General features: G+C 42.7%; 2 protein-coding genes across 5 annotated transcripts; one reads left to right on the top strand and one right to left on the bottom strand.

The window, feature by feature from the left end:
* Positions 1 to 28,168: 28,168 nt before the first annotated feature.
* On the top strand, positions 28,169 to 103,454 carry LOC121865470 (solute carrier organic anion transporter family member 3A1-like). 3 transcript variants are annotated; one of them, XM_042364934.1, is made up of 14 exons: positions 28,169 to 28,244; positions 69,007 to 69,082; positions 74,386 to 74,674; positions 74,978 to 75,447; positions 88,715 to 88,850; positions 89,871 to 90,087; positions 90,263 to 90,445; positions 93,500 to 93,712; positions 94,175 to 94,288; positions 94,730 to 94,839; positions 95,891 to 96,029; positions 96,676 to 96,840; positions 100,349 to 100,547; positions 102,957 to 103,454. In XM_042364934.1, the coding sequence occupies exons 3-14, from the start codon at positions 74,648 to 74,650 to the stop codon at positions 103,201 to 103,203; spliced, it is 2,220 nt and encodes a 739-aa protein (XP_042220868.1). In that variant the 5' UTR covers positions 28,169 to 28,244; positions 69,007 to 69,082; positions 74,386 to 74,647; the 3' UTR covers positions 103,204 to 103,454. The 3 variants fall into 3 exon arrangements, with proteins under 3 accessions (XP_042220868.1, XP_042220869.1, XP_042220870.1); XM_042364935.1 differs by having other exon boundaries at positions 28,170 to 28,244; positions 74,954 to 75,447; positions 102,957 to 103,452; XM_042364936.1 differs by lacking the exons at positions 28,169 to 28,244; positions 69,007 to 69,082; positions 74,386 to 74,674; positions 74,978 to 75,447 and adding exons at positions 82,670 to 82,924; positions 83,263 to 83,457.
* Positions 103,455 to 106,992: 3,538 nt separating this feature from the next.
* LOC121865471 (zinc finger protein 665-like) lies at positions 106,993 to 119,640 on the bottom strand. Of its 2 annotated transcripts, none has more exons than XM_042364937.1 (3): positions 119,568 to 119,640; positions 113,870 to 114,424; positions 106,993 to 109,927 (listed from the first exon to the last, which is right to left on the bottom strand). In XM_042364937.1, exons 2-3 carry the CDS (start codon positions 114,315 to 114,317, stop codon positions 107,817 to 107,819), a joined length of 2,559 nt encoding a protein of 852 aa, XP_042220871.1. In that variant the 5' UTR covers positions 114,318 to 114,424; positions 119,568 to 119,640; the 3' UTR covers positions 106,993 to 107,816. The 2 variants fall into 2 exon arrangements, with proteins under 2 accessions (XP_042220871.1, XP_042220873.1); XM_042364939.1 differs by having other exon boundaries at positions 119,440 to 119,569.
* Positions 119,641 to 133,861: the final 14,221 nt, after the last annotated feature.

The raw sequence follows: 133,861 nt of genomic DNA on the forward strand, positions 1-133,861 counted from the left end.
GCGGGTATTCGGCTGACTGAACATATAGCGTAATATAAGGAAGTGGAGGAGGAAAAACTTGGTGGTCAAGGTACAACTCGAGGAGAATCCCAAGGGCGAGGTGCTGATCTAGAGCTTGTGTATCAACATCATTAACGATAACAATATTAATTATAACAATCATAATAATAATAATGAAATGCAAATAAATAAACACATGAATAATATAAATAACGAGTAAGAAGAGGAAATGATAAGAGGAAGAGGAGGAAGGGAGAGGACAGAGAGGTGAAGACAAACAGGGAAGAGGGAGGAGGAAGGGAGAGGAAGAGAGAGAAGAGGAGGAAGGGGAAGAGAGGAGGCATGATATAAGTATGATGACCTTCGCTTTTGATCGCTTATAATCCGGTGCGTGATTGATAGCTGATCGGTGCATGATAACCTTTAGCTCGTGATTGATATGATAATTGCAAAATAGTTTATAATTTTTTATCGATATTGGTAGTGATTGAATGCAATATAGTTCAGCCTACTGTTATTGAGTATTGCTAGTGATTGATACTGATATTTGTAAGATTACTTTAACCCGGGAGTGACATTGGTAATTGCAATAGAATCTTGTCGTGGTTATTGACACTTATAGTTTGAACACCAAATTTATCCCTTGATTGATGACGTTAATTGTTGCAAGGTAATTTTTGGTGATTGATACATGCAATACACCGTGTAGCCCATGATGTCAGCCTTGTACTAGTGAAGGTGCAATAGCCAGTGGCCTTGGACGTCAGTGGGCGTTATCAGGGTAATTGAGATGTGTGTGTGTGTGTTAGAGGTTGTTAGCGTGGGGTAGGGGGTGTTTGGAGATGTGTCTGGGGGTGTGAGGATGTGTTGGGATGGGTGGTATGTGTCGGGGATGTGTCTGGGGGTGTGAGGGTGTGTCAGGGTGTGATCCGCCATTTAGGATGAGGTCGGTCTCAACAAGCGTATTAAGTCCGCACTGCAGGTGGCGAGAGAGAGAGAGAGAGAGGGAGAGAGAAGGAAGGAAGGAAGGAAGGAAGGGGCCATTTGGTGACCTTGGCCAAGACAAGGTTTTCTTCCCAAGTGTCTCGTTGTGTGATTGTTATTGTAGGTAATTTAAATCACGGTCATTCATGCTGAGGGTTCCTGCTACTGACAGTCTTCTCTTCTCTCTCGGGATGATAAACTAATTAAATCTTCTGTGGGTAGTGCGTCTTTGGACAGGTGTAGGTGTGGTTGGAGGAATGCTTCGTATGACGCCAGCCCAGCCTTTGAAACACTTCCCCCTTCCCCCACTCCTCCTCTTCCTTCACTCCGTTATCTTCATTCCTCTTTTCCTCTTCCACTCCTCTGTAATTCCTTCTCTTTTTCCGTAAATCTGTCTCCTTCCTCTCTCCCTCTTCGTAATTTATCTTCCGTCTCATTTTCTTCCTTATTCGGAACTCCTCCTCCTCCCCATCTTTGTTATTCTTCCACCTCTTCTATTCCATTATTTTCTTTACATTATCTCATTCCTTCTCGCCTTCGTTGTTCTCTCTCTCTCTCTCTCTCTACACACAAGCAACGTCTTAAGCGTTATCTCATGTTACCTCTTTCATTTCCTTTACTTCCCGCAGTCTCGTTAGAATTATCTTATCTCCTCCAATTCTTATTCTAAATTACTCTAGTTTCTTTCTTTCTTTTTATGTTATCCTGTTTTTTTTGTTTATCTCACTTTCCCCATTGAGTCTTTTTATTCTCTCCTCTTAGCTAATTCTCTTTTTTTTATTATCTTAACCTACATCTGCCTTTCCGTTTGTGTTCTCGTTCTTCTTCTCTCTTTCTCTAATTACTTTCATACTCCTACCACTTCCTTCCTTCCAAACCTTACCTTACCCTAACCTAACCTAACTTTATCTTACTTAACCTATAGCTTTATCTTAACCTAACCTAACCTATATTTACCTCAACCTTGTAAGATATCTTTCCTCTTTTACAATTCGGGGAGAAGTTTATAGGGAGTGGAAAAGGGGAAGGGAAGGGGGGAGGGGAAAAGGAAGGGTAGAGGGGAGGGAGGGGGAGGAGGAGGGTAGGGGAAGGAAGGGGAGGAGTGGAGGAGAGTTGCAGGACGGGACTCAACTGTACAGACTCTGCACCACCTCTCTGGATGTCAACAAAACTCCGTGCATCAAGCTCCATGCACAAAGCCCCTGTGTCATTGGTTGATCCACCTGTGTGTCATCGGTTGATCCAGAGGGCCCCCACCTGTGTGGTTGATCCAGAGGGCCCCCCCTTCCTGTGTGTCATTGGTTGATCCAGAGGCCCCCCCCCTCCTTCCAGTGCGCCATTGGTTGGTTCTCGTGACGTTTCTTCGCTGTGGTCCAATCACGGGATGTTGTCATTGACGTCTCACCTGTTTTTTTCCTCTCAGCTGATGTAATAAACAACTTGTTAACCATCAGTGTTCAGAGAGGGGCGGCGTGATTGCCTTTCTCAACAGGAAGGTCGCTGATATTTTCCGTTTTAAATGGACATTTTTTTTTTAAATTTCCTCGTCAAAAGTTACGGTCGATTTCGATTTCCGCTCTCAGCCCAGCAAAGGTGATATTGGCGGCCGATAATTTTAAATCAGCCGAGGCGCTGTAATAACCGAAATAGTTTGATGGCGTATTGAAACAGTCAATATGATTGGTCAGCCATGTGGTATATTTCCGTCACTAGCCAATGAGAACTCTCGTGTAAGGTTTATGTGAATTTATGTGCACATGCCATGGCGTCTTGACAACTGAACGCGGTTGGAGATTGACATAGCGACTTAGGAAACGAAATAACGATATGAAATTGAAGGAAATTGATGGTTGGAGGAGAACGTGGATGTAACGCAACAAGTTATACCTCGGAGAGTTCATTAAGAAAGTGACTCGGGTGATCCTATGTTTGTTTTTAAGAATAAGAGAAAAAAATCACAGTATTGAAACCTAATATATTGCCATTCAGTTTTATTATAAGATTTGAAAGGCTAGATTAAAATAGGTTGGGTCAGGTTTGTTTGGGTTAGGTTAAGGTAAATTAGAGTAGGGTGAGTTAGGTTAGGTTAGCTTAGGTTAGGCTGTATTATCGCTATTTTGGGGCTGAGTGTTTGAGAATGTGGAGGGTTATGAAGTGAGGATGTGGAATGAGTGAGTTTATGTGTGGATATAGGTGGATGTGTGGTGGATATGTGTATTTGAGGGGGATTTATATGTCTGTGTGAATGTGTTTCTTTATGTGTGTGGGGGGGGGGAGAATAATGTGTTATAATGTTAGGATGTTGACAGCTGGGTATTAAGTGTAGTAAGGAACAATGTTATTTTAATAGAAAGAGAATGTTAGTGTGACGAGGTAATGTTTTTAGTAATTAACTTGACAAAAGAATGAACGTCAATTTAAAGTGATTGTTGAGAGAACCAGACAACATCCTGAATCTCTTTCTCTCTCTCTCTCTCGTACACAATGCTTAATTCTGACTACTGGGCAAAAACTGGTTACGTGAGCGGTAGCGAGTGTGTGAATGGTCCTTGTGTGTTGGCTACGCACTCTGCCTGCATAGTGTGTGTTGGTTCATTCATGTGACGAGTGTTAGTGCAAGGTGTTCATTTGGCCTAGAAAACCCTTTAATGGTATGTGTGTGTGTGTGTGTGTGTGTGTGTGTGAACTTTTGAATATAAAATGTAGTTAACCATCCTCAGACACACACACACACACACACACCAAGTGAGGAAGATGGACCAATAACACTTGATGGTCACGTCTCGAGATCTACAAACTCGTAAACACATAGAATAAACCGTATTTCTATGCAGCCCAAGTATATTCTGGGGAGGAGAGCGTCTGCCAGTCTGCTCGTTCTGTCTGCTGTGGTAGTGGTGGGGATAAGAGGAGGAAGGGGTGGGTGGTAGTGGTTAGAGGCGACTGATGGTTGAAGTGGTGGTAGGAATGGTGATAGTGGGTAAGGGTGGGAGTGGTGGGAAGGGGTGGTAGTGGTTAAGGGAAATGATGATAGTGGTGATAGGAAATGGGTGGTAGTGATGTTGTGTGAGTGGGAAGAGAGGAGGAAGATGATGATGATGGGTGGTGATGGGGGATGGGTATGGTGAGAGAGAGCAGCCCTCACCAGGTGTCACATAATTGGCAGCAAGTTGGTAATAATAAGTTGAGAGGTGAGAGATGCAAGGGCTGGGGTGGAGTGGGCGGGGTGGGCGGGGTGGAGTGGGCGGAGGTGGGGTGGGGTGGGATGAGTTGAAGGTGGGGTGGGGTGGGATGAGGTGCAGGTGTGGTGAAGTGAGGTGGGGTGAGGTGAAGCTGGGGTTGGGTGAGGAGGAGCTGGAGTAAGGTGAAGTGGGGTGGGGTAAGGTGGAGCTGGAGTGGGGTGAGGTGGAGATGGGGTTGGGTGGTGGGGGGTTATACATAGGAAGAGGTGGGTGGGGCCAGTGTTAAGACAGTACCACGACTTATCCCCCAACACTGTGAGGGTAAGGCATATTAGTTTACCTTTCCTTTTGTGTGCCCTGTCTCGTTCCCTCCTGTCTGTCTCGTCCCCTCCTGTCTGTCTCGTTCCTTCCTGTCTATCCGTTCCGCCCCGTCCATTTCTTGTCCCCGTTCCAATCTTGTATATAATGTAATACTGGACGAAATGATAACCACATTAACCAACGTTGCTACATCACTCGTTAATAGTTACCAAGTTCTCGACCAGATTAACTCCGAGAGGTCATGGGTCAAAAGGTCAAAGTTTATACCGGATAAGAGTAAACAAGTAAACATCGAGCAAACTTACTTACCGATTATGACGTAATCAATTTTGGGCCTTATCATCATTGTAATGTCAAGAGGTCAAGGCTGTTCAAAGGTCACTGGTCCTGTCAAATGTTACTTTCTTATTTAGTTTTTTTTTCACATTTTTTGGGCTGTTGACATTTTACGGTTTTTTTTTTTTAGAATTAAGACAAAAAATTTTCACTGTAGATGTCTCGAGTGTTTGAAGCCTCACCAACAGCTTATAGGTGTAGTGGATGACGAAGGTGTTTGGTAGTTGGGGATGTAGATGATACCTAACCTGTTGTATATTGTGTAATGTTGGTCTTAGTGTTGGTGACTAGTGGTTGGTAATGGCAGTGGAGGTGGTGATGGTGACGGCGGGATTGCTAATGGTGTAGTGGTGATAGTGAGGTTATTAATAGTGATGGTGTTCAGTGTAATGGTGGTGTGTAGTGATGGTGATTTTGGAAGTGGTTAGTAATAGTAGTGATAATGGTTATGTTGTTGGTAGTAGTAGTAGTAGTTGTAGTAGTAGTAGAAGCAGCGGTATTGGTGGTAATATTCGTGGTGGTAGTGGTGCTGGTTGTGGTAGGTGCAGGTAGTGGTGCTGGTTGTGGTAGGTGCAAGTAGTGGTGCTGGTTGTGGTAGGTGCAGGTAGTGGTAGTGGTGCTGGTTGTGGTAGGTGCAGGTAGTGGTAGTAGTAATGGTGGTTGAAGCAGGAGGGAGGCGCCTGGAAACTGGGTCCCTCTTAGTTCTTCACCGAGCATGACTGTGCCAGAGGTGTGCTTGTTGTGGTAGTGACTGGCTAATGACTGCTCCAGATGACGTTGTGTTTGTGAGGTGAGGGAGATTAGGGAGGTGAGGGAGGGAGGAGGAGGAGGGAGAGAAGGCTATATTGACTGCATATGACCGTGACCTGTGACCTTGAGATCTTAATTGACTTTCTCATCAGGTTAATTAACTTTTTCTTACCCACAAAAACTTCAAGTCCCTGTGTCATTGTATCTTATAAAGACACTTCGCAGCCACACCTGACACTACACTTGGCATGACACCTGACACGACACTTGACACGTATATTAAAACACTTCCTCTTAAGCAACACAAATCTGGGAAGAAACACAGTACTTGAGGAGTTTGAGCTCTCCATTCTTCCCTCTATCTTCCTATCTCGTTGTCTCTCCCTCAACCTACTCTTCCTCTCTCTTCTATTCCCTCCTCCCTCTCTCATTTTCTCCCTCCCTCTCACCCTCCCTCTCCCACCCTGCAGTATCACCGCTCTGTGTTTGTATGCAAGAGGCGGCAGGCAGTGATTACGACCAAGTCCCTCGGCCAACACGGACAAATAATATTGGGGTTTAGTTTTCAATTGGCCTGGGAACGAATTCTTAAAAAGGTTCCTACAATAAATTCTTCTCCGTAACTTGGGATGTGAGACGGGGAAAAATTCTTAAAGGTACTTACGATAAATATTCTTTTTACTTCTTAGAAAATCTTAGGATAAAATCTCGTAACTGGTCATATAAGAGGGGGAAATTCTTAAGCTTTTTTTAGTGTGTGGGAATTTCCTTATCACTCCTATAATTATTTAAGTTATTTTTTTAGATTAAACTTCAAGTATGGATGAAACTGTATAATTTTTAATGTTATGTATTAGTATATAAGATTTCCTTGATCTCTCTAATGTTTCAAGTTATTGGTGTATTTAAATTCAGATGTTTGAAATATTTACTTTAATAACTTTCATTTATTTATTAATTTGTCATTGTTATATTGAAATCCAAATGTGTATGTGATTTATTATTATTATTATTATTTGTGGTGGTAGTGGTGTTATTGTTGTTATTACATTATTATTATTATTATTAAGTCAACTAAGAGTAACAGTCATGCATAAATCGTCACACTGTCAGCAAGTGTATTAGAACGAGTGAATGTTGTCAGCAGGAAACGGGACGAGTTTCTTTATAAAACATCTACCTGACTTGGCCTCTGATGAATGTATATACTGTACAGGTCTTAGTAGCGGGTCTGTTTGTTCATTTGTCGTCCTATAGTGAGTTAGTATATACTTAGTGGAGTTAGGTTAGGTTGGGTTATGTATTGGAGTAAATTGAACTCTGACCCCAATAAAATCCTTAAAAATTATCCTAATGAGAAAATTAGTTTGAAGTTTTATGGAGTCTCAAGTATTAATTTAATTAGCCCAGAGTTGAAGGAGAGAGGAGGAGGAGGAGGAGGAGGAGGAGGAGGAGGAAGAGAAAGAGGATGATTTTGATTGTGTACTTCTAGAAACATCGCTTTTTAATTTGTCCGAACTGTTACTCAGGTCATTAATGCTGACGAGGCATGACTCAGACCTGGACACCTTCCTGACACACACCTCGTTAAGATGGACACCTTCCTGACACACACCTCGTTAAGATGGACACCTTCCTGACACACACCTCGTTAAGATGGACACCTTCCTGACACACACCTCGTTAAGATGGACACCTTCCTCTATCACATTATCTCGTCTGTTGATATTAATAAGGTTCATCTGGGGGCCAGGGAGAGGCACCAACAGCAGTGAGGTTGTTGAGTTTGAGGTTCGTATCGCGTGAACAGTGACCCTCTACACGTAGGTACTAGGTCAACAAACTGTAAACCAACCAAAGAATTCATAATGTTTTGGTACACTGTCAGCTGTCTTTCCTTGTTAACTTATTTATGTTTGAGTTTCTTGCTGTCTGTTGCTCGGTAATTCTCTCCCTATAAGTGAGTGCACTCTACCGCACCGATAATTGGCGCAGTAATAATTTATCAACACAGTCAGCTGAGTCCGAAGGTTGTGTTCATAAAAACGTCTTTCTTTTCTTGTTTTACTCCCACGAATCCACCGGAGCGAACGATGTGTGTGTGTGTGTGTGTGTGTGTGTGTGTGTGTGTGTGTGTGTGTGTGTGTGTGTGTGTGTGTGTGTGTGTGTGTGTGTGTGTGTGTGTGTGTGTGTGTGTGTGTGTGTGTGTGTGTGTGTGTGTGTGTGTGTGTGTCACGATACAGACAGGACGGCGTGGAAGGAACCTTTATCTTTAAGTCTGATACTAAGAGACCAAAATCATCATCTGTATTAAAAGATTCCCCAAAAGGATGAAGGTGGGCAGAAAACCGAGACTCGGGTCCACGGGTTCCTGGAGAATTGCCAGAGCTTAAGTTGGAAGATATTTTTGGACCTTCTTTCTGGGTTGGACTGCAGCAGGAATTAGGATACACATTTTGGTGATGCAATTTCCAAGGAATATCCGACTGTGAAGAGAGTGAGTTGGAGTGTAGTGGACTGTGGCAGAGCTGGTGAGGCGGCAACAAACGGCTACCGGTTTAATACAGGAGACAATCTCGTTCATCTTATCAGCGGGTGATCAGGTCTCGCGTTATCCCATAAATCAGGTATTGTGCGTCCACCTGCCTGTCCGAGAACTGGGTGTGAATAATTTAAGATGCTGACACTCGCAGGTAAATTATCCTCAACCCAACATATTCAAGAGACGGAGATGTTGAAGACAGCCAAGAAATGAATGTGTTAAGACGTAGTGTAGCAACACAACTTATTTTTGTAGCGGATAGAACTTGTCATTGTAACGTATAGAACTTGTCATTCTAGTGGATGGAACTTGTCAATGTAATGGATAGAACTTATCATTGTAACGTATAGAACTTGTCATTCTAGTGGATGGAACTTGTCAATGTAATGGATAGAACAGTGTCAAGAACTTGTCAATGTAATGGATAGAACTTATCATTGTAACGTAGAACTTGTCATTCTAGTGGATGGAACTTGTCAATGTAATGGATAGAACTTGTCATTGTAACGTATAGAACTTGTCATTCTAGTGGATGGAACTTGTCAATGTAATGGATAGAACTTATCATTGTAACGTATAGAACTTGTCATTCTAGTGGATGGAACTTGTCAATGTAATGGATAGAACTTATCATTGTAACGTATAGAACTTGTCATTCTAGTGGATGGAACTTGTCAATGTAATGGATAGAACTTATCATTGTAACGTATAGAACTTGTCATTCTAGTGGATGGAACTTGTCAATGTAATGGATAGAACTTATCATTGTAACGTATAGAACTTGTCATTCTAGTGGATGGAACTTGTCAATGTAATGGATAGAACCCTTTAGCTGACAATTGTTTTGAGAGAAGGAGAAAGTCGCTCTATAATCAGCCCACACCGCTTCACTATAGCGACCTTCAACGAAAATGTTTTTACGGAAATCTTCAGATATAAAAGTTTCTCGTTCTACTTGTCAAGTGTGACGTGAAGAAAACACCATTTATCCTCTCGACACACACTGTTGCTCTCAGTTACCAAGGAACATAACAGTAATGAGGCAGGATTACCGCAAGAGCAGCCGTCCATTTGATAACTCCATGCATTGTGGTCTTGGCACCTAACCAGTCGACCACGGGGGGTTCAGGCAGCCAGAGCACCAATGTAACTTTCCTCCAGAATTAATGATTGTGTCTTTGTTTTCAAGCTTTTATCGTTCAGCTTAACAAGTGTATCTATTTATAAACGTGTCTTAAAGCTCGGCTCTCCACAGTATAGACGAGGGTTTAAAGTGTAGTTGAAAGATGTTTGTGTTCAGTTTGAGAGTGAAGACAGCGGCCGTTGACAGTATAATCTTGTTGCTGATGGCTGGTGTCATTTGTCTCTCTCGCTTTGTGGTTTACAGAGGCTGGAACCCTCTAGGAATCCTTCGGTCTCTTTATTGTCTGCCGAAACTGGAAGCCAATGTTTACCAGCTTCATTTTATCTTCGGTAGGTTGGACTTCAATGTTTTCCAGGTTCTTGCTGTCTGCCGGGGCTGGAGCCATATCTTCCAGGTTGGGATTGTTTGCAGAGGCTGGAACCCAATATCCTCCAGGCTGTTACTGCCTTCCGAGGTTGAGACTCAATGTTTTTAAGTCTCTTGTTCTTTGGTGAGTCTGGAGCCTAGTCTTCCAGGCTCTTAGTGTCAGCTTCCAGAGTCATGGATATTGATGAACTATTCCCTTCTCCTTCAGGGTATATATTTATCATTATCTATTTACATCATATCGAGTTCGTCTTCTTTAAAAATAATAACAATCTTAAAAGTCATAAAGAAAGTAAAAAAAATACCTTAACTTATCGTAAACTTTTCAAGAATCTCAGAAAAACAAAATTAAAAATAAACCTTAAACCTTGAAAAACTTGTGTCATGGTCAACACTTCAGGAGCCAAGAATTTAACCAGGAATCGATGGTGGAGGCGAGGCGGTGATATAACCTTATGGCAGCCGAGGCCAGGGGTCTTGTATCTCAGGAAGGCTTAGAGAGGTTCTTAGGAAGAGGGCGTGAGGGTGATGGTAGAGGAGGGGTTGGTTGTGTATGGGAAGAGGTCTACCATCGCTCTAGCATTACTACTTTCTTTATGGCAGGGATTCAAACCTGTGTGATGTGACTGTGACTCTCTCGATAAGTCTGGTTTGTATTATATATTCGGAGATTTTGGTCTGTTGTTGTGCCCTGATAGTGTATAGATTTGTGATTTTTTTTATGTATTTGAGGATTGAGTTAATGAATTCGTTTTAAAGCTCAGATGTTGTTAACTGATGCGCAATAAAGTTATTCGACTCTGATGTCTACTTTATATACGCTGTGTAGGAAGAAATGCTCATTCCCACCCAATGTTCAGGGAAGAATATTAACGTGTGTGTGGGAATGTGGTTTAATTTCCTCAACACAACTGAAAACGTAATTCTGGTTTGACGTGTGGAAACAGAATAGTCCCGCTGGTGGAGGCGTAATATGTTATTGGTAAAGTAATAATGTGTGTCAGGGAACTCCTCGCTACTGAGAATGGCCATCTTGGTGATGTATTGCTGCGGTCCTTCCATGGCTGAGGTAGTGTGTACAGTATATATAACGTACAGGGGTGTGTGTGTGTGTGTACAACCAATTTAAATAATTTATGTTTATATAGACATTCTTCATACCAAAGGAGGATATAAACGCAGATGTTGTCCCTCCACGATCAAGAGTTTCCATGAATGGCTCTGTGGGTTGTTTCTGCTGTACAGTGATCATTATGAACAGTAGTGATGTGCTGTAACCTTGTGGTGAAGATGTTCACGACAGGCCCGGAGTAGTTTATGTTGTGGGTTAATTAACAGTGCAGGAGACCATAAACTTTCCTCAGCCAGTGTTGTGTATTGCGTAACTGTGATAGTGAGCATCTTTACTTCCTGACACACACACACACACACACACACACACACACACACACACACACACACACACACACACACACACACACACACCATATGGCCCGCACCGTTATCACATCCTGGTGCACCGAACATTTGGTAAAAGTCACCAACTTGTACAGAAATACTGGCGGCCCGCGTCACCTTCACCACAACACCAACCGAGAAACTACCAGGTTCTCCAGCAACTGACCGACGGAGGACAACCTGACTAAGTGTTCCGCTCTCTCCACCAGCATCATCTGCCGCTACAGTACGCGATGTTACACCACCACGTCTTACCTTCTACAGGAGCGTCTGTTTAGCACGTGACTCACTCTACCCAGGAGAACTTAATAGTGTGTTCCGCTCTCTAACCTTCATCACCTACAACTGTGCTGCTTTGTACCCCAACACAACACCTCTTACCTGCTGCAGGAGCGTCTAGTATGTGAGTGAGAGGAGGCCAGACTCTCACTACCTGGAGGAGGCGAAACTCAATACAGGGAGGAGGCAAGACTCTCACTACCTGGAGGCGGCAAGACTCTCACTACCTGGAGGCGGCAAGACTCTCACTACCTGGAGGAGGCGAGACTCTCACTCCCTGGAAGAGGCGAGACTCAATACAGGGAGGAGGCGAGACTCTCACTACCTGGAGGCGGCAAGACTCTCACTCCTGGAGAGAGCAAGAATGTGTGTATCAGTTGCTTGTACACTCCTGTTACAACACCGTGTCCCCAGCCCTCCCACCTGCCACACATACTCGTCCTGGTTGTCTAGAACTGTATCATTTATCGCCTCTCGCACCACACCTGAGATATTCACCGGTCTCTACCTTGGCTGGACACACTCGGCTGATCTTATATCTTACGTTGTCTTGTCTCTCTCTGACAAGTTTTATTATTACTGAGGCTCCCGTCCCTTGCCCACTCCCATTCCTGGAGGTTGTCATAAACACAGCTACCTGGCGCGCGACAGGTTGTGTGCCTCGTCCCAACATGCTCACCACATCTCCCTCTACTCCTCCTCTTCCCCCTCCCCCCTCCTCTTCCCTCTCCCCCCCCTCCGTGTGTTTGTGACAGTAGGGGATCTCTGCCATTCACTTTCACCCATAGCCAGCATAGTCGTGTTACGTCACCAGGTAAAAACTTGAAATTGAGAAATAAAAGGATATTGTCAGTTTACGTCCGGTTGACATATCTGTTTATCACATCATAATGAAATTTTTATTATGCCTTCTGCGTGTATGGAGAGGCATAGTGATTAGCACTTGTCTGTTCATCCGCCCACACTTCCTTCCCACTTAAATTGAATATTAAATAAAAAGTAATTGCCGTAAAGCCATAGAATTTTTTAGGTTCACTTGCATGCGTCCTTGGGTTAGTAATTTGAAAGATTTTGTCACCTTTTACAGATTTTTCCACAGTTTTTGGACTTTGATTTATCTGGCCGACCCATGGAGGTAGAATGGGCTGACCAGTGGAGACATAATATGTGACACAAGAACTCGACTGTAGTCTGCCCCGGGGGGTTGCTAAGTGGGTCATGATGCTGGTGAGGCTCCTGCTACTGTCTAGTGGTCTGTAGTGTGTGGTGGTGAGGCTCCTGCTACTGTCTAGTGGTGATAGTGGTGGTGGTGAGGCTCCTGCTACTGTCTAGTGGTGATAGTGGTGGTGGTGAGGCTCCTGCTACTGTCTAGTGGTGATAGTGGTGGTGGTGAGGCTCCTGCTACTGTCTAGTGGGTGTAGTGGTGGTGGTGAGGCTCCTGCTACTGGTGGTGATAGTGGTGGTGGTGAGGCTCCTGCTACTGTCTAGTGGTGATAGTGGTGGTGGTGAGGCTCCTGCTACTGTCTGTAGTGTGGTGATAGTGGTGGTGGTGAGGCTCCTGCTACTGTCTAGTGGTGATAGTGGTGGTGGTGAGGCTCCTGCTACTGTCTAGTGGTCTGTAGTGGGTGGTGATAGTGGTGGTGGTGAGGCTCCTGCTACTGTCTAGTGGTGATAGTGGTGGTGGTGAGGCTGCTACTGTCTAGTGGTGATAGTGGTGGTGGTGGAGGCTCCTGCTACTGTCTAGTGGTGATAGTGGTGGTGGTGAGGCTCCTGCTGTCTAGTGTAGTGTGGTGAGGCTCCTGCTACTAGTGGGTGATAGTGGTGGTGGTGAGGCTCCTGCTACTGTCTAGTGGGTGATAGTGGTGGTGGTGAGGCTCCTGCTACTGTCTAGTGGTGATAGTGGTGGTGGTGAGGCTCCTGCCACTGTCTAGTGGTGATAGTGGTGGTGGGGAGGCTCCTGCTACTGTCTGAGGCTCCTGCTACTGTCTAGTGGTGATAGTGGTGGTGGTGAGGCTCCTGCTACTGTCTAGTGGTGATAGTGGTGGTGGTGAGGCTCCTGCTACTGTCTAGTGGTGATAGTGGTGGTGGTGAGGCTCCTGCTACTGTCTAGTGGTGATAGTGGTGGTGGTGAGGCTCCTGCTACTGTCTAGTGGTCTGTAGTGGGTGGTGATAGTGGTGGTGAATAATGATGGTGGTGGTGGTAAATGTTAATAGTGGTGGAGGTGAAGGATGGTAATGGTGGTGGTGGTAGTGGTGGTGTTGGTGGTGATGGTAATGGTGGTGGTGATGATGCTTGGTTATTGTTAGTGGACTAGAAATATCAGGTGTTGATGGCCAGGTGCAGTTGTGATATCAGAAATAAATGTCATAAATTATTCTCAACACCAACACACACACACACACACACACACACACACACCTAATGTGCTTAGTTTACAGTCTCATGTAGGATCCGCTCACCAGTTTTTCTTCTCTGTGTGTAAATCAACTTAGTGAATTGAAGCGCCCAAGGAATTAGGTCGCAATAGGTGAACATGTTCTTTTTTTTTTTAAGATTGCTTGATCAGTCATTAACCGCGTTCATATAGGGTACGCCAGACGAACATCCGCTTGTACGGTCTCTCCTTGGCCCGAACAGGAAATGGAACTCTTTTTCACTTGGAAGAGGAAGGGTGGTGATGAATAGTGGTACTGGTGAGGGGAGGTGATTGGGAGAATAGGTGGTGGTGATGGTGAGGGAGGAAATAGGTGGTGGTGGTGGTGAGGAGGAAACAGGGTGGTGGTGGTGAGGGAGGAAATAGGTGGTGGTGGATGGTGAGGAGGATTAGTGGTGGTGAGGGAGGAAATAGTGGTGGTGGATGGTGAGGGAAAATAGGTGGTGGTGGGAGGGAGGAAATAGTGGTGGAAGTGGTGAGGGAGGAAATAGTGCTAAGGATGGTGAGGGAGGATTAGTGGTGTGAGGGAGGAAATAGTGGTGGTGATGGTGAGGGGAGGAAATAGTGGGTGCAGGGAGGAACAGGGTGATGATGGTGAGGAGGAAATAGTGGTGGTGATGGTGAGGGGAGACTAGTGGTGGTGAGGGAGGAAATATTGGTGGTGATGGTGAGGGAGGAATTAGGTGGTGGTGAGGAGGAAATATTGGTGGTGATAGTGGGGAGGGGAGGAAATAGGTGGTGGATGGTGGAGGAAGCGAAATAGTGGGTGGTGATGGTGGAGGGGAGGAAATAGTGGTAGGATAAGTAGGGGAGAAATAGGCGGTGGTGGTGGTGGGAGGGAGGAAATATTGGTGGTGGTGGTGAGGTGGGAAATGGTGGTGGGGAGGGAAGAAATAGGTGGTGAGGGACAGCAGTGGTGTAGATGGTGATGGAGGAAATAGTGGTGGTGATGGTGAGGGAGGAAATAGTGGTGGTGATGGTGAGGGAGAGAAATAGTGGTGGTGAGGGAGGAAGTTGGACCACCGCCATACCAGGGAGTGCTGGAGACATAAGCGTGGAGGCCCCCAGCTGGTGTTGACAGTCTTCACCCAGCTCTTCACTTGCTGTCAAACATTATGAGGTGAGGCAACACACACACACACACGTCTGGCGGCTGGTGGTAGTGGGTGATGGTGGTAGTGCTGGTGGTAATAGTGGTAGTGGGTGATGGTGGTAGTGGGTGATGGTGGTAGTGGGTGATGGTGGTAATAGTGGTAGTGGGTGATGGTGGTAGTGGGTGATGGTAATAGTGGTGGCTGGTGATGGGTGATGGTGGTGCTGAAGATATATATACTGAATGGGGGTCTTAGTATTATAGTAATGATGATGATGATGATGATGATTGTAATTTCAAGGGGCCAATTGTAGAGGCAGTTGTGATGATGTGGGTTGTGAAGTTGATGGAGGGGTGGGTAGTGGGTGGAGGGGTGGGTGGATGGAGGGGTGGGTGGGTAGTGGGTGGTTAGTGTAGGTATTGGTGGCCGAGTTTACAAGAGAAACAAACTCTCCTCTACTTTTTTGTCTTCTTCACAGTGTTTATAATATATACCTGAACCTTACCTGTACCTTACCTGTATCTTACCTGTACCTTACCTGAACCTTGCCTGTACCTTACCTGTATCTTACCTGTACCTCGACTAAACACGCCATTTACAGTTTAGTCCCCTTGTTGATAAAGCCGGCGTGTTAGTAGTGTCAATTACTGAGGTAAGACCTAATAAGCCTTGGCTGACCGAAGCGTTGAAATCTGAAACATCATTAAATTTCTTCACACTGTTATGCCTTTGTGGAGAATTGTGAGAACTTGATTTACGAGTTTCTTTAATAGCAGTTTATTGATAATTATGGTCTTTAATTATAGTAGTTTAGAGAGAATGAATGACAATGATTGTTTGTGAACGGTGGGTCGCTGGAAAATGTTAGGCGTGATTATATAACAGTGAAGTGAAGGACATGCATAATTACGTTAATATTTCATAGTATTCAGTAATTATTTAATAACGGTACATTACGTTATTAATACTGATGACGAGGGATTCATAACAGCGTATAATTTTTTATGATGTATAATAAATGAAAATAACGATTATAATTTATTCACATTTTTTTGCAAGAGTAAATAATGTTGACAATTAATTGATATTTTAGCAAATGTAAGTAATATTAATGATTAATTTAATCTTTTTAGCAATGATAAATAACGTCTCTCTCTCTCTCTCTCTCTCTCTCAGGTAACTCACTGAACGAAGCAATGCACACACCTCACTTTATCTCGTGTGAGCAAAAAAATATCGAAATATCGGGGGTAATATTTTGTTGGAGTCTTGTTGTTATTGTCTTTTTCTCTGAAGGCTGTTCTGTGTGTGTGTGTGTGTGTGTGTGTGTGTGTTTGTTTACTTTTATGAACTGTACACACACACACACACACACACACACACACGGGGGGCTGACCCTCCAGTATTACCATATCTCCTCTATCTAACAGGCGACAAAAGATGAAACTAACATCAATATTTCCCTCACATAAAACTGTTTATTTAATCAGAAACTTAACAGATATAAATGGTACAATAACACACGGATATAACAGGCCAGGAACTCTGTAAACAAAATACATAAACAACAACACCAACTCTGATCATTGGTGTAAATCCCAGGTAAACAAACAAGTGGGTAGGGGAGAGCGTTGTGGGGGCCCCGCGTCTTAGTGTGGCCCGTGTGTGGTTGGTTAAAAGTGAATGTGTATGATAAGCCAAGAGAGTGTTCGTTGGTTTATGTGTGGCCCTGTACGACGCTCGGGGCTAGTTAGGCGGTGTACGATACTGCTTTGGTGTTGTGTGTTGTGTGGGTGTGTTGTGCGGGTGTTTGTTATTGCCATTCTAAATATAAGACTGACTGGTTATATCACCCAGGACTTGAGAGAGGCAGATCACTATACAAATGTTACTTTAGGGATTAACTACCAACTGACCACCAGCCTTGAACAACTTTCTCACTCCCGCCGCTATAGTTCACCTCTATAGTATTTCCAGCTTGGTGAACTCCTTTACACTCTCAGAGCTCTTGTTATCATTCCTAGGTCACATCTCGACGTCTTCTCTTCAATGTCTACTCAAAATACACTCTAATTCCTCGTGGTTCACATTCACCTACTACCACCATCTTAGAACTCTAACTTGAAAGCAGTTTTTTTTTTTCACCTTGTACAATACGTCTCACTCCTTTTCAACGTTGTGTGTGTCTTTTTACCACAGGTCCTTCTCTCCCCTCTCATACATCGTCCACTTCCATCAAATCTCATCAAGACTTATTAATAACATCACCAGTTTATTCATCTTCACTCTGCCAGCCACACTCGCCCTCCCGAACCAGCATCCTCCCTTGACATCATCACTCCTAACTGCAACTCTCCCCTTCTCCCTCCTCCGCCCACCCTGATGATCCTTCACTCCCAGCATACCCGTCTTGGGGAACTCCCTGACCCCTCACAACCCTCATGCCACGTCATCGTCGACTATCCCCAATATGATCATATCTAACACATCCTGACGTCACCATCTTACTCGCTGCTCCATCACTCACACTCTTATCTTCTTCCAGTTTAAACAAAATCAACCGCAAGGCTTATAACACTGCCGCCTCATTTACAACACCCTCTCCTTTCACTCTAACATCCTCCAAAGATCAACTCCAAACCCTCCAACATGATCACCTCCTTCTTCTTCAACACACTAGCGCCTTCCATCCCAACAAAATCACCTCCAAGTCATCTTCACGTCACTAGTCCCATCTTCACGTGTGTCACCACTCATGAGCCTCGCCCGTGTGCACCTGCAGCCTGGCGGCACCTTGAGTACCGTTATATGAGGTGTAGGCGGCGGAGGAGGCCAGCCACTTTCACCTGTCTACCGTGTGTAGGTATCCAGCGAGGTGTGGCCTCGCTCCTCCGCCCTCCTCCCTTGTTGTTTTTGATGCCTCCACCCTCTTTCTTCCCTTCCCTTTAATGCCTCCACCCTCTTCCTCTCTTCTCTTTAATGCCTCCACCCTCTTTCCTCTCTTCTCTCTGATGCCTCTCACTTAACCCTATTGCTGCCTCTGGTGTATTAATGTGGCGTTCCTCTGCTGTATACACCCATGTCCAGGCTTCTTTCCGGGTTACTCAGTGACTCCGTTTGTATCATTTAGTTGTCTGTTCAGTTTTTTCTTCAGATTTTGTCTCTATTCCTCATTCTTTATATGTTATTTTGTTTTTCTCTCGCTCTCTACACTATACTGTCCATTTCCCGTCAATTATTCTTTTCCTTATAGTTTTATGTTCTTCCTTCTCCCCCTACTCTTCCCCAAACATCCGTCTTTCTACTGTCATTCTTTTACTGTTATTTCCTCTCTGTTTATCTGTTGTATTTCAGTTATTCCTCTTTTATATTGTGTCGTTCCGTTTATTTTTTTCCTCGGTTTATTTAGTATGTCTAGTGTATAACAAGAACGGATTTACTAGGCTTGTACTGTACTCCTATTGGGTACAGGGACGGATTTACGAGTCTTGTACTGTACTCCTATTGGGTACAGGGACGGATTTACGAGTCTTGTACTGCACTCCTATTGGGTACAGGGACGGATTTACGAGTCTTGTACTGTACTCCTATTGGGTACAGGGACGGGTTTACTAGGCTTGTACTGTACTCCTATTGGCTACAGGGACGGATTTACGAGTCCTGTACTGTACTCCTATTGGCTACAGGGACGGATTTACTAGTCCTGTACTGTACTCCTATTGGCTACAGGGACGGATTTACTAGGCTTGTACTGTACTCCTATTGGCTACAGGGACGGATTTACGAGTCTTATACTGTACTCCTATTGGCTACATTTTAATAATCACGGTTACCCTTCCATAAAACACTCGCACAAGACTCCCTAAACAATCCCTTCAACTTGATTATTTTCCTTATACTTGTTCACGCCTTTTTTTTTTTAATAGGATGAACTGTGGGATACAGGTAGGTGATTATATATTAGTGGTGGAAGACGAGTGAAAGGCAGGTGAGGGAAAGGGTTAAGATAGAACCTAGAGTTGAAATTCTGTAAACACACTGGCTCCCCCTCCTCATCTTGTACACATAACATACAGACTTGACTTCATAACTCTCCTCAGACTGATTTAAAATACTTCACATTTATTCACATGTAAATAAAGTTACTCATTACAACTCAAGAGGTTTGTTTAATGCATGTGGAAATTAATCTCGTAACAGTTCACGAATATTTATAGTAATTATGAGAAATCTTGGGGATATTTTTAGGTTTCATTTCGGTTGATATAGAGTAGGTTAAGAAGTGTCCAAACCCTGACTCGAGGCTACTGGGTAAACTTGTTATGAATTGAGTTTCTGAAGGTTGTGGCGGGGAGTCTGTTCAGTGATGGTGAGACGCAACACACACACACACACACACACATCTTCACTGTTTAATGCTTAGTTTTATTTCTGTTCGTTCTCTTTATTTATTCCTACGTTTTTATATTTCCCTTACGGATGCCAAGATCAGGGTTCGGTAATTACTCCATACAGCCCATCTAGATTCTTGGGGACACGGACGATTAGCTTCTAGAGATACTAAGGCACATTAAATCTCCTTATGGCTCCACACTCCTCTAGAGTCTTGGGCACGGAGACCAGCTTGAGTAGAGGATGGGCAACAGTCACCTTTGTTCTCACTTGATTCACCTTCTGCTGCTGCTTCGATCACCTCGACTCAAGACTGTTGATTGTGGGTCTTTCTCTCTCTCTCTCTCTCCCCTCTCTCTCTCTCTCTCTCTCTCTCTCTCTCCTCTCTCTCTCTCTCTCTCTCATCCTCCCACGTTCCTCTTACCTCCACCTGTGATATCAAGAGCTTACACGAAACGCCCACCTGCCTGTAATATATACGTGTGTGTGTGTGTGTGTGTGTGTGTGTGTGTGTGTGTGTGTGTGTGTGTGTGTGTGTGTGTGTGTGTGTGTAGATATCCGATTGTCCATGTGTATAATGTGTGTCTGTTGTTGTTTCTTTGGCATGTGTTATGTATACGTGTGGCATAGTTGTACATGTGTGTTCGACAGAGACTCACTCGCACACAAAAGCATACACACACACACACACACACACAAAAGAGCAAGTACAGGATGGGTTTGGTCATTGATGAAAGAGGCAGTGTTATTAAGGGAGCCCCCCCTCTCTCTCATGATGTTGAGAAGGTGATTATTTTGTTGAGATAGAGATGAGGCAAAACGGAAGATAAAGAAACGGGAGGTAGGAAAACAGAAGGTAACAAAACGGGAGGTAGGAATACGGGAGCCAACGAAACGGATCCGAACGTACAGATGCGACGGGTCTCAAGATTACGTCATCCGGCCGGGCCCCGTTGACGTAATGAGTTATTGACGCATACCCCATGTTCTCCGTGCCCAGCGTCCCTACCCTGCATATACATAATACCCTAATACCCTGTTACAATTAATATTCATATAACAAAACATACAAGTATAATTTTTCCTAACACCCTCCTCCCCACCCCCCTCCTCCTCCTCCTCCCCCCTCCTCCTCCTCCCCACCCCTCCTCCTCCTCCCACCCCCCTCCTCCTCCTCCCCACCCCCCCTCCTCCTCCTCCCCACCCCTCCCTCCTCCTCCCTCCCCCACCCCCTCCCTCCTCCCCTCCCCACCCCTCCCTCCCTCCTCCCTCCCCCACCCCTCCTCCTCCTCCTCCCCTCCCCTCCTCCTCCCCCCTCCCCTCCTCCTCCCCACCCCCCTCCCTCCTCCCTCCCCCACCCCTCCCTCCTCCCCCCCCCCCTCCCTCCCTCCCCCCCCCCCCCCCCTCCTCCCTCCCCTCCCCCCACCCCCCTCCCTCCTCCCTCCCCACCCCTTCTCCTCCCCACCACCCCACCCCCCTCCTCCCTCCTCCCCACCCCTCCTCCCTCCCCCCCCTCCTCCCCCCCTCCCCACCCCTCCTCCTCCTCCAGGCGTTATAAAAGTTGCATTTATCTTTCAATGGTAATTTTATAGTGGAGATAACATAAACTTCCGCTTGATAATTTACCCGTGGTAATCTCATTAGCGAAGTTATTGAATGTAATGCCCCGCTCTGTGTGTTGATTGTGGGGTCTGTGTGATGATTGTGGGGTCTGTGTAGTGATTGTGGGGACTGTGTGATGATTGTGGGGACTGTGTGTTGATTGTGGGGTCTGTGTGATGATTGTGGGGTCTGTGTGTTGATTGTGGGGACTGTGTGTTGATTGTGGGGACCATGTGTTGATTGGGGGACTGTGTGTTGATTGTGGGGACTGTGTGTTCTGATTGTGGGGACTATGTGTTGATTGTGGGGACTGTGTGTTGATTGTGGGGACTGTGTGTTGATTGTGGGGACTGTGTGTTGATTGTGGGGACTGTGTGTTGATTGTGGGGACTGTGTGATGATTGTGGGGACTGTGTGTTGATTGTGGGGACTGTGTGTTGATTGTGGTTGTATTGGACATAACTATTTACTATTGTTTGTCTACCTGCATTGTCTATATACACAGTTTGTATACCTGCAATATCTATACATATTGTATACTTGCACTATATACAGGTTGAATCCGTGTGAGCTAGCATGATGATTTTACCCTATCTATCTATCTATCTATCTATCTATCTGTCTGTCTGTCTGTCTATCTATCTATCTGTCTATCTATCTGTCTATCTATCTATCTGTCTATCTATCTGTCTATCTATCTGTCTGTCTATCTATCTTATATCATTTTTATATAAGACTGTGTAGTGATGGTATAGCTTATCTGTACTTGTTAGTGGGGCTTTAAAATCTGACAAGGGTCCAGGTTCTGCCCACACTATCATATCCCTTCTCAAACATCCATCCCGCATCCCCAAAAGGTTGATAAATCCAGTTATGGCTTCCGTGGTGAGCGCCCGAGTGTATGTCTGACCTGGTGATATTCTCCAGGCATTCAGTCCATCAATCAATAGACTCCAGTGTTGAAACCTGTGTAGTAATTGTTAACGTTTCCAAAGCTTCTCCCAGTTTGGTCTTGACTCTTAGTTGGTGATATTGTCCTGTTTTTTATTGTATTTAGTTCATTTAATTTCTTTGTTTAACTTTTGATAGAGGATGTGTGGTGGGGGGCGGGGCTTGTCTCCGTCAGGTGGTTCCCCAAGGTTGGGTATTAGGTCCATCTTGTTGTTTCAGCGATGGACACACACACAGTTCATTCTTACGCAGGTGATTCAGCCCACCATAGATCCTTCACTCATACTACTCCAATCACCTAACCTAATCTAACCTAACCTGACCTAATCTAACCTAATCTAACCTAACCTAACCTAATCTAACCTAACCTAACCTTAGATTAAAACCGTAGATGTCATTTCTGTCAGTGTTGCTACCCTTAAACCCTCTATAAAGCCATTAAGAATCACTCACACCCGGGACTAACTCTGTGTTGATGGAACTCCCTGCCCCCCCCGTGTACTATATCAAGTAACATACAGTACACCCTCAGGCTTAACATACATCACTTCTAATACCTTCAGTCGTTAGCCAGAGGACGCCATTAGTGAAGACATGTGGCAGGATACCTTTATTTTATCTTCCTAAGCTATTTATTTAGAAGAGGATACTGTGTGTAGGTTTGTTTATTGTAGCTTGTGGTGTGGCTGTGTAGTGCTTGTGGTGTGGCTGTGTAGTGCTTGTGGTGTGGCTGTGTAGTGCTTGTGGTGTAGCTGTGTAGTGCTTGTGGTGTGGCTGTGTAGTGCTTGTGATGTGGCTGTGTAGTGCTTGTGGTGTGGCTGTGTAGTGCTTATGGTGTGGCTGTGTAGTGCTTGTGATGTGGCTGTGTAGTGCTTAGGTTATAAGAAGTATTTGCTTGATACATTGTGTTAATGTCAGTCCTTCATCTGTGTTATGTAGGTGTGAGTAAATAATGATGATTGATATAAGTGTGTGGCACGATGGATGACCTTGTCTTGCCCTGAATTATTAAACGTTGTCTCGTTCTTAGCAACAAAGACTTCCGCTGAATGACTCTTAACACAACGTCGATAACAACAGTGGTGGATAAACAAGTTAACTATTGTATGTATGTGACCATGTGGTCGTAGGTGGCCATGTGGGCGGAGGTGGCTATGTGGGCGTGAGTGGCCAAGTGGGCGTGGTTGGAGGTGATCACAACTGTTTGATGCAACCTTTACGTGTGCCAGGTAAATAGGTCACCAGGTATTATGACTCCGCAGATTCTTACCTGTACCAGTTCTTACCTGTGAGAAGCATCGATGTTTGTTTCCCAGTTTACAGATCCAAGATGTTTAAAAATTACCAAATTTGTTATATATTCGGTATAAGACTTGTCGTTCGTCCCTTGCCAGTTGCTTCACTAGTATGACCTTCTTGTTGTGGATGGTGATGTGGCAGCGCTGGAGGGGATATCTCTGCCACGTCTGGGCCTCAAGCGTATTATGACTCAGGAGACAGGTGGAGGGTCGGGGAGGGGGAGGGTAGGTGTGGTGATTAGGGTGTAAGAGGGAGGATGGGGGTGAGGTGTGGTAGGTACGGTGGGAGTGGGAAGTGAGTGTGTGTGTGTGTGTGGTGCTTGGAAAAGAAAGGGAGAGGAGAAATGGTGGTGTGGTTAGGGTGGAAACGTGTGGTGCTGTGGTAGAGAGTAGGTGGTGTGGTTGATAAGGGATATGTGCGTGCGTGCGTGTTGGGTAGAGAAGGGAGGTGGGGAGAGTAGGAGGTGTGAAGGAGAGGTTGGTGATGGTGTGGAAGGGATAGACTAGTGGTGACGGAGAGGGACAGGGGGATGTGTGTAGAGCCAGGGCTAGAAGGGATAGTGGCTAGTTAAGAGAGAGTCGTTCCAAACAACTTAAGTACAGGATGGTTGGGCAGTTAAGGAGTTAGACTTGATGGGCGTTTGAGGGTATCGGCAACTCTCGTCAACTCCAGATTGACTCAACAGGATATGATGATGGATGAGGAGATGACTGGGGAGGAAGGGGGAGGGAGAGGGGGAGGAGGGAGGTGGTAGGGGAGGAGGAGGGAGGTGGTGCTTGGGGAGGAGGAGGAGGAGGTGGTGCTTGGGAGGAGAGGAGGTGGTACTTGGGGAGGAGGAGGGGGTGGTGCTTGGGGAGGAGGAGGAGGTGGTGCTTTGGGGAGGGATGAGGGAGGTGGTGCTTGGGAGGATGAGGGAGGTGGTGCTTGGGAGGAGGAGGGGGTGGTGCTTGGGGAGGAGGAGGTGGTGCTTGCTGGGAGGATGAGGGAGGTGGTGGGGAGGATGAGGAGGTGGTTGCTTGGGGAGGAGGAGGGGTGGTGGAGGGAGGAGGAGGAGGTGGTGCTTGGGGAGGAGGATGAGAGGTGGTGCTGGGGATGGGGAGGTGGTGAGGGAGGGGGAGGAGGTGGTGTGTGCTTGGGGAGGAGGGAGGAGGTGGTGCTTGGGGAGGATGGAGGAGGTGGTGCTTGGGAGGAGGAGGTGGTGCTTGGGAGGAGGAGGTGAGGGAGGGTGGAGGGGAGGAGGAGGGAGGGAGGAGGAGGAGGTGGTGCTTGGGGAGGAGGAGGAGGTGGTGCTTGGGGAGGAGGAGGAGGTGGTGCTTGGGAAGAAGGAGGAGGTGGTGCTTGGGGAGGAGGAGGAGGGAGGTGGTGCTTGGGGAGGATGACGTGTGGGGACAATGGAGGAGAGAGGAGAAGCGATGTAATAGAAAAGGAACTGGAAGAAACGCAATAGACGAGAAGGAGAGGTGACACAAGAGGTGATGAAGGAGAGGTGACACAAGAGGTGATGAAGGGGAGGTGACACAAGAGGTGATGAAGGGGAGGATGTACAATAGATAAAGATGGTGGGGACGTGTACTGATAGAGGATAGGAACCTAACCTAACCTTAAAACCATTACGATTGAGACTCATTAGAATTAGGGCCGATTAAACCTGGACCCATTAGAATGGACCCTTACTCCCAATGGGCCCAATCTTTATGGTGAAATTAGGTCAGATTTGTATGTATATTATGTATGTTGTATGTATATCATGTATGTACTCCGTTTATATATATTACTTATTAGCCAGCAGCGTGTGGCAATGCTTTTATCATGTCACCACACGCTTAGATAATGTGCCTGGCGACATCTGGAAGCTGCTAATGTATCACTTGCCACATGTCTCCTGAGAGGTCAGAGAGAGGTCAGTTGACCCATAGAGAGTGTAGGGGAGAGCCGTCTTTGCTTGCACCTCTGTATAGATCCAGCAAATAGAACCTACAAAAACTCTACAGGTGTTTGTGTTCGCTCCTGTAGTTAGAATTGAGTACCCTGAACATGTACAAGATTGGGGGTGAACGAGGCTGGGTCAGGGTGACCAGTCAACACTAGAGGTGTGGGACCTCCCGATGACTCACCCTCCAGCGGGCTGCCTGGCGCGTCGTGAGGTGTACGATCAGCTGGTACTTATGACTGTTGTAAAGTGTGCAGTCACGTGCGTTATGCGGAAACTCACGTTGTAAGGTTCGAGGTGTGTGTGTGTGTGTGTGTGTGTGTGTGTGTGTGTGTGTGTGTGTGTACTTTTTCTATTATTATGAGTGTTGTGTGAGTATGTGAACGTTTACATATGCACAGGCACACTTGCGTGTTAAAACTCGTGAACACATGTACACACACGCAGGCAGTCAGGCGGAGATAGAGAAATAAAGTTCATACTGACAAGTGGCAAGAAGGAAGGGAGATACAAAGAGAAAGAGTGAGAGAGAAAATGATAAAAGATAGACTGACTAAAATAAGAAACCTGATGTTCCCCTTAAATATTCAATCAACACTATACAGTCCACATCTTCACTGATTCCTAGCAATGAAATACTATTACTAATAATTTAAATTTTATTTTTGAATATCAGGAAAAAGAATTGCATGCGCACACAAGTCGTCAAGGCGGATAACACTACACATCACCACCTTCCTAACGGGGCGTAATAGCGGAAGATGTCTGTAGTTTTTTCTCTTCAGTGATTTTTGTAATGTTGTGATTTGAAAACCTGTAATTGTAATTTTAACCGCACCTGTATCTGTACTTATAGCTGTACGTGTACATGTTTCTATATATGTATTTCTGCCTGAAATACATATACACACCTGCATATGTAGCTACATCTGTATTTGTTTATGTACCTGTACCCGTCCCAATGTGGTGTACCCCAAGGTGGCTCCGGCGGCCATTGCTGATCATTACCTCAGATGATCAGCGCTTTGTCGTGACACCATCAAGGCTCCCTCACACACTCCACTCCTTGTGAATTTAATTAAACTCTGTGAAAGGAACCGTGGAGCGGTGGGCTGGGTGCTCGGCGTCAGTAACCTTGGGAGGGGGGTTGAACTCGGCCTCAGATCACAGCAAAATCATGTCCTGCCTCCTGTGTGTGCACCAAGACCCAGGTCAGACAGACACGGACGTTGGTGGGGCCCGTTTAACTCGTTACCAGATGTGATTTTTAAGTTGATAACGAGGTGTAATGAAATGTGTTATACCGCTTTGATGATGATGATGACAATGACAATGATAATAATAATAATAATAATAATAATAATAATAATAATAATAATAATAATAATACCAGTTTGTGAGGTAAATAATAATGGATTTATTGGGTTTAGTCTGACCTTTGATGTTAGTTTGTATTATATTTAATTATTTAATTGGTTAATTGCTTTTATGGTCAACGGGGAAGTGGTGTGTGTGTGTGTATCGGGAGGGAGGCGGGGATACAGGTGTGGGAGTGACAGTACAGGTGTGTGGGCGGCCGTGGGTTCAGCGTGGGGACGGCCCACGGTCACCTGGGCACTGCAACATCCGGACTCTCCAACCCTCCCCACTCTCTGCCTCCTCCTCCCTCCCCTCCTGCCCCTCCTCCCTCCCCACTCAGCCCTCCTCCCTCCCCACTGCCCCTCCTCCTCCCTCACTGCCCTCCGCCTCCCTCCCCACTCCTGCCCTCCGCCTCCCTCCCCACTCACCGACCCTCCACTTCCACCCTCCCTCATCACTCTCCATCTTTACCCTCCCCTCTTTCATCAACCCTCCATCCTTAACTCCCTCCCTCGCCATCCCTCCTCCAGTCACTTTTTACCACCTCCCTTCCCTCCCTCCACCCTCTCCCCTTAGTTTGTTCACCTCTCCACTCCCTGATTGCCCCTCCCTCCATCTCTCCTCGTCTCTACCTTCTTCCTCCTCTCACTTGCCTCTTAACTCCTCCCTTCTCACCTTCTATCTCTCGACCCTCTCCCACCTCTCTCACCTTCCCCGCTCACTTTCATTCCTCCCAACTCCTCTTCCTCCTCTGCCCTCTCTCCCTTCACACCCCCTTTCGCCCCTCCCAGGACGTTCATCACGCACTGTTACCTCCCTCACCTGGGGTCTTCATTGACCTACCTCTGGCCCTCATCCTCTTTCTTCGCCCTCCTCCTCTCCCTCCGGTGCCTGGCTCTATCCCACACCCCCTTTCCCTGACCTGTCACTTCAACAGTCAGACACGTTTCCCCAGGAGTTGGCTGGTTGGAGCACTTTGCCCACTGTTGGTCCAGCCAGGTCAGTAAAGCACTTACTCGAGAGACTTTAACGCCTCGTCTTAGGTTGACTCGAGGTATCTGTTCACTGAGGCGAATAATACAGTGGTTTATCGGCTTCTCACCTGTGTTTGTTTAGTCAGCTCACTGTCCACATTTCATGATCTTACTGATGGATGTTTTTTGTTCCCTACGTGAGGGATTTTTTTTTTCTTAACGTAGCCAGTGACTGAGTTTTTGTCACCCCTGATTTTATTTTACGAGTGAAAATACAGGTTTGTCTATAAATAACTGACAGTGGGTGGGTATGTGTGTGTGGGTGGGTTGGTATGTGTGGGTGTGGATGTAGGTTTGTGTGGGTGGGTGGGTGGGGGAGTTACTTTCTATGCATAATATCGTGCATGTATGTATTTATTATTTACTTTTCCTCTACTTAATTTTTTTTTTACAATATCTTTAAATTCTGGTTATGTTGCCATCTTTTATTACCTTAACTATTATATATTTCTGTCAGTAATATCGTCCATTAATATTTTTATTATGTCTGGTAATATTATTTCTATTTATGATCTGTATTTTATTATGACAATTGATTTCATCAGTTTTAGGTGATTGTAATTTTTTGTGATTTAATTTTAATTTTCATTGATAATTTGGTATTTTATGATTTGTATTTTTATCTATTCATGTTTTTTGTTTCTTTCAATAATGTCGTATTTTGTTTTTGTCAATAATGGCGTCTTTTGTGTTGCAGGTTGGTGTGTTGGCCGTGACGTGAGGAAGATGGTTGGTGTAGGAGTCCTCACCTTCACCACCTGCCGCAGCTGATCGTGACACACTCGGGTATGTGTGTGTGTGTCTGTCTGTCTGTCTGTCTGTCTGTCTGTCTGTCTGTCTGTCTGTCTGTCTGTCTGTCTGTCTGTCTGTGTGTGTGTGTGTGTGTAAAAACAAATCATTATTCTATCTGTCAACTTGCTGCCAGTCTTCTCTTCCTCCTCACCTGTTAACGCTACATTGGCAGATTAACCTGTGTTTGTAATTAACTGTTATGCTGCGGGTTAGGTGAGGCTCAGTAGTAAGGTCAGCTAGATGTTTCTCCAAGTTATCAGCTCAAGGGTGATCAGGTTTTCGAGTCTCTACCATATTAGGCGAGATGGTTATGGGAGGCTGTATCTTGAGGGAAAAAAGTGAAACTAGTGATAATTCAAACACAATTATACCAAATTATAGATTCTCCAGTGATTAAATTATATGCCGTACACTATAAGTCGTAATAACTTTATCATACTTTGAAAAGTTTTGTTGGCTAAAGTTTGCTGGACTTTAATTAGAATCTTCGTAGTATTTTATATAATAAACTTTTACCACATAATACAGTATTAATATCTTTAATATAATGTATTTTATCTCCCCAAATTAGTATGTGGTTATAGTAACAAAACAACTCTAACTGTATTTAAAGGTAAACAACTGAATAAATTAATCGACATGATGTTGACCGGAGGTGTTTGGACAAGTATCTGGTCACGGCAAATAACCGTGTCATCTTTGAGGCTCTTGTCAACTGTGTTTGTTTTCTCTCGTCGTGCTGGTCGACTCAGCTGATCTATAAGTTCTACAACACGACACAGTTGGCAGTTTTGTCTGTTTTCATTTATATATACAAACATTCTTGCTCCCAGCGGTTGATGGCCTTGACGTAGTGAGGAATTAGAGGAACATTGTATAAGGCAGGTACAGTAAATGGCTTTATTGGTTGTCGTACTAACTGTTGACTATTTTACCAAACATTATGGAATCTTCATCATATCTCCATTATATAATTTTGATATCTGTAGATCATTTTACGAGCTATATCAATATTTCGTTCACAACAACATTGAAAGACACTGTAATTGCTTTTCGTTTACCTCACCCTCGACATTTGACCCTATGACCCTTGACCCTGTGACCCTTAACCCTTTGACCCTTAACCTTATGACCCTCGATACTTGACCCTGAAAACCCCAGTAAGCACACCACAGATTTGAGAGTTGTTTACATGTGTGTGTGTGTGTCATGGTCAGTGTTACATTGATCTGTTGTTTGTTGTGGAGTTGGTCGCTCGGGTCTTCCTCCTCCTCCTCCTCACCCTCCCCCTCTTCCTCACCCTCTTCCTCCTCCTCTATTTATTGGTCCTGTCTCTCTTCTCGTGTTATTCCCATCTCGCGGGGTAGAGTGTAAAGCGAATTTGGGAACTGGGGAAGAAAGATAAATAACCCACGAAATACAAGTGTGTGTGTGTGTGTGTGTGTGTGTGTGTGTGTGTGTGTGTACAAACCCGAGAACAATCACTTACACAACTATAGTGTCGGTATGTGAAAGTGTGTCGGGTATATCGGGACTCTGAGATAAGTGTGACGTCATACACAGGTGTCATGTCATGCGTGAGGTGTAATGAACAGGTATTTGGGGAGGGGGAGGGGAGTACTTTATGACATGACTGTATTATTAATGAGGAAATGTAGATATGGTGGTGATAGGTGGATGGTAAGTGAAGGGTGGTAGGTGGTGAGGAGTCGTGGTTCGTTGGTGGGTGATAGTGGTGATGCGGTCGTGGTTCGTTGGTGGGTGATAGTGGTGATGGTGGTGGTCGTGGTTCGTGTCGTGGTGATGGGTGATAGTGGTGATGGTGGTAGACGTGGTTCGTTGGTGGGTGATAGTGGTGATGGTGGTGGTCGTGGTTCGTTGTTGGTGGGGTGAGTGGTGATGGTCAGTGGTTCGTGGTTCGTGGTGATAGTGGTGATGGTGGCAGTCGTGGTTCGTTGGTGGGTGGTGTGGTGGTGGTGGTGGTAGTCGTGGTTCGTTGGTGGGTGTAGTGGTGATGGTGGTAGTCGTATTCGTTGGTGGGTGATAGTGGTGATGGTAGTGGTTCGTTGGTGGGTGATAGTGGTGATGGTGGTGAGTCGTGGTTCGTTGGTGGGTGGTAGTGGTGATGGTGGTAGTCGTGATTCGTTGGTGGGTGATAGTGGTGATGGTGGCAGTCGTGGTTCGTTGATGGTGGGTGGTAGTGATGGTGGTAGTCGTGGTTCGTTGGTGGGTGGTAGTGGTGATGGTGGCAGTCGTGGTTCGTGGTGGGTGGTAGTGGTGATGGTGGCAGTCGTGGTTCGTTGGTGGGTGATAGTGGTGATGGTGGCAGTCGTGGTTCGTTGGTGGGTGGTGGTGGTGATGGTGGTAGACGGTTCGTTGATGGGTGATAGTGATGGTGGTAGTCGTGGTTCGTTGGTGGGTGATAGTGGTGATGGTGGCAGTCGTGGTTCGTGGTGGGTGGTGATGGTGGTGTCGTGATTCGTTGGTGGTGATGGTGGCAGTGGTGGATGGTGGTGTCGTGGTCTGTTGGTGGGTGGTAGGTGGTGATGGTGGTAGTCGTGGTTCGTTGGTGGGTGGTAGTGGTGATGGTGGCAGTCGTGGTTCGTTGGTGGGTGGTAGTGGTGATGGTGGCAGTCGTGGTTCGTTGGTGGGTGATAGTGGTGTGGTAGTCGTGATTCGTTGGTGGGTGTAGTGGTGATGGTGGCAGTCGTGGTTCGTTGGTGGGTGGTAGGTGATGGTGGCAGTCGTGGTTCGTTGTGGGTGATAGTGGTGATGGTGGCAGTCGTGGTTCGTTGGTGGTGGTAGTGGTGATGGTGGCAGTCGTGGTTCGTTGGTGGGTGGTAGTGGTGATGGTGGTAGTCGTGGTTCGTTGGGTGGTAGTGGTGATGGTAGTCGTGGTTCGTTGTGATTGGTGTGGTGGTGGTAGTGAGTGGTGATGGTGGTAGTCGTGGTTCGTTGGTGGGTGGTAGTGGTGATGGTGGTAGTCGTAGTGTGGTAGGTGGTGATGGTGGTAGTCGTGATTCGTTGGTGGGGTAGTAGTGGATGGGTGTTACAGGTGGGTGATGGTGGATGGGCTTTAAATGTTGTGTTGGAAAATGAAGGAGGATTTAGAGTTAAGAGCAGAGGATTATGGGACTGGTGGAGTGGGAGGAGACGGGAGCAGTTATGGGTTGGTGTTGAGGGCGAGTCTTGGTGTTGTTGGTGTTGAGGGCGAGTCTGGTGTTGAGGGCGAGTTGGTCTTGGTGTTGAGGGCGAGTCTTGGTGTTGAAGTGAGTCTTGGTGTTGAATCAGGTGTTGAGGTTGGAGGACTTGTCTTAGTGTTGAGGGCGAGTCTTGGTGTTGAGGACGAGTCTTGGTCTTGAGGACGAGTCTTGTGTTGAGGAGGACGAGTCTTGGTGTTGAGGACGAGTCTTAGTGTTGAGGACGAGTCTTGGTGTTGAGGGCGAGTTGGTGTAGACTTGGCGTTGATACTGACGTGGAAATATATGGGTGAGTGAGAGTGTGGTGGGGTGGGTACGTGAGTGGGCTGGGGGTGGGTGGGTGGGTGGATTTGCACCTATCACATAAAATTCCGGGATGATGGCGATGATGTTTCCTGTGTGTTAAGCCTCGTCATCCACTCTGTGTGTGTGGGGGTGTGGGGGGTGAGGGTGTAGGTGTGGGGTTTCTGTGTCCGGTATATTGAGTGTTCCGTTATATGTTGTAAATACCGGGACCATTGTTGACACTACATCCGGTTGGTGTTGTTGGTTCTGTCTGGTTGTGTGTATAATTTTGTTAACACTTCGAGGACCATGGTTTAACTCCTTCCCCCTTTGAAGATTAAAGGCTGAATGCTCGTCTTTAAATAGTTATTGTTTAAACCTCTTAGTTTTATTTTAGGTTAGAATATCTTGTTCAAAGGGTTAAACCATATCCCGCTGCCCTGAAAGGCTTATAACTTAAGCCATCGTCCTCAGAGGGCTGTTTCCCCGCCCAGTAAAGATAGAGAGAGAGAGATGGTGTCCGTCAGTCCTGCCTCCGTGTGTCTGTCTCGACGTTCCGTGGTATTGTATTTTAATCTCCGGCTCAGCGAAGTTGTGGGGAAGGGAGAGGGGGAGGGGTATAAAAATGGCTTCTTTCTGTCTGTCTGTCTGAGTTTTGTTTCCGGGGCATCAGTAAAAAAAAACCCGCTATTTTAGTGAAATATTTTTGCTTAAATTAACTTGATAAAGAAACTGGGACCTATGTGAACGAGATTGATTAGTAAGGTTAGAGTATACTGTGCCAGATGGTAAACCGTCAAAGGTAAACTAACTTGAATAAAATTTTACATTGTCTTCATGATGTTGAGGTCAAGTATCTCGCCTGTGTGTGTGAGTGAGACGCCTGTACTGCCACATCACATTTACGATCAAGTGTTGGCAGGAAGTTTATGGTGTGATAACTACGCTGTCTCCGGCCACACAGAACCACTGACTCACCCAGATAAACTTTAGAATTAACTTTATAGCGATATCAAATCCTAGACGTGAAAAATGTACTGTACCTTCACACTGCATGAAAAGTTGTCTGGTCCTGTTAAAAAAAAACTTGACTGCCTCGTGAGGATACAGGTACTTGGCCAGGCAGTGTGTGTTTATTTCCAGTACAGGTAATGTTTTCCTGGAAGCCTGCAGTTATCACAGTTCCTCGTATGACACACGTGTTATCCTCGTTTGTTTAATTACTCCCCTGTGTAATTATAGGTGATTGAGTGTTAAATACCTGGTAATAATTGCTATCCTCTTTAGTTTCGGGTAGGACTGGTAATTAGGGTACTTAGCTTGGGCAGTGCCATGGTGTGGGTGGTGGTGATGGTGGTGTGGTTTGGTGTATGGTGATGGTGGTGTGGTCTGGTGTATGGTGATGTGGTGATGGCGTAGTGCTTGCTCAAGGAGTTAATATAACACAGTCTGGTCACCTCCCGACTTATGAGACATTATTTATTGATACGATTATCTTTATTTTAATGTGATTGTCGTGATGGATTATAGGATTGGTAGATTATAAAACTCTATCTCTCTTTGTGATTGTTTTCATACAGTAAAATTGCCCCCAAAACTGTATCCTGAATCGTATACATGGTGGAGGTACTGTACTGTATGGTAACGTGAACAGTGTTGGAAAAAAAAAAGACTACGAACTGAATCACTAAGCCATGCTGTATATACTGTGTGTGTTTTTTTAATACAGACGACCATAACCTAACCTTAACCTAACCTAAGGGTACTAAAAAGGTTAGGTTAAGATAGGTTTTTATTGCTTCGAGTCACTGGGAAAAAAATAAGTGATTTTAGGGGTCATGATCGAGGTAGGTATCCAATTTTAGCTATTTTGTGGATCTACCGGCCAGCCTCCTGTATTATAGTGGTCAGCTGGGCCGGGTGGTCAGTGGTCAGCTGGGCCGGGTGGTCAATTGTCAACTGGGCTGGGTGCTCAGTGGTAACTTCATTTAAAATTTTCCATGAAGAGAACGAGTCTACTTTCAATGTAGTCTCTGTGTAATTTCGACGCCATATTTAAAGCCATATTTGTACTGTAGCTGTAGTGAGTCAGGGAAAAGCTTTAGTGTTGATTTTTAGGGATTCTCTGTATTTTCCTTCATTGTTGAGGCTGATCAGGCCATGGTGTTGTGGCCAGGTAGGTGAGGCTGATCATGGTGGCCATGGTGTTGTGGCCAGGTAGGTGAGGCTGATCATGGTGGCCATGGTGTTGTGGCCAGGCAGGGTGAGGCTGATCATGGTGGCCATGGTGTTGTGGCCAGGCAGGTGAGGCTGATCATGGTGGCCATGGTGTGTGGGCCAGGCAGGTGAGGCTGACTGGCGGTGGCTGGTGGCAGGAGGTAGATCGTGATGGCTGCGCCGTGACGCCATACCTGGTGGACGTCACCAACACATCACTTTGTTAAAGGTGTGCTGCTGGACGACCCCGCCGGGTTATTCCTGGGTATGGTGGTGTTTGATGGTGTGGTGTGATATGGTGGTGTGTGGTGTGGTGGTGTGATGTGGTGTGTGGTGTGGTGTAGTTGTGGTGATGGTGGGTGTGGTGTGGTGTGTGTGGTGTTTGGTGGTGTGGTGTGATATGGTGGTGTGGTGGTGGTGGTGGTGTGGTGTGGTGTGGTGGTGTAGTTGTGGTGGTGTGATGTGGTGGTGTGTGGTGTGGTGGTGTAGTTGTGGTGGTGTGATATGGTGGTGTGTGTGGTGTGGTGTGGTGGTGTGATGTGGTGGTGTGTGTGGTGGTGTAGTTGTGGTGGAATGTGGTGGTGGTGTGATGTGGTGGTGGTGTGGTGTTTGGTGGTAAATGGTGATGGTGGTGGTTGTGGTCGTCCATGTGGTAGAGGTCGTTATTTGTGTGAGTGTTTGGATATATTTGTGAGCCTGTGTGTGTGTTATGTGGTTGTTTACTCTCTCTCTCTCTCTCTCTCTCATTTTCAACATATCAAAAGATTCATCCTCACACGCCCTTTACTACACGTCCGGAGCTTGTCCGTGTGGCTGGGCGGGCGGGCGGGCGGGCGGGCGGCTAAACCAACCCAACAGTGTATAAAAATCGTTCTTCCTATTTTGTTGTGGTCCGTGTGTGTTAGTTTAGTGGGGCCATAAAGCTCAGCCCGGCAGCCAATAACAGGAGACACACCCGAGGGAGAGTACCTTACTGTGTGTGTGTGTGTGTGTGTGTGTGTGTGTGTGTGTGTGTGTGTGTGTGTGTGTGTGTGTGTGTGTGTGTGTGTGTGTGTGTGTGTGTGTGTGTGTGTGTGTGTGTGTGTGTGTGTGTGTGTGTGTGTGTGTGTGTGTGTGTGTGTGTGTGTGTGTGTGTGTGTGTGTGTGTGTGTGTGTGTGTGTGTGTGTGTGTGTGTGTGTGTGTGTGTGTGTGTGTGTGTGTGTGTGTGTGTGTGTGTGTGTGTGTGTGTGTGTGTGTGTGTGTGTGTGTGTGTGTGTGTGTGTGTGTGTGTGTGTGTGTGTGTGTGTGTGTGTGTGTGTGTGTGTGTGTGTGTGTGTGTGTGTGTGTGTGTGTGTGTGTGTGTGTGTGTGTGTGTGCGTGTGTGTGTGTGTGTGTGTGTGTGTGTGTGTGTGTGTGTGTGTGTGTGCGTGTGTGCGTGCGTTTATGTATTAAAATAGTTAAAAAAAATGTCTTCAGAAATCTACTGAGACTATACACAGTGGAGGTACCAGTCTAAATCCTGGGATCCTCATACTGACATACAATACGGTGACTGGTCAGATAGGCCCCCACTCATATTGGAGACCTAACTTAACCTCACAGCTATGATTGGGGTCCCAGTACCTAATGGGTGATTTAGAACTGTGGCCAATTAACGCTGAGGAAAATTATAAGTGAGGACAATTAAGACTTATCCCCAATTTTCATGGTTTAAGTTACGTCGAGTTTAATTGAGCCTTAATTAAGCTTTGGCTCATTTGACCTGTAACTGGCAACGGGGGGAGGGAAGCGTCAAGCAACCCCCCCCCCCTCCTCCCCCCGCCCCCCCGGATCTAACTTCTTTAATTATATTTTCAACTTGGTGGACTCGTGGGGGTGGGGGGGCGGGGGGACTGTGGCCGCGTGTATCTTTAATCTGGTCTGGTGGGGCCCCCAGTCCTAATAGGCCCCAGTCTAATGTGTTCCTTCTCTTAATGGTCAGGATAAGTTGGGGCCCTCTTAGCACGAAGGGCCTATCCTGATGGCCAAGTTACATAGGCCCTGATGAAAGCCCGGCCCTAATGGTCAGCTTAAGTTAAGGTTTGTGAGGACTTCCTGACTCTCAGTCGACCACACGATACAGATTTGTTTTCTTCTGTGATTTGGTGATAATGACAGTGGCGAGGCGGGGGACTCTGCCGCAGTGGTTAGTTCTTGTTGACATGGCTGCTTCCCCGGGTACGTCTGTGTGTGTGTGTGTGTGTGTGTGTGTGTGTGTGTGTGTGTTATATCTTCCCGGATACATTTGTGCGTTTGTGTTTACGAGTCTATTTGTCTTCCAGAGTTGAATGTCTGTGTCTTTCTGTCCATGAGTTTCTGTCTCAGCCTAGTTATCTCCTACCTGTCTGTTTAACTGTCCGGCTCACCGTTCATACGTCTCAGGCTCACCAGCTTAGCCTTAAAAATAAACCCAAGTGAAAATTCCCCAACGCACTAAAGCCTAAACTCCTTGATCTAAAACACAGGTAAATGATCTTAGTGGACGAGTAATCCTGCAGGTGAGGGTATGTACCTGGCCTCCCTCCCTCCGTCGGGGTTGTTGTTGGTGGTGTAATGTATAACTGCGCTTTAACAACTGAGGTCTATAACTGCGTCATCAGGGATTCCTCTCATCATCTTCTGTGTCAGGTTTATGGCATTAGTTTCGTCCATTGTAGATTTTAAGTGAGTCTTGATCGGTCACGGGCGAGGAAAATTTTAATCCAGTGATTCTTTGAGAGACTACAGGACTGCCCTCCGTTATCTATGTCTCCCTATTGCTGTCGAGGGTCTGTCTCAGTGTAATGTAGCCGCCGTATATAATGTTATTTTTGACATTTACTTTACCTTAGCTAGTTAGGGGTGATAGGACGTCTTTACATGTGAGGAAAGTGCAACGTTCGATCCTGTGAGAATTCGACCCCCGGGTGGTTCCGTCACTACTGCCAGGAGCCACAACCTCGAGGGAGGCTAACTGAGGTCATTGACCTAGCAGTCTCTCTCTCTCTCTCTCTCTCTCTCTCTCTCTCTCTCTCTCTCTCTCTCTCTCTCTCTCTCTCTCTCCACATTACCATTTCGTCCATTTAACATATACTGTACATCCCCTCAATGACCTTTTTATAGTATGGACAAAATTACTCTTGACGAACCACCTTGGGGTGACCTTTAACCCGCGACGGCAGAAGGATGCCAGAACACTACTGTCATCTTAACAAGGTCCCTAGAGAGAGGCGTTGACGACCTTCCCCTCTCCCTCCTCCTCTTCTTCTTCCTCCTCCTCCTCCTTTCATTGGGTTCTAATTATCATCTTAAGGTCGTGACTCCGTTGTGCTCCCCCGTGGCCCACTGACCGGAGGGAAGGGTCCAGGGCGTCGTGCTGGTTACTTATGGGTGCTGGCTGGCTGGAGTCAACAACCGCACGGCAGATGGGGGTAGAGATGAAGACGTGTCAGAACCCCCTCACCCCCTCTTCCCCCTCTCCACCCCCTCTTCCCCCTCTCCACCCCCTCTTCCCCCTCTCCACCCCCATGTGCTTTTTGGCTCCAGGTTAACCTAGACTATTTAAACTGATGTGTATCGCTTAATGATCCGTAATTATAATGGGCCTAATGACCCCTTAATCATAATGGGAGTTAAACAAAATAGGTAGGTGAGATATTTGGGGGGGGGGGAGCTGTTAATAGACTTGAGGCCCCTTTAACCTGATGCTATATAACTAATCTCTTCACCTTTCAACTTTTCTACTATTCATCGTGATTGATTTTTTTCCGATTATCTCTATTCTCATTTTCATCAGCATATTATTCACCCGGTTTTATTATTTTTCCTCCCTTCCTCTCTCTCTCTCTCTCTCTCTTCCTCCCCTCTTACACATCTCTTGTTTTTTTTTCACTCTCTTTCATGTTTCCCTCAGTGACGGCTTCCATCCCACCCCTCTATCTGATAATCATCTCTTTTCCCCTCACTCTCCCCTCTCTGGCGTCACTCTCTCCTTTCTTTGAGTCCTTTGTGTGTTAAGACCTCCCTGATCCCTGTGTATCCAGATCCAGTACCTTAACCTAACCTAACCTAACCTAACCTAGCAGTCTGACTTCCAGGGATCTCAATCTCTCTCATATACGCGTGCGCAAGAGAGAGAGAGAGAGAGGGGGATGGAGTCAGTATTGTGAATGCTTACCTGTGTATAAATATGTGTATGTAAGAAAAGAATAAAACAAAGAAACAGACACACGGATGAAGAACGGGGACAGACAGACAGACAGACAGACAAAGGGTGGGGGGTGGTCCTCAAGGCGCCACCAGCACACCTCTAGCACCTCAACATTCGCTGCACATCTCAGAGTCGTCCTCCTGAAAAATACTCGCCATTTCGATTATCCGACTCGGTGGCTGGTCCCATTGTTAGCTGTGTGCATCACCCTCTTGCTGTCTTATTACGCTGGTGGGGGTGGTTGGTGGGGGGTGTGGGTTGTATGTGTTGCATTAGCTGGTTGGGGGGGGTTGTGTGGCGTCCGTCCTCTGAGCTATAAACTGTAGTGTATTATTCTTGCCGGAAGTGACACCAGATTTCCTCTCTCTCCCCGCCCTCCTCCCATTCCTCTCTCACTCTTTTCCTTCCTATCTCCTCACCTTCCTTTCCTTCTCACCTCATCCCCTTCCCCTCCTTCCCCCTCTCCTCCTTCCCCTTCCCCCTCTCCCTCCCTTCCCCCTCTCCCTCCTTCCCCTCTCCCTCCTTCCCCCTTTCCCTATCCCCTCCTTCCCCCCTTCCCCTCCTTCCCCCTCTACCCTCCTTTCCCCCTCTCCCCTCCTTCCCCTCTACCCTCCTTTCCCCTCTCTCCTCCTTCCCCTCTCCCCTCCTTCCCCCTCTCCCTCCTTCCCCCCCCTCTCCCCTCCTCCCCTCTCCCCTCCTTCCCCCTCTACCCTCCTTTCCCCTCTCTCCTCCTTCCCCTCTCCCCTCCTTCCCCCCTCTCCCCTCCTTCCCCTCTCCCCTCCTTCCCCTCTACCCTCCTTTCCCCCCCTCTCTCCTCCTTCCCCCCTCTCCCCTCCTTCCCCCTCTCCCCTCCTTCCCCCTCTCCCCTCCTTCCCCTCTCCCCTCCCTTCCCCCTCTCCCCCCCTCCTTCCCCCCTCCCTGTAAGTAAACAAAAACAACCCATCCTTACGCCTCCTGTGTTGTCATCGGTCCGCCATGTTGGTGTGTCTGATAGGTCACATTTCCTCAGGTCAATTAACTCTTCTGATGAGACTTGACAAACTACCTCAACCTCGTCAAAGCTAACTGTCTTAACTTGACCTGTTTTATACTCTAACTTTGGTTTATATATCAATCTAAATTCACCTAACTTAGCTTAACGTAACCTTGCTTAATATACCAGTGTTAACCTAACTTAACCTACCTTAACTTAATCTATTCTCTATCCTAACCTTGCTTAATCTATCAGTCTAATTTAACCTAACCTAACCTAACGTACCTCTCGTCTAATCTGCCTTAAGGAACCTCTGATCTATATTAACCTAACCAAACCAAACTAAACCCATGACTTTAGTATGAAAATTCTTGTGTAGATCCCAGGTTTAAGTTTAGTTCAGGAAGGTGTCGTGAGTGGTGGTGACGGCCGCCTCCAGTAATTTATATAAAAAAAAAGGTCAAGCTCTTAGGTGTCGGTATTGTGTAATGAGTGGCGTGGCGGAGTGTACACATAATCCATTTTCGTAACTGATGGACACAGGTTCGATACGACTGCAGTGGGTTAAGTTAGGTTAGCGTCTGATGTTGATTTCCTTCAAAACTGTGACCTTGAACTTTGACCTTTTGACCGTAAAAAACACGTTGACTTTAATATTTTAAGAGACAGAGAGACACACTGAGAACACACGTAGCAAGAGACAGAGAGACAATAATAAATATAAACAGCACTGATCTCCCTACTCACGAGACCTTAGTTAGCTCGTGTAATAATGCAGAGAGAATGTAATGATCTATCAGGCAGTAAATCCGACGTGATACTGGGTGGTGATGCAGTGTCTGTCTGTGTGTTATAGTGGTGGACGGTCGCCTGACACACCGTGATACAGCCAGGTATAAGTGACGGCCGCTGTGTGGTGTTACGTTGGACGTGACCTGTGGTAGGTGCCTCATGAGATGGAGTTCGAACGTGACGGGGCCGTGACATGACGGGGCTGCAGCATGACAGGGCCGTGATATGACGGTGGCCGTGGCATGACGGGGCTGCAGAATGACAGGGCCGTGATATGACGGGGCTGCAGCATGACGGGGCTGCAGCATGACGGGGCTGCAGCATGACAGGGCCGTGATATGACGGGGCCGTGGCATGACGGGTCCATGGCTTGACGGGACCGTAACATGATGGAGTAATTACTTGTGGAGCTGCGACATGACGTAAAAACAAGCAAACTGACCCGTGACAAGACGGAATCATAACGTGACAGAACGGAACCGTAATAGGGCAGAGAAAGGACGAGACGAAGCCTTAATATGACACAGTCAGTACAGAGAGAGAGAGAGAGAGAGAGAGAGGATATTTGGAAAGGGTTGTCAACAGGTGATAAGAGGGTGGGAGGGAGAGGAAGGGATAAAGGGAAGGTATTGACGGAAAAGAGGTAAAAATAGGAATGAGGACGGAGGGAGGGGAGAGATAGCAGTGTAATAACAGTGGCTACGTCAATGCAGCCCTCACTTGTGATTGGCTAGTTTATAATAACACCAGCTACGTCATTGTTAATCTCATTTGTGATTGGCTGGTGTGTAGTAGTAGTAGCTATGTCACGACTGCTCTCACTTATGATTGGATGGTTTAAAAAGATGCAGTTGCTGGACAAATGAACTCCTATCTTAATAGGCTTTAGTCAGCCATGCGAGCACCATTTCTAACTGATAAACTGACAATATATTCCCTCGGGTTCTGTACAACTTCCCACTTACTGACCCAACTTTATCATATTCTTTCTCATCCTTGTTTATTCTCTGCTCTAACTCCTCTTTTATTCATATATACATGTGGTTGAATGTGTATTTTTAGTTTATATGAATTGTTGTATAATTTATGGCTGTTGCTAACCTTATCATGCTCATTCTTGTAGGGGAGTTAATGCTCATGTTGGGGGTGTGGGTCGTCAATGTGTGTCAGAAGTGTTAGTCCTGGGGAAGTGTGGAGTGTCTTAAATTTCCCTTTCCCTTTCCTCCTTCCTCACACATCTTATAGCCTTTACCTCCCCTCATTCACAGTGATCAAGTTGGCCTAAGGTAATGTACAGTGGTAGTAAAAAAAATATTCCATAAAAAATACCAATCTGTACTGAACCTTTTGTTTTACGTATATAAAATAATATTAACTATTAATAAACAAAAGATTACTAACCTTACAAACTATATAACTTTATCTTCTTGTTTATATAAGGCGTAAATATTTTCTTCGTTCAGCTTTGCGTCTCTAAATAACTCAGATTAGCTTGGGGAAAAAAGACTGCGTGTCTACTAAGTGCAATATCAACATCAAAGCACATCTCCATCCGTGCAGCCAGAGAGCAGAGCGACGATGCTGGAAGGAGCGATGTCAGGCCTGCATAACTCACCCTGCCTGCACCTCACAAGGGAAAACCAAACCCGTGTGTGTGAGTCAGTGATGAAACCTTGATGTATTGATTGTCGAGGAGAGGATAACCCGAGACTGGTCGACCCTCGCTTACTCCTTCACACCTTACACTGCACGGAGGATGGAGGCGATGATAAAACTGTGACAAGAAATGAGTAAGAGAAATAATAACGAATGCGCTGACAGAACTGTGAAAGTAAATAAAGTAAGTAGAAATGAATGGAAGGTGAATGTGATTATAGAAACGAGTTATTTAATGAAATATATTATATAGACAACGACTACGATACTCAAAATATGAAAAAATAAAGATTGATGGAAATATCAGGGGGGAGTACAGTATTTTGAAGACAAAGTGTGTGTGTGTGTGTGTTAGAGTTTGACTTGTGTGTTGGTGTTGGAAGTTATTGAAGGGTACAAGGAATTATCGAGTGTTTGGCTGTGTACTGTGAACCACGAATAGACAACGTGCATATGGTATTTCTCTTTCCGTCCATCTGTCTGGTTGCTGTCTTTCTGTCTTATCTACCCGTCATTCTTGTCTGTCAGTCCGTCCGCCACTCTTTCATTACCCTGTTATATCCAGTGTCGCCGTTAATGGATCTCAGATAAAGTTGGTGCGCCATTTTTTCATCACACAAGGAAATTACTTATTGATTTTCAGCTCAGTGGGTCCAAGGACACGATTACTAAATGAAGCTTTATTGTGTTCCCAGTGTTGTCTCCTTAATGCTCCCAATAAACCAGTGTGTGTGTGTGTGTGTGTGTGTGTGTGTGTGTGTGTGTGTGTGTGTGTGTGTGTGTGTGTGTGTGTGTGTGTGTGTGTGTGTGTGTGTGTGTGTGTGTGTGTGTGTGTGTGTGTGTGTGTGTGTGTGTGTGTGTGTGTGTGTGTGTGTGTGTGTGTGTGTGTGTGTGTGTGTGTGTGTGTGTGTGTGTGTGTGTGTGTGTGTGTGTGTGTGTGTGTGTGTGTGTGTGTGTGTGTGTGTGTGTGTGTGTGTGTGTGTGTGTGTGTGTGTGTGTGTGTGTGTGTGTGTGTGTGTGTGTGTGTGTGTGTGTGTGTGTGTGTGTGTGTGTGTGTGTGTGTGTGTGTGTGTGTGTGTGTGTGTGTGTGTGTGTGTGTGTGTGTGTGTGTGTGTGTGTGTGTGTGTGTGTGTGTGTGTGTGTGTGTGTGTGTGTGTGTGTGTGTGTGTGTGTGTGTGTGTGTGTGTGTGTGTGTGTGTGTGTGTGTGTGTGTGTGTGTGTGTGTGTGTGTGTGTGTGTGTGTGTGTGTGTGTGTGTGTGTGTGTGTGTGTGTGTGTGTGTGTTGTGTGTGTGTGTGTGTGTGTGTGTGTGTGTGTGTGTGTGTGTGTGTGTGTGTGTGTGTGTGTGTGTGTGTGTGTGTGTGTGTGTGTGTCATAATGAAAGGTGTCGTCACTCTATCGAACAACCAACACAGGGAAAACTCTCGTAAAAAGTCAGGTCGATACTATGAAGTTAATAATAACCCCATCCTTCCTTCCTCCATTGTAGTACTTTGTCTCTTTTATTGCTCTATTGGTTTCCTCTACTGACGTAAATTTTTTTTTTTCTCTCTCTCTCTCTCTCTCTCTCTCTCTCTCTCTCGTGAGACAATGTGCCGTCGACGGAGGTAGCTACACAGGTGAGCTAAAAATGCGCGAGTGATCATTAATTGTGTTTTATGGTTTCAGCTGACAGGGTTCATGAGTAGTGTGTGTGTTGGTCTATACGGAGGTCAAGGTCAGTGTGTGTGTGTGTGTGTGTGGATATCTGTGTATACTGTACATTTGTTTTTGCTCTGTGTATGTATGTATGTGCGCGTGTGTATAGTTGTATGCCTGTGTTTATACATATATTATATCTGTATGTTTATGTATGTGTGTGTATATCGGGGTGACAGTGGGCGAGCAGCCATCGTGACGTCAACACATCCTCTGGTTTCATTCAATAATTAAACTGTCACTAACTCGACTCTGTGTGACTTTTTGTTCCCATTGTCAAGTTTCCTCTGCCTGAGGCGGAGAAACAACGCCTGGCGGTGGCCGTGACTTGGAGTGGTGGGGAGTTAGGGGGGATATGAACACACACACACACACACTCGGTGCAGAATACTCCGGCTACACCAACGCTCTCGCCACCCTGGAAATGCCATCCCTCAGTGACCTCCACCACCAAGCACTGGAAAGGTTTGGCCGTGGACTACTGCACCACCCTCGCCACTTCCTGCCACCTGCAGCCCCCCACCCAACTCGCGCATACCGCCACTACAACAAAATTCAGCCGATAAGAGCCCGCACCGATAGATATAAGACCAGCACCATCCCATCTATTGTTAAAATAATAAACAACTCCTGATTTATGTACTTTGTACAGCCCTGTAAATGTATTCAATGCATATTATATCGTATGTCTAAATCAAATGTAAGTCTATATTTTCAGCCACCACCGCTCTAAAAATAAACGGTACATTATTATTATTATTATTATTACACACACACACACACACACACACACACACACACACAGTGATAACGCCAAAGGTAAATGGCACTCGAGATATCACAAGCAATTCCTTTTGAAATGATGCAATTTTCGTCTCAACCGCCGCATGGATGTTGGGAATGTAATGTCTTATATATATAAAACACTCTCCTACATACGGCTCTTTCTCTTATTAAACCCAGATGGACGTTAGGGATACACGGGATAATTACAATGATATACAGATCATAATTACACTGATGATGTATTTATAATTACGTCACGAATATTTTCTTTATTTTAACTTGTTCATAGACCGAATTAACGATCGGGCATTGGTTGAGTGGTTTAAGGTGTCACGCCATAAGACTTTAGCACCTGGAAGATTTTTTCATCCACTAATTATGATTATTGATAAACACCTGTGTTATACAGGAACAGGTGTGCTGTTAATACAGGTACAGAAACAAAACACAACAAAGACATTACAAGACCTGGTGTGTAGTGCCTGGGTCGTCCTCCTCAACACTCGAGTAACTGCTTGATGCCTCGGTAATTTGTTATCGACCAGGCACACACACCCCATTGTTATTACTTCTCCTCCTTACGTGTCTACATATATATTAGTTAAGCCAAATTACTTGTTATCATCCTCTGTGTGTCGTGCTGCTGAACCCTAATGGCCAGGAGGCAGGAATACACCCGCCAAGGTCAGCTTCCTGCAGGTCACTCACCCTTAGAAATGACTCTTCCTGACCCACTGGATTCTTGGATATGACCTTACCTACTCGTGTTGACATGTCGCTTCCATGTTGTTTATAAACTTAAACAGGGATCCATCGTGGCACTATTTTAGGAACAGTGCCACATGACACCTTGTAAGAGACTTTAGTGAGATCATTTATGTATTGGTGATGATGTTCCTCTGTGTTAATTATAGCAGTCGTTACCTGTTGTAAATTGTTCAAGATTTGCTGGCAGTTGGCATGTGAATTATGGCTTATGAATTACAGAAAGTTTACTATACACCACTGAGGTTAGTTAACACAATGCTGAGTGAATTATACATGATGAGATGTGGCTGATTGTTTGGTGTGTGTGTGTGTGTGTGTGTGTGTGTGTGTGTGTGCGTGCGTGCGTGCGTGTGCGTGGTGCTCCTCCGTTTATGTAACACGATATAACCCTTGAGTGATTTAGTGATCAACTGTCGGTGTATTTTTAGTCGTGGAGTGGGTGTGTTCAGTGTCGCTTTCCGGAAACTGATACTCAACTGCGTACGGTGAAATAGTGGGTAAAAAATAACACGTCTATATTTATTTCATGGCGTATCGCAGATGGTGAGAACACGCAGCAAAGGTTCAGTATTTTGGTATCAGCGGAGTGAGTACGACAATAATACACTGATACATTGTGATTTTTATGTGTCGCGTTACTCTTCTGAAGTCATCCAATACATTAGTGGTCAGTGTTCGTATCCTGAGGTTGAGATGTGTTAAGTCTCGCGTTATTTGCATTTTTTCCCCCTCTCTCTCTCTCTCTCTCTCTCTCTCTCTCTCTCTCTCTCTCTCTCTCTCTCTCTCTCCATGCGGTACAGACACTCGTTAGCTCTTCCCTGGTCACTAACTAATCGGTAACTTTCATCTTCTGGTAAAGACAATTTTCATGAATTTTTATCATATCACAAAATCAGGAATTATAAGCACTGGTACACTCACCGTATATACAGTCGTTGAAGGAAGTCCTGTGCACCCACCCACTGCATCGCCTCGTTACCTCCCACAGTATCGTTTTGTATATAATAAAATGTGGCGTTCGTTCCCCGTAGGCTTAACAACGTACCCGCTCCCTCACCGTAACTGTGTTGTGGTAGAAATGGTTGTTCCTTGTACGCTGTTCTCGGTGTCTGGTTAACCTTGACCCACTGTACTGTACATCAATATATGTCGTTGGTGTCTGACCTTCACACTGAATATGGACGATAAAAAAGTGTTGTTTTACTATAATGCAAATGTGGGTGGTGACTGCTCGCATCTGACCTTGCCTCCAGACGGTGAAATTGTAGTGATTATTATGTTAACTGAAGGACTTGACCTTGGAAGAGGGTGGCTGGCGCGGGTGGGCGCCTTGGGGGTCGTGGGAGTGGCGCATTATATCCTTGGGGCCGCGCCATCCGCGCCAGATTACGTTATCTCAGCTCCCAGCTGATGCTGGACCCCACCTCTCCCCTCCCAGCCTCTCGCAGTCCCAGGCGAATTGTAGCCTCCTTCATCTTGTTATGGAGGAGTCCTCTGGAAGGAACTTTTTTCTTGAGATAACTTTATCTTCTTCCCCGAGTGATGTGTTTATATACAGGACGTGTATAAGTGATGGTAGGACAGGCATTGTTTTAGAACATTGTGTATTGAAGGCTCTTAGCCCTAACACCGTCGGTCACCTAACTCTCCCGTTCACTGTACACGGGACCCAGTCTTAATGTACCTCAGTCTAAATGAAGTTACGCTCGGTTAGGCTCATGTAACCTACAATAGAAGACAGACTCTTTGTTTCTCAGGAAGCCCGTGTAAGTCCACAGTCATAGAGTGATCTTACGGAACACATTAGTGACACAAATAATCCCAGTAATGAACCTGTGTAAATACCCAAGAAAAAAATTATCTCCGAAGGAATGTAAATATTTAAAAGTCATCTGGTAAATTGAACCAAGATATAAATTTCCACTGTTCTCAGATTGGACAATTTTTCAAGTAATAAAAGCGACATTTTTACAGGACCTTGAGACAAACACTCCCGAGACTACACGAACGCTGTAAATACATCAACTTAACGAGTAGACTTTGATCATATTTCCTCAGTTGCGTCACATAGCTCTATGAATACCACCTTGACTGACTGAGACTGACTGAGAGAATTTATTGAGTATTTATGCAACTCACTGATAAATTAACACATTATCAGGGCAGTGGATACCGATGATGGAACAACTCTTTAGCGGACTATATTACCGTGCCAAGATGATGCAGGAACACACACGCACCAAGTAATACTGATAGCGGAATAACTCAGTAGAATAAGAGATCATGTGAGTTTATGGTAGTCAGGAGTGAGATAAGGTCAGCTGTGGGAAGGTACTGACGCTGCGCTGTTGTTGACCTGGAAGAGGGTGAGAGGAAGGGGGAAGGTAGGTAGGGGGGGAGGGGGTGATGGGTGGTGTTGCTGACGGTGCTGGGCGGCTGCAGGGCGGCAGTAAGAGGAGGAGCTGGGTGATGGGTGGAACTCCTTTCTCTAGAGATATGGGACAGTTTATTCTTTAGTGTGTGTTGGAGAGCTCCCTCCCTCCCTCCCTCCCTCCCTCCCTCCCTCCTTCCTTGGAGTTAGAGATGGCGGGGAGGTCCCTAGAGGTACCTCGTGTTGTAAGACGATAATTTTGTGTTATTACCTCCCCTCTCGCTCGACGGCGCTGGGTGTAGCGTTTGTTTGCTTCGTTTGTAGGTTGGAGTCAAGGCTAAGAGGGTGAGGATGGAGCATTTGCTTTGTTGGTCCATCCATCCATCCATCTATCTATCTATCTATCTATCTATCTATCCATCCATCCATCCGTCCGTCCGTCCATCCATCCATCCATCCATCCATCCATCTATCTATCTGTTATCATTAAGTCTGGCGTCCGTGTTTACATGTGTGTGTGTGTGTTGTGTAGGAGCTTCATCTAGTACAGTTGCCACACTTAGTATTATGTGGGAGATGGTTAATGGATTATGCTGTTTTACCCGTTATTATTATTATTATTATTATTATTATTATTATTATTATTATTATTATTATTATTATTATTATTATTACTGGTTGTGGTAGTAATGTAATTTTTTTACCCCCACACCTTTGCTCCTCACCTCCTCCCCTACCCTTACCTCCCGCCCACCTTACCTCACACACACTTACCTCACCCACACCTTCCTCACCCCCACCTTCCCTCACCCACCCCTCACCCGTCTTTGATCATCATAACTGCTGACTCGTGGGGAAAAACGGCTCCACAACTCCGTCTTGGATCTGTGAAATGTGTGACATTTCTTGTGCAAATGTTGGGGAGGTGACGAGAGAAAATCGTTGTCATCTTTGTTGTTAGCTGACTCTCCTGGTGGCTTTGTCCTCGGTGCTGACAATCCACAACCTTTCTTTCTCTTTCTTTCTCTTTTCTTACAACAAACCTGAATTTCATCCACTGTTCTTCTCGGCCACACACACACACACACACACACACACACACACACCCACACACACACACACACACACACACAGACCCACACACACGCGCGCACCTTGCATGGAAAATTCCTTCATCCAAATAATTTTTCCCCACACACCACACACGATCTTTATATGCATCATTTAGGGTGGTTCTGTGTGGAGAACTTCGCGTGACATGCACAGGTGTAGTACAGGTACATGCACAGGTGTAGTACAGGTGGTGTATACTAAACCTTGATATTAGGAAAGGTGTTCTTGTCCAATCAGATGAACATCACTATAGGTTCATCCGAGCGTCTGCGTGATTGGGGGTTTGAGGGAGGGAGAAGGAGGGATTGGGAGAGAGAAGGAGGGGGATGAATAGGGAAGGAGAGGGAAGGAGGGGAAGGAAGAGAAGTGTGACACAGGAGGAAGAGGTGGAGGAGGTGAGTGTGGGAGAGAGGAGAATGAATAGTAGGAGGATGTGGAACAGAGGAGAAGGAAGAGGATTAGTGGGAGAGGAGATTACACAACATATTGCATGGTAATATCGGCGAGGCAGGACAAGCAATATTGCCTTACCTATGAGCAATATTGGCCAGAGAGTAATACTGGCGTTGTAACATTTAAAAAGAACAAAATTCTCTTGAAATATTTTGTATATTAAACTGTGTTGTTGTGGCACTGTTACAAATATACTCCAAATATATATAGTATACAGTATATCGGCATATTAAGGCATTTAGAAGCTTGCAGTTTATATAGCGCAAATATTCGTCGATATGTTTAGTTATCGAGACATGTTAATAGAATTTATATACAGATCAATACTGTGTTTAATGCATACTGATTGAAATAGTTTAAAATGTGTATCAGAAATCGAGAAATATTGTATTGTTTTTGGATTACGAATGTTGAGTCATTTGTAAACATTTTATAAACGATGTTAAAACAAGGTTACACAATGGAGAAGAGACGGGTTACGTGTTGGGTAGTTGTCAGTGTTTATTATTATTGTGGTGTTTATTTGTTTTTGTTTGTCCTTGTTTCTGTCACTGTTTAGTTTTCTCCACCTCTTCTTCCTACTTTATTCTCCTCTTTATTCTTTCTTTATTCTCCTTTCTTGTCTTGTTTTATTTCTATCCTCCCTTGTCGACATCTACTCATTTTCTGCTCTAATATTTTTTAGTGTGTGTGTGTGTGTGTGTGTGTGTGTGTGTGTGTGTGTGTGTGTGTGTGTGTGTGTGTGTGTGTGTGTGTGTGTGTGTGTGTGTGTGTGTGTGTGTGTGTGTGTGTGTCCTCGTGTGCTCATGTTGACCTCTCGTAATTTGAGGATGTATGGACGATTGTGGTCGTGGAAAGAAATAAGAGCCTGGCGATGTGGGCGTGAATTGGGTAAGGAGTGGAGCGATTGTGTATAGATTTGAGTGTAGGTGGAGGTGTAATGGGTGGACGGTGGGTGGGTATGGGTGGACGGTGGGTGGGTATGGGTGGTCTGCCAGCCAGTTCCCATAATCATTCGTCTTAGTTAACAGCCTTATCGTTCATTATAATATCATGGTGTCTTGTTAGTTAATGGCGGCGACCTTGTATGGTTCAATCAGGTATATCTCTAACACACACACACCACAATGCCACAGTGTTTTGTAGAGGTTCAAGGACACGGAGGGATTTGTAGCAAGGTTTTGTAATGGGAATGAAGGGAGGATAACGAGAGAGGGGGGGATTGGAGTCGGAGAAGAGGCTGGAAAAGTATGGGAGGACAGAGTCACGTGGGAGGGGGTGAGCTCGTGACCTACTTGCCCGGGATCAATCGTTTGTGTTGTCAATGTGCCTCTTGTCTTTTCACCATCAAAGGGTGGATCAAGCGCCACCACACTGTATCCTATTACACCTGGGCCTATTACACCTGGGCTTACTTCACCTGAGCCTGTTACACCTGGGCCTATTACACCTGGGCCTATTACACCTGGGCTTACTTCACCTGAGCCTGTTACACCTGGGCCTATTACACCTGGGCCTATTACACCTGGGCCTATTACACCTGGGCACCTGTACACCTGGGCCTGTTACACCTGGAGCCTGTACACCTGGGCTTACTACACCTGAGCCTGTTACACCTGGGCCTGTGCACACTGGGCCTGTGCACCTGGGCCTGTACACTTGGGCTTACTACCTGAGCCTGTTACACCTGGGCCTGTGCACCTGGGCCCTGTACACACAGGCTTACTACACCTGAGCCTGTTACACAGGCCCCTGTACACACCTGGGCCTACACCTGGGCCCTGTGCACACCTGGGCTTACTACACCTGGGCCTATTACACCTGGGCTTACTACACCTGAGCCTATTACACCTGGGCTTACTACACCTGGGCCTATTACACCTGGGCTTACTACACCTGAGCCTATTACACCTGGGCCTATTACACCTGGGCCTATTACACTTAGGCCTTATACAACTAGGCATACTATACCTAGTCTATTACACCTAGGCCTATTACAGCTAGTCATATTACACCAAGGCCTATTACAGCTGGTCCTATTACACTTGGGTTCCTGATAAGTAAATGCATTATAGTATTAAAGTGATTAAGTGGCGTCAATTTTTTTTCATTATTGTATATATAGAATAAAAATTACTTGTATTTACTGAATATATTAGTCCTTAAGTTGGTATAAGTATCAGTTGGTATAAGTGATGTTGTGTAAGTAGACAAAAATTGGATTTCTTTATTAGGTGTTTAAGTAATTGTCACATCAAAAAGTATTTATTTAAGTAATTGTCACATCAAAAAGTATTTATTTAAGTAATTGTCACATCAAAAAGTATTTATTTAAGTAATTGTCACATCAAAAAGTATTTATTTAAGTAATTGTCACATCAAAAAGTATTTATTTAAGTGATTGTCACATCAAAAAGTATTTATTTAAGTAATTGTCACATCAAAAAGTATTTATTTAAGTAATTGTCACATCAAAAAGTGTTGACACCGACATCGGAAAACGTTGCTCCAGGACTGTGCTACACCGCCTCCGTTGGAACCCTTCCTGCCTTCCTACCTGTAAATTTGATAATGGTATTTTTTAGTTGTTGTTTTTTCTGTGTGCTGGGAGGGACGGGAGGAGGGACGGGGAGGGAGGGACGGGGAGGGGACGGGAGGGAGGGAGGGATGTTGGGTCTGCGTTGTGGAAGAGGAATATTACAACACAAAAACAGAGAATCATCATTGGTCGTGATTTCGTGCATCTTGTCCCTTGAAAGCGACCTAATAGGATTAAGACCCAGTAGGATTGAGACCCAGTACGAATTGGACCCATGAAGACGTGCCTATTAATACACCGTCCCCAATTTTGATAAGTGTGGGACTTAATGGGACTGCTGAGCGGACACGACTAGGGCTCTCTCTCTCTCTCTCTCTCTCTCTCTCTCTCTCTCTCTCTCTCTCTCTCTCTCTCTCTCTCTCTCTCATCTGGCAGAAGTGTGTGAAAGTTTTGGGGGTGAGACATGTAATCTCAGCAGCCATCTGTCGTGTAGTCACAGTCCCCGACCCGAGTGAGGTCTGTAGGTGCGTTAGTCAGCTCTATGGCCGGCCGTGACGTTCCTAGCCGCAGCCATAAAAACTAAGTGCCCTGAAATTTGAAACTACAGTGTGTGTGTGTGTGTGTGTGTGTGTGTGTGTGTGTGTGTGTGTGTGTGTGTGTGTGTGTGTGTGTGTGTGTGTGTGTGTGTGTGTGTGTGTGTGTGTGTGTGAGAGAGAGAGAGAGAGCCAAAATCAGTGTCGCACAAACTTGAGACCCTACCGGATTTATTTGTGGTAATATATGAGCCAGATATCGTGGGCGTGTTGAACATGTGGGACATACTCTTGTGTTGTGTTGTGTTGCTTCCTGTAGTGTTGTGTCGTAGGAAGGAGGACATCCGCTGTTTGTTTGAGTTCCGTTCTCGTTTGATGAATATGTGAACAATTGAATGCATGACTAATATGTACTTTATATGTATTAGTGTGTATATGTATTCTCCTTCCTCCTTCTCTTTCACCCTTCCTTCTTCATCTTGCTTCTTTTCCTTCTTTCTTCCTCTTCCTTACTCCTTCCTCCTCCTCCTCTCTTCTCTTCCTCCCTCCTCCTTCCCCTCCCTTCCTCTTCCTTCTTGTCATATACCTAATCAATCATGTTACTATTTTATATCCATCATTACTATTATTTATTTATTTATTTATTTATTGTCAGTTTATTATCAATTATTCATTTATCATTTATTTATTATCTATTATTTATTTATTATATTACTCATCCATTTATCAGTCTCTCTTATATTTCGTTCACCAAGTTCACTCATTATCCTTCGGTCAGTTTATTTTAGGCCCGTCAGTCATTAGTCACAGGTAGTTTGGCGTAACAGGTAAACAAACGTGACTAATTGTAACTAATTTGTTTATTATTTGGTATAAATCACTTCACATAATTAACTCAAACATAATTAACTGGGAAAGGAATTTTTTTAGAAGGCAATTTCAATGTTTATTATTTTTTTTTTGTATATGATTTGAATAATAAGGCTTTGATTTTAAATGATTTAGTTAAGTATGTTGAATGTTTGTTTTATGTAGGTTAATTTTGTGTTGTTGTCGTTAAGAGAGAGAGAGTATATCCAGGTTGTTACAGTGTCCGACGTATCACCTGTGACCCACCTAACACACCATAACACCCTCAACTTAACACCGCCCAAGAACTTACTCGGTCTTAACAATAGTCTGAGCTATATCTTAACACTGGCTAACTGGACCTAAAGTCATCAATAATCAGTCGTTGAAGTTTTCCTCTTTGTATTAGGGAAATGAATGAACGCTTCTAATTACGGTAGTTTGGAGGCAATTTTGAAGTTATTATGAATGGCGTGACGTTCAGGGACCAGTTCAGTGCGTTCTTGTATCATCAGTTAGAGAGTTGTTGACATGAGAGGAACGTACGTAGTTATGTTTGTGTGGTGTTAATACTATTTTATCCATCATCTATAAGAACCATCGTTGAAGTGGACCAGATATACGTGATCATATCTCTTGCTTTACGGGATCAAATACACTTGGGAACTTGAGGGGCTCTGAGTATCCGGGCGTTGCCTTGCCAATATAAACTGCTCCCAAAGTTGGTAATATCTAAAAACTTAAGCCAATAAATTCAAGATGTTTCATACACCCGAGTGTGTTTATTGTTTGCAATTTTGTTTTACGCCGCAGTTAAAATCGGGAAATTGGGGAGTGAGCTTTATAGTTGGTGTTTACTGCTGTGAGGCGAGCCATGGCGACCTAACGAGTGTTTGTCTACAGTGTCTTTAGTTTTGGGAGGATGTGAGGGAACTGTGGCGCATTGGTTATCGCTTTAAAGTAGTTAAAGGCTTGAGGACTCTGGTTCGAACCTCCACTGATGAGACGGTATGCATTTGGTAACTAAATAAGGCAGGTGCTACTCTGTGCGTGCGTATAAAAGCAGTAAGGTATAGATGGTCGGGTGCTGATGAAGTTACTGTGGCTGACGGTGCTGAAGAAGTTACTGTGGCTGATGGTGCTGAAGAAGGTCCTGTGGCTGACGGTAGGGGGTGGGTCGAGGTCAGTCTTGTCCGGTGCTGTACATATTTGCTGGACACGACTGCCCTTTTACCGGCCGGGAGAGTGAAATACCCGCTTGTGGTAAGACAGGGGAGGGGATAGGGAAGATGGGGGGAGGAGGAGGGAAGACAATGGTAGGGGTGAGGAAGAGGAGGAGGGAAGACAATGGTAGGGGGTGAGGAAGAAGAATGGGGGAGGAGGAAGAGGGAAAGATGGAGTGAGAAGGGTTGGTGAAGGAGACCTGTGGCGTCGCTGCATGAGGTCCTCTGGTTGACTCGACAACCCTTGTGGTAATTGTAGTGCCGCCCGGGGTGAGTGGGAGGAAGAGGGGGGGATGTGAGGGAGAGGGAAAGAAGAGTGAGAGGAAAAAGAGAGTGGGAAGGGAGAGATGGGAGGGGATGCGGAGAGGCCGTGTGAGAATAAGTTTGGCAGATGGTATTTGGTTGGAAGTGTGTGTGTGTGTGTTGGGAGAGGCGCACCATCAGAGAGAGGGGGAGGGGGCTGCCTGGAGGTCACAGGTTGACGAGGTGATGTGCCACGCGCGCCTCTCATCCTCCACCCACGGCCTTGACAACCACCCTACCCTCCACACACACACACTCCACACACACACACACCAGCTAATTGTATGAACGTTTCCTTGTATCAATACGTTTTGTTTATTACTCTCGTGCGGTAATGCTGGATCATAATAATTTATTTTTTTCACATGCATGATGGTGAAGCAGTGGAGGACACCTGGGGAATCATTATACTTGCTGAGTGGGTAATTGTGGCATTATACTTGCTGAGTGGGTAATTGTGGCATTATACTTGCTGAGTGGGTAATTGTGGCATTATACTTGCTGAGTGGGTAATTGTGGGGTTCTGATGGTGGTAATGTACTGTACCGTAGTCACTAGGTGCTGTACGTTAGCTGATGGAACTAATATTATTCATTATGCTTTTGGGTGATTTAATGTGTTATTGAATTATGAAATGGGAATTGTAATTGATGGTAGTTGTAGTCATTTAATAGAAAGCTGAGAGGAGGAGGAAAGTGTTTTAGTCCGTAACGTACGTAACTGATGGTCAATTCGACCTACTTTTCTTGTCCAGATGGTCAGTGATTGTAGTGAGTTTTTGTGACAGTGTGAAGTTTCGTGTGCAGGTATAGTTCGAACACCATTTTTCCAGTCACAGAAACCAGAGGTGAAGCCATGATATTGATGATCAAAGTTTAAATCTCCAAATAACTTGCAAGCGAAACAGTAGATCTTTCCTGTAGTTGGGGAGAAACACAGCAACGATCTCTTAGCTTCTTCGCCGTTTATACAGCGACGGTAGAACAATGATGATGTACAGTACCGAACTTTTTTACCGTCACATGTAAACATGTTTACATATATTTGAATATTGTGTATAAAAATGCTTCCTCACTTCCACTGAAAAGTTATAAAACCACCACCAAGTGATTCATGAAGCATTGTGCGTCATCATTCACAAAATATTTCAATGTAACTAGGCTTAAACCAGCACAGGTGATCCATCCCGCCACATAATCCAATATAAACATACCAGTTCCTCATATTTCCCTTCCAAATTATCCATTATTTTGCACTTCACATAATTCTTTGATCATTCATAACTTATTACTGAAGTTATATACATCATTGTTTACCTGAAATGGTCCTCCAATACGAAAGTCTGGCACCGTACCGTCCCTACGTCACAATGGATCAGCCGGGTGTCGTCACCTACTGTTGTCGAACAGACTAACAGTTGCCACACGCCACTACCGAGTCACTAAAATGTATATGTATGATCCAATTGGACACATTAAGAACGAAATCGTTAATAGCTTACTTACCAATTGACCATTTAATGGCATATATAGCTAATTATTTTTATCCTTAGAATCTGGGAGCCCCTAAGAGTCTGGGGGCCTGAGGCCAGGGCCTCAAGTGCCTCATGGTTAATCCGGCCCTGAGTTCGTTATGTTGCGATTGGTTGAACTGTTATTCATAATGCTCAGAGACAGGTTAAGTTATTTATTATGCCCGGTAAGTTTAATTTTCGGCGATTATTATGCACAAAGACTTATTTAAGGGACGATAATTACTCTCATTGACAGGGGTTGTGTGCGCCGTGACATTTTTCCCACAGGATCACTTTGTGGCTTGAGTTCCTCTTTTACTGTTGAAAAAACGCGCGTAACTTGTTGTTGACAGTGAGTTTTGTAAAGGGAGATCAGAGACTAAGGGGAAGTGGGGCAGGATGATGATGATGACGACAGAGCTTGTTAGCCTCGTATTGAGTTTTAGCATGGCGGGAAATTGGATCAACCTGTGAATGGTGTAATTGATTGGCACACTCCTTGCTTCCTCCCTCCTTCATCCTACCCTCTCCTTCACTCCTCACTTCTTCCCTACTACTCCTCCTCTCTCACTCCTCCATTTCTCCCCGAGCCATATCAATATTCCTACCTCGCCTCACGTCGCTTCTCACTGGTGTTCCCACTCCCCTTCCTCCCCAGCTTGATTACCCACCTCCCCTCGTAGTCTCGTCTCCCTTGATCTTGTTCCCTCCCCATGACCTTCACCCTCTCTTTATTATCCCTATTTACACCCTAACTCGGGGTCTGGTAATTCCGGTTTCCAATTTCCTTTCTCAATTTCAAGATCAACCCAATTTTACACCCACAGCCTCACCTCACCTATACGTAATCAGCCAATTTGCTCTACCTGCCTATCCACTCTCCATATCGCCTTAACTTATTTTTCATATCTATTTTAAGCTCACCCAGTTCCGCCCAGCCCCCGTCTCTAAGGTCACATCACCGTCCACACTCCTCTTGAGACTCACACCACCACCGTCTATCCATCAAAGGAGAGATAATATTTCACCCTCTCTTATTATACCCAAAATTCCTTTCATCTGGACGCATTTATCTTCTGTCCTCACTTAATATCAGAGAAGTTTTATTGTCTTGTCCCCCGACGAGTGAATAGGTGGTGTCTGGATGGGTGGGTCCGGGCATATTTTCAAGGCTGTTATATGAACGTAACTCAACATTTATCTCAGGTGAAGTTTAGTAATTTGACTTGTTGATGGTCCGTTTTGTCTCTGTGATGACGGGGGAACTCTTGGACACGTGCCGGGATTGTATGCCTTTATGAGTATCGGTTTGTTTACATGCATCTACTGATTCCCTATAAGAAGGTTTGAGGTGATGCTTTCCTCCTCTCGTCTCCTCCCACCCCCCTCCACCCCCTCCTTTATCCTTGACTTTTATTTGGTTTATATAATTCTCTCTCTCTCTCTCTCTCTCTCTCTCTCTCTCTCTCTCTCTCAACAGAGCCGTTGTGTCATCCATATTTCACGAGGAACAGCCGCCTCCATATTTCATCCACAGTTTCTTCTTCCCTGTTTTATTCCACTCTCCTCCCATTTGTTATTCTTGTTTTCCTCGTCTCTCTCTCTCTCTCTCTCTCTCTTTTCATTTCAGCCTCATTAACTCACTATTCCATCTTCTATTCCATCTTTCTCTCACTCTCCCATCTTCCGGCAGTCATAATAGCCTCCTAAAGAGAGTCTCTGTCCCCCCCGTAAACTGAGTCTTATATCTATTTTACCAATGAGTCTTATTAACTAACTTCTGTCAGCTACTCCCATTATTTATCTCCCTCAATTCTTGTTTATTTTCGTTCTTCTTTAATTATCCTTTCGACTTGGTGGTTTTTAGCATTTTCTTACGGTATTGTTTCTTTTTGTATTTTTATGTATTTTTCGTCTTTTTCTTCTTTGTTTTTTATTTCTTTATTTCTTTTTTTTTTCAAATTTCTTAGTTTTTTGTTGATTTTCCCTTCTTTCCTTCTTCGTTTTATTATTGATTTTCCTTCTCCTCCCCCTTCTCCTCTTTGTTTGTTTTTTATTGTTTTTCTTTCCAAGTTTTATTGATTTTCGTATTTTTTTTTTTTCCTGTGTTTCATCTTCGTCTTTTATTTCTAGGTATATTTTCTCTTTGTTGTTGTTTACCTTTGTTTCCACTCTATATATATTTTTTTTTGTAATTCGTCTTAACAGCGATTTTCTTTGTTGTCATTCTTGATTATTTTTTTTCCTGAGTGTTTCCCTAATTTGTCTCTTCATCCATTTTCGCTTATTTTTCTTGTTTGTGTTTTTCCCTTTTTCTCTTTTTTGATTCGTGTTTCTTTGTTCATTTTTTTTTCAACCATTTATTTTGTTCGTTTTTTTACAATCCTTATTATTTTTTAATTGTTTTTGTTTTCGTCAAGTGGTCTATACCTCTAGTTCTCACAAATATGTCAAGAATGTACTGTGAATAACCCAGGTTGTAGATATATCGACCATTAAGAATATATTAGCCATTATATCGGGTTCCAAGCATAGATTCTCTTGGGTTCCGGCCAAATGTGTTGTGTTCCCACCATTTATTCCAGTTTCCCGCCAAATGTCACAGGTTTCCGCCAGGTGTTCCAGTTTCTCGCCCAATGATAAAGGTGCCAAAGTGACAGTTTCCCCAACATATTTTTTCCCAGGTTGCTGATATTTGAGCCAAGTTTCCACTAAATGTCACACGGTACAGTACCATCAAATGTCCCAGGATACCATTTAGTGTCCCAGGTTCCCGGCAGATGTCCCAGGTTTCCTACACTCGCCGTAGATCCCAGATTCTCATAGATACGCACGTTATTTTTTTATCTTAAGTTTAGTTTAAGAGGGCGAATTTCGCTACAGTATAGTCTCTGTAGAATTACGACGTCATTTCGTCCTCCATTTTTGCGTCGTAGCCTCAGTGAGCCAGTTAATGCGCCGTCTCACATCTCGGTTACCGGAAAAATTAACCTAAGGGCCTTAGAACCCCGGGTCTGGATTTATAAAGACTCACTAAGATGAGTTTGGACCCAACTGCTGCTCAGTGACCGTATCTACTTCACATATCTACAGCCACAGCTTACGATGATGCAGTTTTAATACTATAATTGATAGAGGTAAATATTAAAGTGAATTATATCTAACAGGAAATACAGGAAATTCTCACGATCAGAAGATACTCTTGAAGGCTCTTAGTATGCACAAAGCTTAAGTTGATATACAAACTAATGCTCTTACTTGTATATACAGTACGTAAATCCGTGTCACTTTTACCTTCACTAGGCCTTTCGTTGCCTGTTAAATACACTCACAGGACTCTTAGTTTACACATTATTACAATCTTCACACTGACTACTAAAGAGAATTCCTCCCTCATAAACGTGATAATGAGTTAAGAGTTTCTGAGAATCCATTTCCTCTTGTGGTGTGTCTGTGAAGCCATTATATATACCTCAGGCTCTGCTTCTCATCTCGATTGCCCCCCCCCCTCCTGCAGGCTGTTAGTATAATTAATTATCCCCTGACGCAGACACATTATAATGTAGAGTAATTACTAAGAAATCCTCTTTATTTGGATGGAAAACTCATTAACGAGGAGGAAAACAAACAATTAAAAATGACTTGGTGACCATTGTTTGTTTTGGGACGTGAAATGTAAAGGTGAAATAATTGTTACTGGTGAAATGATTGTTACTGGTGAAATGATTGTTACTGGTGAAATAATTATTACTGGTGAAATTATTAAGTATGTTACGTAAAAAAAAAGTTACTGAAAAAAAATAATTACGTTTGTGGTGAAAAAATGGATGCAAGTTGAAAGGGTAGAGAAACGTCTTAGGCGGAGGAGGCGATGAAGGGGAAGAGACAAATTAGAGAGATTATCCTCAGTGGGTCGTGATGTTATTTGCCTCACTGCCTCTTCTGTTTCACTCTTCTTCCTTCGTTCTTCTTACTTCCTTCTTTTCTTATCCCCCCCCCCACTCATCGTTCTTCTTCATTTGTCTTCTTCTTCTTTATCATTTTTTTTATTGTTTTCTACTTATCATTCTTTCTTCTTTTTCTTCTCCTGCCTTATCTTATTCTCTTATCTATGTCCTCCCTTCTGAATCCTCGTTCCTCCTCTCTTCCCTCCCCGTCTTTCTTTTTTTTATCTTATTTCTTATTCTAGTTTTTCTCTCTTTCTCATTCCCTCTTTATGTTCTTTCTCATCTCTTCTTCTTTATCATTTTATCTCTCTCTCTCTCTCTCTCTCTCTCTCTCTCTCTCTCTCTCTCTCTCTCTCCTGTTCTTACTCTTTTGTCTATTATTTTCTATTCATCTGTTACTATTCTTCCTCTCTCTTTCTCCCCTCTCACACCTACCGCCCCACTCCCTCATCCCCTGCCCCACTCCCTCACACCCCCCACTCCTCATACCTACGCCCCACTCCCTCACACCTACCGCCCCACCTCATACCTGCGGTCCCACTCCCTCATACCTACCTCCCCACCCCCTCATACCTACTGCCCCACTCCCTCACACCTACTGCCCCACTCCCTCATACCTACTGCCCCACTCCCTCATACCTACCGCCCCACTCCCTCACACTCCCTCACACCTACCGCCCCACCCTCATACCTCCGCCCCACTCCTCATACCTGTCCCCACTCCGGCCCCACTCCCTACCCCTCACACCCGCGGCCCCACTCCATCGCTCAAGACAACTATGAACACAATACACAGTGGCTAGTCATTACTCCCGCCTCTATTGTCCCGCGCTGCCTCCCTCCCTCTCTGCTGTCTACCCCAGAAAGAGAGACGGGGAAGATGAATTGGAATAGGGAAGGAGGAAAAAAGGATAAAGGGAAGGGCAGGAAGAGGTGAGAGGTAGGAGATAGGAGAGGTGGGTGAAGGTGGTGGAGTGGGGAGAGGGGGAAGGAGGGGGTAAATGAGAGAGAGAGAGAGAGAGAGAGAGACAGAGGAGACAGGGTGATGGGAAGGATAGAGGAGAGAAAGGGGAAAGACATATGAAAGAAGAGTTAAAAAGGAAAGAAAGAAAAACCGGTTTTTTTATAATTAGTTTGAGATAAGAGAAGTGAGGGGAATGGGAGGGAGGGAGAGAGGATCAATTACTGAGGGAGAGGTTGTTGGAGAGAGGGGGCGGGGAGAAGTTAGTGTACGGCCCCAGGTGTGTGTGTATGTGTGTGTCTCTGGGTAACATGACTTAACTACCGTGTCCCTGGCGTCTCCTGGCACGGTGCTCCTGCTCATCTGGTGCCGGAGGCCAGGGAGGAGGAGGAGTAGGAGGAGGGAAGTGTAAATAGAGAGATGGGTGAAGGGTATGTTGAGAGAGAGAGAGGGAGAGGACTATGGTACACAGAGACGAGAGAAGAGGAAATGATACGAAAGAGGGAAAGCGAGGGGAAATAAGAACGAATGAGAGGAATAAACAAGGCAGAGGTAAGGAGGAGAGGACACGGGAAGGGAGCAGCGAGGGAGGAGCGTGGGACAGGGAACGAGGGAAAGTGATCAATATGTTTGTACCCGAACCTGGAAGACTCGGGTTTTCTTCACTAATGGGGTCACGGCTATAAACAGCAAGTGTTCATTTACATAGACGTGCTCGTTAGTGGTGGTGACTGAGGCGACCTGCTGCTGTACCCCCTCCCCCCCCCCTCTTTGTGATTGAGTTTACCTGCGGGTTCTTGTTTTCACCTTTAAATTAAGTAGAGTGACAGGTGTGTATGGAAGCTGTTCTCACGATTCACCTTATTGGCGTTAGTCAGACCAAATTTGCTTTCATCTACTGACTGACTGACTGACCGAGGAGTATTTTAAACACATTTTTTTAATTTTACTCTAATACGTATCATTATATTTTCACCGCTGCTTCCCCTGGTTACAATGAAGGTCTTATAATAAGAGACGAGACGCGGGGTGGTTTCAATAGCACACCCACAGACCCACTTTACGAGAATGTGGAATCGATGGAAAATTTCAGACGTAGGTAAAACTGTGTTAAAACCGAATAAACTCGAAGTAAAGGGTAAATGGGTCGTGATTTGAGCCAGCTGTCTCAATGGTGCCCTTAAAAAGAAGGTCACACACGCCTCAGCAACTCTTTACATCTTGGGTCAGGGGGAAATTCTGTGTTTTATTATTTCAGTTTTGCGAGACATAAAAAAAATACATTCTTTTGTTGTGAAGTTTTTTTTTTTATTAAACGAAGTGAATAAAGATCAATTAAAGTAAATAGGATTACTTATATTGTACGTGACTTTCGCACTTGTTGTTGATTGATTGTTTACCTTTTGATGTGTGTTAGAGAGACAACCTAACCTGACCTAACCTGCTGTAATGGAAGCGTCCAGCATGAAGGAGGCGCTGCTGGGGGACTCACTCGCTACCTCGACGTCACAGTAATGGACCCGATCCTTCCGTCATGTTCAGGATCTTACAGAGTGACTTCCCGTGATCACGCCGAGTTCACTAATCAGACAACAACACGCTCACTGACATCACTAATTTTCCTCGACATAATATGCTAACCTAACTTAACCTTACCTTACCTTACCTAACCCTACCCTACCTTACCTTACCTAACCCTACCTTACCTTACCTTACCTTACCTTACCTTACCTTACCTTACCTTATCCTTACCTTATCCTTACCTTACCTAATGCTGGTCCGAAGAAGTGGTGGTAGTCCGCGGTATTAGTGACAGATGGGCGGTGGTGGTGGTACTAGTGAGGGGTGGTAGTGGGTGGTGGTGGTGGTTGGGGGTGAGTAGGGATAGGGTGGAAGGGAGGTTATGGTGGGGGTGGAGGGGGTAGTGGTAGGTGGTGGGGGATATCTATCATGCCAAGGAAACAAATCTGGGGAAGGAATGTCCAGGATAATGATTCGGCATCCCCCAGGGAGGTTCGGGGATTATTGAGCCCAGTACTGACGATCCTGTTTTCCTCTTCCTTCCTCTGTCCGTACGTCTCCTCTCCTCCCGTCACACACATACTCCCACCTACCTCTGAAACACACACACACACACCCATCCGGCCATCCATTCATCATCCATCCATCCATCCGTCGTCCGTCCGTCCGTCCGTCCGTCCGTCCGTCCGTCCGTCGTCCGTCCATCCAATCAGCATCCATCCATCCATCCATCCATCCATCCATCCATCCATCCATCCATCCATCCATCCATCCGTCCATCCATCCGTCCATCCGTCCATCCATCCATCCATCCATCCATCCATCCGTCTCTCACAAAAGATGGATCGTCTCTTATAATTTACTGTACTGCTAATCCACTAGATGCGACGGTGCACATTTTGCAGTCAGGTGGTCGTGTGCGGCGTCAGGTGGTCGTTTATGGCGTCAGGTGGTTATGTATGGCGTCAGGTGGTCGTGTGTGGCGCCAGGTGGTCGTGTATGGCGTCAGGTGGTCGTGTATAGCGCCAGGTGGTCGTTAATAACGCGCCTGGTGGTCGTGTATAGCGCCAGGTGGTCTAAATTAGCCGCATATGGCGCCTGGTAGTCGTGTATATGGCGTCAGGTAGTGCGTGTATGGCGCCAGGTGGTCGTGTGTGGCGCCATGTGGTCGTGTATGGCGCCAGGTGGTCGTGTATGGCGTCAGGTTGTCATGTATAGCGCCAGGTGGTCATGTATGGCGCCTGGTGGTCATGTATAGCGCCAGGTGGTCGTGTATGGCGTCAGGTGGTCGTGTATGGCGTCAGGTGGTCGTGTATAGCGCCAGGTGGTCGTGGGAGGGTCGTATATACCTCATCTATTTGTTTACTTAATGTTGCTTAAATGCAAAAGACACGAACAATCTTATTAACACCTAAAACAATATTAATTCTATTGTGTTAATCTTACTCTCGACACGGCCTTAGTTTTATTTATGCTTATAACTGTATTGTTCTTATTCCTATTAGAGATTATATACACTCATTAGTGATATCTCGCTTGGGTCTGTATCTATGAGCGTCATCCTAGTTAACTGGTCACCTTAGTATATTTGGCTGTTGTAGAATGGTTAAAAGATAATATGTATGTCATATAAGAAGAAAGTATACCAAGTAAGACACGGAATATACCTAAGGAATATACTAATATACTAGATACTAAGAGAAATATACCAAGTGAGGAAGGATATAGATTAAGGAGAAAATATGCCAAGTTGACACAGGGAAGTAAAGAATATTTTTTTTTCTCGTGTTATGCAGGTTAGCTGGAGACCCTGGTTGTGGTGTTGGTGGATATAGTGTTGGTGGTTGGTGATGGTGGTGGTGGTAGTGGAGATAGTGGTGGTGTTGGTGGTGGTGACAGTGTTGGTGGTGGTGGGGGTCGCGGCTGTGTTGTTATACTGCAGCCTTGTGTTGGCCGTCAGGTGGAGCAGGAACACACGCCACGCCCCTGTCACGTGTGTGTGTGTGTGTGTGTGTGTGTTTGTGTGTGACTTGTTTACATAGCTAACAACCTAACACATCCTCCCGAGGAACACAACATCCCGTTGTTTTGGTAACAGGCAGAAACAGCGCAGCCAACAGTGACCCGGAATGGCCTCACCTTCCACCACCCATCCACCTGACCTTGGATCTCGCACGCCTACCCTGCCATCCCTTCCCCTCCCCTCCCCTCCACTCCCCTCCTTCTCTCGACATCCTCCCCACTGTCATTAACTCCCACCATTAGCACCCCCACCACCTACCATCACCACACCACTATCACCACACCACTACCGCCACCTGCCTCTTGTCACGAGATGTTGGTTCACATCCACCCAATTGTCCACAGTATGACAATAACGCCGTGGTCTTAAACACTTAAACTAAAATGGATAGATGAAGAAATTGAATAAATCTTCCGAATTTAAAGATGTATACTAAACAAAATACGTGGTCAAATCTTAACCTTGTCACGTCCATTTACAGGTCAACGGTTGGATGGTTGAAACATATATGAAAATAGGCGAGAAAAACATCGACCTACCTGCAGAATTTTTTTTTTTTTTAGAGCTGAGACGAGAAACGCATTTTTATAATTCTTTTTTCTTGTGTTTCTTGATATATTCGTTACCTGGTCTGTGATAATGTCCCTTTAAATACCTGTATCGTAATTTGTCTTATTTGTTTGGGTTATGGGTTATTTTTAATTCTATTTTCCTTTATTATTTTTTTTAATTTGTTATCAGTATTTATTTTGTTCGCATTCTTGTTTCTCATGTGGTTAGGTTAGAAATGACGAAGCTTTTTGATAAGGTAACTGTAATGGCCATTTAGATGTTAACAAAAGTTCCCCGAGACACTGACTAATGCTGGATCAAATCTCCCATCTACTTGCTTTACCTATAGATGACGCTGCTGCTCCTCACTTAAATTGAGTTGAAGTTTCGTACGGAAGTTTAAGGAGAATTTCCAATCAATATTCTTAATTATCTTGTAATATCTCTTCATCGTTAGTATCTTCTCATTCTTGTGCACTCATCATCATCAATATCATCATCTGGTCTTTAATTATTGCGAATTTATGCCTTGAATATGCTGGACACATGGTAGTTGTGGTGATGGTAGTAGTTGTGGTGGTGATGGTAGTAGGTGTGATGGTGGTAGGGAGCGAGTGACAATTTTACGCGGTTGTCCAATGTTATCTTATCTCAATGTTGATATCTTGGTCACAGGTGTTATCATAGCAGTTGTTTTATCAATCGTGTTATCAATATCCTCGTTGTTAGCTATCATTTTCCGTCATCCTCCATGTGTTATCTTAATTATATCATGATAATTATGTTCAAATAGCAACATTTTTAACCCACGAATTAGTTGTCTTACACCTGTGTTATCTTAGTTTATCTTAACCATGCTATCAAGGATAATATGATTGTAGTATCTCAGTTATGGTGGTTAATGTAGCGTATGTTATCCTCATTGGCTGAGTTATCGAGTGTGTTGTGCCTCTTATGATAGCAAATGTTGTTATCTAGCCTGTGTTATCGTTATATTCTAATTTGTTTACTTTGATTAATCATTCGTTAATATGTATGTGTTTGTCTGTCTATCTGTTTATTTACCTGTGTCTCTCTGTCTGTCAACTGTACCTTCCTGTCTGTCTGTCTGTCTATGCGTGTTTACTTGCATGGTTTTCCTTCTGTGACTGACAACGGCAATACATTATTTTTGTCAAGATTATGCGGAACCTAATTTTACCTGAACACACCTGGAGATTACGGAGCGTCTTGTGTGTTTACCTGTGTGTGGCCGCGCGCTTTAATATATTCCATTGTAGTTCCATAATTTCACTCCCCTTTGACGAAACTATTTTGTTACGGTGTGTGTGTGTGTGTGTGTGTGTGTGTGTGTGTGTGTGTGTGTGTGTGTGTGTGTGTGTGTGTGTGTGTGTGTGTGTGTGTGTGTGTGTGTGTGTGTGTGTGTGTGTGTGTGTGTGTGTGTGTGTGTGTGTGTGTGTGTGTGTGTGTGTGTGTGTGTGTGTGTGTGTGTGTGTGTGTGTGTGTGTGTGTGTGTGTGTGTGTGTGTGTGTGTGTGTGTGTGTGTGTGTGTGTGTGTGTGTGTGTGTGTGTGTGTGTGTGTGTGTGTGTGTGTGTGTGTGTGTGTGTGTGTGTGTGTGTGTGTGTGTGTGTGTGTGTGTGTGTGTGTGTGTGTGTGTGTGTGTGTGTGTGTGTGTGTGTGTGTGTGTGTGTGTGTGTGTGTGTGTGTGTGTGTGTGTGTGTGTGTGTGTGTGTGTGTGTGTGTGTGTGTGTGTGTGTGTGTGTGTGTGTGTGTGTGTGTGTGTGTGTGTGTGTGTGTGTGTGTGTGTGTGTGTGTGTGTGTGTGTGTGTGTGTGTGTGTGTGTGTGTGTGTGTGTGTGTGTGTGTGTGTGTGTGTGTGTGTGTGTGTGTGTGTGTGTGTGTGTGTGTGTGTGTGTGTGTGTGTGTGTGTGTGTGTGTGTGTGTGTGTGTGTGTGTGTGTGTGTGTGTGTGTGTGTTACCTGGGAACCTTGAAAGCCACACCTGATGTACAGTATATTAATATCCAGGCCACAGATGCCAGCTGTGTCAGGCTGTTGGTGGCTGTGTAAGCTTATAGTTGTTACTTTAACTCAGATAGACGGACATACTGAACTGTGGCAGAGAGGCCTATATTATAATTGGTGGTAAGGAGAATTTCCTCATAACTGTGGCAGACACTCTACCGTGACACATGAACTGCGGACTAGTATTTTCCTTCGTATTTTTTACGTGTGTGTGTGTGTGTGTGTGTGTGTGTGTGTGTGTGTGTGTGTGTGTGTGTGTGTGTGTGTGTGTGTGTGTGTGTAGCCTGGCCAGCTATATAGTGTTCGTGATGAATAACCTCAAGTGTTAACGTGTGTGGTTATTACGTACCGTTCTTAATAACCTTGGGACGTGTGTTCTTGTTCGTGTGTTCTTGTTCGTGTGTTCTTGTACGTGTGTTCTTGTTCCTGTGTTCATGTACGTTGTAGTGGACCAGTATTGTTGTAATAGGTTAGAGAGAGAGAGAGAGAGAGAGAGAGAGAGAGAGAGGAATTGATTGTGTATCCCAATAATAAAAAGATTATTTTTGCACCCCGCCTTATGGTAAGACGGGGGTACATAGTGTTACTCCCTTGCATCCGTCTGTCAGTATTATGATGTTGAAAAAAAGACTATAGATTCTACGTGTAAGTCTCAGCTTGGACATAGATCTTCATGCCGTTGTTTAGCTTTCTCAGTTTAGCTGTTTGTTGATGCTAGCTTTTTTTTTCCTTTAAGCTGTTGTTTCTGTGCGGTCTTGTATCGGTGATATTTGTGTTAATGCTTCTGGTGTGTTGGTGAGTGACGGTGTGTTGGTGAGTGACAGTGTGTTGATGAGTGACGGTGTGTTGGTGAGTGACGGTGTGTTGGTGAGTGACAGCGTGTTGGTGAGTTACGGTGTGTTGGTGAGTGACAGCGTGTTGGTGAGTTACGGTGTGTTGGTGAGTGACAGTGTGTTGATGAGTGACGGTGTGTTGGTGAGTGACGGTGTGTTGGTGAGTGACAGCGTGTTGGTGAGTGACGGTGTGTTGGTGAGTGACGGTGTGTTGGTGAGTGACGGTTGTGTTGGTGAGTGACAGCGTGTTGGTGAGTTACGGTGTGTTGGTGAGTGACAGTGTGTTGGTGAGTTACGGTGTGTTGGTAGGTAAAGGAGGCGGAGTACCTGCTGTGTGGTGTAACTTTAGTTCCCCAAACAACACCCATTTACCTCAGTGTAAAAACTCGTGAAATCCTTCTCTGAATCTCCCTCCCTTCCCCTCCGTCTCCTCACCCCGTTGGCTCTTTCCCCCGTCTCTCTCTTCCTCCAGTCTCTCCCTTCATCCCGTCCCTCCCTCCTCCCGTCTCTTTTTTCCTCCCGTCTCTTCTCTTCCTCCCGTCTCTCCCTTCCTCCCATACTTCGAAGAGAGACAGAGAGGAGGAAGAGAATTCTCAGTCGCTGTAGTAAAGAGAATCCTTTTCGTGTTGTGTATTGCATTTGTTTTACGTCTCTTAAATCATCGTCGTCTTGGCTTTCATGTGCTTTCCCTGCGTCGTCCCCTCCTCCCTTCCTTTATCTCTATTTCTCCTCCTCCTCTTGTACTTTCTCCATCTTTTCTCACAGCTTCTCCTCCTCCTCCCTCCCCCCCGTGGTAGGGGAAGTGGTAATGGACGTAGGCTGCTCGGTTAACCCCCCCCCCTCTCCCTCCCCCCACAAAAAAAGGACGCGTGTGGGGAATCTACAAAGAAATACGTGCAGTTATTACCTCCCTCCCTATACCAGTTACGGTCTGTTGTTAGCAATGTTGTCTGTGTCTGTCTACCTCTCTGTGTGGCTTGTACCCGACCTGTCATTTTTGGCTTTTACCCTGTCTGTTACCTGTCCCTGTAACTTGTTTCCTCCGTGGTGCCCTCTGCGTTTCACTTATCTTAATTTCCCCCCTCGTGTGTTGTTGTGGGCGCCCTGGACAGTTAACCTCAGCAGGTGATGTATAATGTACGTGTATAATTGTGGTGATACGTGGCAGTATCTGAGAGGAGCAGTGACGTGTCCCGGGGGTATCACGTCTTATTATTAGATGGGCTAACAGTGAGAGGCTTTCTGTGTTGTTTGATTACCTGCCTCCCGTGGTATAAAGGAGACGCCTCACCTTGCTTAGCTTCTCTTAGTCTAGGTGTTATATGGTTGTCAAGTGCAGGAGACAATAGGCAGCTAATAATGATTTAATTGTAATTCCTGTGGATATCGAATGTAATTTGTGATTTTTTTTTTCAGGCGATGTTGTTGCTGAACCAAAGCTACTGATCCCCGTCTACACGCCTACAACCCGCCCGTGCCCAACCACACTCAGGTGAGCTATAGTGTTCGGGTAGTCAGGAAGCTTCTTCACTCGCCCACACGCCCACGCCCTCAGGTCTCTACACTAAGTGGAATAGGTTAGAGTGTTCGTCAAGTAGAGTTAGTTCATAGGGCACGCCATATATAATTTATTATTAGAGTATACTATGATTAGTTAGGTAGGAGAACACATCCAGTACCATGTATAGTGTCTGTGTGAAGGAGTTTGAAGAGTATGTGGCAAATAGAATTAATTAGAATATCTGCCAAACGTATTTACTTGATAATCTACTTGACATAGTTACCTGCCTGGCGTAGTCAATTAATAGAGTATCTGCAAGACGTATGTTATAGCCGCGTGTATGCCAGATGAAGTTAGCAGACTAAGGCACTGAGACTTGTCATCATGGTGAGTAATGACCGGAAAGGAGTGAGAGACTGTTAGGGTGTGCTTGATAAACTTACAGTCACAATGTCAACAAGAAACGGCGCCATTGTGAGCCAGGCAGGTGGTATGTGAGACCCACCACCTGGCCTCACCTGATACCTGGGTGTGTTTGGGGCTCAGCCAAGACGGCCATGTATGGTAAGGTGCAGAGGAGATGGGTCAGCTCACGGTGGTTGGTGCAGAACATTAATATTAGCGGTGACTGGTGAAATGGCCCAATCCTAACATCCTTCAAACTAACCTAACCCTTGTCATTAGAATTGTTATAATGGACCCCCTTTTGTAATGGGATCTAGTTTTAATGGACCTCATTTCTTGTTGGGACATAGTTCTAATGGGTAAATATCATAATGGGGCCTATTAGGACGGGAACCTAAGTAACGGGAAATGGGTAAAGACAAGTAGGGATAATAACACATACTCGCTCTATCTTAAACTTGCTGACATAATGTATAAAGTGAAGCTTGGGTCTAATTCTTGACTTGTGGTGCGTCGATGGCCTAAACCAGTGATCGTCAGACTTAACAAACTTCCAGGAGAACTTTTGAGGATGATCCATTATTAACACCAGAAGACGCTGCCAATTGTTGTCGATATTATGTGTAATGGTTCACTGAGGTAGAGGGATTTTTGTTGACGCCATTGCTTAAGATTAAGGATGGAGGTTCGGTTATTTGAAATCGAATAAGTATGTATGTTATGTGTTCAAAGATAGACCTCCTTACAATAAGCCATCTTGTTTTGTAGTCAGATGGTTACCCGCGTAGGCGTGGGTTCTGTCAAATCGTGAGCGGCGCGCGTAAAATATATGAGCAGCAGACTGAGAGCGACCCGTCTGCCACTCAGGTGGTGTGTGTGTGGCCCACCAAATTTGCATGTTGATGAAAGAACACCCCGGCCAGCGACGCCAACCCTTCAACATTTTGCCGGAAACGAGCCGTGGCAGCCGCTCCCCCTTTTTCTTCGCTAGATGGTGAACGAATCTCGCCATGAACTGTCAGGTTTTACTCTCGCTTCTTTCTTTAGGTGGGAGAGATCGGTTGCTTTTGAAGTAACAGAATACAACATAAAGAATAAGCCAGGAGGCGCACCTTTAGTCTTTTACTGAGCTGCTGGAGATAGTAAAGTACAGACCGCCGATAAGTGTTACGTCCACTCCTATGGGGAAATTAACAAGATTTGGAGTGAAATTTTTTTTTGAATTTATTAATTGATGATGTACTTAAAGTTATCTGCTAAAGTTTGAAAACCGATTTCCTGAAACTTGCTCTCAAATTATATACTGCGTTTACCTTTGAGCTCAGTGTCAGTAAACAAATACCTTGATAGTGATGACAAACATGTTAATAATAAACAAGAAATAGATGAACTTGGTGTTTTTTAGTGTCTTTTTATTTTTATGGTTCTTCCTACACGAGTCTCCTTGTACACGACGATGAGTGTAGGTCACCAAGACGTGGAGGAACAGAACACCTCCTTCACACAGTCTTATTGTTACTCAGATAACGTAATCACAAAATCACGTGATTCCGCGTAATATTTAATCCCGAAGTGAAACAGTCAATTTATGGCGCGCTTGCACGAAACTATCAGAGTTGATAGCTTTTGAGATAGGCAGTTACGTGTGTATTAGTTATATGCTTCACGCAGAGCCTGTTTGGCTGTGTTGCGGGTGCTGCGGCAAGTTTTTATTGTGTGTTGCGGCAAGTTGTTGTTGTGTGTTGCGGCAAGTTGTTGTTGTGTGTTGCGGGTGTTGTAGTGTGTTTTGGTCATTGCTGAGGAATTACACAATGCTGGAACTACCATAGTGAATGATTTATCAATGTCTGAAATGCACCAGTCCAGTGCTGGAGTTTCCCCAGTACCTCAAAGTGCTCTCAAAGTCACACAATGCTGGAAGTTCAACGACAGTGGATGACCCACACTTAATGAATTTCCACAACACTATACTCGACGGCTCTGAAAATTCCACAGAATAAATTCTCACAGCCCTGGAAATATCACTGTAGGACACACAGACCTGGAATTTCAACACCTATCGAAATCCCTCAACTCTGGATTCTCTTCAGTCCTGTATATCCCACAGTACTGTAAAGCCTCACATCCCTGCCCGCCACATGTAATAGATCCTCCCTTGCATGGCAAGTTGGACACAGCGTTGAAATCTCTCTCTCTCTCACACACACGCGTATATATATATATATATATATATATATATATATATATATATATATATATATATATATATATATATATATATATATATATATATTATACGTGTATGTGTGTGGCCACGAAACCTTATGGGCATTAATCACGTCACTGTGCACGGTGATGAATGGACGGGTTGGGAACACTATTTATCATAAACAAGGCGGCTTTAATTTGTCTGAGTTTCTCGTTTATTATTTTATTATTATTTTGTTGTTGTTGTTGTTGTTGTATACATTATTGTTATAAATCACCAGCACCGGGGGCTATTCGTGGTCGTCTTTGTTGTGATTGAGAATACAAAAGATTAAAAAAAATCAGGTGAATAAGATACAGAAGAGCTGGTGTAGTATAGACGGCCATATTGTCAGAGAAGAGTGAACTCTTGCACTTCTTAATTTATCGATGTAGATGTGCCTCTGACCCTTCTCCAAACACCACCACATTACGTTCACATTTACTGTTAATTTTTATCAAAAGACGAAACATTTTTAATATGTTAGACAGAAGTAAAGAAGAAATTACACATCTAGCGCCACCTACTTCTGTCTGCCGCGTCTTCCATAAAATGACGCGACGTCGTCCGCTTTTAAAGAGCAATTCAGAACCCGGTTCCTCCATGTCAGGTCATGGGGGAGGGGACGAGACAGGCCAATTAGCACACGACAGCCAGACAGACACACACGCACAGGGTGAGCAGTGCGGTGGGTGTGAGGCGTGGAAGCCGAGGTCACCTCCTCCCGCACGCCCGCCTCCCCGCGCCCTCCCGCCACCAGAGTTATGTAATGAAATCTGGCAAGCCACGCCCAGAGAGTTATTGTCGGCCAGCCTGCACGCCAGCGTACACTGGCCCTATAGGCTATCTACTTAACACCCTAGTCTTGACCCTTTTATCCCTCCAGCCTACAACCTAGTTTACTCTTGTTTACGTTGTGGATTACACTTATTTTATGCCTATTTAGATATCAGCCAAAAGGCAACGTTATTCCTTAGCTTACAATACACCTGCAGACACCCTGGCCTACACTCACACCTGCCTAACACCCATGCCTGCAGCCTGGCCCACACTGCACCACACGAAACAATATAACAATTCTACCTTAAAAAATGACTGGGACGACCCCCCCCCACACACAGTGACGCAATACAGTCGGTCAAACAAAAGACCCGACCTTGTTAGCTTTTGTTTATACGTTAAAAAAAAGGGGGGGGGGGTGGAACGGTGGCCATGGTGTCATATAAGTCTTTTATGTTTCCACACTGTGTATGATGCTTTAGGGACAACCACTGAATGTGACGCACCGGGGAGGAGTGTTTGTTTTGTTCTAGTAATCTCGAGGCGAGTTGAGTTAGTGGTATTGGGTGATGTGTGTGTGTGTGTGTGTGTGTGTGTGTGTGTGTGTGTGTGTGTGTGTGTGTGTGTCAAGATGTAAGGGTGACTTAACGACGAACATAAGAAAATAAGGAATCTGCAATAGGCCGGTTGGCCTGTGCATGGCAGCTCCTGTCGAGAGTTACTACCACTCTCTATCATCCATGAATCTATCTAGCCTCCTTTTGAAACTTTCCAGCGTTCCAGCACTTACTACAAAGTTGCTAAGCTTGTTCTACTCGTCCACCACCCTATTTGTGAACCAGTTTCTTCCTATCTCCCTCCTAAACCTAAACTAACTTATCCAACTTATCAGCAACATAATGTAACAAACAAAATGAGAGAGAGAGAAGAGACTGATGACCTACAGGGCGAAGGTGTGACTTATTGACGTAGGTGTGACTTATTATGAATTAGCGACATAGATGTGACTTATGGTGAGTTAGTGACGCAAGTATGACCTATGGTGACTTTAAGGCCTGGGGACGTGAAGTGTGTTGGTGAAATTTTCACGACTTTATAATTTAATTTGAGGTAAACCAACGGGCGGGAGGCAGTGGTCAAGAAATCAGCAACATATTGTAACAAACAAAATGAGAGAGAGAGAGAGAGAGAGAGACTGATGACCTACGAGGGTGAACGTGGAGGACGAGGATGACTGAGGGAAGAGGGGGAGGGGTGATCGTGGCCTGGAGACAAACAAGTCATCACTTAGTACAAGGAAGGAAGGTAACCTGGGAGCGCGGGGTGACCTAGTAGTGTGAGGGAAGGTGTACGTGGGGAGTGAGAAATGACCGTGACCTACTGACCTGGGTCACGAGGGAGGGGAGGGGGAGTGCCCTTACCGCCGCATCTAATTGCCCGTCACCCGGGTTTTATCTCCTCGTTAATAAACAGTGTAAACAAAGAGTGTTTTTTAGTCTTTGTTGTACTGGCGTGAGCCCACAAAGCTCTCTCTCTCTCTCTCTCTCTCTCTCTCTCATTTATTGTTTTCGAGTTGATTTATGAATTTTAATTAATTTCTCATGATCAGTGTTACCAGGTGTAGTGGCTGTGAGCGAGAACTGCGTTATATTTGTTGTTTCTTCAGTATGAAGTGGTACATTAATTACAAATGCCATTATAGATATATTTGGTGAGTATTTATTGAGTAAACATATATAAAAATGTTAGAAAGGGTACCGAGTATAGTTTTTTATAGTTAATATATATTTGTCATGTTATTATTTAAGTTGATTAGGCTGTATGGAACTTGGCAACTGACCGTCTGTTTCTTTCTCCATAGTAATGGCTGGCGGGTAGGACCTCCATCAGCCTCCCCTTAACACCCTGACCTGACCCCCCCCCCCTCATCACCCAGCCTTGAACTTACCCTCCCACGGCTTTAATTTGGTCCTCATCCACACACTCACCCTGCCCATACCTTGCCCCTTCACGCACAATAGGCCTTGTCCACACACTACCTAGACCCTACCTGCCCCTACGAGCTCCTGACGTAGACCCAGTAGCCGTCGTGTCAACGTTCAGGGGACGTTTCTAGCCCAGTCATGGCCTCCTCCAGGACCTCTTCTACGGTAGGTTCCTTGTAATCTCCGGCGCATTATCTTCCTCATGTGTCGTCACGTTTTTTGTTCTTTTTGGTTGATAGTTCATAACCCAATCTGTCCAATATTTTATGGATTATTTAGCTTTTGTGTCTGTGTGTATTAAGGATTATCGTTTTGATTTTGATAGATACAACAAGTGAAACATTTTCTTTATGTATCGTTTAGAGTTGTTGAGGTTATGGTGCTTTCTGATGATGCGTTTTTACTATACTGTATGCTGTTTATTTATTTTTTTTACCATGATAGTGAAGTGTGTTGTTGTTCGGACAGGAGCAAGGCGACGCCTACCACAGGTCTGGTCTATACACCCACCATGAGCACAAGCCACTGCACCAACACCTGGAGTTGGCCCCCAGACTCAGCACCACCACCACCACCCCTGTCACTACCACTATCACAACCACCACTACCACCACTGCCACCACCAACAGCCGGGCGTCGCGCAACAACAGCACGTGCAGCACGACCAGCGGTGGCCGCACCAGACACAGCAGCAACAACAGCGTGAGAGGAGCACCCACCATGAGTCGCAACAACAGCAACGCCAGCAGTAACAGCACCCACAGCCTGGGTAGTGCTGCGCGGGGGGCTGGCCTCATAGTAGACACCAGTGCTGTTACTGCCGTGCTGAAGGAAGATGGAGGGGTAGTGGAGGGCAGCCTGGAGGGGGAGCCCTCCCTCATGGAAGCCTCCACTGCCACCGCCTCCACCGTCGACTCCACAGCCGAGTTGGTTCACAGGTGAGTGCTGCCCTCAAGGTGTATTGTTACTGAGGTAACAAACCTTTTTGGTTACCTGTTTTTCTATATATTAACTCTTCCATTTCCAACTGGATGACGGGTGGATCATAATTTACTTTTGGTCAACAAGGCAAGATTGTGTACAGTATGCGTGTGACTTGGAACACAAATGTACTGACGTCCGCTCGCTACTGAGAGCGTCACTAGTTAATAACATGACTACACCATGAGTTAGATCAACGAGGCAAGGGTTCAATTTGATTTCCTTGGATATAAATATGAAAAACCACACTAGTGATGAATACACCACCTTGTGGGTGGTGTAGTATAAGTTATCAAGACTAGCTCATAATTTGTCCTAAATAAATAAAGGTAGAGTAATGAAGGGACGTGAGAAGCAACTAGACTCATAAACACACCATCTTGAGCCTAGATTTGGGTTAGGTCCTCCTCGGGGTGAACAGGGGGAGGCTGTGGGTGAGTGTGGCTGGGGACACAGCTCGAGAAGTACCACCACTCAGCGTTGAATCATTAGTTAGTTTAGCGTTGGGCGAGTTGTGGGGGTCGTGTGTTGCAGCAGTCACCAAACTCACCACTGAGGAGGTCTCCGTGAGCCGTCACCACTGCGGCAAGATTGACTGCTGGACCAACTGACCCTCCTAACCCCCCTCCCCTTCTAAGGCTCCCGGTTCACGAGTGTGGCTGACCTAAGGAACTATGTATTGATGAAGCTGATAAAGGAGAGGCTGTATCATGGGACATGTTGATGACAGGAACAATGATAGAACGAGTGGCAGAGTTTAGATATTGTGTATTGATGCAGTGTTAGGTTAGGGATTTACAGTGATGCCAGAAACGAATGCCAGCCGAGAAGAGATTGTATATTGATACAGAGGAGAGCTGTGTGACATGTGAGACATTTATTACAGGAGTGAGGGAATCTGAGAGTGGGGTTAGGTCGTAGAAGGTGGATTAGTCTCTCACTAGGAGGGAGTTGTGATGAGGACCATTGACTTGAGAGGGGACCGAGTCATTAATATGTGATTAAGAACAAGTTTGGTGCCACTATGGAGGGGAGAGAACACAACCATTCACGTGGCCCAAATATCAATACTAAGTAGGGGTTTTTTTCTCGAAGTTGTAAATTGAGCCCCCCCCCCCCACTCCCTAGTTAAAATAGGCCCCAACCTAACATAATCAGATTATTTGGATTGGGGCCCATTGCTAATGGGTCCCAGCCAAACCATTAGCATTGGAACCCTGACTAAATGGACCCCAGTCCTGATAGTTTGGTGACGTTAGGTTTGAGCTCATTAGGACTGAGAGGCTGGCATAATCAATACCTACGAAATAAGTAAAATATTATTGTAAATTCAGGTTTAATTTACATGTACAGGCGTTTGTCAAGAGAGAGAGAGAGAGAGAGAGAGAGAGAGAGAGAGAGAGAGAGAGAGTTTAATTGGGTGGAATCTTTTATCTTGAGTGAGGTGTGGTGTATGTTAATGGGGTATGTGTGTATGTGTGTTAGGAGAGAATGTAAGTGCTTAAGAAACCCCGAAATTTATGGTACAATGTTATATCAAACACAAAATTTATTGTTCTGTAATATAGTGAACCAAAAATTTATTCTACAGACGCATATGGAACCGATTTTTGTATTGATTTTTTTATAATATTTACTTTATGGAACCCCTGACTTAATTAACCCCTTGGGCACTCAGGATCTATCTCTGTGCTAAATAAAATCGTCTGAGTTTAGCCAAATAAAAAGTGACATCCAATAGAGAGGAGACTAAACCAAGTCCTAACATGTAAACAACCACGGAAGTTCAATTTACAGAAGCAGTTGGTGAAATATACAGCATGGCTTATACAGTATAGTGATTCAGATGCACCACCACCCCTGGCTGCTACGATAGAACATAAGAATGGAGGAAACTGCAGCGGGCCTATTGACCCATACTGGGCAGTCCCGTTTATACCCAACCCCTATTGCTCATATAAGCATCCAACCTATGTTTGAAGCTATCCAACATATTCTAGTGAATGATGATATTTGGTAACTTGTTCCATTCATCCACTACTCTGTTTCCAAACCAGTGTTTACTTATTTCACGCCGAAATCTAAATTTGTCTAATTTAAAACCATTGTTACGAGTTCGCTCCTGGTTGGATAGTTTGAGTACCTTTGTAATGTCCCCTTTGTTTAACCCTGACTTCCATTTATACACCTCTATCATGTCGCCCCTCACTCTACATCTCTCAAGGGAGTGCAGATTAAGATGCTTTAACCTGTCTCTATACTCAAGGTTCCTAATGCCCGGGATTAGTCTTGTCATTCTCCTCTGGATTCTTTCCAAGGATTCTATATCCATTCTGTAATACGGTGACCAGAACTGAACTGCGTAATCCAGGTGAGGTCTCACAAGCGCTAGATAAAATTTTAAGATGACCTCGCTAGTCTTGTAACTAACACTCCTTTGTATGAACCCAAGTACTTTATTAGCCTTGTTACGAGCAAAAACACATTGTTTACTTGGCTTAAGATTCCTACTTATCATTACTCCTAAATCTCTCTCGCAGTCGGATTCCACAATGGCATCGTTGTTCATCTGGTAACTGGTTTCCCTGTTTACATCTCCTATACTGAGTACTTTACATTTGTCCACGTTGAATTTCATCTGCCATTTTTCCGACCATTCGAAAAATTTGTTTAGATCTTCCTGTAGTTTTGCGGAGTCCTCGTCAGATTTAATTACACGTCCTATTTTAGTGTCATCAGCAAATTTAGTTGCTGTCTATGCCGATATCTACGTCGTTTATGTTTATAATAAATAATAATGGTCCAAGTACTGAGTCTTGGGGAACTCCACTAGGTATCATTAAATTTCTCTCTGTGGAGTGTTTACTGGGCCTGCCTCGCCACTTACTGGTCTGGTACAAGATAGCGATTATTAACTCTGAGGGGGCGGGGACAGTCTTCCTCGGCCCTACGGTCTTATGGCACAAGATTTGCAGGCCTGGTATGTGTGTGTGTGTGTGTGTGTGTGTGTGTGTGTGTGTGTGTGTGTGTGTGTGTGAGATGTGTATTTTCTGTAGGTAAATGAGTTTATTAGTTTGTTTGTTTTTGTGTTTGTGAATATATGTGACGGATGGCACCAGTGGTGGTGGTCAGTAAAGGTGTGTTAACAGCTCTCGCTCCTCTGCACAAGTAACGCTGGTGTACGTACCTAAGGGTCTGTTATCATAGCACCTACAAATAGAGACGAACTTTCTTGATATATACAGCATCGTATATGTGGATGTTGGAGAATTTGGAGAATCATTAAGAAACTGTGTTCGTGCTCTGTGATGTATTTCCCATTCAGTTCTTGTAATCATGATGTACTTGTTATTGTGTTCACGGCGTATATACTGTAATCCACACTGACGATCCCCACGTATCCTGTCGACAGATTCAAGTTAAGAGAGTCACCCATTTTGAGACGCTTATCGATAACATTAAAAGATTCGTCTCGCCTAAAAGACACGCTATCACCTGTCCCAGTACGCCAATTAAATCATCCCTCCTACCTTGGTGAGGGGTTGGGGGGATCCTTGTCTAGGGAGGAGTGGGAGTGTCTCAAGAAAAGGTCGAGAGGTTCTTAGGAGGTTCTAGTGTTATGAAGTCCTGATATGAGTGGCGCATCCTGAGGGCCTTAATACTGAGGTTTTGGACTGAACAGATATTAGAAAAACGTCCTAACTCATACTGAAACAAACGCATATTGTGTGTACAGTACTTCTTCTGGAACAAACAAGGAAACAAGGGTAGTACACATAATGTAAACAGTTGTGTTTGGTCTTCAGGTGCTGGAGGTCCTTGGAACACACGTCACTCCAGCACAGCTCAGTGGACTACACTACACTATCGTCGTCTTAATGCTCTGGTGTTGTGGACAAGGAACTAGACAGTCACGCGAACATTGCTCCGTTCCTGCTGTAATGCTGCCACTGGCTCTCACGTCGCAAGAGCTGCACTGGAAAAAATTAAATAAAAACAATGAGTTGTTATGTCAGTAAATTGATTTCGGTAATGAGGAAAGATATAGTTGTGACGTTGACAGTAAATTGCAAAGTTAATGAAATTTGATTCATTTAATTGTACACTGTTGATTGAATGCGATACACATCATTAAAACCATTTAATTTAATTCCGAAGATAACAATGCTATGGGAAACAAATTAGGTTCATTGAAATGTTTTTTAATGTGTTGTATTAGCAAGGGGGCGGGCAGACTATGACCTGCTGTGGGTATTATTATGAAGAACATGTTGATTGATGTTAAAATGTCAGTAAGTCACTTTATCGGTGCTCTGTACTTAATTGAAGACGCATAAGAAAATAGAAAAAAAGTATAAGGTAAATGAACTGATTAGATAATGGGATGAATGAAAACATATGATTTAAATTGATACACAGGGTGAAGGCCACGACAGATAATAATGTGCGACTTCAAACTGTGTGAACTAACCTTAGTTCTCCTGGCGGCGAATTATCTTATCACCTAACCTCTCAGAGTGACAATCAGACGTGCAGGTCAGGATTCACTCTTATCACCGTCCACTTGACTCTGTGACGCAAATGGTGGTCCTAACACCCCCACGAAATGACTCTCCTGCAGTAAGGGTCACTGGCAGATAGTATTATTTGCCTTTCAGTCATCGGTTACGAGTAATAACCAATATACGAACCTTTGAGAATCGGACCCCAGGCTGGTCAAGTTTGTTGGGGCGTGAACGTGAGGAGGGAGAAGACAGGCGTTCATAACAGTTGGCAAGGGAAGATAAACAGAGGCTTCAACGCGGTTTACTTGAACCATTCCCTGTGTTTATATGGGGCGATGTGCTACAGAGTGTGTACAATCGAAGACAAAAGTCGTGTCGCGGTTTTGTCCGAAGATTAAACATAACTCGTGAAACATTATGAGAGCCCTATCACAAGGCAGAGCGCACCAAAAGTTTAGCCCTTCGGCATATGTTTTCACAAAATTTCACGACACGACTTTTGTCTTTCATTGTACATGGAAAACGACCTGTGTATTATAATGATAGTTAACGGTTTAGTAACAAATACAGCAGAGTTGCACATAAACATACAAGTGGTACATATAGTGGTTCAGTATAGTGGTACATGAAAGAGGTACATATATAATCTATAAAGACAAGGGGAAAAGGGCCATTAAATAAGGAATATGAGCACATTTACAGGACCAAAGTGAAGTTAGCAAGTTGTTAATAATGTTTACTATGATTGGAATAAAGCTGTTCTTATAGCGACCAGTACGTTGTGAGAGAGTTTTTTAGGACACTCACCAAATATATATAATATATAAAAGATAACAACACACTCCACCTCGCACAGTAACAGCCGCGGCAACTCATAGATAACCCACCACCTCCCGTATGACACAACATATTATGGACTAATCTAAACCTAATGTGACTCGAACCTAACCTAACCTGACTCCAGCTTAATCTAACTTAAACCAGAAATTATGACGCGAAAAAGGTAACTGGCGTACCAACTTAACCTAACTTTACACCCAGATTAGCTTAAGTTACACTGCATTACCTTCGAATAGGTTAGGTTAGGTTAGGTTAGCGACGCCTTGACCTTGTTGTACAGATGGTAGTGACAGCTTGACCTCATTACCGTTATCAACAAGGCCTGATCCGGGGGAGGGGTCACCTGTGTAGCTATGTGAGGCTACAGTACTGTATATCTTGTTTACCTCTCTGTTTAGGCCAGTTACTCAGGTCATTCTGAAGGAAGAGAAATTATGTGATGCAATTACACACACACACACAGAGAGTATTCCATTCGAAACTCGTACATTATATAAACCTGGTTAAGGATCTCGACGTGTTTAGTTTTGGAAGGGTACAAGAGACCTAGAATTGCCCGGGGTACTCACCTCTTGTTAGCCATCCCTTTTAAGTTGTGTCCAGATTGATCCCAACCCTTCCCTCCCTCTCCTTCACCCTTTCTTATCTTTCCCTTCATTTCAACTCTCCTGGGACAACTGTTCTGGTCGAGTATTGGGTAATGTGTTTGTGGCTATAAATTGCCTTGATAAAAAGTCAGGAGATTAAGTTTCTGGTCAGGGGAGTAGATGGGAGGGATGGATGGAACGGTGGAGAGAGTGGATGGGATAGAGGAGGAGGACAATTGATTGATTAATTGATTGATTGATTGATTGTGGTGACTACATCCCTGGCGACGCAAAGGAGGAGGACGAGGAGTGGATGGGGTTGATAGAGAAGAGAGGAAAGGGAGGGAGTTGAACACTGAGACGCATTTATCCGTTAAGAAGCTGACATTGGCTGTGAGGGTTTGGATAAAGTGCAGTGAGGAGAGAACTAAGTGAGGATATTATGCTTAGGGTGAGGCGAGTGTAGAGGGAGGAGTAACATGTATTATTCAGGTGAAGGTGGAGGCGGAATGGGTGGATAGAGACAGTAGGGTGAGGGTGAGGGATGGTTGGGTGAGAGTTGAGGAGAGAGATGTATTATTCAAGGAAGGACTGGCTGCAGCCCCCCCCCCCCTTTCTCTCTTTCTCCCTCTAGCACATCCGACGAGAAATAAAACCAGGTGTAACGTAGCAATTGGCAAGAGGAGGCTTCACCTGGGCGGCTACCTCCCTTGTTCCCTTTTAAAACAAGTTGCTGACCGTGCGGTGTAGAAGTAATATATTGCAGGTACTTATTGATATATATATATATATATATATATATATATATATATATATATATATATATATATATATATATATATATATATATATATATATATATATATGTGTGTGTGTGTGTGTGTGTGTTTTGTTGGGCGAGTCATGTAGGGAGGTGAGTCAGGGGTGGTGACTGTGGTCGAGGAGTTTCCCAGGATTACTGGCGACAACTTACTCGGGAGTGGCGGCCGACCTCCACACTCCGCCTGTAGCCACAGCCACACCTAGTACAGTATATTCTCCCTACAGTCTCTTCTTTACATTTTTGTTACACAACGTTACCAAGCGACACTTAAACCCTCCACTCTGTTCATCCAAGGTCACCTCCCGGAAACATTCTGGGACTTACTCATTTTGTCTAAATACTCACGTTAGTTTGTAAATTGAGTAGTTGGTGGCTGTGCGGGAGGGAGGGAGAGGTGAGGTGATAGGTGGGACGGCGATAAGTCTGTACTGCAGTGTGTCGCCCTGGTAGTCGTCACGCACTCCCCCGCTCTACCCACCGTGTCCACGTACGAAGCCTCCTTCATCCAAATGAAAACCAAGTTTCGAGCAAACTCCTAAGTGATGGACGCAGCCACAATATGCGTTGTGGCGCTGTGATGTAGTATACGTTACCTGCGATAAAAGTCGGTACCGAATGTAGCATCGATGACCTGAAGTGAGGTTGATAAATGCCGAGGGATTCCGATGTCTTGAGAGAAGTTAGTAGTAAGAAGGATACCGTATATAAGAAGGCCAACTGCTTTGTATTGTCTCCAGTGTAAAACCTATGTGATACGTCCTCGACTTTGATAATATGATATTAGTTTAAGAAGTGTGTACAAGGCAGAAAATTTATCTCAATTATTTGACATGAAAATATAACGTGAAACAGTAACCATCTTTTCAATTGTTCAAAAATTTAGCTTCGTGAGTCAACCTAGTGCCCACCTTTGCTTGATGAGTAATAAATAATTTTCCCGTCATTGGTCACGTGAGAGGAAATCCCCTTACCATCTAGTTTCTTGAGTCTTTATGAAGGGCATGTCTCTCCCGGTAGCCCGAACAGAGTTTCCCCAGGCCTGAGCTCTTGTTTGCCCCAGTGGTGACGGTGGCATCGATCCTCGCATCTTGGGTTAACAGCGAGGAACTTTGTAGGTTTAAGAGAGAGATTCACCTACTGCAGTTTGAAGATGTCGCCACACACTTACACCGCAGTGTTGCCTCCACCTCACCACCACCAGCAGCGAGCCAGGTAAACCACTGGTAAACTTGACTATACACCGTGTAAACTGTTGATGGATACACGTACTGTACGTACAAGTTTGTTGAGAGTAACGAGTTTTTGAGTGATAACAAGACAAGTACACGTTTAGTTAATGAGCGGTAAACTATTGATAGGTGTTGGGTAAACTTTATATAAGGTGAAAGGTAAATGTTTTGGTGTGTAGGAGGCAAGCTCTAGCCCGCGTAAATTAATACTTATTGTCAGGTTAACCATTGATTAGTGGCAGGTTAACTATTCATTGGCAGCTGGTGTACTGTAGATTGGTGGGTAGTAAACTACTGATTGGTGACAGATAAACTGTTGATTAGTAACCTCCATTGAAGCCAAGTTGTCACTTGACAACAAAAAAATAAATATCCTTAAATTTCGGGAGAATTACTATTTGATGTCAAAGACTCCAGACTGTGTAACAAAATCAAAACTCAATGTTGGTGTTTACTGTTACCAACACCTGTTACACCAAAGAAAGCTTTATATTAGACGATTGAGAATGTTTACTTTGTTAGGCAGAGGTAGTATGTGTAAAATATGATAGTACCAGAAGAGCGGCTGTTGGGGGAGTAACTGTTATCGCTCGTGGCGTGTGTGTATCAGAGGGAGGTTGTGCTGGCTGAACCTGGCTCACCAGACTGGCTCCTCGGTACTGACCACAGATAAGGCGAGGCCACTAAGAGGCGCTGTGTCTTTACCACCCAATGAAAGAACATAAGGAGTCTGCAATAGGCCGGTTGGCCTGTGCATGGCAGCTCCTGTCGAGAGTTACTACCACTCTCTATCATCAATGAATCTATCCAGCCTCCTTTTGAAATTTTCCAGAGTTCCAGCACTTACTACAAAGCTGCTAAGTTTGTTCCACCACCCTATTTGTGAACCAGTTTCTTCCTATCTCCCTCCTAAACCTAAACTTATTCAACTTGAATCCTTTGCTCCGAGTCCTATCCTGGTCGGATATTATGAGAACTTTATCTATATCCCCTTTAAACTGCTAGGAGAACATATGAGCACGGGGGTGGAGGATACTGCAGTGGTAGCGGGTAAACAAAGTGAAAGATTACAGGGAAATAGTGTTAGGAATGATGACAAAACTAAATTAGACAGGGAGTTTAAATCTAAACGACTAACTTAAATGTCTACTACGCGAACAGTAGAAGTATGAGAAACAAAATGGATGATATTAGGGCCTTGGTATGTACCGAAAAAATCGATATAATAGCATTCACTGAAACATGAATCAACCTAGACTCACGTGAGTTACCGGTCGAATACCAAATTGCTGGTTACAAACTGTTCCTTACTGATAGGTAGACCAGGAAAGGAGGCGGAGTATCAATCTATGTTAGGGATAATCTGAAGTGTGAAATAAATAAGGAAAATGAAAACCGAGCGGAATACAGAAGCAATTTGGATAGAATTAATCGACGGTAGGGAAAAATTAATCACAGGAGTAATATATAGACCTCCCAATCTTGATAGAGTCAATGAGCGACTTATCTGGGATGAAATGCGCAGGGCTTCCATACACAACAAAGTCTGTGTAGTAGGTGACTTTAACCTTGGCCAAATAGATTGGACTGACCTTACAGGTAACTCAGAATCAGAGGATTTTCTCGAGACGATCCAGGACTGTTTTCTAAGTCAACATATAACCGAACCCACCCGGGGTAATAATATACTCTATTTAGTTCTGTCAAACAGAGAAAACCTCATTAGCAATGTCGAGGCAGGGAACGAACTTGCAAACAGCGATCACAAAGAAATTAGATTCCAGTTAGATTTTCAGGGCAGACGTAAGGAAAATTCCACTGAAGTACCAGATTTCAGAAGGGCAAACTTTGACAGTTTAAAGAGGCAGCTGAGAGAGGGGGTGTCGCGCTTGGCCGTGAACCTGACAGATGACACCGACCTGATAACGAGATCTGAGATTGCCAAGTTCCACGTCAATTTAAATAATGAGTTACTTAATGCACAGAGGCAGAACATACCATACAAAAAACTCAGATCAGACAACAATGACCCTAAATGGATAAATAATTATTTAAAGAACATCATTGGCCAAAGGAAGGCTATAGGTAGAAGGATAAATCGTGGCGAAATTTACCTCCAGGATTGTTATAGGGTATTGGCGAGTAGGGTTAAAACCGAGATAAGGAAAGCCAAGAGGAATATTGAGGTAAGGATAGCATGGGAGGCAAAGACAAACCCCAAAGGATTCTACCAAATGTATCAAACTAAAACACGAGAAAAGATTGGACCAATACGGTCAGATACCGGCGAGCTCACTGATAACGACAGAGAAATGAGCAATAATTTGAATAAATATTTTTCAACAGTTTTCACCACCCAGAATTTACACATGATACCCGGGGCACTGACTCTATTCAGAGATAGTGAAGAAAACAAATTAAGCGAGATAGTGGTGACTAGTAACGATGTTAGTAAGCAAATAGACAAACTAAAGCCTAATAAGTCACCTGGTCCCGATGAGATATTTGCCAGAGTATTAAAGGAATGTAGGGATGAGCTTAGTATGCCCTCAGCAAAGTTGTTTAACATGTCCTTAAAAACAGGTGTAGTACCAGAATCCTGGAGGATAGCGAATGTAATACCGATTTTCACGAAGGGGGATAGATCACTATCCTCTAACTACCGCCCAATCACTCCAACATCAATAGTAGGCAAATTACTGGAAGCAATCATTTCAAACTCTATTCGAAATCACCTGGAGAAGCACCAATTGATCAATGATTCCCAGCATGGCTTCACAAGCGGACGTTCATGTCTAACTAGTCTATTAACATTCTTTTCATCAGTTTTCGAATCGGTGGACAAGGGGGACAATTATGATGTGGCATATCTCGACTTTAGCAAAGCCTTCGACAGAGTCCCCCACGAAAGACTAATTGGAAAGGTAGAAGCACATGGCATCAAAGGTAATATCCTTAAATGGACTAGGGCGTGGTTACAGGACAGGAAACAGCGAGTGAGCATTAATGGCACTAAGTCCCATTGGAGCAACATCACAAGCGGAGTTCCCCAAGGCTCAGTACTTGGACCATTATTATTTATTATACAGTATACATAAACCACATAGATATCGGCATAGACAGCAACATAAGCAAATTTGCTGATGACACTAAAATAGGACGTGTTATTAAATCTGATGAGGACTCCGCAAAACTACAGGAAGATTTAAACAAATTTTTCAAATGGTCTGAAAAATGGCAGATGAAATTCAACGTGGACAAATGTAAAGTACTCAGTATAGGAGATGTAAACAGGGAAACCAGATACCAGATGAACAACGATGCCATAGAGAAATCCGACTGCAAGAGAGATTTAGGAGTAATGATAAGTAGGAACCTTAAGCCAAGTAAACAATGTGTTTTTGCTCATAAGAAGGCTAATAAAGTACTTGGGTTCATACAAAGGAGTGTTAGTTACAAGACTAGCGAGGTCGTCCTAAAGCTATATCTTGCGCTTGTGAGACCTCACTTGGATTACGCAGTTCAATTCTGGTCACCGTATTACAGAATGGATATAGAATCCTTGGAAAGAATTCAGAGGAGAATGACAAGACTAATCCCGGGCATTAGGAACCTTGAGTATAGAGACAGGTTAAAACATCTTAATTTGCACTCCCTCGAGAGACGTAGAGCGAGGGGCGAGCTGATGGAGGTGTATAAGTGGAAGGCAGGGCTAAACAAAGGGGACATTACAAAGGTACTCAAACTATCCAACCAGGAGCGAACTCGTAACAATGGTTTTAAATTAGACAAATTTAGATTTAGGCGTGAAATAGGTAAACACTGGTTTGGAAACAGTACTGGATGAATGGAACAAGTTACCAAATATCATCACTAACTCGAATACGCTGAATAGCTTCAAACATAGGTTGGATGCTTATATGAGCAATAGGGGCTGGGTGTAAACGGGACTGCCCAGTATGGGCCAATAGGTCCGCTGCAGTTTCCTTCATTCTTATGTTCTTATGTTTTTATTCCTTTCACACACTTAAATACTTCTATCATATCTCCCCGCACTCTTCGTCTTTCTAGGGAATGCAAGTTAAGTTTCTTTAACCTATCCCGGAATCATTTTTGTCATTCTTCGCTGCACCGACTCTAGTGAATTTATATCCATTCTATAATAAGGGCACCAGAACTGAACCGCTTAATCGAGGTGCGGCCTGACTAGCGCAAGATATAGTTGCAATAAGACCTCTGCACTCTTGTTACTTACACTTCTAGATATAAAACCCAATACTCTGTTAGCCTTATTTCGAACATTAATGCACTGTTTTCTAGGCCGTAGGTCCGGGCTTACAAGTACCCCTAGGTCTCTTTCACAAGTCGACTTCTCTAGGTTGATGTTGTTAAGGCTGTATACATTATCAGTATATGTTCTTCCAATATTAAGTACACTGCACTTGCTGGTGTTGAATTTCATTTGCCATTTTTCAGACCACCCCTGCAGTTTATTTAGATCCTCCTGTAATGCATTTGCACCCTGCCCTGAGTTAATCTGCCGCCCTATTTTGGTGTCATCCGCAAACTTGCTTATGTCCGTGTGTGTGTATTTCATGAGGTGGTACAGGGGATATGTCTCGCCTTCAGATATTCGAGATAATCCTTTGCTAAATTACCATTTAATACATAAAGGGTATTAGCCATTTTGTGAATGGGGGACAGGGACTGTGGTGAAGAAAGGCTGTGCAGATTATGTAAAACTTTTACCTGTCCCGGGTAAGTCCCTTATGAAATTAACTTGTTCAAATATATTTTTTTACTTCCCCTGACAGATTTTTGGAGGAGATTTGGTTGCCCGTTTTTTATTTCTTTTTTTTTTTTTTTACGTAAAGGGTTAACTAAACATCTTTAAACATTCAACTTTACTGTGTGTATGAACTCTAAATGGTGTCAGTGGCGACGATCCTTGTCATGTGATGTCATAACTCCTGTCACCTCACCTCACACCTACAGGATGTGTGGGGTGGGGAGGTCGACACCTGTGATAAAACTTGTCATCTGAGGTCATAACTCCTGTCACCTCATGTCTAGTCTCCCAGCTTGGTTGTTCCTTTGAAATTTTGACAATTTGACACCGAATGACTGGCGGCTTAATGTAGAGATAAATTACCTGTAACAACTTCCAGTACATTCTTATAAATTATAAAAAGTAGGAGAATAAGTAACTCTGCAAGATACCAATTATGTACTTTCTTCAGTTCCCATGGATTGTCGTACAACACCACCACCAGCTCCCCCACCACCACCACCATCATTGCACCTCCAGTTGACTCCAATGATTGTGGTCTGTTCACCTTTAGGCCCGCCTTCCTTCAGAGATTAGCCAACATCAAGGTAAGGGTCATCCAAAAAAAATGACGACCTTAATTTTTAACATTTAGAAATTTTATCGAGAGTTTGTCAGCCTTATTTTGGACACTGTCTATACGTATTATTAAACTACAGAATGTTGAACTACGCCAGCCTTACTGTTTACTTACCATTGTTATTTACCTGCACTGTCTTGGCACACAGTGTACTCCCATGGCCTATCTGCACTGTATACTGTACCTACATTGTCTATAGTCATGCTGCACTGTATAACTGCATAGTTTATAAACATACTTATCCAAATGTAAACCTGTATGACAACTTTATGGAACAATGATAATACTGTACAGTACTTTTAATAATAATATTAATTGTTATTGTTATTATTGTAATTATTATTATTATTATTATTATTATTATTATTATTATTATTATTATTATTATTTAAAGAATAAAATATAAAATGCTAAGTATACTTGGTTCACTCATATAAACTATTGGGTTATGGATATTAATTACTTGACATAAGACATTCACTATTTGATTGTAAAGATAATGTTTTTTATCAAGGGACTGACATTCATGCTTAGTGTAGCTATCTTGGGAAAGACGGAGACATATTACTGTATTGTACTTTCTTTTGGTACTTGTAAATGACTGTGTGTGTGTGTGCGTGCGTGCATGTGTGTAGGAGAAACAATTGATATTCCACTTCTTATAACTGAATTGAACTGAAGCAGTTTTATTATTATCTACAAAAATATTTGGCTAACCATCATATTCTGGGTTTTTAACGACCTCTTGTCTCATCGACCCTGTAATGAACTAGTCAGGAATATTTATCACTGACTAAGAGGTATTTTTATAAGTACAGTATTGAGTCATTAATTATTAAAGGTTTTGTTAAAACACTTAGCTAACACATCTTTTTATGTACCTAGTATTGTACTGTACTCTGTTTTACACACACACTCTCTCTCTCCTCAAAACTTATCCATTTGTTATTGTTTTTTCTAATGATTATTGTACTTGATTTGTCAACAGATTTTTGTATTTTTGCTGTCTGTTCTGGTAACTGTCCAACAAGCTCTAGCATCGGGGTACCTCAACTCTGTAATCACCACCATAGAAAAGCGATATGAGATCCCTTCATCGCTTACTGGAGTCATATCCTCAATGTACGAGATTGGAAATGTAATTACTGTCATTTTTGTCTCGTATCTGGGGTCCAAGAGACGAATACCTGTTTGGATAGGAGTTGGTAAGTTTGGCTTCATATAATGTTTTGTATAATGTACTGTACAGTAGTACTTGTATTCTTACATTGTATACTGATTGAATCTGACAATAGCAAATTAATGTATGTTCATGTTTGTTGATATACTGAACATTGTTTATTATTTGCTGTTGGAAATCTAAAGTTGTTTTTTTTTCAGGTTGTTGTGTAATGGGCATTGGGTCTATGCTCTTCATAATGCCTCAACTTATAGCTGATCGCTGGTCTATTGAATTGGAAACTATTAATAACACAGACTCTAGCAACAATATTTGTCGAAATGCCCGGGTGCGAGATGATACATCTGAGCGGCTCTCAGAGTATGGCTTTGGAACTCTTCCAGGTGAGAAGCAAATATTTTTTTTTTAGAATACTGTATTGATTATATTTAAATGAATTTATCTATTAAATAGTTTATATTGTACTAACTATTGTAGATACTTTTTTCTTTATCATCAAAATAATGCTGAGGAGACATACTTGTTGCCAGTTTTCAGGAAATATATTTATCTCTAAAAGGTTTAACATACAGTGCAGTATAATTGATTTTGTCTTAAAATAATAAAGTAACTTGAATCTTTCAGTTACAAAAATAATTTTTATTTCAATGTGTTGAATATTTCTATCAATATTTTTGTAAATGTTGTGAATGTAATGTATTTTTGCCATCTCAATTTTATTGGGACAGTTTTGTTGAGAAAATTAATCTACAGTGTTCATATTTTCAATGAATGGAATGAATTTAGGTAAATGTAGATCAGATGTTTTTTAGGGATTAGCCAACCCAGGCACAGGTCACCGACCCACATCAGGGCCTGGGGGTAAAAAATAAATTAACAAAAAATAAATACAGAAATGGAAAAAACTAAACAAATCAAGAGTGAGAAACGATATATATGTTGTGTTGTCAAAGAAAGAGAAACAATTGAGACTTGCAATTGTGTGTAAATGCGGCAGAAAGTCAGATCAGCAACCTGAGACTTGGTCACAAATTTGTGATGCCATATGGCAGTAGGGTCTACCATTAGACAACACATTATGCTTCCAATATCTTCCCAGCAATAGTTATTTGACATTTCCTGATTTTCGTTCTTTTTATCAGTTGTTTTTGTACTGTACTGTACTTACATTAGTATTAACAGCGATGATATAGTTCAGCCAGTAAGGTGGGTTAGGTGAGTTAATCTGACGTTTGTCTTCAATACCCACAAAATGTTCTATACTACTGAGGGTATACACAAACACTTGTTCTCTTAAAAGTAGGTTCTATTCTCGTACGGGAGATATATACATGGGGGGACCCAGAAGCACGCTTCCACACCACAAGGACTCTGTCTTCGCTCTCTCTATGTATTACTGCGCTCTGGGATGTACAGATGCCAGCATTCACAAGCTGAATACATAAAGTATAAATATGATAATTTATATACATAATATGGTGCACAATAAATGGGAATATTACATAGAATTAATACATGTTCTGTAATACTTTACTATACATAATTAATGGAGTAATATAAGAGTAATATAATAATACACAGCTGAAGGTACTACTTTGTGTCCATATCATACAGTTAATAGTTTACCTTCCTTGCTCGCCTTAATTACTGGAACAGTACAGTTGGCCAAATAAGTTCACAGAGACCCAACAAGTACAGGTATAAGGTAGGGCAAAAGATCTAATAATGGTGTAAAATTCTCGCTTCCAAGCACACGATATAGTGTATCCCTACCCCCTCTTACCACTCATCTCCCCTTACCTTCACATTATTACCAAATTGGTTACCCTACCCTATACTGTTTGGGTGTCTCAAATTTTTTGGCCAACTGTACAACATTATGTGCTTATGTAATAAGATTAAAGATGTTTGTTGCATCTTCAAGTTCAGTACACAGGCTCTATGTGAATGTATTACTGTATGTACAGTGTAAGGGCCTTTTTTTGTGCTACTGTATAAATTTTTTTTGTGGGAGATAAATTTAATCCTATGCAGTTGAACATGTAAAATTATGTTCTGTACTGCTCCCCACCTCTATGTACAGTTGCTCCTTGTCAAGTGTGAGTCTGTACAGCTTGAATATACCTACTGTGCAAAATTATTTGACACTAATCTGCCCATTATAAATATAATCCGACATACATTGAGTTGATGTAAGTTACCAGAGGGCCCCATACAACCTGTCACCCACATCCAACCCCCTCCTATGGAGCAGTACTGTACTGTAGTCTGATTCCATAAATTTATGTTTAGATATCTAAATATCTGATAAGTTTGAGCAATATTGAAAATAGTGATGGACTGTACTGTTCTGTACTGTACTGTAGTAAGAAATACAGTATATTAATATACCTGTATTCTTAATGTAATATGGTGGAGGAAATATTCTATGGTGTGGTTGTACACTACATGTCTAAGGCAAACAAAAAACTTGGGTTACCAATAAGTAGTAGATTTATATTTAAATGTAATGCAGCATATTAATAATCTGGTTGGATAATTTTCATTAAAAATAATTTATACAATACTTTTTAATACAATCATGCAGACTGAAAGAACATTACATATGCTAAGAGTCGAGCGTGTCTCCTTTTGTGGGTGTAAATCTCTGTCGCTGTTTCATAACAATTCAAATTAGAGGGATCACAGATGACTCGACCAGGAAATTACAATTAATAAATGTTCACTTGCCTCAGCTTGACACTATGTCGACCATAAATAGTGTGTATGCAGTTGATTCCTTCAATATAAAATCCTTGTGTTTGCTCTCATAAATAATGAATTTATAACTTTTTAATTCAAGTCTTTAATTTGTATAAGTACTGTATAGTTAACACTTGTTTATGTGTCTTTGTATTGTTTATTATTCTTAATTTGTTATACAGTACTAAGATCTGAGGTCTACAACATGAACTACAAAGTTACCAAACAGTGTTCAAAATATGTTTAAGTTTTACTTGTTGATTTGGCTTGAGTAAGTGCAGCAGCTGTCATATACTTGCGTAAGAAGAGTATATTGGGATAAGGATGGGTGTCTCAACCATGGGAGATGTAGAAAACGATCAGTAAAAGATTGACCAAAGTGGAAATACAGTAGGGGAAAACAGTAAACATTGAAGAGTTAGGAATTTTCTGGTGTAAAAGATTCTGTCATTTGATACTATGTACTGTACCAACTCATCATATAAGTATCTGAAAGATTACTAGCAGTGGAAAAAGAATATCTTGAATTATTTTCCTAAATAATTCAGTCTCTTCGGTTAACAGTATATAAGCAGTACTTACCATTGAAGCCTATGCTATGATATAATTCTATGTACTGTTCAGTATTAGGTTTCTAAAGATTATTTCCTGTTCCTCATGGTTATGTTGTCTAATAGTAATTTCTTTTATTTCAGACCTCTCAAAAGGTGTGCCTTTAGGATCGCATAATAGCATTCAATACGGCAAACCGGATAATTGCATCAAGGGGTCTCGGAGCAATGTAATGCCTGTAATGTTCTTTATGCTGGCCCAGCTGCTGCTAGGTGCAGGAGGCTCGCCACTCTTCACCCTTGGAACAACTTATATTGATGATCATGTAAAGAGAGAGAGCTCCTCAATGTATATAGGTATGATTTAGCCTTTAATTATAATTATATACTGTACTGTACTGTAGTGTAGTCATCTTTGTACTGTACTCTATGGTGCATATCTCTGTCTCTGTCCCTGTTTACTACTGTACTGTATATTCATTTCTCATATATGTTATGTTCAATAATACAGTACAGTATTTAGTATCATCAGTATTATGTAATAGAATTTGTATTGTCATACAATTTTAGTAATTAATATATATTAGATAGGTAAGAGAAATATTACTTTTATTTTCAGATATTGACGCCTTTTGACCCTCGATAAATGTAACTTAGTTTTGAGTTATTTGCATTGTTATGTATGTCCCATATCTAACTGAATATATATATATACCCTGCACTTTATACTGTACCTGTATGGTGGCTTTCTTGTTTGATGATGATTCCGTATTATACTACAGCAATAATGATAATAATTTACGCTTAACTCATTTATAGGTATTATCTACACCATGGTGGCCTTTGGACCTGTGCTGGGATTCTTACTTGGAGCATATCTCATCTCCTATTATGTTGACACACTGTTTGTTGATACATCAGTAATGCAAGCAGGTGGGATGTTTTAATTATGTCTATTTTGACTGCATTAGTTTATTTAACTTGAAAAAATTGTTTAAACATTTTAAGTTTTCAACTTTACATTTATAGTAAACTTTTGATTAATATGTGTAATCATTATTATATTTGGCCATTGATATAACTACAATTTACAAATAAAATTTATGAAGTTTTGTTTTGCTGAAGTACATTCTCCTGTTTGTTATCAATTCATAAAAGATAGATATCTTCTGTTAATTAAATAAAGTATGTGTATCACTGCCCCTTAATTTTATATTACTAATGAACTTCTTTACAATTACTAGTTAAAAATCCTGTTTCTGACCATAAGCTATTAAAGTTGGGTTATTATTGTATTATTAATTACATGAATTGGTTCATGTAAGGCTGTTTTTAAATAATTTATTTTCTTAAGTTAATTTTCTCTGCCAACAGATCATAAACATCCACGATGGATTGGGATGTGGTGGGGCGGGTTCCTCTTGTGTGGTCTTCTGCTCATATTTATTTCCATTCCATTTTTTATGTTTCCTAAGACACTTAAGGTGAGAATGATGTGAACAGTCTCGGGTATTTTTCTTTCAAGCTTAATATTAAAATTTTTGTCGCACAATAGTTTAGTTTTTTTTTAGTTTAACAAATTTATTGGCAGAGCTTGTAGTACAGTTTGCCTATTCTGAGTAATTCAGTCAGGTCTTGACACTGAGGGTGGTATCACTTCTCACTGTCACGCAGGACAGAGGTTCACACACAAAGAAATACATCATATTCATTAACAACTATAAATGTATATAGGTCAGATTCATATGGGTAATGTCACTGTTCACTGCCATGCAGGACAGAGGTTCGTACACAAAGAGTTGCATCATATTCATTGACAGTACATATACATCTATGTAAACACACACACACACATATACATACATATATATACGTATATACATACACATATACATGTACATATACATGCACACACGCACACATACATACATATACGTCGGTCAGATTCATGTGGGTAATGTCACTTTCCACTGCCATACAGGACAGAGGTTCGTACAATAGACTCTCGATATATCAACGAGAACGAGATGTGATTAAGAATTTATGTTTGTGAAATAGCAGTAGCTAGATACTGTACCAGATAAAACTGATCTTATGTTATATGAGAAGATATCCAGATGGAAGATATTCTGAGAATTTGATACTGTATTTTGAGGAGGTTGTGCATGTGCCACAATTCTTCATAGTAAAAATAGCTTTGAGTACAAACAAAGACACAAGAATACATTAGGTATGGATCAATCATCTGCACCCCACAAATGGAAAAGGACAAGAAATGGACAAATTCCAACAATTATTGTAGCTTCATATATTACACTAAGATACTTATATCATTTACCTCACAGCTATGCTTCACATCAAGTTACAAAGATTGAAATGAATCCCTTCTTTAAATTTTATATTATGTATACTAGACAAGGTGTCAAACTTGTGAATTTGCTCAGATGCTTGCAAACATACCAATTATGATAACTGCATGCAAATTTACCCTAACATTTTTATATTTATTTAGTTCACTTTTTCTTTCAATGATAGAAAGAAAAGGAGAAGGTAAGAATGGAAGAGAAGACAAAAGAATTTCAGAAGGGTCATCGCCGCACAAAATCCCAGACGTCAACATGCTCACGTCACTCCACTCTCTCCACCAAGCGAGTGTATGGCAAAGATGTACGAGGTAAGTGGATGTGACCTGTGTAGTGTACAGTACTGAGCCATGAAATTGAATTGTATATTACACATCATTTTAAAAAAGTACAAGTTTGAGCTGCCAGTTTATGTACAGTATACTGTATATGACCTGACCAAAGAGAAGGGTCACAAATATTTGTCGAGCAGCAGAGCTAAACCAAGGCTTGAGTTGAGGCAACTAACTGGTTGTTAATTTTTTCATTAAATCATTCCGGTGTTTAAATATTCGGTGAATTCATTCAGGTTCATATTACTTCTTCAGTTTTGTGCATAAACTTCATAAATATGTTCAGTGATAATGTATTGCAGTGACTATCATCACAAGGCCAGAGGGAGGTAAGGGGCTCTAATAGTAGCTATGAAGTACTACTGTAAATGGAAATACAGGTAAACCCCTATTAATGAATGTCTGGTTAACGAAAGTTCACTACAAGGACAGGTTTACTGAATTTCATATCATAAAAATTATCCACTCAGCCACAATATCACAACTTTGCTAAAAACATGTGTAGGGTTATGTATGCATTGTGGCTTATACTTATATTCCATTAAAGTAAGTTATATTATAGCCACTGTAATATGATGTACAAAGTGTAAAAACATACTCTTTATAATATCTTTCACAATTTCAGATATTCCACTATCGATGCTTAAGCTGTTGGTTAATCCCATATATGTCATGACATGCTTAGGAGCATGTATGGAACTCATGATAGTCTCTGGTTTCATTGTGTTCCTGCCCAAGTACCTGGAGACACAGTTCTTTCTCTCAAATGTTCAGGCCTCCATCTTTACTGGTAAGTAAACTTTTAAGGTGCATTTAAATGAGGTGAAATAAATTTTACCTGTTTGTCTAGGATACTATTTGTAATTGCTTTGAAATATCATTAGTAACATTTAGAAAAAAATTGGTACAGAACAGTTCACATTTATTAAGGTTTATCAGTGAAGAACAAAGAAAAGGACTAGTTACAGTGTGTTGTTATTTTATTCTACCTGTTCTTCACCACCAATATTGGAAGTGGCTTTTGAATTCCGCGCACAGCGAAAATGAGCTACCATATTTATTACTATAATAAACAATAAAGTCAATAGATGCATATCATAAAATACAATAGCACATATTTTATTGTAAAAAAATTGCTCCTTCCACACTCAAACCATCCTCTGGGTGATGTGACACAGTTCAGGCAGTTAACCAGCAGACTCACAGATGTGTGTCTGCTGCACTGGCTGTGGCATAATCACGCAGTTATAGCCATGTAACTCACTGCCTCAACACGCATTCACTTCCCACATACACACACTGATGCTCTTAAATTTTCTTATTTTATAGTTTATTATATTTTCTTTATGTCTAAGCCACATTAAAGTACGGTATTGTAATGATTTTTCAAGAACTTTTACAGTTTCATTACAAGTAAAAATAAAAGCGGCGACTGGATTGGTGAGTCAGTGAAGTTGTTACAGTATAACCCACCACCTCCACACACGTTCACTTCTTACACATACACACCTATGCTCTTCATTTTTCTTATTTAGTAGTTTTGTATTATGTTTTCTTTATTTCCAAGCCTCATAATTTACACAGAGTGGAATAAGTATTAAATAAGTCTTATTTTCTAAGGCTTGAATTTATGAAGTGAGCCTGTAGCACTGTGCATTGCAGGATTTATTGGGGGATCTTAAGAGTGAGTTTCAACTTACAGGAAAAACTCTTTATCAGCACCTCTGAATTTCCATAGATGCCAGATAACAGATTCTACTGTATGTAAACCCACATATATATATATATATATATATATATATATATATATATATATATATATATATATATATATATATATATATATATATATATATATATATATATATATATATATATATATATATATCTATCTATCTATCTATCTATCTATCTATCTATCTATCTATCTATCTATCTATCTATCTATCTATCTATCTCTATCTATCTATCTATCTATCTATCCTATCTATCTATCTATCTATCTATCTATCTATCTATCTATCTATCTATCTATCTATCTATCTATCTATCTATCTATCTATCTATCTATATATATATATATATATATATATATATATATATATATATATATATATATATATATCATGTAAATCCACAATGAAAACGTGGATAAGATAAATCTTGATAAAATCACGGAAAATGGAAACAGTACCTTAGCTTTCGTCTTTATTCAAGACATCTTCAGAGGCAACTGGATTACATGGACAGAGAGAGGCTTAAATATACAGGGTGACCTAAAAACATGAGGTCAGGTTCATAATGATGACATCCACATAAATTTATTTGTCAGTGGCCCAAGGTTAAAAATGCTTTGAAAACCTTTGATCTTGATGTATGACAGTTATTTTGTGGGTCCCTTTTTTCTGACCTGACCTGTCTAGTCACGTCACCACCCTTCTCTTAAGCTCCTCTACGGTTGTGTTGGTGTGGGGATTAGTGGATGTCATCATTATGACCTGACCTCATGTTTTTAGGTCACCCTGTATATTTAAGCCTCTCTCTGTCCATGTAATCCAGTTGCCTCTGAATATATATATATATATATATATATATATATATATATATATATATATATATATATATATACAGTCGACCCTCGTTAATTCGACCCCTTTAATCCGGATTTCTGATAATTCGGACAAAATCTGATTTTTTTTTAGATTTGTAGGAATATTACCTACGCGGACCTTAAGCTAAAATGCTGGTCCACCCACTGCTGGGATAAAACACCAGCGTCTTTTTGGTTAAATGTAACATCTCCACCACTAGTGTGGGGGGGGATGCAACTTTTAGCTTCAGACATGAAAAATATTTACCATTTACTGCCAGTAAACAATGGAAACGTAAAATATGTACCAATTAGTAATGAAAAGTTGTGCAGTTCCTTCAGCAAATGAAGCTCACCAACTTACAATAGGCTAAATTACCTTACAACGTGTTTTCAGTAGTCTATGTTGAAGTTCTTAGCACAGGCTAACTTATCATATCATATACGGTATCACAGTTCTCATTGATCTACAAAAAATACCAGTAATAAAAACCTTTTTAATATTTCACACTTAATATAATACCCGGTAATCTACTTCAACCTCCTATTGTTTACAATGACGCATGACGCACCACCAGCTGTTGAGTATCAGCTAGACGGCACACGTGTTTTTCGAATCGCTTTCAATTAAAAAACTGTTACATCACATGTATATTTTACCTTAACTGTGCCTGAATGAATATATTCTCGGAAATAAATAGTAGTTTTGCTGAAACGTGATGTATTTTAATGTAAAATAGGATAAAATACATGACGAAAACAAAAGATTTTACCGAACCTTCCGATGTTCAAGAGAAGTTACTCGTTTTTTTAATAGTTTTTGGTCAAAATACTGTTATATTGCAATGGTATTCTATTCATACTGTGCTTGATATAATGCATTCACAGAAATGTAATATTTTTGCTGAAATGACGTACGTATTACAGTGGAAAGTGGGATAAAATCGTGACGAAAACAATGACTTTCGCTTTCGTTCGTTCAAAAGATGTTACCGTAATCGCTTTTCGATTGGTTTTCAGTTAAAAAACTGTTGTATTACAATAATATTCTATCCTAATTGACTTGAATAAATACTACGATACCATATTTCTGAATATTTTCATTAAAATCCATCCAAATCATTTTCCTTGTCATCGTCTGCAGCACCAAACAGCTTCTCCCAGTCCTCTCCTTGAACAGGGCTAGAGGGTACGTGTTTTTCGAATCGTTTTCAGATAAAAAGCTGTCACATCACATGTATATTTTACCTAAACTGCGCCCGAATGAATATATTCTCGGAAATAAACAGTAGTTTTGCTGAAACGTGATGTATTTCAATGTAAAATAGGATAAAATACATGATGAAAACAAAAGACTTTACCTAAGCTTCCGATGTTCTTGAGATGTTATTCGTTTTTTTACTAGTTTTCGGTTAAAATACTGTTATATTACAATGATATTCTATTCATACTGTGCTTGATATAATACATTCACGGAAATGTAATATTTTTGCTGAAATGGCGTACGTATTACAGTGGAAAGTGGAATAAAATCGTGACGAAAACAATTACTTTGAAATATAATGCAATATTAACCCCTAAATCGGTTAATTCGGACAATCGGCTAACACGGACACCCTTCCCCCCCTATTAGTCCGAATTAACGAGGGTCGACTGTATATACAGTATATATATATATTTGATAATAATAAAGAAAATCTCTATTTAGGTGGCATAGCGATACCTGGTGCTTGTATTGGTATCTTCCTGGGAGGCTACCTACTGAAACGGTTTAGCTTACGCCCAAAAGGTGCCATCCAGATGGTTATGGTCTTCAACCTAATTGGTCTAAGCTTTTATGGTCTCCTTTTTGTCCTGGGGTGTGACAACGTGAAGATGGCTGGCACCACATCCCCATACTTCAACACGTAAGTAATTCTATTGTCTAAATTGTAATACTGTAGTATTTGTGCTTGATCTCTTACTTAAGTTGGGCATTTGTTACTTTGTTCATTAATATATTTTATATCCATTCCATAGGAAAAATTTTACAATAGCATTTCATGTTTTTTTTTTGTGTGAAATCTCAGATTACTGGAGACTAAAAGACTTGCACTTAAAATTGATCTTTTTCGAGATTTTATTTCCACTCCTTGCTTTAGTGGATGTAATTGGGAGTTTTTTTAAGGGAATTTGTTACAGAAATTATAAGAGATTATTGAATGAACACAAAGCAGTACTAAATAACTGCAATTGTTTTTATCAAAAAGTCTCAGCTACAACTCCCTTAATACTTTGAAACCAGCATGTAGAAAAGGCTGCTTATTCAACCTTTGCATTCAATGGAATTTTGTAAAACTTTTATAGGCTTTGGGTTGTAGTATTGCTTAGTACAAATTAATGTCCAATACACAATAGATTTTCTTCCATGAAACATAATGCTGACATTTCTGTTGCACAAAATTCTGAATTATGTCCCACTGTGAAAGAAACAGATACTGTATAGTATATAGGGGTATTTAATGCTCATTCTACTTGATTTCTTTTATGAGCCTAATTTTTGTGTCGGAACAAGTTTTAAGGTTAAATGTAGTATATTAGATAAGTTTTTCTAAATTTATTTGAGGAGAAATATTATACAAGTTGACCCTCTCTTATATGGTAACCTTGGGATCAAGGCCATGCCTAAAGTCCTGTGCTAGGCAGTTTTGCTTAACCTGGTTATATGGTAACGTCAGGGACACACACCCACGAACACATATGCTGGAATTACCAGGCCCACAGTTTAAGCATTTCATGCCTAGATTGCCATGTTGCCAGCACTGTCAGTAACAAACCAGTGAATACCATTAATAATTATTTTCACTTAAATTGAATGAAGTGATATCTCCATTAGCCAGAACAATTTGTGCAGAGCACTTCTGGGAATGAGAGATTTTTGGGTAACGAGATGACTCTTTCAAAGCCGGAAAAAAATCCCTCTTTCCCAGAATTTTCCAGGTACTGTAGTGGAAAAAATCCTTCATCCTCAGAGTTTTCCGGAATAATAATCATTGAACCGTAGTCTCCCAACCTGGTGTTGTTCTTCTAGCCTTTTCTTGACAGCAGAGACCCTGTGGTTGATCCCATTGCCATGGAGTCGTTGCCTAAATGTCCTAGCCAAGACCTCCAAGTGCAGCCGCACCGTCGTGGACACCGCATTGGTGAAAGGATGGTTACGAATGTCTGCCACAATCCTCATGTTGTCTGCTGCTCTGGTCAGTATAGGCCATCCTAATCTGGGAAGAGCTTTTAGATTACCAGACTCTTCAAGCTGCTGTAACCAACACCGTACTGTCGATCTCGAGACTCCCATCAACCTTGCGATCTCGCTGAAACTTCCCGCATTACTCATGCCGACGAATTGCCCTCTCTGGGAGATATTGTGGTGTTGGTCTCCCATGGCTGTGGTTGGTGGAATGATCGAACGGTTGCTGTATGACCACGTCGTGACCTCGGAAAAGTTGAAGGTTGTGGTGAATGGCATTAATTGCCCCTAGAATCACCATTTCCATATTACAATAAACTATCTTGTGCAATGAGACTGGCATCATTAATAACATCAGTAAAAGCAATAGGAGAGGGACAATATACCCACCACCACCAGTCTCCATTATGAACCTTCTCTACTATGAATATAGTGTTTTATATAATATCTGTCCTCCTGGCACTCACATAGGAGAAATATTATCACTGATAAGTGGTGTAGTTCAAAGTGTAGGAGCACATAGACATGCTCTAGAATGGATTGTTCCCATAATTTGTGTGTATAGCAGACAGTGTGGGTTTTTTATTGAAAGTTTGTTTGTAGCATATAAGTAATTTATTTCTCCTAAGACATAACATTTTAGATTCCTTATGCACGACAGCATGGTTATTTTACATGGATACAAGTATTGCATTAAAACTTGAAAGTATTGTGTGGTAGACATGAATGATCGAGGTATTATATTATAACAACTGACTGACGGTGACCAATATCACTGATAATGTTATATTAAAAGTACGGTATAAAATATAGTCTTTGCCATTTTACCATTGATCATGATAAATTGTGTAGTTCATAGAGGATATGCACATAGAGACACCATATAATGGATTGTTCACATAATCGAGGTTTCTGGCACACGCCATGTTTGTCCGTGCGTGCATGTCTCCGACGTTACCACTTACCGAGTAACTGGGTTAGCCAAACTGCCCGGCGCAAGATTTTTGACCGGGACTGTACATTAGTGTAAGCTTCTAGAGTATCATCTATTACAGTGGTGGGAACTAATATTTTACTCTTTCTCCTTCAGTTCAATGGCACATTCAGTAGCAAACAATCCTGGCCGACTGGACAATGGAGGATCATTCCAAGTAAACTTAACAGCTTGGTGCAATACTGGGTGCTCGTGTACCTCATCACTTGTGGAACCTGTGTGTGGCAACAATGGACTAACCTACTTTTCACCTTGTCATGCTGGATGCACATCATATTCTCCACAGCACAAATTTGCTAACTGCACATGTAAGTTACAGGTGTTTGTTAATGAAATGTTTTAATGGAGCTGCAGTACTGTGACCTGTAGACATTTTGAAGGGTATTTCGTCCTTGCAATCACATGTCATTAGTAGTGAAACTTTTTGCCAACTTTATTGTCACACATTGGGTGCTCACACAATAAATAGTTTGTATTATATTTATACTCTTGTTATATTGAATAAGACTGAGGACATTTTTTGCATGATACAAGTCCAGTACGCCTGGATAATTCACGAATTTTTATTTTGCGGTTCTCTATTATTCGCGGATGACACCCTGGATGTACCCAAGAATGTAAGGGTAGTTTTAAAGTTGCTGGCAGTTTTACAAGGAGCCATTCATTCTAGAGACAGTAATTTCCTTTACCTGTATTGTATACAGGTGCTCCCCCCTACTTACGAGTGGGTTAGGGACCCAAATCCAGGTCGTAAGTCGGAATGGTCGTAAATCCGACATAGATTAAAAAAGAAATAAATAAATAAAATAAAAAAAAAAAAGAAAAAAAAACATAAAATCTACAATGAAATACAGTACAGTAAAAGTAATAAATAATGAGGAATGGATTCAGTGTGACTGAGCACTTACCTTTAATGTAGTCAGCTGAATGCACATGGGGCCCCCATAATTTTCTATTTACAAGTATACATGGAGACTATATTAATTGGATGAAGCAGAGGAGGAGACAGGGCTGGGTGGGTCATCAATGTCGCTTTCTTCAGACAGGTTTATGTACTGTTCAAACTTGCTGGTTTAAGGTATTGGATCATCTTGAGGGAGTGAAGAGGCAGCACTGGTGGGGCGTGAGGAGACATCACTGGGGGACTTCTTAAAATAGATGTCCAATTTAGACTGCACAGTTTGCTTTTTCTTTTCATTATAAATTTCTCTGTAGCAAGCAAGTGCATCTTGGATCATTCTGTCAACTTTGGCATAATGCTCATAATTTTGATCCATGCCATCAAACATTTGCATTCCTTTATTAATTGTAGCAAATGCCTCTGCCATTTGCTTCACTGAAAACTTTTTGGGGGGGATACAGGTCCTTGTACATTTAGACTGGCTTCTTCCTCTGCATCTTTGTGTGCTTCCAGTTCGATGAGATCTTCGTTACTGAGCTCTTCTGCTACACTTTCAACCAACTGTTCAACATCTTCATTATCAATTTCTAACTCCAGCTGTTTACCTAACTCCATTATCTTGTTACTAATATCCGAAATAACTTCATTTTCATTAAATCCTCTAAAACTGTTCACATATCTTTTCAGGATTTTCTTCCATATTCAATTCAGGCAATGTTTTGTAATCTGATCCCATGCTGCACTAATGTTCTTTATACACGACAAAACATTGTACTCCTTCCAAGACTCTCTTGAGCGTTTCCTCACCTTCAGTAGCAGCAACAGCCTGAGCGAAGGTCGTACGTAAATAATACGCTTTAAAGGCAGCAATAGCACCTTGATCCATGGGTTGGATGACTTAGGTAGTGTTAGGTGGAATGTACACTACCTTAACATCAGGGTGCATGTTGTCCAGGTGTGGTGGGTGTCCCGGAGCATTATCCAAAATCAGCAAAATCTTTAATGGAATCCGTTGTTGCAGACAATACCCCTTGGCTCGAGGAATGAAACAATTCATGAACCAATCCTCAAACAGTACAATGGTCATCCAGGCTTTCTTCTTACTGCGATAAAACACTGGCAGTGTGTGCTTGCTGACATGTTTAAAAGCCCTGGGGTTCTCTGAATGATAGATCATGAAGGGCTTTAGCTTGAAACCAGCAACATTCCCCCCCAACAGAAGTGTAATTCTGTCCTTGAATCCTGGCATTATTTTTGCCTCTTTGTGGATGTATGTCTGCTCAGGCATGCTCTTCCACAATAATCCAATCTCATCCACATTGAGCTGCCTCTCCACTCACCTTAACATTGTGTAAACTGGAGCATTTTTTAAATCTGTTAAACCACCCATGACTTGCTGTAAAGGTTTGCTCACATTCATCTCCTGCCTGCTCCTTCAGGCTTTGGAACAGGCTTCTTGCTTTAGCCTGTAAGGTTAGAAGGCTTAAGGGTACTCGCTTTTGTATCTGGTCTTCTATCCATATCACCAATAATTTTTCCATATCGTGAATAGGACCTTGTCTTTTCTTCGAAATTATAGTTCCCTTTATTGGTGTTGTTCCTTTCACTACATCACGAATACGTTCCTTGTCCTTCAGAATAGTGGATATGGTCGAGTGCGAGAAACCTAGGTCGCGTGAGATTGTTGCTACAGTTTTACCATTCTCATACTGCATTATCATCTTCATTTTCATCTCAACAGTAATTGCCTGTCTCCTTTTCTTCGGAGCACCACCAGCACTCTCACTTGTACTCTTTCCAGTCAATATAAAGTCAATTAAATACGTTAATAACTTAAGTACACAGCGCGATCAGTATAGGATACGATAGCCAAGCACCAACTAAGCGTTGTACTGAATGAGTGTAACCACGCGGTGACCCATGCCAGCCACGCTCTCGCTCGGGACGGAAACGTTTCGGTATAGAAAATGCACGCGTCATTTGAAAAATTTTGGTCACGACTGCGGCGGTCGTATGACCCGACGGTCATACGGTCAGAGCAGGTCGTAAGTGCGATTTGACGTAAGTTGAGTTAGTCGTAAGTCGGGTTATCACCCAAAATATTAGTGTGCATATATGTTTGAATTGTAAATATGATCCAAGTAGTATGTTTATAAGAAATGTCAGAGTTTGTCCTTGTACCTATCATCCAACTCATCAAAATCAAAGCTATCCTACAAATAAGAAACATTTTCTCCTTTCTTCCATGGCAGCATGAAGCTCTCAAACAGGGTTGACCAACACCTCAAGTAAAACCGATATACACTGTATACTGTACAGTATAAGGTGGAAATACAGTACACCTGTACTTCGTATATGGCAACACATAGTGGGATATCTATGGACACCATTACCACTAAAATTTAATGGTCCAATGCCTTGCACAGCCGTAAGAAACTTCATATTTACTGCTGTAGTGGATAGAACAGAATTGAGACACCATACATTTACCAGCTGCAGCAAAAGGATTAAATTACCTTTCCATCATCAGAACACAAAAGTATCAAAAATAAATATATTAATGTATTATATTTCAAAATTTTCTGATTCTAGATTTATATCAACAAATTATTTTACAGTATATAGAGACAGTACCTGAGTTACGAACTCCCACACATACAAACGGGATCCCAATACAGTAAACCCCCGCTTTACGCGGTTTCACTTTACGCGTTTCCACGTTTACGCGGTACCCTGCCGAAACCGGAATGCTCACTTTCCGCGGTGTGTGTACCCTTTTACGCGGAGAGCGGCGCGAGCAGGGTGCGCACAAGGTCGCCCAGTCATCAAAACATTACCGAGTTCTTCACCCGCCACCCACCACAGCCGGCCCAAGTCAGTGATAATGATAGTGAGGATATGGACTTATATGGACTTTGAGGGGTTTGACAAAGAGGCCCTGCAAGCCTCTGTGGTGGATAAGTGATACAATTGATACAAGTGATACAGGTGAGGGCCAATAATCTGCCCTCTGCCTCGGAACCAACCCCCCATCCCCGTGTGCCCAGTCATCTTTTCTACTAATTAATATAAGTGTTAAAAAATCTAATATTATTGATATTTCTCTTAATTATTAATTGTGAGTGCATACCATCATAAAATTAAGAAGTTATTTTTACTACAACGTAGGTATTGTGTCTGAAAAAGTGGAGTTTGGGGGTCGGCCCGGTCTCTATTTCAATTAATCCCATATGTTATGTTGTTCACTTTACGCGTTTCTCACTTTACACGGGCCGCCGTGGGTTCAATTGACCGCGTAAAGTGAGGGTTCACTGTACTGTACAATATACTATTCATCAAAAAAATCTGAAATGAAAATCCTGTTTTTTGCATCTTTCATCACTTAATATTGTTTAACATCACTTTATTTACAGGATTTTCATTATTTGTTATATATGGGATAAAAATGTTTTGTATGGGCAGGGTTGTAACTAAAATCCACCCCCCCCCCCTTTATTTTTATTATTCCAGTTTAATTATCAACCTTTCATGGGGTGTCAAAAGCCTTACAAACAGGGTCCAGGAACATAACACTATTTGCGTCACTACACAGGCCATGGGGAGCAAAATGTCTCTCTTGACGCCGAGTGTTCACAATGGTCAGACCACTCACGCGGGGATCCGGTGCATAAGATATTATCTTTCCACACTCATTTCCAGCCATTCCATATCATTTATACAACTACAGTATTTTGTTCTTTTATCACTTAGTCAGATACTTTATCTTTTTAACTCAATGAAAAGAGGAAGAAACAATTTGCATAATTTTACCCGTAAATAAATGTAAAATAAATTAAATGAAAAAATCTATATATTTTGGATGATGCAGACAGCGTCATCGGCATGTCTACAGGCGAGATTTGGACTGCACAAGTGGCCAGCAAAATGGTTAATTAGCTCAACAGCAATTCCAAAACAATAACATTTATTGAGGGAAAATTATGCACATTCTCCTTTAACATATACAGTACCTGTATACCTGTATATATACCAGTAAGTTTTATATACAGTACCTTTCACTGCCGAACAACCTGATATTCCACACCATCAATCTCTACATGTGTAGCATATTCAGGAATGGAATCTGCATGGATGCTTACCAATCCAGATGAAGCCGTTAGTATTAGAGATTGGTCACTACTTTCTATCACCTCATACTGCTCACTTGTCACTTGATACTTATCTCTTTGTGGTTCAGTATCATGAGATGACTCCATTTTAATGTTGTCTTTACTAGGATCTAATGAGTCATCTGGTAATGCATGAGCATCATGTTCTTCTCTCATATGCTTAAGAACAGCAGCAGAAGATGGTAAGTCAACACCACACAAGTGACAACGGCGGCCTGGAGCACGTGGAGCACGACGGTGCTTCACTATCTGTACTGTAGTGCTGCCATCTGGATGTTTCAGCTGTATTTGCTCACCATGTACACACTTTTCATGTTCTGTCATATTATATTTTGAAGCAAATGCTTTGCCACAACTCTGACACTTGAATGGTTTCTCTCCTGTGTGAGTGCGATAATGGAGGGTAAGCTTAGAAGGAAGAAAAAATTTACGTCCACATATTTTACAACCATAACGCCGAATTTTATTGGGATCCAAGTGATATCTACGTCGATGGAGGTTCAACGTATTAACAGTTCGTGCGGCATAGTTACATTGATTGCACTTGTATTTCTTTTCAACTGTGTGGCTGGAATCAACATGCGATAACATTTTTGAACGATAGGCAAATTTCTTGGGGCAGTGAGGACACTGAACACAAGCTTCCTTGTGAACTACTTTAATATGGTGTATAAGTGAATTCTTTTTAAATGATCTTCCACAAAACTCACAAACACATTGACCATGTTGGTACCTTACATGAATTTTTAGTTTAAACTCACAACCTAAAGAAGCATCACATAATGAACAGTTATATGGAGCTTTACTTATATGCTGGTTATAGGCTTCTTCTCTTACATATTTTTTGCCACAATGTACACATTCAATCTTGTAAGAGCGAATATTATCATCATTGTGCTGTGTTTGATGGTGCACCTTGAGCTGTTCAGGAGTTAAGAACTGGTTGCCACACACTTCACAAACCTGGTCTGGGGCACCTTGGTGAATGCTAAGATGTTTCTTTAAATTTCCAAGTAGGGAGAATCTCCGTCCACACGAACGACACTCAAAAAGGCGATCGTGAAAGCCCAAGTGGGAATAGTACTTACGAGCTTCTGTAAATACTTTATCACAGTGACTGCATTCATAAATCCTCACCTTTGTTGTATGCACTTTTCTATGCTCCTTAAGCTGTATGCGCAGATCAAATTGTTCACTGCATTTTAAACACTTGTACATCACTTTCCCATCTTCCTTTACAACCTTTTCCTGATGATACTTTTCTCTTGCTTTATCTGAAGACTTTTTAATGTGCTTAGGTATCTTGTAATCAGTCTCTGGAGCTAAATCACTTATACCAATTTTACGGACTTTATTCCCACCTGAAAGAGCTGCATTGCCATCAGAGAGGTTATCACACGTCCCTTCCTCTGAATCCTCCTCCCCCTCGTCATAGTTATCACTGCTGTCAACACAATCCTGAACAACAGCATCAATTAAACTCTTATAGTCTACATCCTCTTCTGTACATTCCTCTTTAATTTGTGACATACCAGTAGGAATTATATTTTTTATATCTTGATTATCATTCCAATTAATCTTTAACCCTTTATCTTCTACAAATTCATCATCAGTTACAGGTACTTCTCTATTATCAATTTTCCAATCATGATCCTTAACATCATCATCATCATCATCATCATCATCACTCATTTCCAGCTTAACATGAACTTCCTCCTCACTCTCAAGATCATACTCAAAATCTGCATCCCGTTTTTCTCTCCTTTTCCTCCTTCCTGAAATTATATCCTTACGTTCTGTCAACAAACTATTAGTAGATTTTGGTTTATTTGTTTCCTGTACTGAATCACAGATTATTTTCTTTTTTCTCCCTCTTTTCTTTTTAACTGGTTGTGTGTCTGAAACAGGTGGACAACCATAATGTGGTAACTTTCTGGGGGCCTCAAAGCTGGTCTTCTTAAGAACATTGTTAGACTTGTTTGCTGCTGATGATGTTCCTGCAATGCAGTAATAAGAAAATCATGTTGCAAGTTTTTACAACACTAGTTATATTACAGTGAACCCTCAAAGATCCGGACTAAAAGGGGGGACCACCTGTCCAACAAAGCCGATTGGTCGAATCTTCCGGCGAATGTACTAAATGTATAAAAACGATAAATAATGATAGAAAAAACACTATAAATACAGTACTGTACATACTATCCTGACCGCTGGGTAGTTATACAGACTTTTTCCTGTGAAAAAGCCATTATTTTGAGCAACATATTACTGGACTCACTTTGTACTCAGATGAACTCCACTAAAGGACTAAAATTTTTCTCTCTTGTGCAAATTAATTGCTATCTTACAAGAATTCCAGCAATGCAAGTTATATTCTGCTAAGTTTAGTCTGTGACATTTTATAAGATAAAAAAACTTTACGCCTATAACCACCTTCACCCTGGCTGGGAGGATGGGGAGGGCCGAGGGGGGGTAAGGTGTTGACACAGCCGGCGGTGAAGGTTGGGAAGGTTACCTAGTGGTATTTATTTATCTGTCATATACGTAGATGGAGTTTAAGTTTTTCGCTTATAAAATGTCACTGAATTGACTTGACAGAATATAACTTACATTGCTGGAATTCTTGTACGATAGCAATTAATTTGAGTACCGATATAAATATCCCAAAGTTTGCACTAGACATAAAAATTTTTTTTTAATTATTTAGCACATTTCAGTACAGGTTTGCCCTTAGACAATTATTTCTTTTACTTTTTTCACAATATGTATTTAGGATGGTGTGTGCCTGTAAATGAGTAAAAATAAAAAGAGAAAGTCACATATATCTACCTGAAAATACAAGTTGAAAACCTTGTACTTAAGTGTACTACACTAAAGGATAAAAAAAAATTATCTTGTGCAAACTATGTAATATCTACACTCAAATTATTCGCTATCTTGCAAGGATTCCCGCAATGCAAGTTATATTCTGCTAGATTTAGTCTGTGGTATTTCATAAGATAAAAAACTTTGAGACTAAAACTACTTTCACCCTGTTTTGAGAATGCTTTTTAGCCCAGAACCCCTAAATTTGTTGTCGGAATCTTCCGAAATCCGGATTTATAGGGTCCAAATCTTCGCGGATTCACTGTATCAACATCTGAATATTTTTTAAAGTCTCTACAGAAAATAATGACCAATAGTAGCTACAGTACTGGGAAAACATGGAGCACTTCCTTCTTTTTGGCTTTTCTAAATCTAAATGATCAAGCTTTCTTTGAACAGGTACTGCATTTGCTAATTCTTCTATATAATCGACAGAATTTTTGGGGATCACCTTTGATAGTTAGTGATTGGATATATCAGTGCCATATTCTCCTGCTCCCTGAACAATGGTGAGGCTATATTTACCGTATTTTATGGCATATAAGAGACACTTTTCGGTCTGAAAAATAGTTAAAGAAATCGGCCTGCATTCTATATGGGAAGTAGAGGTCTCCCATATGCTAATGAATTCCCTAGTTGCTGTCTCCAGTAGGCTAAATTCTACCTAATCCAGAATTACAAATACCCGGTACATTATTGCTTACTTAAACACATTATTATTACTTTTAATTTTAAAAAATATAATAAGTGTAAATGTAAAAGCTGGATTTATAACTACAGTACTGTACTGATGATAATAACCCGAGACGATTAACATCCATACAGCAGACACCCAACTCTTCAGAGGTAGCTAAGCAGTAACCATTTCTGAACTCTTACAAGCAAGACTATCTATTAATGTCTACAAATACCTGACATAAATGAGGATTTACAGATAACTTTCGTTTCACATTTGCATCTGTTAACATTGCTGGCAGCATTGTAGCCAAGATAGACTTGTCCTTGTAACCACCAGGCTACTGGGCCAAGCTGTGAGGTGTTGTGGTTGTTTTTCAACTCTTATATTGGGTAGATATACATAACTTTCTTCATTTATTTTTACTCGGTTACATACACATACCATCCAACATACAATGGACATATTGTGAAAAAGGTAAAAGAAATAATTGTCATAAGGGCAAACACAAAGGAAATAAAAATTTCTTTGCTCACGAGTTAACTGGCTCAGTGGAGGAATGGGAGAAGAGTGCGTAGTGTGGGGGGGGGGCAGGTGTTGGTACGGACTCGGTGGAGGTAGTGTCCCTGCCTGTCTGCATTACTATGGTGAAGCAAGGAGTGAATGTAAATGGCAATTGTGTTAAACTTTCATTTGGCTTTTATTTACTGTTTAGCAATTCAGTATTTTTGGGGTAACTTATTTATTGGTATTATTTTTATTTATTCCTCACATTTACTGATACCGTATATATTATTTTAAGAAAACTATGGCTGCAGGAGGAAAATACACAATTTTTTTTTCTTCCTAAACACTTCCTGCTAAAATGGCCATGTGTCTTATATGGCTGTGTGTCTTATGTGGCCGTGTGACATATGGCCGTGTGTCTTACATGGCCGTGTGTCTTATATGGCCGTGTGTCTTATATGGCCGTGTGTCTTATATGGCCATGAGTCTTATATGGCTGTGACTCTTATATGCAATAAAATATGGTAACTACTGTAACTTTCATCAATATCTAAAAGGGTCCCCCCAAAATATGAATGTTGCCAGAAAGACAAAAGGGCTCTCAAATGATTGCCCTGACTTAACCTAACCATTTTTGTTATCAAGCAGCTCTGAGGTCTCCCATCATGTTAGTTGCAGTTGGTTTCACTGTGGTGATATATATATATATATATATATATATATATATATATATATATATATATATATATATATATATATATATATATATATATATATATATATATATATACACACAGCATTACCTAAAAAAGGTTTAAGATGAGTTCATCTTACATGATTAATGTGCTTTCAAGGGTTGTGACAGTGACCTATATGACGTTACCCAAGTACATTAATATCCCCGTTAGCCGGAATCCCTCAAACCCGGAACTCTCTGATAGCCGGAATTTAAATTTTTTCAGAAAATTGCTCCCAAAGCCGGAATTTTCCAACAAATTCCAGCTTTGGGAGCAATTTTCCGAGGGGCACATTTTTCGGAAAATTACGAAAAGTTTTCCCAATACCCGGAAAATTACGGGAATGGGGGAGTTTTTTCCTGGTTTGAGAGATGAAAATCTGGCGCATTTTCTGGAAATTCCGAGAAAAATTTTCCGGTACCCAGAAAGTTCCCAGGATGAGGGTTTTTTCGGGTTCGAGAGATGATGTAATGGACAATTTTTGGAACTTCCGAGAACATTTTTCCATTACCCGGAAAATTCTGGGGACGAGGGATTTTTTCTGGCTTTAAGAGATACGGAAATTTCTCATTCCCAGAAGTGCTCTGCACCAATTGTTCCGGCTAACGGAGATATCACTGTATTAGTTTAAGTAAGACATTGCAAACAACCAGACGAGTTGTGTATTCATGAAGCACAACAGGTAATGAGTGTGTTGTGCTCCAGGAGACATAACTGCAAGGAAATGAACAAAAGATAAAAGTGGAACTATAATAAGTAGAGAAAATATGATCCTATTTGAGGCTGAAGGATAAAAGAAAGGTGGGCAAAAAATGTATATTACCTGTCCAGTGATAATGATAGTGGAGGTAAGAAACAAAATATAAAACAGTACTGTACTGTTGTGTCCATGCCAATATTCCAGTTTAGGGAACGGAATTGAAGCAACTGTTAGCAAAATGAAAAATTGTGAGGTATGTAGAGGGTTGATCACCCTTTCACGAGAATGTCTAAAACAAATTGGTGCTTGGACGTCCTACATATAATACCCAGATCTGTTTTGAGATAACTTCTATTAACCTGTCCCATTATAAAGTGAGAAAGATTAACAGAAATTGAATTTAAGTTATTAATTATGTAAAATGTATATAAATGCATTCCATTAGTGAACTTACTTCCAATTTGTTGGAGAAATGGTATCTTCAGAGACTTCACATCATTTTGTCCCCTCAACTCACTTGTCTGAAGACTTGGTACTGAATTTGAGACACCATCAAAACTATCAAAATCATGCTCCTTTTTAAGATTACTTTTGGAAGATGCTTGGGTCAAATTTGTTCCTACTCCAACATCAATCAAGATGGGAATGTTGCATTGTGTAGTTGCTGAGGTGGGTGTTGGTTGAGCACAAAATAAAATAGGAATATTGATTACAGAGGGGCAGGTGGGTACTGCAAAGAAAGCTGGGTCTGTCTGACAAGGAACTGAGCACTTATCAGAATTGATGAATAGTATCTCTTCTTCACTCTCTTCATCATCAACAAATAAGATGCATTCTCCTCCTGCAATACCCTTTTTCACTAACTCAAATTTGTCATAACCACTGTCTTCAGACATTATCATTAGCAGGTTGTGAAGTTACAACATGTTTGTAATCTGGAGGAAAGATTTTGAAGCTTTGGATTTTTCATTATCTACCATGCTCCTTCCTCAGCAATCTTTTACTGTACCTGAAAAGAAAAAGATGATTACCAGGTATACAATACAGTACAGTACTTCTATATCAGAAGACAATTTACAAAATTGAATTACAATTACAATAAAAATAATAAAATTCTTACAAAAAACAAATGATAAGAACAGTGATTTTGCAGGAATGGACCATCAAATACTGTACCACAGTACAGTACTAAACTTTAAAATATATTACTTAGTGTTTCATTCCTACTGAAAACCACCACAGTTCTGTGACTGTTGTTGGTTTTATTCACCAAAGCACTAAGTATTGGTGGCAGCAGCCTACAATACTTCTTGTTTCTCAAGTAAATTTAGTACAGTATAAATTTAGTACAGTCTCCCCTCGACTTACGACATATTCGACTTACGACAACCCGGACATACGACGGCCCAGTTTCCTCCTCTGCTCTATCCAATTACTGTAGTCTCCATGCTTAATTAAAAAATTATTGAGGCCCCATATGCATTCAGCTGACTACATTAAAGGTAAGTGCAGAGTAACACTTTATTAATTTTTCATTACTGATTACTTTTACTATACTGTACTGTATTTCATTTTAGAATTTCTATGTATTATTTTCACCTTTTCGACTTACGACCAAATCGACTTAGGACCTGGTCGTCGGGACGTAACCCCGTCGTAAGTCGAGGAGAGACTGTAATTTATTGTGCTCCCATATTGGATTTGGATTCTGAGCCCTAAAAAAGACATTTCAGAGCAAATTTCAAAGAAACCAAACCATTAAAGTTTATGGGAGTGTTTTTATTCTTAATTAACAAATTTACAACCTATCAATGCATTTGAGTACATGCAATTTTCCCCATGCCACTTCCTACATGCATTCAGAACATCATGCCCTTACAATTCGCTGATTTTTAATTCACAGCCCTAGATTATTCACGGATGACACCCTGGATGTACCCAAGAATGTCTGCGGGCAGTTTTAAAGTTGCCGGCATTTTTGTAGCCAATTTCACTGGATTTACTGTTATTAATAGTGTTTACTAAAAGAATAGTGCTTAACAGTGATTAATCATGGCATTGTAGCTCATCATTGTAACCACCAGGCTACGGGGCCAAGCTGTGAAGTGTTATGGGTTTTTTTCAACTCGTTTTCAACTTGCATATTCTGAACATATGCTATGTGCATACTGTACCGTACTTACAGAACAATGTTTAAAATCCCATTAAATTATAGCGCAAGTCCTTATACACAGTCTCCCCAAACTAACGCATGCGTCACCAGCCTGGTCGTCTTCTCTCAACTCCACCCAACAACGTCAGCTAGAGAAGGTACAGAAAAGGGCCTGCAGAATCATGCTCGGCGCAGAATACTCAGGCTACACCAACGCTCTCTCCACCCTGGAAATTCCATCCCTCAGTGACCTCCACCACCAAGCACTGGAAAGGTTTGGCAGCCAATTAATGCACCACCCTCGTCATCGCCACCTCCTGCCACTGGCAGCCCCCTGCCCACCTCGCGCAGTCTGCCACTACAACAAAATTCAGCCCATAAGAGCCTGCACCGATAGATATAAGAATAGCACCATCCCATCTATTGTTAAAATAATAAACAACTCCTGATTTATGTACTGTACAGCCCTGTAAATGTATTCAATGCATATTATATCATTATATCATTATGTATATTTTCAGCCACCGGCTGCAACTCTATTAATAAACCGTTTATTATTATTATTATTAAAATCACTTAATTTCAAAGAAAAGAAGAAATAGAAAAACAAAATACAGTAAATGAAAGTAAAAAATAGGTCACCCGCTAAATAAAATACAGGTGCTCCTCTACTTACAAACAAGTTACGTTCCTGAGGCTTGTTTGTAAGACCAATTGTTTGTAAATCCAACTTTACTCTTGTAGATACCAAACATATTGTAAAAAATGAAAAGATTAGTATGGATATTTAGTACAGCTATACCCTTTAATACAGCCTTAAAGCCTGGCTCACTCTTCTCCTCTTAGGTAATGTTTGTTCTATCTGGAATTTTCTTCAAAATAATCCAGTCTCATCCACATTAAACACCTGTTCTGACAGGTAACACCCCTTGGTGATGATGGTTGTATCTCTGGAAGTTTATAAGTTGAACGTTCTTTAGAGGAGCACCTGCACTGTAAATTTAAAGTTTAACCCCATTCGTATCGACGGGTGTTTGTAAGTCAGACGTTCATAAGAATTTTATGATAAATAGCGAATCTGTATTTGATTATTGGTTCACAGCAAAATATCTACTGCCTTTAACATAAAATAATAACAAATTCAGTCTTTTTTTCTTGTTACTTCGTTGTTTTAGTTTAATCTTTTCTTAATTCAACACATTGATGATCAAACAAGGGAATAAACCTATGCCACAGTAGTGACAAGCAAGTGGAGTACAGTACAGGTACAGTACTGTACTATGTTTTTATGTAATAGTGAAAGAGTATCACACATTACCAGGAACTTTAGGATTTTTTTTATATAAGATAAATGCTTTCTTACCTCATAAACATCACATAAATTGAGAGCAATTTAAAACTTGATTAATTTTGATTTTGTGATTTTTTTCATCCTGAACATTCACTTACATTGTTGCGCTATAACATCACATTTACTGTACATATTTACCATTTAAATGCTGAGTGTTACCACATACAATGCTACATCATATGATTCATTGGATATTAAATGAACCAACCTACAAGTAAGCTTCCTATTCTAGGTTAGATTTAGATAGCTTGTTTGATAAGGTCAGGAAAATGCACACACAATCGTTCATACAGAATATGCAAAAAAAATAATAATAATAATTAGAATACGGTAAATAAAAGGGGGGATTAACAGTTCTTATGTGGTCAGCAGTAATCCTCCTCACTTTGAGATTTTCATGAGGTAAGAAAGCAATATTTCCTTCTGGCACTACCTTTATTTAAATTTATTACTTTGGTGGGAAAATGAAGACAGTGGCTTGTTTAATCTCCCACTGTTCCTGATGAGTTTGTCTTTCATTGTCCAGTACTGGTACACAAGGAAAACTGAATACCCAAAGAAAACCTGCAATGTTTGGCAGGGTCACGCATGGCAGCACCCTTTTCACATCCAACCTGGGGTTGAACCTGTGACACTTAGAAAAAATGCAGTTTTGATCACAAAAAATTGGCCACGGCTTTGAAGCAGAGGAAATTTGTGGGGTAATAACATGCAAAAAAAATATAAAATAACACCAAACCTAACAAAATGTAATCTATTACAGAAAACTTTAAAATGTGTAATTTTTATGAAAAGGTTCCCAAATTAAGAAATCTTTCAATAGAAAATGAATTTCTTTGGTTTATCAAGAGCATCCCAAAAATAGTAGAGGAAATAAATTTTTGCCAAAGAAAAAGATCATCAAGAACTTAAACTAAAGAATCTCGAATATTATTACAGTACAGTATACATGTCTAACCTAACCTAATCAGAGAAACCAGAAGTAGCTGACCTAATCTCCTATCCAGTGGGAGAGTCCCTTGGATCCCCAGTGTGCAAACCTAACCCAACCCAAAAAGACAAAAGAAAAACAAAGGAACCTAAAGAGCCAAACCTGAAATGAAAAGGCCAGAAAAGTTGAAGAAATATAAATTTCCAAGGAAAACGCTATAAACTATTATTTTTTATTTATTTATTTGGTAATCATTGATTACCAAACCACGGCCGAAATTCAGAGAAAACGATTTTAAAAATGCCGCAATTTCAGTTTTTTTTTGGACACTTGTAATTTGTGCAAATGTGTTAAAAAATGTAAAGTATTTCTAAAATAAAAGAACCTAACCTTAGAGTCCCTTGTCTTTTCCTTTCCTCCTCTTTCTGCTAGATTAGGTTAGGTAGGTTGGTTCCTTTGGTGTAAGAATAGGTTTTTTGGTGTTTTGGGGGTTAACGCTAGATTAATGCTGTCAACGATTCTAGTAAGAACACACTGCTTTTCCACCATAATTTTTTTTTGTTAATTGCTAGTGACAGTGTTCTCTTTTGGGGAAGTGTTTCTTTTTCCTGCATGAACTTAGCTGTTTTTTTTATTGGAGAGAGTTTTTTTTTTCTGGGAAAAAAAAGTTTTCCTTATTTAACCTAACCTGACCTATACCTCTAGCGGGGGGGGGGGGAGATTATACCCCCCATGAGTGGTTATAAATTGTCAGTATCTAGCTTATCCTTTTTTAACCTAAAGTAACGTATTCCCCTATTGGGAAAACGCTATTTTATTCAGAGTTGGGTCTTGTATTATATAGCATGGTAATGCAATTCAGACGACCTGCGCACTAACCACTATGGCTCGCCGACGGTATTATAGTTTAAAATAAAATAAAAAGTGTCTTTGCTGGCGAGATTGCTCGCAGCACTTAAATAAACGATTGCCGCTTTTGGAAGTGTTTTCTCAAATCTGACCTCCATTTTTGTGCAAATTAGCAGTTTGTTAAAAATTTTAAATTCTAATATTTTGCAAAAAATGCTCATATGCACAAAAAGTCAGATTTAAATAAAACCTCCAAAATAAAAAATAAATAAAAAAGTATTATACCAAAACCTGAGACCGCTAATGGACGAATATTTACCAATGTACCTAACCTTACCCAACCTAACCTAACCTTACCTAACCTTACCTAACCTAACCTAACTGTATTATTATCGTTTCAGTCATCCAGTGAATTTTAGGATCATAAATTACCACCGTCCAAGAGAGGTTAGGTTATGTTACGTTGATATTATGTTTTTCTGATGGTTTGTGAGGTGTTTTTGAACGACTCTGACCTGCTTTCAAGTAAGTGGATGACCGAAACGATAATTTAACCTAACTTCCTAGCCGCCGGACTCCCCGCCATATTAAACAGAATGTACTTCTTTTGATATCTAGTACCAATGAAAGTAATTTTGTTGAAGTGGAATGGTAGTGTGTGGAGGGGAAGGGTTATATCTCCATAAAGAATAATATCCGAAGGAATTTAAGATCAGATTCTAGTAAAACACAACGACATACACTTAAAAAAAAACTTATTCTTAGTAGTAATTTCCTTGATAGACAAATTTCAGAATCTTTATCCCCAATCGCTATAACATGTCTTCTCACGAGTATTTTCACACACTAAACAACCAACAGTACAGTACCGTATAGTGGTATTTATTTACTCCTCAGTGATCACCACAGGACAAGTCTACCCCGAGTCTCAGCCCTTCAAATATTTTTAGATGTTTTATTCTTTTATAAATTTTAGGTAAATCTTTAAAATATTTTCCATGTGTCTACAGATAAAATTTAAATATACATATTTATTTAATTCATTAGACTAGAACAAGTTAAATAAATGTACCAATACCAAAACGGTTATGACTGAAATTGGTAAATGGACGATCCAATTACGTTCGTGTATTTGTAGTTTAAAATAATACATTTGTTGACACTTCTTTGCTTACCAATTAGAAAGTTTAAACTCGTAACATAATATTATGGTCATTTGGTGTGGTTACATTCCTACAGTCCATGTCGCCATAGTTTAAAGTTCCCCTGACATGGGAGTGGGTTAGGTTGAGCACTTACGTTGTCCATTAAGGATTATAAATTCCTTTGGTTTATTAAGCTACAATTCTGCTGGAATCTAGATACATCCAACAATACGTAAGTCTCTCCCCTTTAGTTTAATTTTACACCACGTTGAGTCTTCAATAAACAGCTTTCCCCTGTACCCTCACTTGGCTGGCTAAAGTCTTGCAAGTTGCCTGATAATGATATATAAATGAATCGTATTCATTTTCAAATTCTCCTGCTCTTGTACAACAGTTCTAAAGCACCTACTATATGGGGTTGATGGGTCTTGAGTAAAGTTTCAAACTCTGCTCACTTGTCAAGGAAAGTGTCATTGTTAGTGTAGATGACTTTCACGCCGGAAATAATCCCCGGTAACGGCTCTGCAGATATGACAGCAGAGTGCATGTCACCCAACTAGAGAGGAGTTCCCTAACTTTTTATTTTTTATACAAGTTTATTTACCAACACAAAGAGTAGGCTGGGATAGCCTTGGATATGCACCCAGTGTCTTCGTTGGTTGCATCATCCACCATTTCAATAACATAAATCCCCGCATGGCTGGGGATCCAGCAAAGAATAAAGTTCCTTTGCTGCCAATGTATGTATATGCTGCAGTGGTGGTTCAGATGTTTCTTACAACGCCGACCTGGAACCGCTGTGTGGTTGGCCATAGTGAGCTCAAGAGCCTCGTAATAGTTTTTGGAGTCCCAGAGAGCCAGGCGGAGGGAACTGTGAGTAAGGAAGCACACGATAAGGTGCTGTTTCAATATATTTGTTCAGAGGCTCTGAAGATTCCATCAACCCCTCAGGATGTGAGGAGGCTGGGACAAAGCAGGGGGCTAAGCCTCGCCCCCTCAGGGTCACACTAGTGAGTGAGGAGTTGACATGGCAGGTTATTCGGCAGGCAAAAAACTTAGCAATTAGCGAGGCATTTCGGGATGTATTCATTCACCCAGATCGCACGGTAATGCAGAGGGAACAGCACAAGAAGCTCCTGCAGGACTTGAAACAGAAGAGGGAGGAGTCGAGGAGGAACGGGGACAGGTGTACATGGGTTATACTCAGGGGGAGGGTAGTGGAAACAAGTGTGCCGACACAGGGCCAGGGGGCAGCAGTGCACCCTCCACCCACTCAACCCACCACCCGGGAGGCGGCACCAGCTCAGCCTACCGGACAGGAGGGGGCGAGCGCCGTGTAAACAATGGCATTTCTTAACCACACCCTGCAAAATACAGTGTACTTAGCAAATGCTGCAGCTTCTAAGAATGTGGGGGAGGGCGGGTTTATTACTAAGAGCAGAGACGTTACCGAGAACACCAACCAGATATTGTAGGTGTTGTAGAACTGTTGTACAAGAATAGGAGAATCGACTCAGAGGAATGTGAGTTCAGTATTGCTGGATATGACTCATTTACGAACCTTTCTCAAGAAACTTGCAAGAGGGGAGTGGTTATCTACGCTAGGCAAGACCTTAGAGCCACCCAGGCGAGGGTACAGGGAGAGGATGTTTTTGAAGAGTCCAAGTGGTGTAAAATTAAATTAATGGGAGGGGACTTACTTATCGTCGGGTGTATCTACAGATCCCCAAACTGTGGCCCACTAAATCAAAGGAACTTAAGAACCTTAATAAACAACGCGGCGATGCTCAACCCTAGCCACCTCCTTATCATGGGGGACTTTAACTATGGCGACATCGACTGGAGAAGCGAGTACACCCCGAATGACTTGAATAACCCTGCTAGACTTTTTGTAGAAACTCTGAGAGATAATTTTCTGTTCCAACATGTTAGAGACCCGACACATTACAGAGGGGAGCAAACACCCAAGCCACTTGACCTCATCATAACAAACGAGGAGGGTATGGTGGCCAAACTGGAGCACCTTGCCCCAGTTGGCACCAGTCACCATATAGTGTTGTCATTCAGATTTAACTGTTACCTAGTTCAGGATAAGGCCAGGCCAAGGTGCAAATATTACAAAGGGAAATTACAATGGGATGACGGAAGAGATGAGGGGTATCAACTGGCCTGACTTATTAAGGTACAAGAACGCAGACACCACGCTGAATATCATAACTAGTAAAATGACCCATTCGATAAATATATACCCAAGACCAATCCCAGTGCTTCTAGGAATACGAGGGGATCCCTACACATGAACCATGCGGCGGTCGACAAAATTAAGAAGAAAACCCAGAAATTCAAGACGTGGGTTGGGTCAAACGATGAGCAAGACAGGAGGATGTATGCAAGAGCCAGAAACCAAGCAAAGATAGAGTGTAGGAGGGCTGAATAGGAGTTCCAGAGGCTGGTTGCAAGCGAGGTCAAGTCAAACCCAAAGGCGTTTTACCGCTATGCAAAGTCGAAATTGAAAATGCGAGTAGGAGTATCAGACCTGAGGCTGGTGGATGGTAGTTACGCAGATTCTGACCAGGATAAAGCTGAGGCATTGAACAGCTTCTTTTCCTCGGTGTTCACAAGAGAGGATGCAACTAACCTTCCTGCGTTTGAGGACAGACGGTTCGACACCGCACTGACCCACATTGTGTTCACAGAAGAGGGTATTAGAAATAAACTGTCCAGGCTAATGGTCCATAAGAGTCCCGGACCTGACATGGTACATCCTAGAGTGCTAAGAGAGTTGTGCAACGAGCTTGCAGAGCCCCTGAAGATCCTGTTTTGTAAATGCCTGGTTGAACAAATGGTCCCCAGTGAATGGAAAGTGGCTTATGTGAGTCTTATCTTCAAGAAGGGCGATCGTCACTCCACGAACAACTATAGACCGGTGAGCCTGACCAGCATAATATGTAAAGTACTTGAGAGTATTATCAGAGATGCCGCAATGGAACATCTAATACGAAACAACCTTGTAAAAGATTGCCAACACGGTTTTATGCCGGGACGCTCCTGCTTAACACAATTGCTCAAGGTATTGGATATTTGGACCCATGTTCTGGAACGGGGTGGTAATATCGACAATATTTACCTAGATTTTGCCAAGGCTTTTGACAGTGTACCCCACGAAAGGAAGAAAATCAAACTGGAAGGGTGCGGAATTCGGGAAAATGTCCTAGCGTGGATAGAAGACTTTCTACATGACCGCAAGCAGTGTGTGGTGATTAATGGCACGAAATCGTCATCTGTACCTGTCACAAGTGGGGTACCACAGGGCAGTGTATTGGTCCCGCTGTTGCTTGTTTGTTTCATAAATGACATGCCTGACGTTGTACACTCCTCCATACAAATGTTTGCCGATGAACGCCAAGTTATTTCGGGAAATTAAGAACCAAGCGGACTGTGAAGAACTGCAGAAGGACCTCTGTGGGCTCCAGGAATGGTCGAAGAAATGGCTGCTGAGATATAATATCACGAAGTGTAAGAGGATGCACCTGGCGCGTACCAACGGTAAGGGGGCGTATCATATGTCCCAACGGGATGAAGAAACTGCACTAGTTAAGACTGTGTGTGAGAAGGACCTAGGTGTGTATGTTGACAATGAGCTGAAGTTATCGGGCCATTGCGAGAAGAAGGTAAATCAGGCAAATAAATTATTGGGTCTTATAAGAAGGTCGTTGAGATATCTAGACGGTCCGTCCCTCGTAACGATCTTCAGCAGTGAAGTGCTTCCCCATCTGAAGTACTGTCACCCCATCTGGTCCCCGAGATATGCTAGGGACTGTCAGTTGGTTGAAAATGTTCAAAGGAGGGCCACTAGACTGGTGCCTGCACTTCGGCACCTCAGCTACCCTGAGAGATTGGAGCGCCTGAACTTGCCTAGCTTATACCACAGACGGGCAAGGGGGTACCTAGTTGAGGTGTATAAGCAACTCAGGGGGCACTACTCAGTTGAGTGTCCTTACTTGGAGCTGGCGGACGCTCGTCCCACAAGGGGTCACAGCTCAAGATTGAAGAAGCCGCAAGTCCAGAAAACCGTAAGGGCAAACTTTTTCGGAGTGAGGGTTGTAAACTCTTGGAACAGTCTACCAGAGAGTGTTGTGACGGCACCGAGTGTGAGCTCTTTCAAGACAAGACTTGACCAACACTGGAGCAGGTTCAGGTACATTCAGGAGCCGGTGCATGCCCAGTATTTGCCAACAGTGCGTGACAGAGACGTGACCGATCGCCCGGGCGGCTAGCGAGCCGATCTTTTGGTGAAGAAGATAAATGAAAAGGAAAAGTAATCAGAAACGTGACCGATCGTCCAAGCGGCTAACAATCCGATCAGTGGCGAAGAGGATAAAAGTTAAAGTATATGGCGACCAAAATTAGTTTATATCGCGGAACAAGCGTCTGGGGATTTCTACTATAATTTATTTCCATTGTTAGTTAAAGTTACTCCAGTTTTTCTAGACTCGTGGTCAGCTACGCCATCAATAAAGTACTATACTACTATATACCGCCCCTTCAATTGAGAATGTCAACCAATTGAGCTCCACAGGTTCACACTCAGCTTTCTTGTCAATGATAGCTGCTTTTAGTATAAAAAAATCTAAGAAATGTGATGTTTAGTATATAAAGTATTCCTTATAATTTATACACAATTATTTATTATGATTTAGGAAAGATGATGTCCGCTGGCCCATTCATTCAATAAAAACGAGGTTAGATTTGATTGCCGTGAGAGCAACCACGAAAAACTTATCCCTGAATAAACTTTAGCTTAAACATCTGATTTCCAGTCTTATTTAAAAGGAATTAGTTCCATGCACAATCTAGCGTCCATCAGTGAGTCGACCCAGCAGGAGGTCTCTTAAAAATGCTCCTGCCTCTTTCCTCCCACCTTTCTCCATTTCATGTCTATTCCCTGAGAGCTGCCCTAACTGAGGCTAGCCATCAATCCCAGTCCAATTAATAAGTGTACGATTGACCGTCCGTGGTGTTGCCTGAGGCCGCTGCCAGACCTCAATCTACCACGTCCATCTCACTGTCAGCTCTTTGATGTCTCGTCATTAGCCCCCCGCTGGCCTATAATGGAATTACTCTGCCTCGCTTCCGATCCTTCAGGTATGGCTTCTATGTTGAAGATATTGCTGAACGTAATATTTTATAACATTTTTCAAACAAGCTTGGAAACTGAATCTTACAGAGAAGTTCTTCATTTTAACCATGGATAAATATTTTATGCGTATATGCACATTTCAGAATGCTTTTAGATAATATGGAATGGAATCGGACAACGGAATAGTTTCATTGATGAACTCTTGATGTCCTTTTTCCTTACCATGGCAGGTATTAATAAGAAACATTATTTACACACATTTTTATCTCTCCAGAAAAATTAAATCGAATCCCCGCAATTTGCCTTTTATCCTACCTCATTCTCAATTATAAGAGAAATTAGAATACCAGCAAAGATTTGTCTATCATTTTATTATTATTATTATTATTATTATTATTATTATTATAATTATTATTATTATATTATTATTATTATTATTATTATTGTTATTGTTATTATTATTGTTATTATTATTGAAGTGGAAGATTATGTTCATGCCATGGGACATTAAGTTATAAACGCAAAGAGATAAAATGTTATCATGTTAAAATGTTATTATGCATTTAATTATAGCGCATTAAAAATGCATAAATTTTGTCTTCCATGATGGACGTAAGTCCAATGGACTGAATCGTAACGAAGAATATTTTTTTTAATACGAGGGTAGGCACTGCCACTGGCAAGTACTACTGGCCAGTGGCGACTCGTGAAAAATAAAATGGAGGGACTGCAAGCCTCACACAACAGTAAGATACACAAATTTGACCTACCTCAGGTATGAGTTGTAGTTGATGTCCACGAATTCCCAGGGCATGGTAGTAGTGTTGGTGGTGATGGACCAGTATTAATTGAAAATAAAGTCCGCGTGTCTGCTCTTCGATGTAGCAAAATTGTTTATTACAATTTCATTAAAATCCTTTATTTCTGTTATCATTTTATTTTCAATGGATATCACTGCTAAAGCAGACAGTCTGTCATTCACCATGGTACTGCACAAAAAAGTTTTAATTCTCTTCAAAGTTGAAAAGCACCTTTCTGCTTCTGCCGTTGTCATTGGAGTTGTTATTAAAATTTTCAGCAACTTGACAGTGTCTGAAAATGTTGACTGTAGATTATTGTCATTCATAATCTCCAACAAGTCTATGAGACTTTCTGATTTACACAAATCTTCCGTTGTGTACAGTACAGTAAGTTCAGTTCTCAATTTGTCTTTTTCAAGCATGGGATATGCTGCAACTGCTTGTTCAAGTTCATTACTATTTTCTGTGGCAAATGCCTCAAGTCAGTCACACCACTTTTCGTCTATGCCGAGTCCCCACCAAACAATAAGCATGGAAAGCAGAATAAAGTATTTGCCTCGTCACAACCACAGAGCCATAAACACTCATGTTAAACTGGCGAGTATATTCTTTGTTCCTGCTTGTACTGTTCTGTTGAATGGATAAAACTGGTGTAGGTCTTCCTCTTGCTTTGATTTCAGTCTTTTCATTTAATGTCAGCTGGGAAAAGTTGATGTTTTGCAAATACTTCACTCGATTTTCCATCGTCAAAGGGTAATTAAAGAAAGCACGATTTAACCACACCGTCCACACGTTGTACGAGACTGAGTGCGGCGGCGGCGCCAATTAATAACAGACATCAATCGTACAGCATTGACAGCAACTATGAAAGTAACTTAAATTTTGGTCTGATTTTAATGAAAATTCACTTAGCAACGTATTGAAAATAATTGAATAACATATAAAATGATATATTTGTTGGTAGTGTATTATTCAGCTGTCTCTCTAAAGGAATCATACGCCTGGCAGTGAGTGTCTGGGGGGGACTGCAGCAGAGTTGCCAACTTAGCGACTTTGTAGCTAGATCTAGAGCTTTTTGTTTTTTTCTAGCGACATTTTAGAGCGATTTGCGACTTGTCGCAAATCTAGAGATATCCACAGAAATCTAGCGACTTTCTGGATACTTTTGGACTGTCCATGAGAACTCAGTTTTCCTAATTTCGAGCCATAATATACAGTATAGCAACGGGGTTACGGGGACAATAAATAATAAGAAAAGTTTAATACATTTGAACGGGTCGTGGTACAGAAGGAGGGACACGTCTATTTCCTGATCACTTGATGTCAGCCCGTCCATGCATCTAACACCCTAAAATTGTGGTCAGAAGTGGCAAATTACAGAGATGCGACCGGTGAAAACCCTTACCATGATCTGGCTGAAATTGCACTCGCTGCCTTATCTCTTCCGCATTCAAACGCAGATGGAGAGCGCACATTTAGTAATATGAACTTTGTGAAATCAAAATTGCGCAACAAAATGAAACTATCGACATTAAAGGCAATTCTTACAATAAAGTATGGGTTAAAAAGACAGAACACCTGTTGTGCAAGTTATGAACTTCCTAGTGATATTTTAAGAAAGATAGGGACTGTGGAGGCATACAGTTACAAGATATCTGCACGAGAACCTGAACCAAGCACTTCACATGCTTCCAGCTCTACAGTTGTTCACACTGCCGACGACTACGAAGAGGACTGGGATGCAATTACTATTGAATAATAGGTAAGTGTGCACATTAAACTTTAAAAAAAATATTTTTATTTTTACATAATGCATTTTATTTATACTCCGTCCATTATAGTCGGCATTATGAAAATATTATTTGCATCAAATTACTGAAGGGGGGGAATAATAGCTAGCGACTTTCCATGGAAGATTTAGCGACATTTAGCTACTTTTAGGTACCAGCCTAGCGACATTTGAAAATCCGAGTTGGCAACCCTGGACTGCAGCTCTGCAGCCCTATGCACGAGCCGCCACTGCTACTGGCAGGTAGATGATCAAGCCAACCAGCCACGTACTGTACTTACACGAAATACCACAAATAAAAGCACCCCATAAAATCAAAGTTCCCAGTGACATGAAAATTATATGAAAAGTACAGTGTTTTTTGTTTCTGGTAATTGTGGTTTACGTTCAGGAGAGGATATTTTGTTCATGAGGCAACCTTACGAGGATATTTTGTTGAGAAGATGACTTTTTGACATTTGGTCGGAGAGCGACATCAAGGTTTATGTGTAAGAGGATGCACCTGGGGCGTACCAACGGTAAGGAGGCGTATCATATGCCCCAACGGGATGAAGAAACTTCACTATTTGAGACTGAATGTGAGAAGGACCTAGGTGTGTATATTGACAATGAGCTGAAGTTCTCGGGCCATTGCGAGAAGAAGGTAAATCAGGCAAATAAATTATTGGGTCTTATAAGAAGGTGGTTCAGATATCTAGACGGTCCGTCCCTCGTAACGATCTTCATGAGTGAAGTGCTTCCCCATCTGGAATACTGTCATCTCGTCTGGTCCCCGAGATATGCTAGGGAGTGTCAGTTGGTTTAAAATGTTCAAAGGAGGGCCACCAGACTGGTGCCTACCCTTCGGCACCTCAACTACCCTGAGAGATTGGAACACCTGAACTTGCTTAGCTTATACAACAGTCGACAGACGAGCAAGGGGTGACCTAATAGAGGTGTAATAAGCATCTCAAGGGGCACTACTCAGTCGAGTGTCCTTACTTGGAGCTGGCGGACGCTAGCCCCACAAGGGGTCACAGCTCAAGATTGAAGAAGCCGCAAGTCCAGAAAACTGTGAGGGCAAACTTTTTTGGAGTGAAAGCTGTGAACTCTTGGAACAATCTGCCAGAAAATGTTGTGACGGCACCGAGTGTGAGCTCTTTCAGGACAAGACTTGACCAACACTGGAGTGGGTGTGGTGGAGTCCTCCCCTACAAACGCCGTGTGTCGCTGACTGGCCGACCCCCCGCGAATCTACCGGCGTATCCCTCGTGGTCAAGGTCAGGTAGCCAGCAACGCCGAACAAAGCGGGGGCCTTCCATCAAGCCACGCCTACCGCGGTTATATAAGACCTCACCTGGCCTTCATCGCTCTCTTTCTACTTAACGCCACCAGCAAGCAACATCTCTCAACAGCTCCATACACACGCTCCCTCAGAAAGCTCCTCGCCCTACAGGAACTCTGAGCAAGCTTCGCCCGACTTAGTATCTCTTTAACACTGTGCTGTGCAACAATATATATACGAGAAACACTGTGATTTTCTATTTCTACCTCAATCCTGAGTGTTGGATATATTTCATGTACGTACGTTGTGAGGCCAAATAAGAGGCCCTGACAACCTGCCACGACAGTAAGCTACATGGGTTCAGGTACATTCAGAAGCCGGTGCATGCCCAGTACTTGCCAACAATGCGTAACAGAGACGTGACCGATCGCCCAAGCTGCTAGCGAGCCGATCTTTTGGTGAAGAGGATAAAAGAAAAGGGAAAATAATGAGAGACGTGACCGATCGCCCAAGCGGCTAACGAGCCGATCAGTGGTGAAGAGGACAAAAGTAAAAAGAAAAAGGTCTTGCCTAGCATAGATAACCACACCCCTCTTGCAAGTTTCTTGAGAAAGGTTCGTAAATGAGTCATATCCAGCAATACTGAACTCACATTCCTCTGGGTCGATTCTCCTGTTCTTGTACAACAGTTCGGCGACTCCTACAATATCTGGTTGGTGTACCTTCAGTAGTGTTTCAAACTCCACTCTCTTAACAAGGAACGTGTCAGTATTAGTGTCCATGACATTCAAGTCCAAATTTGTTCTCGGTAACGTCTCTGCTCTTAGTAGTAACCAGCTTCCCCCCCCCCCCTTCTCAGAAGCTGCAGTATTTGCTAAGTACTCTGTATTTTGCAGGGTGTGGTTAGAAATGTCATTGTTTACAAGGCGCTTGCCTCCTCCCGGCTGATAGACGGAGCTGGTGCCACCTCCCGGGCGGGGGGTAGAGCGAGTGGAGGATGAGCTGCTGTCCCCCAGCCCTGTGTCGGCACACTTGCTTCCACCACTCTTTCCCTGAATACAACCCATGTACACCCGTCCCCGCTCCGCCTCGACTCCTCCCTCTTCTGCTTCAAGCCCTGCAGGAGCTTCCTGTGCTGTTCCCTCTGCATTACCTTGCGATCTGGGTGAATGAATACACTCCGAAATGACTCGCTCCTTGCTAAGTTTTTTGCCTGCCGAATAACCTCCCATTTCTCCTCCTCACTCATTAGTGTGATCCTGAGGGGGCAAGGTTTGTCCCCCTGCTTTTGTCCCAGACTCCTCACATCCTGAAGGGTTGATGGCATCTTCAGAACCTCTGTACAAATATTTTTGAACTGCATCTTATCGTGTGTTATCTTACTCTCGGTTCCCTCTGCCTGGCTCTCAGGGACTCCAAAAACTATTACATTGTTCCTGTGCTGGAAACGCTCCCGTTGTTCCTCCTCTCCCCTAATAGTAGGTCCGTTAATTTTCATTTCTTCGACACACTTCTTTAGAGTCCCTAACTGCTGTAGAACCTGTTCTGGTCATGCATTGCTCTCCGACCCTCCCGTGGCCCTGCTAATGCGTCAGCATAACTCCTCTTAGCAACCACCTTCATTCAGTCGGCTACTTCCTCAGTCTAAGCAAGAATCTCTTTCCCAACTTGTTCTAGTTTGGTAACCAGCAAGGCTCCAGCTTCATCTATTTTTGTCCCTAGGAAACTCGTTCCCATATGGATTGCAATCGCCTCATTCACCTTGAATACACAGTCAGGGCAATACCAGCAACAGCCTTCATGCTTTACGGCTGTTTGCAACATCCTAAACGCTGTAAGGGTCAGGCCTGTATCTTCCATATCCGACGTCCCCTTGCAGTAATCACATATCATACACATGGTTGTTGTTGTTGTGGGGGGTTGCAGACTGTATACTGTATAAGATGTACCATGTCAGGGCTGGGACTCTTATGGATCTATAGCTTTGACAGTTTATTTCTAACACCCTCTTCTGTGAACACAATGTGGGTCAGTGCTGTGTCGAACCGTCTGTCCTCAAATGCAGGAAGGTTAATCGCATCCTCTCTTGTGAACACCGAGGAAAAGAAGCTGTTCAATGCCCCGGCTTTATCCTGGTCAGAATCTGCGTAACTACCATCTTCAAGCCTCAGTTCTGATACTCCTACTCGCGTTTTTAATTTCGACTTTGCATAACGGTAAAACGCCTTTGAATTTGACTTGACCTCGCTTGCAACCAGCCCCTGGAACTCCTTTTCAGCCCTTCTACACTCTATCTTTGCTTGATTTCTGGCTCTTGCATACATCATCCTGCCCTGCTCAACGTTTGACCCAATCCACGTCTTGAATTTCTGGGTTTTCTTCTTAACTTTGTCGACCGCCGCTTGGTTCATGTGCAATAGTGTTAGGCAGGAGCGCCCCGGCATAAAACCGTGTTGGCAATCCTTTACAAGGTTGTTTCGTAGTATATGTTCCATCGCTGTATCTCTGATAATACTCTCAAGTACTTTACATATTATGCTGGTCAGGCTCACCTGTCTATAGTTGTTCGTGGAGTGACGATCGCCCTTCTTGAAGATAGGACTGACATGAGCCATTTCCAATAACTTGGGACCATCGCTCTAGTTACCATAATTAAGATCACCAATTCGTAAGTGATCTTGTAGTGGATCCTTTCCCCTACAACTGCCGACTGAGCTCCTGCCGCACGCTTACCAGCCAATCAGCGTACAGCTTTCCAAGTTTAGAAGCTCCAAAGTTGTTGGTAGCGAAAGGCAGAGCGGGGAAGATGACAGAGGAAGGAGCAGGAGGTTAGGAAGGGAATTGTAGTGGGAGAGATATTGCCGTGGCTTTACACGACTGCATTTATTTGGTTAGCGCATAGCGCACGAATTTGGTTTTGTCTGTGTTGGGTATGTGATCCTTGGGTCACCACTCCTCCGGATTGTGTTAGTTCCAAGTTTAGAAGCTCCAACAACTTTCCCTGAATACGAATTCGCAACCTTTCGATTTACAACCGGTACCTACTTTACTGCTAGGTGAACAGGGACCAAGGGGGCTAGGAAGAGTGTCCAAACAACTTCCGCTTGCCCGGGAATCGAACCCGTGACATCTTGCTTGCGAGGCAAGAGCGGTACCGCTTCTACCACAAGCGCCCCCTCAGCGTACAGCCAGCAACGCAGAGAGACTAGGTCTATGGTGCGGACGTAGGGGTACGATCACCGACCTAGTCTTGACCTTCCACCTCAAGCTCAGGATCAGAGAGTTTCACACCTTTCGCGTTCTACCCCGTGATTGGCTCTTGCGCTACGCTCGCCTTGATTCCTGACTAGCCAACCCTCGATTTCCCAGTGTATGCCTCGTGGTCTAGGTCAGCAACCAGCGCCGCCTTACATGACTGAGGTCAACTATTAAGCCACGCCTACCTCCGCTATATAAGACCTGACCTCGTGGTGACCTGTCTCTTTCTACCTACACCAACCAGCCAGCAACACCTCCTCCTCCTCCGCCACTGCCTGGCGGCCCTCACTCCCGCCGGCGAGCATGGCGACCCACAAGCTGTCCTTCTCTGAGCATCCTCACCAACCAGCTCTCTCTACATCACGCTTGTAACCACGCTGCCACTTCCCAACACCAAGCTGCATTGTACATCCAATACAACATGTATACAGAGAGCACATTGTAAGTTTCCTTTCTCCATCCCATCCTGAGTGAACACAACCATCCCATACCCCACAAATGGTGACCCCGGAGATTCGCACTCACACAGGATGGAGGAGAAACTGATCACGCTCCCAGTCTTCAAGCAACATGGAAGACTGGCTTATCCATCCAGAAGCAGCTCTCATCGGCTCTACAGCTACTGTCTCTACACCGCAGGTTAGACACCCTAGAGCAGCGCTACTTCTCTAAGCAAACACCAGCTCCTCTTCCTGCCCCAAGCACCACGTCCTACCAACCCCAGCACACCCGTCCTGCCTCAGACGCCTCCCCCGGCCCAACAGTACCCCTGCCGCGCCTCCTGATGCAGCCCCAGCTCCCGACGCGGCCCATGCGCCTGAGTGCGGACCAACACACCCCTCTTTTCTCCCTCAGGTACTCCCTGCTACTGTCCTGCACCCTGCTGCTGTCGTGGACCCAGCTGCTGTCGTGGACCCAGCTGCTGTCACGAGCCCTCATCCGCTTCTGCTGACGCAGCCCCTGCTCCTGACCCAGGCCCACACACTCCAGCAGGCGCATCTGATGACTCTGTACCTGCCGTGAGGGAAGCACAACATTCATCGCCTCCACACACCCTTTTTCTCCCTCTCTTCTCCCACAGATAGTGTGTATCTAGACAGTTGTCTCTAGCGGTCGGCTCATTCACGCCATCGCCGTTCTGCCTCACATGTGCCATGCACCCCTGCAGACAACAAGTCTCCTTCACCGCCTGAAGGGAAGGAGGGAGTATTGTAGTGGATTTCTCCCCTACAAACGCTGTTTGTCGCTGCGTAGCCGACCCCGCGAATTCCCCAGTGTATGCCTCGTGCTCTGTGTCAACCAGCGCCGCCATACATCACGGAGGTCAACTATCTACTCACGCCTACCTCCACTATAAAAGACCTGACCTCGTGGTGACCTGTCTCTTTCTACCTACACCAACCAGCCAGCAACACCTCCTCCTCCTCCGCCGCTGCCTGGCGGCCCTCTCTCCCACCGGCGAGCATGGCGACCCACAAGCTGTCCTCCTCTGAGCATCCTCACCAACCAACTCTCTTCTTCTAGCTACAGCTGCAGCAAGGAACACCTCCTCCTCCGCCGCTGCCTGGCGGCCCTCGCTCCCGCCGGCAAGCATGGTGACCCACAAGTTCTCTCTACATCACGCTTGTAACCACGCTGCCACTTCCCAGCACCAAGCTGCATTGTACATCCAATACAACATGTATACAGAGACCACATTGTGAGTTTCCTTTCTCCATCCCATCCTGAGTGAACACAATCATCCCATACCCCACAGGACCTCTGGGC

Source organism: Homarus americanus, unplaced genomic scaffold, assembly GCF_018991925.1.
Source record: "Homarus americanus isolate GMGI-L3 unplaced genomic scaffold, GMGI_Hamer_2.0 scaffold25483, whole genome shotgun sequence".
In the NCBI taxonomy this organism is placed as follows: domain Eukaryota; kingdom Metazoa; phylum Arthropoda; class Malacostraca; order Decapoda; family Nephropidae; genus Homarus; species Homarus americanus.

Excerpts from the sequence above, each read along its gene's own strand:
- LOC121865470 (XM_042364934.1), top strand. The coding sequence starts at position 74,648 with ATGGCCTCCTCCAGGACCTCTTCTACG. Across the intron at positions 74,675-74,977 it reads CCTCCAGGACCTCTTCTACG|GAGCAAGGCGACGCCTACCA; the intron begins GTAGGTTCCTTG and ends TTGTTCGGACAG. Across the intron at positions 75,448-88,714 it reads ACAGCCGAGTTGGTTCACAG|TTCCCATGGATTGTCGTACA; the intron begins GTGAGTGCTGCC and ends TACTTTCTTCAG.
- LOC121865471 (XM_042364937.1), bottom strand. The coding sequence starts at position 114,317 with ATGATAATGTCTGAAGACAGTGGTTATGACAAATTTGAGTTAGTGAAA. Across the intron at positions 109,928-113,869 it reads ATTTCTCCAACAAATTGGAA|GAACATCATCAGCAGCAAAC; the intron begins GTAAGTTCACTA and ends ACTGCATTGCAG.